Below are 144,179 nucleotides of genomic sequence, written 5' to 3'. Positions count from 1 at the left end.
AAGTATGGGGAGATAAAAATCAGATACGTATAACCCCCCGCACTACTCATTTTAAAAGCATTAAGAATCTCATTCAAGTGTCACTCAAAATAAAAAATATATTTCCGGAATATTTTGGCGTCAAAAATTCGTAATACTTTTTTCAACCCCTACGCGGCGCTCTAAACGTGGGAAAGTAGAATGCAAATCTTTCATTTCCTTTCTACTTTTTTAAAAAGAGTCTTTTTAAACATTAGCGCTGTTTAAACTGAACAAAACCTTTTTTCTAAGAAAAAAGGTCTTACTTCAATATTTGCCAAGAGTGGGAGGGTGGGAAATTTGAAAAATCCCTAATGCGCAGTCGCGGACGCAAAAATTTGTTCTCGAAAAAGTAACAGGCAAAAGTTTTGTTAAAAGACAAACTATCGTCGAGAGGAGGAACTAGAATTAAGGACGAAGAGGAATTTTTAACATGTTCAAATAAATTCTTCTTAGTTCGTAAATAAATCGTGGGTGGGGTGGTTTCGGAGATATTTGTCGAGTCTGCTTATTGTACGGTTAATGAGACGGCCAGACGGGTAGGCCTAATTAAACCACGCCTGTCAAGTCGCGACCAGAGAGACTATATATCCACCCCTTATTTAACTAACGCCGTCTAGCGGTTCTTTTTGGAAACCTTTCTATTTGTATAAATCAATGGGGATGAAAAAAATACATCGTCAAATTCGCAATTTTTAAAACAAGCCCCTATTTAGTAGAGCCATCTATCGGCGCTTTTTGGCTTTGACGAAACAAAAATACACGAGCCTAACGTACCTCCATTCAGACCTACCAAACGTCGATTCCAGCAATCGCTTTTCAAGATGTTAGAATCCAGAAATTGATGGTTATTCTGCCTGCACTGCCTTCCGCAAGATGGCGATAAAAAAAGTAGAGCGGGCGATACGGAATGGGCAAAATCATCAGATGTTTATTTTGTCGGTCGTCGTAGGGCGGCCCATATTAGGCCAACGAGGGAAAAGCAGTCGGAGCCGTCAAAATACTGCTTGATGCTCTTAGGTTACCGAACATCGTGTTCGGACGTCGCTCGGCAGTTCGAACTAAGGCTGGGAGACGGGTGTAGGCTGCTTCGTCACGGGGCGCTCCCGAGAACACGTACATTTTGACGACGATTCTGATCAAGATGGAGAAGCCTTAGGAGATGGGAATTTCCCGACTATCGGCCTATCCTACGAGCGTCGGCATTCTCCAAGGAGGACGGAGGAGACTCTCGCTGACTGCACCCAAAAACTCACAGCCAACTTCTATTTTTAAACCAGCCTGGGACGGTCTTTTGTTTGAAAGGGAAATACGTCTATATTTTCACACAGTTCGCGTATAATTGGACGATACCCAGCGTATAAACTCGGTTAAGCTAAACTTGACGTAGTACGAGTATAATGAGGGTATCTGGGGACATATCCTACACCTTATTGTATTTTCAATCATAGCTTCTCTAGGGTGATGGGGTGTCCACCGAAATAGTCCAAATACCACATCAGGGCCCCCACTCAAATCATCAATATTTTTATAGGAAAAATAGGATCATACTTCTAAAAAATGCAGGACTTTATAGGACTATTTTTCAAAATTATAGTTTTTGACGGGACTATTTTTCCAAATTATAGGATTTTATAGGACTATTTTTCAAAATTATAGGATTTTACGGGACTATTTTTCAAAATTATAGGATTTTACGGGACTATTTTTCAAAATTATAGGATTTTATAGGACTATTTTTCAAAATTATAGGTCTATTTTCAAAATTATAGGATTTTATAGGACTATTTTTCAAAATTATAGGTCTATATTCAAAATTATAGGATTTTATAGGACTATTTTTCAAAATTATAGGATTTTATAGGACTATTTTTCAAAATTATAGGATTTTATAGGACTATTTTTCAAAATTATAGGATTTTATAGGACTATTTTTCAAAATTATAGGATTTTATATGACTATTTTTCAAAATTATAGGATTTTATATGACTATTTTTCAAAATTATAGGATTTTATAGGACTATTTTTCAAAATTATAGGATTTTATAGGACTATTTTTCAAAATTATAGGATTTTATAGGACTATTTTTCAAAATTATAGGTCTATATTCAAAATTATAGGATTTTATAGGTCTATTTTCCAAACTATAGGATTTTATAAGACTATTTTTTCAAAATTATAGGTCTATATTCAAAATTATAGGATTTTATAGGTCTATATTCAAAATTATAGGATTTTATAGGACTATTTTTCAAAATTATAGGATTTTATAGGACTATTTTTCAAAATTATAGGATTTTATAGGACTATTTTTCAAAATTATAGGATTTTATAGGACTATTTTTCAAAATTATAGGATTTTATAGGACTATTATTCAAAATTATAGGATTTTATAGGACTATTTTTCAAATTTATAGGATTTTATAGGACTATTTTTCAAAATTATAGGATTTTATAGGACTATTTTTCAAAATTATAGGATTTTATGACTATTTTTCAAAATTATAGGATTTTATAGGACTATTTTTCTAAATTATAGGTCTATATTCAAAATTATAGGATTTTATAGGACTATTTTTCAAAATTATAGGATTTTATAGGACTATTTTTCAAAATTATAGGATTTTATAGGACTATTTTTCAAAATTATAGGATTTTATAGGACTATTTTTCAAAATTATAGGATTTTATAGGACTATTTTTCAAAATTATAGGATTTTATAGGACTATCTTTCAAAATTATAGGATTTTATAGGACTATATATGCTATTTCATTAATTAACTTTATGCATTTAAAATCTATATTTAGTGAAATAAATCTTTTGATTTTCACTTAAAAAATAGAAACTATTTAACCATTTCATCACAAAAATGTACTATACTTAGCTAACCATGTTAACAATAACAAAAGTATAGACTAGAATGACTTTGTATAGGAATTTATTCTATAGATAAATCTAGTAATATATCTGAGTGTGGCGGGATTTGAAATGGGAAAAATATCAAAATTATTGGATTTTATAGAACCTTTTGGGGATTTTGCTTAAAATATAGGATGTTATAGGACATTTTTGAAAATATAGGATTTTATAGGAATTATAGGACCTCTGGGGCCCTGCCACATAAATAATCAATTTATCAGCATAATTTTCAAAAAAATAAAAATAATTAAAATTGTGAATTCGAGGTATGCCTGAGTAGCCTGACCCGAAAAATTAAATACATTGTGATTTTCCCAACAGGTGAACCCCAATAGTTTGGCCTCGCAAGGTGGACTTTTGCCAGAGGACGTTTTAGTTAGCATAAACGGACAGGGCGCTGAAATCTTTAAGCACAAGGAAGCCCAAGACGCCATTATCAGAGCTGGTAACAACTTGGATATTACGGTACAAAGGTAACTTGACATTGATAACGAGTTGTACGTGACACGCTTGTATACTGACACCGTTATTTGACGCAGGGGAGGACAGTCGATATGGAAGCCGAAGGTAACACCCGTCAACAAGCCCCAATACACCCCGCAATTGTCCAGGACCGCCGAACCCACTCCTTTGACCAAAACATCCTTAGCCGCCAACAAACAAGTGATGTCTTTTTACCCAAAACACCAATCGGTATTGTTTCCCGTATGTACTTAACCTTTACCGCTGATTGTCCGTCAGGAATCCATGAAGATCGGCAGCGGACACAACACGGCGGCCAGGCCCTTTGGCGGCGCTGAAGGTCAATTACCGGCCATCGTCAACAAGCAGTACAACAGTCCGGTTAATCTATACTCCATGGATAATATTGCCGAGGCTCTGTCGTCGCAAACCCAAGTGTTGGCTACGGGTGCCGTTGGGTAAAACATTTTGACGGTTCTTTTAAGAAAAGGTTCAGGCTGAAAACCCGTTTCACCATTAGAAAGACCTTGAAAAATTCAAAATGCAATTGTGTTTATATTTTTAACCGTTAAAGAGTCGCATTTACCCTCACGCGTGATACTCGCTAGCAAAGCAAACTACAAACTCTCATCTCTTCAAGTTGGCGACTGAGCCTTGAGGTACTTGAAGGCTGGCTTTCACTGGAGCAAGAACGCCATGAAGGCGAGCGTCGACGCTAAAATATTATATTAGGAAAAGAGGGGATTTTCTGCGTCGACGCAAAAATATTATATTAGGCCAAGGGGGGATTTTTTTGCGTCAACTTAAAATTATTATATTAGGCCAAGAGGGGATTTTCTGCGTCGACGCAAAAATATTATATTAGGCCAAGGGGGGATTTTCTGCGCCGACGCAAAAATATTATATTAGGCCAAGGGGGGATTTTTTTGCGTCAACTTAAAATTATTATGTTAGGCCGAGAGGGGATTTTCTGCGTCGACGCAAAAATATTATATTAGGCCAAGGGGGGATTTTTTTGCGTCAACTTAAAATTATTATGTTAGGCCGAGAGGGGATTTTCTGCGTCGACGCAAAAATATTATATTAGGCCAAGGGGGGATTTTTTTTTGCGTCAACTTTAAATTATTATGTTAGGCCAAGAGGGGATTTTCTGCGTCGACGCAAAAATATTATATTAGGCCAAGGGGGGGTTTTTTTGCGTCAACTTAAAATTATTATATTAGGCCAAGAGGGGATTTTCTGCGTCGACGAAAAAATATTATATTAGGCCAAGGGGGGATTTTCCGAGGGGCTAACCACTCTTAGAAAGTCTGTACACCGGATTTCGCTTAGATTAGCACTGATAAAGGCAGGGACTTCAAAGATTACGCGTAATCCCATTAGTACAGTCAAAGGTACGGCTCTGTACACCGATTACGCGGAGTGATCAGCCCCTCGGGATTTTCTGCGTCAACTTAAAATTATTATATTAGGCCAAGAGGGGATTTTTTTTGCGTCAACTTAAAATAATTATGTTAGGCCAAGGGGGGATTTTCTGCGTCAACTTAAAATTATTATATTAGGCCAAGAGGGGATTTTTTTGCGTCAACTTAAAATAATTATGTTAGGCCAAGGGGGGATTTTCTGCGTCAACTTAAAATTATTATATTAGGCCAAGAGGGGATTTTTTTGCGTCAACTTAAAATAATTATGTTAGGCCAAGGGGGGATTTTCTGCGTCGACGCAAAAATAATTATGTTAGGCCAAGGGGGATTTTTTTGCGTCAACTTAAAATAATTATGTTAGGCCAAGGGGGGATTTTCTGCGTCGACGCAAAATTATTATGTTAGGCCAAGGGGGGATTTTGTTTTGCGTTGACTCAAAAATATTATATTAGGAATAATGGGGATTTTTTACGTCTTTGTGTTTTTATGCTGGTTGTCGACGCAAAAAAGTCCTTTAACTGTGACACCTACAAATGCTTTTGCGCGGGTAATGTTAATTATTACGTGTATACATTGTAGTGGATACTAAGCTTAAAGCTTGTTTTCCACTAGCGCGCGTCATAATGTTATTTTCTTTACGCCCGTAAAAACGTTTGAACTTTTCAAAGCTGAGAAACACGTCGTTGCGCGCGCCAGTGGAAAACAAGCTTAAGACCTAATATATTTTTTTGCGTCAACGCTCTATTGAAAACCAGCCCTTAAGTTGCTCGACGGACGAATCAAATATAAATGATCATAACTTTTTCGCTTTATAGATAGAAACAAAATTAAAATTCAAGATCTTTCTAATGGCTAATAGCATATGTAACATAATCACTCATAAGTATGCCATAAAAGCATTTTCGATAATGAAACCTTGTTCACGGGATATGACGTCAATTACGTCACTTAAAACTCCGTGACGAAATATGCGTCATCAACTTTACTAATGGGAAACGGAAGTTAGTGAGAATTCCTCGCGCGTTTCTCGCTTTGCCCATGTCAAGTTTAGCTCGTGCCTCGCGATCACATGATTTCATTTCCATGGTAACCTTTGCAATAGCGCAAGGATTATAAACATTTTTGCATCCGCTCAATGTATGTTCTGCGTGAAACAAGGTCTCATTGAATTTTTTCTATGGAAATATTATACAGAGGCATACTTATGAGTAATTATGTTACATATGCTAATAGCGATTCTCAGCCTGAGCATTTATTTTAACTTTAAGTCAATTTCTTTCCAAGCTAAAATTGGGTTTGTTTTCCAGAATTAACTTCATGAAGGACGAGAAGCCGGTGAACACTGGTTCGGCCGTGTACCAGTTGGTTCATCAGGACGAGAGCGACCATTCACCGAGCCCGCAGAACCACGTCGTTCCGGTCGGCATGGGCGCAGGAGGGGTCAAAGGTGAACCGTCGTCCCTTTCCGCTTGTCAGCCCGCGCCTTCCTTCATCACCCCGCATGAAGTCAACACTCAGTCCAACGCTTTCCGCCGCCTTCAAAGCTCGCTAGAATCAGAACCGGGTACGCCCTCCGCCGTGACCATACGTCTAACAATCCATTCAAATCGTATAACGTAGCTGGTAACCCGTAAGCTTTCTAACGCCATTCGCGTGATGAATCACTAAAATACTTCGCTAATATTTCGCATAATTTCGGCCGAGTAAGCCCGCAATAGTCGGCTCCGAAGCTGGTCATTTCCAACTTCGACCCGATTACTCAAACCATGCTTTTTTAAGGCTTATTAACTCTACTAAAAACCGAATCTTCTTATTGAGAGGTCAGCGTACCTGCCAACTAGGAGCAACAAACACAGCACCCCACACAAGGGGACCGCAACCCTTCAAAAGTCGTCTATTTTCTTGCGTACATTTTTCGTTGTTTAGACGCTTTAGCTCTCGCTTTAGCGCCTGCTGCCGTCGGAAGGGGAAAATTTGGAAATTGCCTTCCCCCTTTCCGTAAAACGTTCAGCGTAAAAGCTCGTCCAATGAAATTTGTACACAACACTGCGTTAGCGTGTTTAAAGGCTAGCTGCGTTCTCCTTGTGTTTGTTGCTCCTAGCTGCCAATCTCTGCCGTATAACGAATTGTGAAAGAGTAGACAGCTCCTGATGGAAAATTAAAAAATTGTCTCGCCACGCCATCTAACGAACGCTTGTAGAACTAATCTGATTTTTAGCACGTAAATTATAGTAGACTGAATAATGGCTGATACACTACGAGACGCCATCTATTGAATACATTACAGTATATTATACAATTTCTGTTTAAATATTAGTATATTACTATAAATAATTAATAAGATAAAATTACTTTAAAATCATTTTATTCATATAATTTCATATATTAAATGTAGGATATCAATATATATAACACGTGACGGGGAATACTTTTCTAATTGGAACCAACTTTCTAACACTTATGGTTCTCGAGATACTTTTTGAATGACCTTGAAGAAATGGTTCAAGGTCATCCACATTTTCAAAGTAGGTTTTCCCCCTCCACACTCTATGCGACCTGAAAATTTAAAACTCGTACCTAAAACCGATTTTGAGATATTCGCCCTGGTTCATTTTTTAGTGGACGCCAAACAGCGCAATGATAATTTTTATTGACGAACGAGTTCGAGTTGCCAAAAAAGCAGAGATTTCGCCGACCCGTCAATAAAAAGATCCAACTAAAAGCTTAATCTTGGTGTTAACGAGAGTGCATGAACTGTATCCAAAAGCATAAATTAAGCGAAATAATAATATAAATAATGTAGACAACGCTTAAACGTATCAAACCTGTCCTCGCAGAAGCACCCATGAATGCCCCTTCTTCGTTGGGATTGAGACACGTCGAGGCTCCAGTGGCCAAGCCCAAGCCCCAACAACCGGAAGCTCCGGCTGCTAACAACCCCAACCTGTGCGTCGAATGCGGAAGGCTCATAGTGTAAGAACAACCCTGAAATGAAAAAACGCGTAAAAATCCGAAACCATTTTCAAAATTTAAATTTTCTCTAAAGCGGGGTTTTCGTTCGAGTCAAAGACCGTTCTATGCATGCTGAATGCTTCAGGTGCGCCACTTGCGGCTCCTCCCTCAAGAACGTCGGTAAGTGATCCGTACAACCTCCGAAATTCTTTCCTTACCATTGCGATGGAAATCGCACTACTAGAGAGCTACAATTTAAATCTGCCCTAAGCAAAACGCTCTCAGAGCTATGATACCGTTACCGACCATGGTGAACTCGTGCTGGGTGGAGTTGTACTACTCCTTTTAATTCGCATCACCACCTACGAATAAAAGATGGCGGCCCGTATATAATTATAGATCTTTTATCACGGAATGTACCTTAACGCCCAATAAAATATTAGTTTTGTGTTCCGAATGGTACATAGCCAAACAATCAGCCTGGTTTCAAAGTTTGAAATACAATAGGCGAAACTATAAAGTCCAGGGTGGGCTGAAAAGATGGTAGTCACGTGAATTTGTAGAGAACTGCAGCGCCATCTATCCTACGAAATACGAATTATTATTCATTTTCTTTTGCTAATGTCGGTTTAAATTTTGATCGACTCATCTAAATAATCTAATTATTATTATATAAAACATCTTGTGGAAGTTAATTAGCTGCCCGCAGTATCTGGAAAGAATATTTTTTTTCTTTACCGTCGCACGGCCAACGAGTTACCGAATCGAAGTTGGCTGTGATATGGTAGTCACGTGATTTTGTTTTCCCATTTTAACAAGTTCGTTAAGACCAAATTTACTTTATAGTTTCGCCTATTCTGCCAAGTCTAGAGTTACCATGGTAATGGAAGTGTTAAATATGGAATAAATAACAACGCGAACTCAATGTAGAAATCTGAAAAGCTAGCTAAGTAGTTCGCGCTCTAGCGGTACAATTTCCAACTCAATGTCCCAAAACTTTAAAACCATGACCTCTCCACGAGTACGCGGTAAAGACCAAAGGTATTTTCAGGATATTACAACGTCAACGACAAATTGTACTGCGATATTCACGCCAAGCAAGCCGCGAGCATGGTTGCAACCAACCCCAATTTGGAGCCTCTGACCATCGCTCCGTAAGTGATCAACTTGGTAAATTTACCATAACCAGTTTCTAATTGTTATTTCCGACGCAGAGGGGGTCATCTGCCGTTGGACACACCAATCCTGGCGATCGGTTCAAACCCACCTTTGGCCAGTCCCAGGTCTTTGGGTCAAATCCCAGGCATGCCAAGCCCAAGATCACTGGGTCAAAACCCAGGCATGCCGAGCCCAAGATCCCTGGGTCAAAACCCACCGATGGCAAGCCCGAGGTCTCCCGGAAACCCCAGCTTTACCAACATCTCACCGGTCCCCTTTCACGTAAGTCGCGTGATGTTCGAAATAAAACCTTTTTAAAGTAACGGTCACTCACTGCATGATTTTTTTCAATAAACGGAATAACTATTCTATATAAAACAGAAACTTTAAGGTGCGAATCACCGCGTTTCCATTTCAAACTATCTTTTGCCATTCTTATTTCCACTCAGTTCACGAGCATTATTTCGCTTAAAGGGCCACAACGCCGTTTGAATTTTGCCAGGGCCCACTGGTCCAAAGGGCGTCACTGTGCCGTAGCCTCAATAAGCTATATTTGCGATCTAATTCGGAACAAAAGTGCCCTAAGCCCCTTAGCCCAATTCGCTTTAAGGCATCCAGTCTGACCCTGAATTTTGCTAGTTATCACGAGATTTTCAATTTTCGCCCCAGATTTCCCAAACGCCGGTGTGGTCCTTTAATTTCTTAGCCATTTTAACCGCGTAAAGATTCTGTTTATAACGAATACCAGAGTCAATCCAAGAAAGCTGACAAAGCGCTTCGGTTAGAGGTCTTGTAGGCCTTTGTCCGAAGTCTTTGGTGGCTTTTAAACTTGACGACGTGACGGACACCTTATCGTTCATTATATTAATGTAGCGTTCGACTAGCCTAATACATCATGTGGAAGCCCCGGTTAGCCCTTCGATCTCTCCTCGAATCGACGCCTTTCGACCCCGATTTCCGACCGTGGTTCCGGCGAGCTCTTTGGCTAAGCCCAAGTACCCGACTTCAGTTTTCAATAGACCCAAAAGTCAAAACCCGTCTTTGTATCTTAAAACTAGCCAGGTAGTTGTCCGTTTCAACAGAGCGCTATCTCTCAAGCTATCGCTTCTTTGTCGCTTTCGACCACGTTCTGCGCTTATTCTATATCTGTCTTTCTCTTCGCTCCACTGTCCCTTCTTTCAGCTAATTCTCTCGCGAATACGTAGCTTCTATCGCGAGTACAATCCATCTCAGCGCACCATTGTGATCTCAGTTTTGATCGTTATTACCCGACAACTTTGAAATAATTGTCCTATAACACCGTTTGAATCTCGTGGCTAATCAGTGACAACGCATGCTTTTTTCCGGTTTGATTTGGTGTGTGGATTTTGACGCTAACCTAAGACAGCATGCCAAGGATGGACGGTACAGCCCACCGACCAGCAACCTAAATTCGGGTAACACGACTGATATTCTTCCAACCCCTGTGAATGGATTTTCAACCGACGAGGTAATCATTTCTAATGAACGCCATTTACAAAACGAAGCAACTCTAGTACGCTCACCTTTTGGTTTTTTAAATAATCCTAATTATACTTAGACTAGAAATATTAATGCTTATGACCAGAAGCTGATCATATATCTCTTACGACAAAAGTATTCATCTGGGATATTAAAATTAAATTGGCAGCATACCGGGTGCATCAAAATTTACCACGAGTTTACCTTCGTCAAATTTAAAACGTCAAAATTACACTGCTTAGAGATATTTACCATGAAGGCATTCATTTCAACCATGAATATCGAACTATAGCATTACCCTTTCTACCATCTGGGGCTGCGATGGGCGGTGCCTTTCTACGTTTTATATAATCACTTCAGCCAATCAGGAGACAGGCGTTTGTCGTTTACTCGATCCACAAAACGATTCCCTGATTGCGCGATTTAACCGGCGAAGAAAATGACTCGTGATTCTTAGAAAAATACCTGTACTCTAACCATATTACTTGATAATCATAAATAAATTTATTATTAATATTCTTACCTTTCGTTCAATCAAAAAGATGTGTATTAAAATTTTAGAAACTTAAATTTCGCGCTAAGCCTTGACACTGAAAGCTACGAGCAACAAACACAACACCCCACACAAGGAGAACGCAACCCGTCAAAAGTCGTGGATTTTCTTGTGTACATTTTTCATTGGTTAGACGCTTTAGCGCCTGCTGCCGTCGGAAGGGGAAAATTCGGAAATTGTCTTCCCCTCCCACCCGTAAAACGTTCATCGTAAAGGCTCGTGACGCTCGTCCAATGAAATCCGTACACAACCCTTCGTTAGCGTGTTTGAAAGCTATAGCTGCGTTCTCCTTGTGTTTGTTGCTCCTAGCTGAAAGCTAGTCAAGTTTCCAACCGACGTCATGATAGCTAAGCCCCTCCCATCCTAGCGACTGAGGCCAGGCTACCTAATGCAGTTCGATATTCGTGGTTGAAATTAATACATTCATGTATTTACTTATTTATCAGCGAAGGTACATATTTCAATTTAATAGCATCAGCAGTATACATTTTATACTTCTGCTTAGACTAACCGAACTCGATGAATGTGGTCACAAAAGTCCTAACGCATTCTCTATTTCCACAGTCAGTGAAAGCCCCTATGGCTCCCGTGGCACCACCGGCACCAGTGGCGGCGCCATCTATGGGTTCTCACATCTACACTCACCCCCAAACTGCGCCATCTGGTGACGCACACCGTCCATCTCATGGTAAGAGACAACTCCTAAAACGGTTTTTACTTTAACACGTTTAACGCATGGTGTGGGTAATCGAAGTAAACAGCGCGGCATGAAGGTAATCCGATTAATTTTGTAATCTGATTAATTTTGGTTTTACTTTATAACAATGCCTACCGAAGTAAGGCGCTGGTAAGTGACACTCAAAAACACGTGCATGGTTTTTTTTAATTTTGGGAGTTGAAAGTGAATTTGGCTTCGGGTACCTAGAGGCATGGACTCCGGTAGGAACTCGTCGCTGCTAATGTCCCGGCGAGTTACTATCTTTGAGGAACCAATCCACGCTTATAAGCTTGCTAAACAATCCTGGCAACAGAATGATAGTATACTACAATACTGCAGCTTAAACGCGAGTTTTGTAACGATAATGGCTTACTTCATAGGCTTAGGCTTGGATTTGAACCGTTTGGTACAAGAAGACGCGATTTGATTGGATTTACTTAAAAAAAAGCTTGCCTATTATCAAAACTAATGGACTAAACATCGATTCTTGTTTTTGAAATTGCTGACACAAACACGTCATTTCAATTTCTCAAATTTCAAATCTTTCTCTTTCTTTCCGTGTACTATCATTCTGTCTTTCAATCTCCACCTTTTATCTCTTTTCATTAACTGGCTCTAACTTCACTCTTCTACGTTAACTACCCTACTATAATATTAAACCACCCGGCTAACTGGCTCTCACTTCACTCTTCTACGATAACCACCCAATTACTATACTAAACCACCCGGTAGGAGGATCCAAGTTCATCTGGCCACCGCCCAAGGGCTCTAGCCAGCAGATACAGGTCACGATCCCCGAGGGTGGTTTCCCATCTAACGTCTCCCCGGGCCTCCCTACCTACCGCCCTCCTCCCGGCACCCAGCATGTCAACTTCGCAGCGTCGCCTTTGTCACCCGGCTCCGTCTTCGCCCCTCCTCCACCAGCTTCGCAACCCGGCCCCATCAGTCCCAAGATCCCACCAGCAGTAGCGCCCAAACCTCGCCTTCCCGCTCAGCTACCCAGCCTTTCCCCGGGCACCTCTCCCTGGAGCGCCCCACCGGCGCCCATTCAGCCTCTAGCACCCCAGAGTTCTTCAACTCCCGTCGCTCTCAATTCGACAGGGCCCTCTGGACTTCAAAGTCAACAGGGACAAAGACCGGCTCCACGACGTGGACGAGGACAACTCAAACAACAATCAGGACCCGGTACCAGAATCCCAATCTGCTCCGTTTGTGGAACACCCATCAGGTACGTACCCGTTTCCAAAAACCAACACTCTAAAGTTGGATAAATAAACTGACAACGGTCACAGTTCAAGGGGCTCCCATGCTGCTGGAGCCCAACCCTAAAAGAGTGGTTCTAACGCCCACCGTGCCATCTCTTATTCTTTTGATACAACTAAAGCAAAATAAAAATGTATCTTTCGCATAGAAATGGTGGCAACGTAAATTTGAACCCCTGTTTGGGGGCCGACTGTCGATCACTGATGATACCCTTTCACTATTCCTGGTGATAATATTCCTCTAAATGTTTTCAAATAATGTTAACCCTAAACAGAGGTCCATTCATCGTGGCTTTGGGTAAGACTTGGTGCCCCGAGCACTTCCTGTGCAAGAACAACCAATGCGGACGTCCGTTGGCCGACGTTGGATTCGTTGAAGAACAGGGACAGCTCTACTGCGAAAACTGTTGGGAATCGTACTTGGCGCCCGTCTGTTGCAAATGTCAACACAGAATTAAAGGGGTAACTAACATAAATTAGCTAGTCATTTAAATTACTAATATTACTGATTATTTTAATTAGGATTGCCTGAACGCTTTGGATAAACAATGGCATCCCGAATGCTTCGTCTGTAGCTTCTGCCACAAACCTTTCGGCAATAGCTCTTTCTATTTGGAAGATGGAAAACCGTACTGCGAAAAAGGTACAAAACTAAAAGGAGCCAATTGCTCGAAACGAATAATAACCTAATGAACGCAATGGCACGTTTTTCTTAATAGATTGGAACGAACTGTTCACGACAAAATGCGTCGGATGTGGCTTCCCCATCGAAGCTGGCGACCGCTGGGTAGAAGCTCTCAACAACAATTACCATTCACAATGCTTTAAGTGCACGGTATGTGTTTTAACTCTCACAACCGAAGCCCAATGGGCGTTATTCCTATTTCCCTCTAGCGGCGGTTTTCGGAAGCCTGCGTGTGGAACATGGTGAAGCAGACTCTATTTTGTAATTTTTCGTTGTAAATTATTTATTTCACATCGAAATGTATGGCAATCCTGTCAATCGGTCGCTGGAAAACGGGGTTCTCCTTAAACAAAATCAACCCGGCAGGGCCGTTTTAACCTTTCCGTAGGCCTTAGGCAAAATCTCTCAATTACCGACTTTTCGGACCTTCGTCCTATCAAAAGTAAATATGGGGAGAAAGTCTATCAATGCCTTCAGATTTTACCTTCCACCATGCTTGACACCCTTTTTGAAGAGCTAGTGATCACGTGATATTTCTAACCAATAAGGATAGCACATTACGCGCGAAGTAGTGCATTTGTGGTATTCCGGTCCGCGCTCAAGATGAAAATTTTGAATTTTATTCCCTGGCAACCATGTCACCGCCTCGCGATTTCAAATAGTCTCTCTGACAAATGCTGACCATTATTTCCTTCGAAAACGGTTGATTTTAATTAATAATTACTATATCAATTGTAAAATAAACAAAAAAGCTCGTAGCTATAGCTATTATTTCAGTTAAACTTGCCAATTGTTAGGCCTTAACATCGTAGATTTACCAATTAGTCCCGATCTCTGCTCTTAGATGGCGCCACGCTCTCCACGATTTAAGCGAGTGTTATTCTAGTTACGGTTTATTTCTTTTCAAAAATCCTGTTATTATTTTTAAAATGTCGCATTTTAGTTTCTATGATATATTTACTTTATTTAGGAACTAAATTAACCAAATTATCGAAAGCAAAAGTTTAATATTCACGTATTTTATAGAGTACTATTTTTCATCGTGGCGCAGTAGAACCGATACCTTTGTGTCCCTGTAAAGAGGCGAGGGGGAAGTCATTTCCGAAGCCCAAAAATTTTACCCCTCAAATAAGACGTCGTGCGGTTGGACCCAAGTGCCAGACTTTCTCCCCCTATTTATTTTTGGCCCTATTATATGGAATCGTAGGCCCTAATGTCTCCTAAAATTTTCGTAGGCCCGGTACCTCTTTGGGTAAAATACAATCATGATCATTCTCCCTAATTATAATTAAACACATTCTCAATGCCTCCAAATATCATTCATAACTGCGTCTAAACGCCATCTGGTAGTACTGACGAAACATTCAAGCTCATCCCATTTCCTCAACCCTCTACTAATAAATATCTTTAAAAACCGGCAGATTTGTCAGAAGAATTTGGAGGGACAGAGTTTCTATGCCAAGGGCGGCCGCCCATTCTGCAAGGCACACGCCCGATAATCAAGCCACAACGAAAACAAAATAAATCCAAGATTTTTTGTTTGTGCCATATTAGAGCTTTGTGTGCGTTAATGAAACCCCTTCTGCCTCCCTGGCTTTTCAAAATATCGCTATGATTGAAAAATAATGTAAACGTATATTTTCCCCCCATTCTGGAACAATTAAGTTACCTCCGAAATAACTTCTTTGTTAGAATTAACCGTAGTCAATTTACGCCACTAACTTCAAAAAGTCAAAACGAAACGATATTGTTAAATTTAATGTTGTTCCCCCCCTCGAGAGAGTTTTATTTAAAAACTGCCATCATTTACTAAAGAAAAAGGGTGATAAGGTTTACCACAAATCGTATAGAGGAGAAATATTTAAAACCAATGCTGTCATTATATAATATAATTTATAAATTTATTCGAACTCTATCCGCGAAAAAACGTATGCCAAAGATTTCGAGAAAATACGAATAAAATCATTTTCTGTTTACTTTTGGTGTTGTTTTCTATATTAGGGTTTAAGAATGGAGGAATTTTTCCAAGTATTAATATTTCCAGGACCTGCAAGTCACTGTTAAAATAATGGAAATTTTTCACCTTTAAGGCAACAACAATCGTTCCCCATGGCGTTCCCTTTAGACCAGGTAGCTTATTTGACATATTAATTAAGGCTTGGGCAAAACAGGATGTTCTGTTTACAGGCGAAAAGTTTTCATTAATTCCACAACCACTATATAAACAATACCTTGCGGGTCCTGGCTCTCGGAAATATTACTTCTTGGCGATTTCCTGGTAGTATGATTTATTTAAGCGCCTATTGGTGCCTATTACAAACAGGATCTTCACACCATACACTCCGTGGTACAATGTTAAACATTGAAAGTACAAGAACAAATACCGAGTAAAATCCAAAATCTAAGCATAGGGTATCAGATGGTCGCAATGGTCGCAACCAAGTTCCCCTGAAGGGCAATAATCGATGGTCCATGAGTTTCTATGAGATTTGTAAGTTCCCCGATCCTTCTTTTCACAATTTTAATATTCCACTGAAGAATGCTGCAATTATGAGAGCTTCCATTTGGTAGATTAGCAGTGGAGTTCGTGGCTCTGAGACCAAGAGAATTTGTGGGAAGGCCACATGGAGAATGAACTGTAACACCATCGTATGTGGTATATATAGATACTGCGGAATCGAGTAAGTGTGTGAGGGTGACTCACAACTTTTGCGGAATTGGTGCACCTCCAGAGAAGAATTGGGTCACTCCTTGGATAAGCTCTCTGGGGAGGACCTTAAAGTCAGCAAAGGCAGTGGTGTAGTCGGGCCAGGGCGTCGCCCCGGTGCTCTTTTCAAAGGCAGGGCGCCGCCCCGTCTTGGTTTTTCCATTTTGCCAGGGCGCGCCCTGCCTCTTTTTTTCAACTTTCCAGGGCGCGCCTTGCTACTATTTCGTAAATCATTTTTCTCGAATAAAGGGTGTGTTAATTTATTATAAATACCATAACAATTTCAAATAGTTACCTAGGTACGGCCAGCTTCGATCACGCTAAAAATCGAAGTTGAATGTACATTTATAGGTTTTATTTTTTATTGTTGCCGTATAATTCAATATACCCTTTTGAAACAGGGCGGCTCCAGTGGGAGCGCAGCATTAAAATTACAAAATAAAATAATATTTACAAGGTAAAATAGCTCTTTTTATAACTTTTTTTACAAACTTTGAGCTTTAAAATTTATGTTATTTACAATATTTACATTGGTGATTAGGAGAGGGACCGAAGTTTGTTCTTTTTACATTGCCAGATTTCCAGGATTTTCTGCACCACAGCTAAATCCCACTTTGCACCCTTAAGTCCAAGAATTACGCTAAGCGGGTTCCCAAAATTATCTGCCCGCCAATCCCAAATAGACTGGTCCACTTCTGTCTCAGGACCTTCCAACAGTACATGGTACAGGTCTTCGTCGACTAATCCACATAGCTGTGTAAAAATTCGGACCTAACAGCTCTACCTGACGTTTGCTGGTAAGGAGAGCCCCAGTACGGGCTTGGAAAACGAGGCCACTTCCCCATGAACCATTGTAGCTGCTTTTTGACTTTATAATGGCACAAGCTTTCCTTTCCACCAACTTGTGATTTCCAGAGTACTAGCGCCCGTTTCTTTACCTCCTTTTCCACCCATTCCTTATAGGAACTCGCCCGGTCTCTCTTTTATCCCCCACAAAATTGACGGTCAATACGTTCAATGGCACGCGTCCACTCCGTACTCAGTCCACCTGCACGGATATACGTATACATTTTACAAGCTAAACGACTAAGATGCATAAATTTGAGCCTTCCCAGGTACTTAATCTCGCTACGAGCCTCTCTTGTAGCCATTGTATTCCATCCCATTTCTCCGTCCACAGCAGTATTAGCTGCAAATGGTCCTGCATTCAGTGCTATTTTGCCTACCAATCTTTGAGATCGCTCTAGTATGTTTCTAGTCTTTGCCTAGTAGCATATACTACTTCATTGCCATATGCTATGGTTGGAACCGCTACACTCTTCCAGAGTGTGCGGCCTACGGAGTATTTCTTGTAGGAATGTTCTGAGAGATTACGGACCACCCAACGCCTCTTATTGCTTTTACTAGCCACTGTCTCCTCCATGGTTGTTAGGTAATGGTCATTGCTACTAATAGTTATCCCAAGGTATGTATAACGAGTCACCTGTGGCATACATTTTCCGTTGAGGACATAGGGCTGGGGGTCATTTTTATCCGCGTAAAGGCTCATTGTATTTGATTTCTCCATGATGAAGACCAAATTTCTATTCCTGGCAAAATCAGAGCATACGTCAAGCAGTGCCCGTAGATCGGAGTGCTTGTTTGAGAGCAGAACAATATCATCTGCATAAAACAGGCATGACACAACCAAATCAGACCGGTGGTCCATGGACCCCCAAAGCGTAGCACTGCAGCCAGCGTCCATAAGCACGTGATCCAAATCATCGAAATACACTGAACAGCGTGGCGGACAGCGGACACCCTTGCCGTAGGCCAACGCGGCTCTCAATTTCTTCAGTTTCCGTTCCATTTAGGTGGTAAGTATACCTGCACTCCGTGTACAGCGCCTCAATTTCCGATTTCAGTGTATCCGGAACTGCCTTGGAATTCTGACATTCCCACAATATGTGACGGTCAACGCTGTCATAAGCTTTCCTTAGATCCAGAAATGCAATTTCCAGCTGGGTAGACATTTTTTTAGTTAGATCAATTCGCTGTGTGATGACGAATAAATGGTCTCCAGTCTGTGTGTCCTGACGAAAGCCGCCCTGAGCGTCGCAGAGCACACGATTGTTCTCCAAAAAAGCAGTGAGGCAACCCTTTAACAGCATAGCATACACTTTGTAGATTACCGAGGGCACAGCAATGGGGCGATATGAATTTTTACCTTTACCTTTATAGATAAGCGATACCCGTGCAGTGAGCCAAGACTGGGGTATGGTTTTACCTCTCTTAATGGTATTTAAGAGGAAGCATAGTGTCGATCTTGCACCGGGTCCCAGTGCCTTTAGACACTCCGCATATACGCCATCCATTCCCGCCACCTTCCCTGTCTTCAAAGTGAACAGAACCATATTTAATTCCTGGATGGAGAAATCATCCTCGGGGGTTGATACGTAGTTGGTGTTACTTGGGGATTCTGTAGTCAGATTACAACTCTTTATGGCATTATCAGGCATTGGTACTGATCCTGACAGTAACTCAACCTCTAGCTCTGCAATGTACTCCATGATTCGTATAGAGATAGTTTTTTTGTCCCACAATAGTGATCCTTTCTTGGCCCTAATCCCCTTGAAAGTCTTTTCCACTGCCCGCCCCTGTTTTTTCAAAGATTTCATGTATATCCAGAAGTTCTCAGAACTTTCGCCCTTTGTCTTTGGCAGCTCTCTCAATTTCATTTTCCATTTTGAAGTTGACTATTTTCATTTCCCTTGCTATCACAGCTTTTGCATTTTCCTTAGCGGCTTTATAGGATGTTCAGTGACCTAGAATAACCTCACTTCTATCCTCTTTGGCTAGGGACTGTCGATGTGAAAATCTGCCTCTAGTAGTATGCTGTTATGATCACTTGTCACGCTTTTAGAGCCAGCTTCATCAATCTCTATTTTGGTAACAAAATCCTCCAAGGCCTCATTATATAAAATATAAACCACTGTAGTTTGAACTCTCGAATTTTGCCAAGTATATCTTTCCTTACAGGTAGGAGATAGATTACCAATTGTCAACCCAAACTCTTCAGCAAACTGCTTCAGTTGACGACCAATTAAATTATCTGTCCCATACTCTGATATGTGACCATTGAAGTCACCCATTATGCATACATTGTGTACATTCATTACTGCTTCAACAACATCACTACTAAGGCAATCAAAAATATGCGTATTCAACGTCTTAGCTGCTACCGAAAGGTTCAAAGGTTCAAAGGTTTTTTATTCGCTCGTACAAAGTACACCCTTTTGTAACAGGGCGGCTCCAATGGGAGCTCAGCATTAATTATACAATAATACACTAGTAATAAAAATAAAAGGTAATGGTAATGGAAAATTAACCAGGAAAACGTAAACAGGAAAAAGTAATTACGTGCGAAATCGAAGTTGGCCGTACCCAGGTAGCGCCCCGGTTCTTTTTTTCTTAGGACTACACCACTGAGCAAAGGTCGAAGTGGAGGGAGACACCGCCGGAGTTTGGTTATTCTATGCGGGAGCGGTAGGCATCTCCCTAGCTAGTGGAGCATGAGACGAGGGATCTTTAGACCTGACAGAACACGGGTCTGGACGTGTTCTGATCTCTGGATGGTAAGAGCAAACTGCTCCAATAGACGATTCAATCAAACATCTTCAAGGAAATCGCCAAGAAATAATAAATCTGTGTTTCAGTTTAATAATTATTACCGATAAGTAGCTGTGCAGGAGGTTTTACTTACTAGTCAGCAAATTTCGCTATTTTTTTAGTTTGTTTTTTAATGCGAAACATTATATTTCGGGAATTAATACTTAAGGAGATATATTTAATGGGGTTTATGATTATAAAGAACGGAGCTGACGAGGCGCCGGTACAGCCCCCCAGCTCTCGAGCGAAGTGAGTGCGCGACGCCAATGTATAGTCTTTGAGCAATTTTTAATTAACTTTTTAAATAACGCTTTGCGGGGAATAATTTTTGAACCATTGGAATCTCCTTCAAAAGTACTTTAAGGGGGGTCGAGAAATTGGAACAAAGGGAGAGGCGGGGCTATTGTTCCAATTTACCAAACACTTTTTTAAATAGTTTGCTAAGTGCTAATTTTCAGCTTTTTAAAAATAAAAATATGGTTATAATATAAAATGTTTCAGTCCAAGCTGGTGGTTGACGTTCGAATTCAATTTCTGCTGCCAGTGTTCGCGCGAATGTCACACCGGACAATTTGTTTGCCCGTAATGTTTCAGGGGCGGCATCTGAAGGTGAAAATCACTACTAAAAAAAATATAACAATAAGCGCGAAAAATTTAAAAATGTTGAAGTGAAGAATTTTTAGATAAACATTTTATTTTGACATCTATTTTCCATCTACTTTTGACACAGAGAAGAGTAAAGAAAGTGTTTCGTAAAAATACAGTTCAGAATCGTTTGAAAACAAATACAAATAAAATTAAAGTTATCGTATTTATATAAAAAGATATACTTGAAATAAAAAATTTATACAAAATGACACAAAACATACTTTATTCAAGCATATATAGAAAAGTCTAGTATGAATAAGTTGAAACGTGACTAGGATTAAAAATTTTAAGGGATGGATAGCACAATATTTATCAAACTGTGTTATTTCCATATTACGAAATATGTGTAAATAGACTAGCACACTACAGCATTTTTACGTTGATGCATAAAATTTTTTATAAGGTGAAAAATCGTAATTTGCAGTTATTATAAATGGATGGCTAGCTAATTAAGAAGTAGAAATTTGTTCCAGTTTCTTTTTAACCCCTTTAAAGGTTTCAATCGCAATAAAATAGTCTAAAGCTAGTTCCTCGAAATACGGCTAAAATATTTTTGACTACTTTCATCTCCTCACTTCAACGTAGAAAATTAATCTTTTGGCTATGCTTATACACATTATTTTTACACAAAAACTTTACAATATATATAGAGACGCGTAATTCATTGCACGAAAAAGAAAACAATTGAGATTTCTGATGGAGTCTCGTATAGAAAGAGACCAATTGTTAGAGCCAAATTCAAAAAGTAAGCCAATGGCAGTGTCTCAAACATCACTTTTGTATAAAGCGAGTGCCATGCATGACAGAGAAAATGCAAGATAATTAAAAGCTTTTTTTGAATGTGGCTCCTTAAAATGTATAGTTAATACAAATAGAGTTGCAATGCGCTATGTTTGATGATGTCAGTAATCATAGCTGCGACGCATAAGATCTAGAATCTGTTAAAGAGAAGCTCATTGAACAAGGTCAAAGAGGTAAAAAAGACCAACAACGTTTGGGGAAACTAAAATATACTTATTTATTAAAATAAATCGATACGCTGTACTTTGGTCTAATTACTGCTTATCGCTTTAATTTAATAAATAAATATATTTTAGTTTCACCAAACATTGTTGGTCTTTTTTACCTTTTCGACCATGTTCAGGGTTATCTTTAGACCAACGGTGGTTCTCATTTTCAAAGAGAAGCACACCCTTTCGTATCATTAACTGAAATACAGAGAACAATGAAAGCATTTCTCCAGGCACAACAGGCTATGATATCACCAAATTTAGCACATCGCAGCTTCCATCTATATTGACGGTATTTTGGTAACTGGCTGACTGCAACAAGGGCAATTTGCTCAAAGATTCTCAAAAGGCACAAACACATTATCTACCATGTGAGGAGTAAAGAATGCCAATTACTATGAGTAAATGGCATAAAATCAGTACAAGCCATGAGGGCTAGAACCACTAAATTGTAAATTTCTTGGTTTTTTTAAAGATCAGAAGGAAAAATAGAGACTAAATATATCAACAAGATTCATTGTGAAGCAATAACATCAACTGCTTAGGGAAAATATTTTCATTATTTTGCTTTTTGTGGATATTCGGGTATATGTCAATGATTTTGTAAACCCTCTTTTTTTCTCTCAGCAAAAATAAACAAAAGAAACAAAAGGAATTTTGGTCTAGATGGATGCCTGGGCCACTCTCAGAGACTGAAATTTGATAAATTGCATTAAAGTACATTTATCTGCTTTTCCTTGAAGTCGCATTTTATTTTTATCCGAAAACGACGTTGCCAGTAAAAATGGTTTAAAAGTAACGTGCTTCGGCTTTAGTGGACAAAATTGGCGGATCTTACATTTGCAATGCTCACTCCTGTCAACTGGGTGACAACGTGGGGCACTTTACTAATGATGTCCAGAACCTCCCCTGTCAGTTTGCTGGCTCCCATATCTCCTTTTCCTGTTGATACCATTGTGATTTTTGTACACTGAGATAAGGGTGCAGAAACTTCCGCGGCAATCTGTAAAATAACGTTACCATGTTATACGGGAGTGCTCATTTCATTCTGGATTATAGCATAGGCCATAAAATATCTTACTTTGGGCAGTGTTTCTAAAACCATATCAACCATAGCTGCATCTTTGTACTCCCTGAATGCATCAGCCTTTTTGGCCATTTGCTCCGCTTCTGCCCTAGCCTTGGCTTCAATCGCAAATGCCTCCGCTTCACCTTTCATCTATATTGATGAAAAAATTTTAATTAAATATTTGTAACTGGTCTTTCGCATATCTGTGACAAAGTCATTGGTTCTATGGCTTCGATTCTAAATTACACCAAAATCAAACTACAAACTCAACCATACTCGGAATGATTCGGCCTCAGCTTCCGCTTCCATGATTACACGATTCCTAACAATTGAAATACATTTATAAAACAATGTGATTGGGGGAGAATGAACGCAATGGGTTACTACATACCTATTAGCTTCCGCTAATTTTTCAAGTCTATATTTCTCCGCTTCGGCGGGTCGTCGAACAGTCGCTTCCAATTCATTTTCTCGTCTCTGTATTTCTTGTTCTTGGACCATAATTTCCTGAGCTCTCTCAATGACTTTGACCTGCATTTGCTCTTCTTTAATACGCTGGCGTGTTTTAGCTGCTTGGAGATTGAAAGCCAAGTCTGATTCCGCTTTCTAAGTGTTTAAAAAAACATTATCTCCAATTTCAAAAGAACAATAACTATATACCTTTGTATTGACTTCCATATCATAAGCAGCTTTTTTCAGTTCAAAGTCTCGTTGGGATTTAGCAATTTCAGTGTCATTGATGTATCTGGCTGCCATACGCTCCTCATCTGCAAGGGCTTCTTTTATTTGGGTTTCTCGTTTGGCTTCTGCCTCTCCAATACGAGCGTCTCGTTTGACTTCCGCTGTACGAGCCATGCCAAGAGCTTTCAAGTATCCCTTTAAGTTGAAAGAATGGCTTAGCCGCAGAGGTTAAAATACTTTTGTGACATTTTAATTTAATTACTTCATCATCACTAATATCCTTGATGGTATAAGAAACTACAGTAATGCCCATGTTAACCAAATCAGAGGATGCCACTTCAAACACATGCTTTGAGAACTTCTTCCTATCTTTGTATATATCTTCAACACTCATAGTGCCCATTATCGCTCTTTGGTGTCCTTCCAATGTTTCGCGGGCAATATGCATAATTTCACCATCTCTTTTGCCCAAGAATTGTTCACAAGCAGCTCGTAGCATTTCATTGTTTTGGCCTTGAATTTTCACCTATTAACAAATATGAAACGTTTTGAGTGAGTTTTACAAAAATAAAATATGTTTTACATATTTCATTTACTTGTGCAATTCCTGTTACAGAGATAGGTACACCTTGCAGAGTGTATACTTTGGGGCTTTCAATCGTCAGTGTCATTGTGTTTAGAGTTATTCTAAAATTTGTTAAATGTATAGCATAAAACAAAAGTTCTGAGTACGTCACGTAAATAACTATATGAAAATTACCTTTGAACCCTTTGAATGAAGGGCCAAACAAACACACGCCCTCCTGGAACCATAGCGGGATGAGTATGGCAACATCCTATGAGATTAAGCCTTAGTCATTAGGATTTATCTTAAAATAAAACTTCTTACGAATAAATAAATCGTACCAGACACCACTAAGGCTTCGTTGGGACCACAGGTAACAAAACCAGCCATACTTATAAAATTTATTAATGCTAAAACTAAATTCTATGCATAAAACCAGTATTTAGCACCCGGAACCTGAGACTAAACACAAACCAGCTTCCAGAGTTATGCCACCGCCAACTGTGTTTAAACTAAAGCTGGTCGTTTGCTCTTCACTACCATACTGCCAAGCATTTCCAAAAATACATTTCAGAAAAATATTTCAATATTAAAAATACTAAGCAATGGGCTACCGAAACGAGTCTAGGTGGCGTAAGAACGTTTTTTCTTAAATAATATTATCAAAATATAAGCCAACGATGTAAAAATTATATTAAAATGAATGTATCATTATTTTTAAAATAAAATTTACGAATAAAGATGAGGAAAAACTAATAGAGTGTTGTCGTCTGAAACCCTGCGACGTCACCATTGTAATTTGCCCGAATTTGCCTATTGATAAAAAACGGTAACTGTCATGGCGGCCACTATTAACACTACAGCTGTGACGTTACAAGTTTTCAAAATCGTATCAGACGACAACACTCTATAGCGTCAACTTAGCTGCTACCTATGTAACCTTTCCCACTGTCCCTATCTAGTGGTGTGATGGGGTCACTGGAGCCTGTGGGGGGCTCCATACCCGGCTCTCAAGGTCATGTGATCGGGGCGCTGGGTCACTGGAACCTCATGGGTGTTCCACACTCGTCATTCTGTGACCTACTAAGGAGGGTAGTTTGCAGTGGAAGAGGAAGCCACTCTAGTCCTCAGCTGTGCGAGGGTGGGTCTCGGGCAGCCCATGGTGTCGCCTTTTGTTGGGCCGTGATGAGGGCGTTTGTTTGCTATATGTGAGGCGGTAAAAATGGCTGTCTCACTGGCCGAACGTTGTTTCGCAAAGCGCACTTTTGTCCAGGGCTGGTTGTTTAAGGTGGCCGCTGTAGTGCTTAAGGCGGAGCAGCGGGGTACAAATACATATACTTATGTACCTATGTAACCTATCTAGCTTTCATTGGTGAACCAAAGGGGGTGCGCTAGCGATAGTTTTAAACTGATTAGAAAGTTGTAATTTTAATATTTAATGACCCACCAAGTCATGGTGACTAGACTAGAAAGCCGCAAATGTGGCGTTGGTTTACTATTAATTAGTAAGACTCGAGGATAGTTTAACAACAAATCTAAAGATGGCGGTAGTGTAATTATAAAACATTTTATGGTTTGAGAAGGTTGCAGGAGGTTAAATCTCTAATATATTTTTACTTACATAAAATGGGATCACCTTATTGTGTTCAACCAAAAGTTACAAAACACGTTTCAGACTTTCAGCCTAGAAAAATTTAAATATAAAGGTCATTTGCTAATTCATGATAAATTTAGTTGTATTAAAGTAGATGCCGCTATTTTAACTAAGCTCGTATCTTATGGGTACGATGTAAGAATCGACTGTAGTGACACAATAGACAGGTACAGTCACCTCCTGAAAATGCGTAGAGGGAACTTTTAGGATTGCAGACGTAGGTTTGTGTGTACAGCCTGCACCCATTGCGTTGATAATAATATAGAGCCCCAGACCGGATTTTCTCTATAGGCTTTAAGCTTACCATTAGTGGCAACGGGACTGAAAATCAAGGAACTTTATCATTTACCTTCTACAGTGCATTCTCGTCTCGCGCCAGACTGCGCGCGGATGCAAGTCCACGAGACATTAATGCTCTGTCAAAGGCTGTTTAATATTATCAACAGAAGGCGCCAGGCGTACTTTGATAAAGTTCCTTGATTTTCAGTCCCGTTGCCACTAATGGTAAGCTTAAATCCTATGGAGAAAACTCAATGCCTTAACCTTCTACAAGTTATCTCTACACGTTTTCGGGACATTTTCTTGTGCTGGCTTACCTGAATCTCTAATGATAAAATCCTCTAGAATGTTACTCCACGATTTGTGTCAATTAAGAATATGAAATAAATTTATTATTTAGATCGATTTTAGATGTCGATAGTAGTACCGATTTACTTTTGGTATTGATTATTACAGATTAAACCAATTATCAGTATGACACTTAAATTAAAATCGATTACAAATTACTGTTCTCAAATAATCTGTAAATCGAGATCATTGAAAAAACCAATACCAATCAATAGGTGTGCGTCGAATTATCAAATGAAATAGGCCAACAAGTGTTTCTTAGTTTGAAATGTCGAAAACGCAAGTTCGTCCCTGATCCTGATTCGACAGTTATATACTATTCCCGAGGTTGCAGGATGTCACTTTCGTTTCAGTGTTGCAAGAACAATAACAAGAAAAATGAACGAAAATAAGTCCGCTTTATAAAAATTCCCCGGGGAAACTGGCCCAAGGATCGTCATTATAAATGCGTTCTTTCAGCCATTTCCACCTCGATTTAGGGCAACGACTTGTAAACATACACGCGTATATGGAAACGGCAGTTCAAAGGCACGGGCTGGCAGGCAGGTTACTTCTCCCGGTAGTTTTCCCTCTCGATTCTCCTTGATGGAACTTCGCTTTCCATCGATAACGTTCCATTTCGAAGGAAATTACAATCATTATCGAATCTCGTTTCTCTGGTTTGAAAAACGTACTACGGGATTTAGTTTAGTGGCCGATTGTGCGTAGTTTCTTCTTTAAGCAAAATCTACTACAACCAAGGACGATAGCACGTAGCTATTCAGTGCAAGTCCAAGTTGGAGCTTAAAAAACGCGAATAAGTAGAATAGTCCGTAATGAAAAAGGATAAAAAAGCTAAGCCCAAAACCAATTTGAAGAAATTTAAAAATTTACAAATAGCTCGTACCAATGGGTCTTCGATCAAACAAAAAGACGCGAATCTCGGACCAAATAGATCTTCGAGTCCAAACCTAAATTAAATAAAATGCCGAGAATGTCAGTGTCGAAAAAAGGTTCAATCAAGAAAGTGTCATTCTTATTGCTCTTATGTTCCTTATGAAGATATGTTTAACAGCTGAAGCAAAAAGATACTACACTTTGATCTTAGTCAAACGCTGAAGAAGTTAATTATTAATTTTTATACATATTATTGTGTGAAGAAAAATATTAATTATTGAGGGCCTATTTACAAAATAAATATTTTAGTTATGATTTTTGAGAAATATTTTAGAGAATTGCACCAAAAACTAATCGAAACTTATTGATTAATTTCTAAAATTTCAATTAAATAATAAACTTTACTCAACTTTTACAACTAAATACTAAGTTTCTGAATTTTTTTTAATTTGTGCTTTAAAAATAATTGTCTGCTTATCAGCTCCACCAGCTAAAGAGCTTCTGACGTTTTCGTCTGAAAATCTAAATCCAGTGTTGCCACATATAGTTTCAGATTCAATTCCTCGACTTTTCTCTGTTCGTTCCGACCATTTTTAATGATTTTCTCCTGACCCTTATCAAATTTTCTCAATTTTATTACTTTGTATTTTACTTTTATCAGTATAAATGTAACAATTTGGTAATTACAACACGCAATTAACACAGAACTGTAAAAAATTATCTTAATTAAATTTTCCAGATAAATTTAAATTCTTAAAATTCAATGACGTTTCCCTGAGTATGAATAAATTCCCTGATTTCCCTGGCCCGTGACAAACCTGAATTCGCCATTTATTTATTAGTTTACTAAAAATATTGGTATTATAAAGCTCAGCTGATTTTTACAGAACAAACTCTTGTAATTTCAACTAAACCGAAATTGTAATTTTAGCCCTAAAAATGGTATATTTAACAAAACTTAAAGCTGAAATTTCTAGAGGACGGTGATAGTACATTTTACTGGAAACATCAGCTGATTTTTACAGAACAACGTCTTGTAATTTCTAATAAAATTCTGGTATTTCTCCAAGACGTAACCCAGTAACAGGGCGTAATAAATTAAATAGATATTTTAACTATCGTTTTATGTTAAAGTGAAAGTCTCGAACGAAAACGACTTTCGGCAAAAGTTCAACGTCCAGAATATAGGACACCGATTAAACGGCGTAGTATTATTGAGAGAGAGAAAAAATGAAAATGCCTCAATCATTTTCGGAAACCCGGCGTCGGAAAGCAATGGAATGGAAATATGGGTCAGAACTAATCCAAACCCGCATTTTGTCAGACCTCTTTTTAATGTGACTGGTTTTTTGGGGGGATCCGGTTACTGGCGGTCAAGAACACGCCGAGTTATTCACCCCGTCCAATTGAGGTGCTGGATAAAAAATGGACAGTAATTTAATCAAGCATTTGAAATATAATAACACGTGTCAAGATTTTTATTCCGAAACCACTGCTGTTGTCGAGACTGACCAAATGCTATTCGACAGCCAAAACCCACATTTTTAATTACAGTTTAGTATATCAGAGATCAAATTTATCGTTCTATTTGGATTAAATTTATCATTCTATTTGTTGCGTTATCATATTAGTGTAATTAAGATTGAATGAATAATAATTACCGATTTTGACTAACTAAATTAAGGGCACCGTTATTACAGTTATTAGTATGACCATAAGTAAAATAATTAACATAAGTATGACGGTTAATGATAGTCTGTCGCAATGCTTAATCGGAAATTTTGGAAGCTAGTGTGTTTGCAATAAATACGAAATAATTAGGTTAGGTCAGATTTCTTGAAAATCTTTACCCGACACTACCAAAAATTATAAATTTAAAAATGGTTTTAGTTTACGGTAAAATTATAATTAGTTTAAATTTAATAAATATGAGAAGTACACATGGATGATTAAATTTAAATTCTAAAACCTTATTCAAAAATTGTTATTTGAAAAAGATCCTCGAATTTAAAAGCTAAACGATTAACTAAAAATCTTCTTACTAAAAAATTGTCGTCGGGAGAATAGGAATTGTCAAACTTACGGTATTATATTACTTATGGTATAACAAATATGGTCCTAATATTTAAATCTTTTAAAAACCCATCTGCAAAGATGGAGATTTTTAAATTAAAAAATATTAACATTTGAATGTATACTTATTGAGGTCTTTGTAATAACCTAAACAACTAGAAAAGACAGGCATTACAAAATTTATATTTTTTAACAAAGTAAAATTATAACTAATGAGTGTTTCAAAATTTAGCGACCTTGTATTCGTTGCGATAAATCGGTACAAAACCAGTTCAATAAAATATTATTATTCTTTCGCTGTGGTTTTGTTTCGATGATCAGATGAATCATTTATGCGAGAAGAAAATTACCTTGACCACGTAATGCTTATTGCCAAATATTTTAAAGGTGCTTTTAGCGAAAACGAGTTTTCACTTTGGTGAAAGCGCACCAGTTTCTTAAGAGAGGAGGAATAATTTTAATATATTAACTGCTTTTTTTTCTCTCCTTTTTAAAAAAAAACCAAATCCGGTTTGAACCCGTACCCAGCACAGTTTTAAAAAATATATTTCAAAAGATAATATTAGATATCACATCCTCCTTATTTTAACATTTTTACGATCAAATTTCATCATGCTAGAGATATACTTTTTTAATTTTTTTGTTGTAATTTCTTATAATTATACTGAAACCCCGATCTAATGACTATAGGGATTTAAATTTCAAGATTACATTTTCTAATCTATTTGCGGAGATAGACAGTATTTTTTGCGTTACAAAAGTAAGCCAGTACTCCTGTACCTTGGGTAAATAAACTACTGGACCAGAGATACACAATTTTTAAAATTGCATGCCTACCGAGAAAAACGCGCAACATTTCCATCCAATCTTATTTACAAACTTGAGATGTCGAGCTAAGATGTTAGTCCTAACTTAATTCGCTTATTTTGCACCCAAACTCAAAGCACGTGCTTACAAACTTGAGATGTCGAGCTAAGATGTTAGTCCTAACTTCATTCGCTTATTTTGCACCCAAACTCAAAGCACGTGCTTACAAACTTGAGATGTCGAGCTAAGATGTTAGTCCTAACTTCATTCGCTTATTTTGCACCCAAACTCAAAGCACGTGCTTACAAACTTGAGATGTCGAGCTAAGATGTTAGTCCTAACTTAATTCGCTTATTTTGCACCCAAACTCAAAGCACGTGCTTACAAACTTGAGATGTCGAGCTAAGATGTTAGTCCTAACTTAATTCGCTTATTTTGCACCCAAACTCAAAGCACGTGCTTACAAACTTGAGATGTCGAGCTAAGATGTTAGTCCTAACTTCATTCGCTTATTTTGCACCCAAACTCAAAGCACGTGCTTACAAACTTGAGATGTCGAGCTAAGATGTTAGTCCTAACTTAATTCGCTTATTTTGCACCCAAACTCAAAGCACGTGCTTACAAACTTGAGATGTCGAGCTAAGATGTTAGTCCTAACTTCATTCGCTTATTTTGCAACCAAACTCAAAGCACGTGCTTACAAACTTGAGATGTCGAGCTAAGATGTTAGTCCTAACTTAATTCGCTTATTTTGCACCCAAACTCAAAGCACGTGCTTACAAACTTGAGATGTCGAGCTAAGATGTTAGTCCTAACTTCATTCGCTTATTTTGCACCCAAACTCAAAGCACGTGCTTACAAACTTGAGATGTCGAGCTAAGATGTTAGTCCTAACTTAATTCGCTTATTTTGCACCCAAACTCAAAGCACGTGCTTAAAAACTTGAGATGTCGAGCTAAGATGTTAGTCCTAACTTCATTCGCTTATTTTGCACCCAAACTCAAAGCACGTGCTTACAAACTTGAGATGTCGAGCTAAGATGTTAGTCCTAACTTCATTCGCTTATTTTGCACCCAAACTCAAAGCACGTGCTTACAAACTTGAGATGTCGAACTAAAGATGTTAGCTTATTTTGTTCCATATTTGGGTGGAAATCTTTTAATATCGGTCACCGTGGTGCTACAAGCGGCGCTACTGTAAAATAACTGAGCATGCAATCTAGATTCGGGTCCAGTTATTTATGGTCCAAACCTGATGAAAATCTTTGATAGGATTGTAAACATAAATTTTGGTATTGCAACTTGAACACTTTTTAATCGAATTAAATTGCCCAGACCTTGGCATTCGTTTTGGGAAAAGATTACCAACAAGTCAGTTTATAATATTATTAGATTTATATAATATTCAGATTAGAAAAAGCGATAATTACATGTTATAGATTATACCACTATATGAATGGGGCTTTAGACCGATTTACAAATTGCTTCCAGGGAAACAAGAATTTAGGTATGTTTTTATTTAAACTAGATGGCGCCAATTTTAACTTTTTGTCGGGAAGGCAAAAAATACTGAGTGAATTATTACCAAAAAACGACTTTTAACACTATTTTAAGCAATATTTTACGTAAAAAACTATAAACAAAAATTGCAACTCAGGAAAAATTTGGCATAAACGAAATACGAAAAAAGTTATATTTTTCACGGTTTTTTAAATAACTTTAAACTTCTCCGGTATTTAAAAACTCATTTGTCAAGATTTTTAAATCCCCCTTAGAAATTTCAATTTATTAAAAAAAAATTTCCTGAGTTTCAAGTTAGGTTTTTAGTTTAGTTTAAAACTGTGATACAAGTTTTTTTGTAATAGATTACTAAGTATTTATTTCCTTCCTGTGAAAAACTTAAAATTGATCCAATCATATTTGGAAAAAAAACATTTAAATCATACCTCTAATGTCAATTTCAATTTTAATATATTTATCATAATATCGATGTTTACATAGATGCGTAACCAAGTCTTAAAAGACTATTAGGCCTCGGCAATTACGTAGCTCACATTATGAAAATATAATATATTTATTTATATTACTTAATTTTTAGTGTTTTAACAATTTAAGCTATTTGGAACAACATCACAGGATAAACGGTTAGTAGTTTTCAATCTGTTGATGTTTTAACAATATTTTTTTAATCTTTTTAAAGGCGCTCTAAATGTTTGTTTCCCTGTAAGCAATTTGTGAATATCTGTATGGCATTACCCCTTTGAAAGCATCTTCTCCCCTGACTAATATGAATCCGTCTGTAACAAGAAGAAAAACCAGGTGGATATAATTATAAACGGGTTAAGCCACCCCTCAAAAACGTGTAGGGTAAACTTGTAGTGAGTGTATCCGCGTAGCTTAATTTAATACAATCGAATATCCTACAAGTTCACCCGTTCGCGTTTTCAAGGGATAGCTTAACCTGTTTAATGATTACGTTAGTGTTGTTAATTTTTCGTAAAAATAAAATGTGGAAAATTTTCCGCAAATCAGAAAAATAAAAAATTGAAACATAAATTACTTTTTAAGGGTTTTTAATTTTTTTACTTTTTATCGATATAATAATAATCAGCTAGGCTAATACCCTTGGCACCACCATAAGCCTAAGTCATCAAGTGACTTTTAAAGTCATTAATTCAGGTGGCCATGTTACAATGCGTAGGAGGGTGATGGAAAGCCCTTCATGCCACGCGAGCCAACACTAACTATTAACGTTAACCTCTACAAGTTTTTATAAAATTTCTAATAACAGTAAACATACTACAAAACATTAATAGTGTTACATTGTTAATCAGTTTAAAGCTAGTCTAGAGCTTTAGTTCTACTTTTTGAATCGAAAAAATGAGGCGAAAATGCCGCTTTATTTAAATTTGCAAACAATATATTAGACTAATCATCGAATGAAAACTTTTTTAATTTTTTTTCGGAAAAAATAAGGAAAATATTCCGACTTCCAACACTAGATTACGTTAAACACGTTCCGACATCGTGGCTGATCCACTGGACTAGTTGAACAGTTCAAGGATTCTATATTTTTAGATTGAGTCCCCTCTATCACGTGTTCTCTTCGCCAACTTGGGTACTTGTACCACGTGATACGCCAAAGAAGTAATTTAAAGAGTAGATCTAAGCCCACACAAAATTTGGAAGGATTTAGGCCCGGGCACGTTACCCCTTTCTCGTCATCTCAAAGACTGGAATGCCAAGATTGGATGAGGGGGGAGGGCTTCGTTTTAGGGTCGTTAAGGCGAACATCGTCGCGAGCAATTTGGTTGCCAAGTTTGAGGTTCTCCGAGAGCGCATTCCACCCGGCCACAGCGTTGCCCGAACCAACACGACCGTTTTGAGCCCTTGCCAACATATTTCATTTAGAATACACTCCAGAAATAGATTTTTATTTTCATTGAAATCAAATTTACAGCCATCAAAATTCGTTTAAAAAAATTTAAAACTTCTCTAGCCATTGACATATTTTGTTTTTATAATCTGTCCTATATAGAATTTCTTTTGAAAGCAAAATGGAAAAGTTCGAGGTATGTTCTCAAATAAAGCGTTTTAAATGACAATTCAAAATGACAGAATAATTTATCTCAAGACCATTGTTAACGCCGTTTTCCTATAATCGATATTACCAGAAGCGTAAAATATAGCAATGATAATTTATTTTGGTTATTACGCGGGAATTTTTAATTCGAAGTTTCATTTAAACCAAGGAATACCTCTGCGTGTGGTGCCATACCCAGTACCGTCCCTTGAGTAGGGCGAGCGGGGCAGTGGCCCAGGGCGCCAAAGTTTTAGGGGCGCAAAATCAAAGATTTTAATTTCAATTGGATATTGAAAAATAAAAATTTCTACCTAAGGTTCTGGGGGCGCCATTTTGTTTTGTTTTTTGCCCAGGGCACCATTTGGGCTAGGTACGGCTCTGGCCATACCAGAGTGATTGAGAAAAATCATTTCACCTCGGGCAGGAATCGAACCTACGACCTTTGAATTACCGTCCCAACGCCACTACCATTGGCCTACCGCGACCACGATTAATCAGACCAATTTATGAATGACTCGATCTGGTTCACATTATTGACGGGATACATTTAACCCGTTGTTGTTCTATGTATAATCATGGACAGATATACTAATGTCCATGGTATAATATAGTTATTACTGAGGCCAACTCCAAAAAAAAACTTACTTTTGGTTAATAAATTTTGACAATACGGATGTAATGATCAAAATGTGCGGTTTGTAGAAAGCGAATTGGCAACACAATTGACCTTGGACCCGTAAAAATCCAAACGGAAATAAAGCTCATTTTTATTCTACCTCTGAGCTATTTAAAGATGGCGGCTGTTTGAATGCTTCGTGGCAAGTGAAAGTTGTTTTTCTTCTGTAGGCCGAACGCTAGCGGGATTTAACCTTGAAATGACCGCGTACTATAAGACCGCACCCATCAAAGGTTGACACTACTGTTAAAGGCTAGGACAGCGCGAAACTGCAGCTCGTCAAGGGCCTACAAATTTTACCCAACCCATACATTAAGTAGAGCTATCAACCGAAAATGGAAACCGCGAAACAGCATCCGTTTGTTTCTCACGATTTCCAGCTAAAACCGGGTCCACTTTGAATATCAGGTTTTTCAACATCCTCGAAATGAATTTTTTACGTAACCCGTTTCAAAATGTTCTTTTTATAGAATATAAACAGGCGACGCTATAGAGCAAATATCAAGTAGGATGAGATAATTGTAAAATACATTAATACCCCGAATAATGGTTAGCTAACCCCGGAGTGGTTAGCAGTTAGCACTTTCACCTCGCAGCAAGAAGAGCCTGGTACCATCCCAGCTTGTGGCACGGGGTGAAAAATAGCATTAAAGTCGCTATATGACAAATAATAATAATAATAATAATCAGCTAGGCTAATACCCAAGGTACCACCTTAGGCCCAAGTCATCTTGAGACTTTTAATGCCTTTAAACAGGTGGCCGGGTTACAATGCGTAGGAGGGTGGTGGCAAGCCCTTCATGCCACGCAAGCCTAAGGTGTTGCCTTGGGTATTGGTCTAGCTAATTATTATTATTCTTATTAATTTAAATTCTTTATAATAAAACTCAAATTATTTTAATATTAAAGCATTTTTTAATTATCAAGATGAATTTAGAAATAACACGGATCTCTAATTTTAAAATATTCAACCGGCGAAATAGTGTAAAATAGAGCGACGGTAGTTACGTGGTTTTCGCGGCAAAACATAATTTTTTATGGTTTATCGCATTCCATTCTATTTAACGACATTATGCCATTTTCAAGGCCAAGGTTACGAGTTGGAAATTTTTTATTCCATAATAAAAGTTTTACTTTTTAATGTTTAACGATTTTGAGACGACTAGACCATCTTTGAATAAATTTATATAAAAATTCGTATTTTTTTAAATATAAAATTTTACGAGAAACAAGTCTTATGTTGAATAATTCATTTTAGAATTTATTTAAAAAATATGTTCTAATTGTTATTCTAAAATCTTGAAAAAGCTGAGATAAAATTTATTTCGTATTAATAAATTATATAATAATATAATAATTGTATAATTATAATTATATTTAATTTTAGAAGAAAGGAACGTGAACATTATTAAATGCAGATTTTAAATTAAGAACTGAAATCTCAAAATCGGAACGACTAAAGGCATTTTGATGTAGGTTTAGTGGTTACCCTTTCTAACTGTTAAGGAATATCCGTACCTGCTTCTGATAACAAAGAAAACATGTTTATCTTATCTGATCAGATAAAATATATTAGTTTTATTTGAATATGTTAACTGATCTGCTTTTTAATTTGAAAATCAAACAGAATACCTGTAACACGTTTTATAAAAACATTATGTTGGCTTAGTAATTAATAATAAAAACATTTAGAGAAAATATTTTTGATTTTATTCTAAAACATTTAAAAAAATAAGCGTTACTAGTACTTCACGTAAAGTAAACAATATATTAATTTTTATTTAATTTTATTTTCTTCAGATTACTGTAAAGCAGCTTTTAGATGCTTAAAAATGTCAGTTAATCTGATTTTGATAAAGTTGAAACAATCAAACAAAATAAGAACTAACTTGGATGCAATATACCAGTTACATTAACTACAAAACGGTGAATCCTCAAAATAATATTTTAATATTATTTCTAATAATTTTAAATAGATTTTATTAAGAAATCAACGCAATATCTATAGTAGAGAGCTGCATGGAAACGGTTTTGTTTTACCATTTACCACGGTAATCTTGGAAATACCGCAGAATAAGATTTTATTTTCGGTTAGGAAATGTTTGGAAAACGTAGTTTTTAAGTTCGGTAATGAGAATTTTGGGAATGGTTGGGAATGTAATTTCAATTTATTCACAATACTTTGAATCGGGAAAGGGAGTTTCGGGAATTGGGTTGAGTGGAGTTTCAATCTGCTCGCAATATTTTGAATCGGGAATGGGAATATTACGAAATGGAATGAATGCTCAATCCAGTCACAAAATGGGAAGGGGAATTTCAGGAATGATCGGGAATGGAGTACTTCAATCTGCTCACAATACTTTGAATGGGACTTTTGAGAAATGGAATTAATTAATTTTCAATCCGGTCGCAATACTTCGAAATGGGAAGTAGAATTTCAGGAAAGGTCAGGAATGGAATTTCAATCTGTTCACAATACTTTGAATCGGGAAATTAATGGGAATTTCAGGAATGGTTGGGAATGTAATTTCAATCTGTTCACGATACTTTGAATCGGGAAGGGAAAAATTTTTGGGATGGTATTTCAATCTGCTCACAATACTTTGAATCGGGAATGGGAATTTTGGGAAAGGGAATTAATTAATTTTCAATCCGGTCGCAATACTTTGAAATGGGAATGAGAATTTCGAGAATGGTCGGGAACTTAATTTCAATTTGCCACAATATGTTGAATCGGGAATGGGCGGGAATGAGAAAACTACATGAAAAGGAATGGGAATTGCTGGGAGACGAATTTTTGAACTAGAATGGGATGGCAATGCAATTTTTTTTTACGATAATGTGAAGGAATAATAACCTTTCTGCTCACTAATTGCAGCTCTCTAATCTACGCCAGTAATAAATTCGGCGGTTGAAAGTAGAACATAGTCTGAGAAACAGCCCCCGTGGTCTATTAATATAGTTAAATATTAACTATTAAGTGTAGCGACCGAAAAATATTCCGTTGGAAGATGATGTCAGGAATTTGGTATCCACGTAATTTCTTTCCTTAAGATTTTTCAAAAAAAAATCTGGTTATAAATTTTCGTTTGACGTCACCGTAAAAAAAGGTTGTGGAAAATTTTCCCGAGAACCTCAAATATTCCTTATATTCTTTCTTCTCGGCGGATGATCGAAAAAAATCTTTGTTTATTATTCGGCGGGGTGCGCAAACACCATTTGCCGGGTCAATGACCTGGGATCTGCCTAATAGTACCGGTAGGGGGAGGGCCAACAGTTCCTGTCCCCAGGCCAATATTTGATTATCAGGGAACGGTATAGGAATTTACTCCCGTGTTGCTTCTGGATGTAATCAATTACCTTACACAATTTATTTAATTCTAATTCATCCAAACGTTTTACTCACTGTTGTTGATTTAAAAAATCCGATTTATTTGATTTATATAGGATTTTAATTGATTTTTTTATTGTTATATATTTAATACCATAGCGGGTAGGTATACTAAAATATAAATTTAATTTAATATAATTATATTACTAATTTTTAGTGGGCTCTGAATTGACATTGCTTGAGAACTTAAGTTAATACATTTTCTTAAATATATTGAAGTATAAAAACCAAATTAATCGATTTTTTATTTAAATCGGATTTTTTTAATTTATTGATTTTTAAACAATTAATTGTTTTTTTCAGTCTAAATAATGGATACAATACTTCTATTCGCGACCGAAAAGAGTCTAGGTGGCGTAACGGTGCTTGCTTCTCGGAGGTAGCGCCTATGATCTAGGGCGTCTGCTACAGACCAATTAAAAAGTCATAAAAACGTTTTCTCTTTAAAAAAAACTTATCAAAATATAAGCAAACGATGCCAAAATTATATTAAAATCCAAGTATCAATATTTATAAAGTTAAATTTACGAATAACGATGAGTAAAAGCTAATAGCGTCTGCTTTAGCCGCTACCTATCTAGCTTTCAATGGCGAACCATAGGGGGCGTGGTAATAGTTTTCGGTCGCAAATAGGTTATAAAACGTAAAATAAAATTAAATGTTAATGAAATTTAATTTATCATAAAATATTTTAGTTTTCTCTGATTTGTTTTGCATTGGAATTGTTTTAGAACCTATTTTGCCAATTTTCTATTCCATCATTGAAATAAATGATTTAAAAACACTTGATTTAAATGTTGATCTAAGTCCAATTTATTTAAATTTTAATTGATTTTTATTCCTCAGTATGTGATTTGAAGCATTGATTGAAATGTTGATTTAAGTCAAACGGATTAAAATTTTAATTGATTTTATTCCTCATTATGTGATTTAAAAACACTTGATTTAAATCTTAATCGATTTTTTATTCCCCATTACCGGATTTTTATCAATGATTTAAGTAAAATTGAACCAAATCTGATAAAACTAGGTTATTTAATCCACATTTGGAATAAAATTGGTTTAAATCCACAATTAAGTGTTTTAAGTCGGAAAATTGTCCAGAAAATGACCGAGGCCTTTTTTACGGAAAATTTTCCGTATTTTTCCGAAAAAATAATAAAGATTTTCATTCCATTAGTCTAATATTGTTTGCAAATTTAAATAAAGCGGCATTTTCACCTCATTTTTTCGAATCTAAAAGTAAAACTAAACCTCTAGTCTAGTTTAAACTGATTAAAAATGTAACACTATTAATTTTTTGTAATATTTTTACTGTTATTAGACATTTTATATCGATAAAAAGATGAAAACATTAAAACCTTTAAAAAGTAATTTATGTTTCAATTTTTTTTTTCGAATTTCGGAAAATTTTCCGCATTTCATTTTTCCGGAAAATTAACAACTCTAAAACCAATTTAAAATTTTGCACAACAAAGGCGTATTTACGTTACCGTCTATTTTACGGCAACAGGTAGCACATTGTTTATTGGGACGATATATCAACCCCAAAAATGTAAACCTTGAACGTATACACTGATCGCGTCCTTCGTGGAATTCAACGAACAGCCTTGCGGTTTTTTTGCCTTATACACCGCGTATCTCGAGCCAAAAACGAGACGGAGAAAAATGGTAAAATTTTACTCCCGAAATATACAAAGGCCGATTACATTTCGCGAATTCATTAAAATTGTATTTACGTTTTCCCCTACTCACTACATTATTATTATTATTATTTGAACAATCGGGCTGCTTATTCAAATTTCAAAAGGTGTATGTTTGTTGTTTTCGTTTCATTTCGTAGTACAGGGTTGCCACACTATTTTCAGATTGAATTTCCTGGTTTTTCCGGACCATTTTCAGAGATTTTCCCTGATCTCTTCAAGGAAAAAATTGAAAAAAATTTACTTTATATTTTATTTTTATAATAAGTAAATGAATTATGTTATCTTATATTTTATTAGTAGGGTGATAATAGCATTTTAATTGCAACATTTAATAAATTACCAACAAGTTTATAATAATCACAGGACTATAGTAAAATTGCTTCAACTTTATAAAAATTTCCAGATAAATTTAAATTACCTGAAATTTTACAAATTCTTAAAATTCATTTACTTTGTATTACATTTTAATACTAAAAATATACATATTAATAAAATTTTACTATTCCTTTAAAAATATTTTAAATAAAAAATTAATATCGCATAAATTAATTAAATTAGGTCGTATTTTTTATATTTTGCTTTTAATTTCACAGTACGTTATAAAAAATATTAATTCAATTTAACTGTCTAATTAAAAATAATTTAAAATTAACTCTTGCATTAAATAAATTACATTGTATTTTTAGTCGTTTTCTTATGTAGAATCAGTGTCATCAGTGAAGGAACAACCAAAATAATTGATAACATTTTAAAAAATAGACCAAAACGCCTGTAGAAGTGTTCCACCCGTTTCGCAGCGGTGTTCTGGGAGAAGCTACCTACGAGGGGCTAACAATAATTTTAACAACCTCATGGCTGAAATAACTGGATACATCAGTATTGCCACAATATTTTCGGATTTAAATTCCCCGACTATATTTTATTTTTATCAGATGTTAACGAACTTACTTATTCTTCGGGTTATGGTTTAACTTAAAAAATTACAACAACGCTAAACCTTAGTTTTTGAGATCCAAATCATATAATTTTCACCATAAATTTAAATTTCCTGACCATTCTCCGACTATTTTCAAATTCTTAAAATTTTTTACCAGTTTTAAAATTTCCCGACCTTTCCGGACTATTTACAAATTCTTAAACATCTCTGATATTATTGGTCATTTTTTAAATATTCTGACTTTTTCTCGACTATTTAGAAATTTTCAAAATTCCCTGACTTTTTACCCCAATTTTTATATTCGCTAATTTTTCCCCAACTATTTACAAATTCATAAAATTATCTGACTTTATAGGCCAATTTTTAAATTCCCTGACTTTTTAGATCAATTTTTAAATTCCCTGACTTTTCCGGACTATTTACAAATTCTTAAAATTCCCGGACTTTTTAGATCAATTTTTAAATTCCCTAATCTTTCCGGACTATTTACAAATTCTTAAAATTCCCGGACTTTTTAGATCAATTTTTAAATTTTCTAACTTTTCCGGACTATTTAGACTGAAATTCTTAAAATTACCTGACTTTTAACCCAAATTTTTACATTCGCTGACTTTTCCGGACTATTTAGAAATTCTTAAAATTACCTGACTTTTTAGATCAATTTTTAAATTTTCTGACTTTTCGGACTATTTAGAAATTCTTAAAATTCCCTGACTTTTTACCCAAATTTTTACATTCGCTGACTTTTCCGGACTATTTAGAAATTCTTAAAATTCTCTGACTTTTAACACCAATTCTTAAATACCGTAACTTTTAATCGAAATATCACAGAAAATTTAACAAATATGCGAAAAAATGACACCTAAGCCCAACCTAAACAACAAATATAACAAAAATTAGTGTGGTACGTCTTGTTTCGCCGGGAATAATATGAAAGGCTTCCATTATGAAGGGATTCCGCGCATTCAAGGCCCGAACGCTTCGTCAGAACGGTCTGAAGAAATACGAATGTCTGCCGCGCAAAGTGTGACAACAACAGACGCTAGCCATGGCGGGCCTTGAACGGGAAGACTCTTCCCGGGACCATTTCCATCAAAACATTGCGTTGTTATTGAAGCGGAGGGGGCGCTAAGGGGAACGTGCTCTTTTCGTTAGAATGCCCGCGGCCGGTTCGACATCACCGTGAAGATCTAAACGTCACTTTCAGTCCCGTCAAGTGGCCTGCTAGCCCCGCCCCTACCGGAGTGGAAATTTTCCATTCTCCCAATGCCGGCGGATCGAAAAACAGAGACATTTTCGGCATGCGGAATTAAAAATCAGACGAAAAGTTCAGTGGCGTAGCCAAGGGGGGGGGGGAGTGTCTTCCCCGATAAGTATGGTTTTATGTACAATTGTTTTTGTTTTTAATAGGCGCTACAATAAAACATCTTCAAGAAAATCGCCAAGAAGTAATATTTCCGAGAGCCAGGGGACCTGCAAGATACTGTGTGCGTGTTGGAATAATAGACCCATAACAAAAGAGGGGCCGCATATGAGGTTTAAGTGAGACCTCTGGACGGAACATCCTGTTTGTGACGTTTTGAACCACGTGACCGCCATTGAAATATAAAGGCGGAAGTAAGGAAACGGATGTTCCGTCCATATGCTGAGTTGCCAAGTAAAAATGTTAATTTTCGGCCCCCCAACTTTCATCGCGTTTTTGCTAAGCCTAATTAAAATGTAAAATAAGGGTACCTGGTTAAAAGGAAACACTGGTTGCATACCGTACACGAGCAAAGTTTCCATTATTTCAACAAGCTAAACAATACTCGATCCTTGCTTCGCTACTGGAACAAAAATTGATTTTTCGTAATTTTTTATTTTTAAATAAAATGTTATTATTTTAAGTGACGAAGTATTCACACATTGTGGATAGTTTTCGTTTATTATTCGCGATCTAATTTATTCCGTTAAACGTAAACAAACGCGTAATTCATAAATTACGAGCGGAATTTATCGTCAACGTGAATCGACAATTTTCAATTTTTTAAGGCAGTGACGCACCCAAAAACTATTGAAATTTAAGGTTAGAAACTTAGAAAAAGAAATATCCCGAAATTCAACGTAATTGCGTACGGTGTAAAGAGAGCCACATTTTTAAGTTATGACGTGTAAGGTTTCTCTACTAAAGCAACTGGTATATTCACATTTTTCGCAAGAAATACAAATTATTTCTTAAATTTCTTAATCGAAGCTGTTTTTATAAGTACGCGGTTAACAAAGATAGAAAATGTAAAATTACGATTAGCAAATTCAAGCGAAACCCAAAATATATCCGACCTTGAAGATAAATTTCCCGTCAACGGTATACTCAGTAGCGGTATTAGGCGGGGGGATAGTAACATCCTAATAAATCTCCCTCCCCCATCTGTAAAGTCAGGAGACAACCTCACCCTGAAGCCTGTGAAATTCGTCGGATCAACAAATCAGTTACGGTGAAATGTAGTCCTTTTTATGGTCAAAACAAACCACGAGGAATGTTGAAATAAATTAGGTCATAAATCGTACGGAAAAAGGAAATATTGGAGAGAAAAACAGTGTAACTAATAAAATTCTTCCATCTGGAGAATAGTCAATATATCTCGTCGAGAATAGAAACAGGGTATGTTTTTGGCACCTAATGAACCACCACCAAATAAGTTTAATTTATTATACGCAACTCCATTGGCATCGTCAGATTAATCTCTGGTTTTCATCGAGCAGTCTAGGATTATTCGACGAAAAGTTGTTTCTCAATGGCCTTCAGACTTGCAAATTTAGCGTCTTGTTTACGCCACTTAGAACGAGGAAACTATCGAATTGCAGACGCGACGAGTTTATGCAAACTAGGAAGAACGCTTTTAACGATACAACGTTCATATATTTCATCTTCGCAACATTGAGATTTCTAGAAGTAGTTTTAACTTGCAAATATCGGGATTATGAAGAGCACTAGTCAAGTTATGAATAACAAATTAGAAAGATTATTTTAAAAGCAAAATATTCGTAAATATTTGAATAATTTAGCTATATACTTATTTATTGCGAGCTAATTAAGATTGCATGTTTACCAGAGCAATTCCATAAAAATAAAGTTTTACTAAGTTTAATATTTCGGAACACGTTGAGATACTCTATGGAGTTGGTATAGAATTTTATTGGACATAGTAACAACAAACTAAAACAACCAACTAAATATTTACTTTATTTACGGAGAATGACGATGGGAGCTTTAGAATAAACTTGCTGACACAGATTTTACAAGAATTGTACATCCGTTTTATGCCATATTAAAAAATAATATTCACTAAGAAAAAAAGCAATATTTAACGATAAAAAATAGGGTAAAATTGATTTAGTTTTTAATTATCTCAAAAGGCGATTTGTGTACTAATACGGAGACTACCCGAGGTGTTACACACCGATTTTATTCAAACTCGGGGGATTACTAGACCTTCATGTAACTTGAAAAATCCTAAAGGGATTTTATTCAATGGGCAACGGGTTTGCCATGGCAACGAAAAATGTTTTTGACAACATAAAATAACATGGGATTTTGACCGATTTCCCTGTGAAAAAAATTTAAAAAATTGATTAAAATGTGACCAATTTTGGTTTTTTTCGTCAATTTTTATAAATTTTTTTATAATTTTGGTATTTTAATTTTTTTTTCAATTTTGTAAAATGTTTCACAGGGGGGGGGGGGGGAATCGGTCAAAATCCCATGTTATTTTCAATGGGAAAATTTCCATTTGTTGTTGTCAAAAACATTTTTCGTTGCCATGGCAAACCCGTTGCCCATTGAATAAAATCCCTTTAGGATTTTTCAAGTTACATGAAGGTCTACCAATGCCCTGAGTTTGAACAAAATCGGTATGAGCATTTTGTCAACTGCCCTTTTAATGCAGCTGGTGGTTTAGTACTTTCGGGACCAAATCTAGATGGTTTAGGGACCTTTAAGAAAAGCAAGGACTTTTAAGTATTCTAGGGACCTGTAAAGGAAAAAAGGGACATGGATAACTTCATCTTCAGGTTTTACGTAAATTTTTACCAAACAAATAAGTTTTACAGTTTGCAAAAAAAATTGTCCAGACTTTTACATTGATGAGACAAGCTTAGCTATTTTGGTAACAAGTCGTTTCCAATCTAGGTCAATATTTCACCGACTTTAAAAACTCTTTAAATTTACTAAAGAAAACCCAAAATTATTTTAAAAATATTAAAATAACAATATCAACAATTTGAGAAATATCGTACGGTATACTTTAGGTTCTTGAGCAGTAGAAATTAAAACGCCAGTCAGTCAGTAGGTAACGTATAGCAGACGGGGTCAAACGTAATAGTTTATAATATTTTATCCCAAAACATATATTAATATATTGGAAACCACAGACATTTTTATCCTTTACGAAAACGGGGTTAAAATCCTTTTTTTTTCCAATTCCTTCTCTCTATCCAGTCTCGTTGGCACGCCGCACGCGTTAACTTTCAGGGTAAACACAAACCATCTGTCAAAATAGAAGCCAAAAGCCGGTCACACCAACCGCGTTCCCTCCCCGCTACGAAACGCTATCTACAATTCGCCATGTAAAAATTAACCGCGCATGCGCTCCCTTAACAACATTTAAAGGTGGGTGGAAAATAGTCATTAATCCATAGTTATGGTACTATACGATGTTTAGCGAAAAAATTCTTTTCCCTATCCGGTCTTGCGCTCTACAGCGGTTGTTACGTCAGCCGTTAAACGCAGCCAGTCCGTCCGTCTGTCTGTCGCCCCCCTTTCAACCCCTACCTTCATCCCCTTCTCCGCCTCTCGTAGTTTCTCCGCTAGGTTGGAATGGCGTCCGTCATCTGATAGTTTTATCCCGGCGTGTCGCGCTGTTGCCGGCCCTTTCTCGGTACTGCCAAACGAGGCTTACGCGGTTGACGGAAGGCGCGTTTTCGAGGCCGCCATCTTGTTTAAAGGCGGTACCTCGTCGTTTATAGCAACCGGGGATGTGTTTCGAGAATCGATAGGAGCGCGTTACAATCTTACGCGGCTTTCCCGAGTTGGCGCCTTTCGTACTCTCGTGTCTCTCCGTTAAATTTCTTTCGCGCCGCGAAATTAGGGCTAAAGTTAGATCGACGGATCGAAATCGCTATAGTACGCGCTGCTAATCTATACGCGGGAAAAAAATATTACCTTCGCTGGCTATGGACTGCCTGGACAATTGAGTTATTCCGGAGCGGACAGTTGACGCGAAAAGTCATTTCTTCTTGTCAGAAGATAGTTTGTTAAAAATCAACATTTGTATTTACAAAACCGAGGTTGGCGAGACGGCATGAGGTAGTCGGAAAATCTAGGAAGCTAATTTTCGTGGAGACATGACTGCTTTTTCACCCCACGTTCATCGTAAATAGGAGGAGTTAGAAGTTGTTAACGGCAAATTTGGGCTAAAGGTTCGACCAATTTTTAAACGAGTTGGTTCAACCTTCAGCCGCCATTTTCCGGATAAAAGTCCGCAATTTTCGGGCGAAACAATCGTATTAGGTGAATAACACTAGGACAATTTGTTAGTTCATCAGACGTGGTATTGACCCAACTTCGACACTCGCATTTATCATCTTAATCCTCCAGATTCTATTCCGTCAACAATAGCAGCTGGTGAGTAATCAAATATAAATGGTTTTGATTTAAGCATATGTCCATTTCGTTTCGCGTATTGTTTTTATTATAATTTTCGTATACACCTACCTTCCAGGTAAAGGTGTAATTAATCCCGATTCCGTTTACACCATATTTTGCCTTGTCATTCGGATAATATATAGTTTACTAATACAATATTTATCGTCTTTCATATTACCCTAAACGAAACTAACATTGTTCTTTTCTAATCAATCGACAATCGATCCGGAGTGGAAAAAAGTAGGCCATCCGCGGTTGAAACACTTTTACAGGGGTTTTGGCCTACTATCTTGATAAAAGATAAAACTCCGCTTAATTAAATATTCGATATATATAAATATTGATAACGAAGTTGGGAATGAAATGATAGCGACGATAATAATATCAGAAATTTCTCGTGCTCAAAATTTTTGTTATTTAAGACGCTAAAGGATTTCTTAAAGGCGGATCCGCTCCAGGTAATTTAATAACAGAATAATCATAAAAAATTAAACGTTTTTTTTTTTCAAAGAAGTCAACTTCCTTCAGGGCGTTTTAAAGACAAAAATATTTAAGCTCAGATCGAAGTTTTTGTTTGTGTAGAAATTCGTAAACTTCATGGTTAAAACTAAGTTGTTTGATTTAAATAAAGTTATTTAAAAAAATCATTGATTGAAATCGTCTATTATACTGGAATTTATTTGTGAAAATGTTCACAATTAAGTTCTCCAGCTATGCCAATTCCTAGAAAAGTTCCGTTCAAGTAGTAATTAAATTTAATTAAGATTAATTTAATTTTAGTTTACATAACCATCGCAGGCAAATTATTATTAAAATTTTCAAGCAAAAGAGACATACAATTGGTAGTAATCAATATAATCAATTTTAATAAATACGATTTAAATCAACTGAAATAAAAAATCCAATTTAAATGAAATAAAAAATCCCATTTAAATAAAATAGAAAATACCATTTAAATAAATATAAAATCCCATTTAAATAAAATATAAAATCCCATTTAAATAAAAATATAAAATAACATTTAAATAAATATAAAATCCCATTTAAATTAAATAGAAAATCCCATTTAAATAAAATATAAAATCACATTTAAATAAAATATAAAATCCCATTTAAATTAAATAGAAAATCCCATTTAAATAAAATATAAAATCTCATTTAAATCAAATAGAAAATCTCATTTAAATCAAATAGAAAATCTCATTTAAATTAAATAGAAAATCCCATTTAATTAAAATATAAAATCCCATTTAAATTAAATAGAAAATCCCATTTAAATAATTAGAAAATCCCATTTAATTAAAATATAAAATCACATTTAAATAAAATAGAAAATCCCATTTAAATTAAATAGAAAATCCCATTTAATTAAAATATAAAATCACATTTAAATAAAATAGAAAATCCCATTTAAATTAAATAGAAAATCCCATTTAAATAAAATATAAAATCACATTTAAATTAAATAGAAAATCCCATTTAATTAAAATATAAAATCACATTTAAATAAAATAGAAAATCACATTTAAATAAAATAGAAAATCACATTTAAATTGAATATAAAATCACATTTAAATAAAAAATATAAAATCCCATTTAAATAAATAGAAAATCCCATTTAAATAAAACATTAAATCCCATTTAAATCATTTAAAATAAAAAAATCCGATTTAAAACAATTACAAAAAATTATTAAAATCAAATAATTAATATTTTTCAATTTAAAAATAAATAAATCCATAAACCATGGTTTGCGTCAATAAAATTGTATAAAATCGTTGTAAAAAAATTAAATATATACATTGAATGAAATTTCGCGTTTCCTGCCAAGTGAAGAAACGGGAGGTTAGCTATGGTTCGACATTGTAGGTGTCACTTCCTTTTTGGAAAAAAATGACAGTCATTGTCAAAGGATGTAGCGGGCTATTTTTAGTGTAGAGGGGCCAATGGGCCATTCAAGCAACCCTCCTTCCATTGAGGGAGTGGAAGGATTTGAGATAACTGAGGCACGCGGCCAATGGATTGCCACAAGTGGAATGATGCAATTAGAGTGTAAAAACGAATTTGACTCAGACGACGCATTAATTGTCTTAAGGGAGGTTTCCAAAGGCCCTTGAAAATTTAATAAAGCTGGGATTGTTCCTTTCATTTGGGATTTCCAACAAAACACTGAAACGGTCAGCTTTTTTGCTATATCAAGCCCATTTGTAAAACTTAATTTAATTTAATACCCATTACGGGAATCATTTAACTTTACCAAACATGTAACATCATGGGTTTAATAAACCTGTAAAATAGTGAGTTTATCAAAACTTTAAAATGGTGAGTTTAACAAACCTATAATATGGTGGATTTAACAAATTTTTAAAATGGTGGATTTAAAAAACCTGTAAAAAGATAAGTTCAACAAACCTGTAAAATGCTAAGTTCAACTAAGCTCTAAAAGGGTAGGTTTACTAAACCTGTAAAATGGTAATTTCAACTAAGCTATCAAATGGTGGGTTTACTAAACCTGTAAAATGGTGAGTTCAACTAAGCTCTAAAAGGGTGGGTTTACTAAACCTGTTAAATGCTAAGTTCAACTAAGCTCTAAAAGGGTAGGTTTACTAAACCTGTAAAATGGTAAGTTCAACTAAGCTATAAAATGGTGGGTTTACTAAACCTGTAAAATGATAAGTTCAACTATGCTCTAAAAGGGCGGGTGTACTAAACCTGTAAAATGCTAAGTTCAACTAAGCTCTAAAAGGGTGGGTTTACTAAACCTGTTAAATGCTAAGTTCAACTAAGCTCTAAAAGGGTAGGTTTACTAAACCTGTAAAATGGTAAGTTCAACTAAGCTATAAAATGGTGGGTTTACTAAACCTGTAAAATGGTAAGTTCAACTATGCTCTAAAAGGGCGGGTTTACTAAACCTGTAAAATGGTGAGTTCAACTAAGCTCTAAAAGGGTGGGTTTACTAAACCTGTAAAATGCTTAGTTCAACTAAGCTCTAAAATGGTGGGTTTACTAAACCTGTTAAATGCTAAGTTCAACTAAGCTCTAAAAGGGTGGGTTTACTAAACCTGTAAAATGGTAAGTTCAACTAAGCTCTAAAATGGATGGTTTAACAAACCTATAAAATGGTAAATTTTATCAAAGTTAAATGTTAGGCTTACCAAACCTGTAAAATGTGGGCTTTACAAAAGCTATAAAATGGTATTCTTAACAAACATGTAAAATGAAATTAAAACCAAACCTCTAAAATGGTGGGTTTAAATGATAAAGAATTGTTAACACAGAAATCCACACAAAAAAGTTAATAACTATACTTGTTATTTTAATTTTCATCACATATGGGTCTAATTTCTGGCTTAAAAAAAAACCAAGTTTTCCTTGCAATTGAAATCATGCGGACTTTCAACATTTTATTTTATTTACCTTGTAAAGACAATTATTCGAAATTGAATCTCTACATTGGCGGTCGTTCACCGTTCTATTTTATTGCCAATATTAAAATAGAGCGCGCAGGAATATTACATTTTGGCGGCCAATATATATTGGCCTCGCGATATCAAGCTTTGTGTCGGTCGCCATGGATAAGCGTAGGCGTACCCGAGAAAAGGAAACAGAGCCAACGGAGAAAATCAATAAACAACTCTGGTAAGAGGGGGAAGGGTTGCAATTTCCTTCTGACGTTTTCCCCGTTCATTTGTTCCCTTCTATATAAGTTATTAGGCGTCTAAGGTATTCGCGAACACGCCCATACTTGGCAGAGCAGAGAAAAACAAATTAACATCTCTCTAAATTGAAAATACGCAAATTGCTTTTTGCCAACTTGGCGCTGGACAAGGAGACGAGAGTAGACGAGCTGATATTAAAAGGGTTTTACCCAGTGTTAGAGTCATTCGGATTTGATCCCTGAAAGATTATTTTTAGGTCATATACTTGCCGTTAGAGTGAGGTATAGTTTCACACAGGGCCGTGCAGAAACATTTCGGGCCCCGGGCCAAATTATTTCAATGCGGGTCCAACTAACTGAAATTTTCTAGGGGGTGCTGGTTTAGTGCAATGCGATGGGTTTTTATGAAAAAAAACTGATTTATATTACTTTTAAACTATTTTTTCGCTTCTGTTCATTATTTTAAGTGTACATATGTTATCTATTAACTATTAGCAGTATCGCTTTAAAATATATAGTTTTAGTTTCAGTTTATGTACAAATGTTTTGGCTAAGAAGACGTTTTGGTTTTAGTTTCGCCGTGTTAGATAAATTGGGAATAAATTTTAGTAAATCGTAAGAAAGTTAAAAATTGGGAATAATTTTGAGTAAATCGTCAGAAAGTTAAAAATTGTTAATAATTTTGAGTAAATCGTCAGAAAGTTAAAAATTGGGAATAATTTTGAGTAAATCGTAAGAAAGTTAAAAATTGGGAATAATTTTGAGTAAATCGTCAGAAAGTTAAAAAAAAAAAACCAAATAAAAACACCAAACCTGAATAAATTCTTGGTATTATCTACGTATGCATATATTGTCGAGCGTTGAGGGTAAGGAATAATTCACCAACTATTGTTCTATGACAATCAATGCCACTTCCATTGGTTGTCGAACGAAACAGTAATTAAGCAATGGTAATTTTTACATTACACGTAACAGTAAAGAAAACGGTAAATTCATTATCATTAATTCGCTATAATGACGTAAATACACAAATACTTACAATCGTTAGTGTATTTGAATAAAGTTTAATAACGATTTACTTCATTGAATTGGGAATAATACTGCTAGAATTACAATTACCATTTCGGTTGCCATGGTTACGCGGGACCTGTTCTGAGAAGACTGTACGATATTCATCTTTATAATTGGGCGGTAGCGCCATCTATATTTTGTAAAGTTATATGATACGCGCAAAAATTCAATTGCAATATAGTTGCCACCACTAGAGACAGATGCCGCCACGGTTGAACGATATAGTTTAAAAAGTCTCCATATTGAACGAAATTGGTCCCGCGCTAGCCAGATTTATTTGTACCTCTATTTATTCCCAACTCAATGAGCTACTTAATGACAATCCCAGTGAAAATGTGGTATAGGGAGCCATTTACGACCGAAAAACAAATTATTGCATGGTAATGTCCTCGTAAATTTCATAAAAATTTGAACCGTGGTAACTTTGTGTTTAAAGAAGATTTCGTACCATTGGCGGGTACAACAATAACCGATAGATTGCGAGAGTAATGTAAGTGCAATTATTCCCAGATATTTTAACAAGAATGTTGACCTTTTAAACCATCCACAGTGGTATACATGTATAATACAAATTATAACTTAAAAATCTGATTTATTGTTTAAATAAGAGAGTGCCCCCCGGGTGGGGGAAATTCGACCACGTTGCCCACATCTCACAGAGTTCGTACAGAACCTGGATATCCTGGATAAGTCAGGGATCTGTAAAATGGAGGAGAAATGTCAGGGATTTAAATAATTTCGTAAAAAGTCAGGGATTTTAGTTAGTCAACCAAACCACACATTAAAGGGAATATAACCTCAGGTATTTGGTGTGGAACACCAACGTTTGCAGCTCTGGCCGCTCTTGCCTTTGGCTTTAGAAATATTTGGCGCCACTGTACAGGGAAATTTGAAAAATTGAAGGGGTCTTCCATAAAGATTGATTTGCAGGTTATATTCCCTTTAACAAAGAATTTTTGACCTTAAATAATTAAAAAAAAGTCCAAAATATAACTAAAATGGTCAGGAACATTGGCAAAAATCGGTCAGGGATAACCTGGAAAAGTCAGGGATTTTAGATCAGAAATTTTCGTACGAACCCTGTCTCACCTAAACTTACAAGGAGACTACCCGAGGTGTAACTCACCGATTTTCTTAAATTCATGGATTAAGTAGACCTTCACGTAACTTAAAAAACCCCAAAGGGAAAAAATGCGATTAGCTTTAGTTTTACCATGGCAACCGAAAACGTTTTTGACAACTAAAATATTCTATGTAAATTAACATTGGAAAATTGAAGATTCCTATATTATTTAATTTTTTTTAAACAAAGGTGGTTAATTGTGGGTAAATATCTTATTTAATATTTACCCAAAATTAACCAAATTGGTTTAAAAAAAATTTGAATAATTTCATAACGGGGGACCCTTAGAATCTTCGATTTTCCTATGTTAATTTACATAGATAAATATAATATTTTAGTTGTCAAAAACGTTTTCGGTTGCCATGGTAAAACTAAAGCCCATCGCATTTTTTCCCTTTGGGGTTTTTTAAGTTACGTGAAGGTCTACTTAATCCCTGAATTTAAACAAAATCGGTGAGTTACACCTCGGGTAGTCTCCTTGTTAGTCTTTCCACAAACCACCTACCCCAAGAGGGTCATGTATCGCTAGAAATAATTTAAAAAAATTATGTCTCGAGTATGATGCGGCTTTTTTAAGAGCGCTCCATCTCACGGCAAGTAGAGGCAGATTTGAAGGTACAAAGACGTGCCCGCGCGACAAAAAAAATTGTTTTGTAGAAGCTGGCTCGCGCAAGACTTTTTTAAATTTTATTTCGTAAAATAAAGAATTTTCTGTTTGCTGTAAAAAAAGCCGCTTCACTTTTAAGCCCACATTTTTTCGAGGTTGATGCGAGTCCTTCTTGGGGTAGGTGGTCCGCGGTCATTCTCTCCAACTATAAATAAATACATTTTTAGTATAAGCAAGGGGGAAACATTTACACTTTTACTTAACATAGACCCCTTTCATTACCAATAATCCTTTGCACCCACAATGACGTATAGCTTATCATTTCTATTAAAACATTTAATAGGAAATATTTGGACACCAGCGATATAGAATCAAACATAAACAAATATGAAATCTTAGAGAGTCTAGATAGAGCGAAACTATTAATCTTGTTCCCTCTGTTGTTGCTACTCGCTTCCCGTCGCTGATTAGAGAGGGCAATTACAAGCGTGGAAGGCGGCTGGCGTGCCCCCGACCACGACTATTTCAATTCCCAGAGAATCCGGCATCACGCCACCCGAAGAAAATCTTGAACCGCGTTCAACCTCGATATTTGTCAGCCGTACTTGGGAGTAGATGCGTATTTATAGTCGCAACAATGGGCTTCCAACGATAATTCCATTATTATTGAATTATTATTAGTGACTCCTTGAACCGCTATCTTATCGACTGGCGGGAAAATAAACTTTTGCGTCTTATCGGGGAAACACTCCTTTATACCAGTAAATATCTCACAAAAACGCCTGACTTTAACGATATCGCTATAAATGCACCATGTTATATATAGGAGTTGATGCACTTATTAAGGGATATTTAGATCAGATCAATTTGCCTGTTTAATTCAATGATAAATTTAAGACTCGTTACTTACTTGGTAAATAAGATTGCCATAAATAAGGCCAGACATTATAGGCGCCGGATAGCGCATATGTAAGGGTAAAATATCGCTTACCAACTGGTACGCGTGGCTTATGAGTGTTCAAATGTTTTCATTTTGTTAATACTGTTCTTATACTTACCCTATTTGAGGCTATTTCCCATTTGTAAAACTTACCCTATTGAAACTTGGTAATCTCATCCTATTCTTCGTAAACGCACCATGGTAAATCCTCCATTTTACAGCTTGATATACTATATATTCTGGAGCTAAAATATTGGTCAAAAATTACACTTAATTTTTACTGTTGTAACTTGGTAAGCCCATCTTATCCTACCTAAACCCATTATTTTACACCTTGGTAAATCCACCATTTTACACCTCGGTAAATCCACAATAATACACCTTTGTAAATCTACCATTTTACACCTTGGTAAATCCACAATAATACACCTTTGTAAATCTACCATTTTACACCTTGGTAAATCCACCATAATACACCTTTGTAAATCTACCATTTTACACCTTGATAAATCCACCATTTTACACCTTGGTAAATCCACCATAATACACCTTTGTAAATTACCATTTTACACCTTGGTAAATCCACCATAATACACCTTTGTAAATTACCATTTTACACCTTGGTAAATCCACCATAATACACCTTAGTAAATCCACCATAATACACCTTTGTAAATTACCATTTTACACCTTGGTAAATCCACCATAATCCACCTTCGTAAATCTACCATTTTACACCTTGGTAAATCCACCATAATACACCTTTGTAAATTACCATTTTACACCTTGGTAAATCCACCATAATGTTTTCGTTTGAACTTGACACTTGCATATCCGTGTAAGTTATTTCCTTTAAGACACCCAATATTTACGAATAATAATATTGACATTATAGCGGCGCTGATTTAAATTAGAATTGCCAAAAACACGTTATAATGACGCTATATATATGCCAAGCAAAGTTCAATTCGTTTTGCGTATTCTTTACCTGTCATTAAATATTAGTCAAAACTAAAAATGTAATAACTAATTTCTTTATCAAGGTCAAACTCTCCCAAAAAAGGCTTAGACAATGTTAATGGCACCTTCAAAATGAATCATAAATTTGTAGAATTATACCACAATGAAAAGCGCACATTTTTTACGGATATCCATTTTCCTTAATAAATAAACCCATTAAAGTTTTGTTTCTAATTACTTCGACGTACCAAAAATATCGGTTGAGGAATATAAATAAGAAAACTGCTGGAGAGACGGGTTGGCCAAGGGAGTGTACGCCGGAGTTACTCAGAGTGACCTTGGGTTTTCAATTCTCTTTATATGAATTTTGTCACGCCAAATATATGGTCGGGTGGTTTTAGGCTCCAAAATGTGCTTTTGACAACACTCGGCTTTATGATTTTCGCGAATAGCCGCGAAGATTACAGCTTGACAAGATTACAGCTCGCCGTGAAGTCCTACAAGGTGGTGCGCTTTGACTGCATGGCTTCTATTGAAAAAGGTCTATTTATTTGGGTGTATTTGTAGGGCTTGAAAATAGAAATCGTTACCTCTTCGATTATTTGTTACAACTAGTACTTACGTCGTTAGTCTTAAGTACCATTTTCGTCTGCTTTAAAATCTCCTTTGTGAAAAGTTAGTCACGAAAAAGCTGTAGAAAGCTAACTTTCGCTACGAAATGTAGGATTTAGAATCTCGAAAATCCCATATTCTTAGTGTCGGAATTTATTAACCCGGCCAGCGGTAATTTTTGTCACAAGTCGACTGTAAACAAAAATCAGCTAAGCTAAGCTAATATGCTTAGCTTAGCTGATTCTTGTTTAAAGGAAATCTAAATTCTAAATCGAAAAATAGTCTTCAAGCCCGCGCTACGGATAACTTTTTACGTGAATAGTGTCAACCCTATAGGAGCAACAAACACAGCACCCCACACAAGGAGAACGCAACCCGTCAAAAGTCATCTATTTTCTTGCGTACATTTTTCATTGGTTAGACGTTTTAGCGCCTGCTGGCGTCGGAAGGGGAAAATTCGGAAATTGTCTTCCCCAACGCCCGTAAAACGTTCAGCGTAAAGATTCTTCCAATGAAATTTGTACACAACACTGCCTTAGCGTGTTTAAAGGCTAGCCTGGTTCTCCTTGTGTTTGTTGCTCCTAGGTGTCAGCTAGGAGCAACAAACACAAGGAGAACGCAGCTAGCCTTTAAACACGCTAAGGCAGTGTTGTGTACAAATTTCATTGGACGAGCGTCACGAGCCTTTACGCTGAACGTTTTACGGGCGTGGGGGAAGACAATTTCCGAATTTTCCCCTTCCGACGGCAGCCGGCGCTAAAGCGTCTAACCAATGAAAATTGTACGCAAGAAAACCCACGACTTTTGACGGGTTGCGTTCTCCTTGTGTGGGGTGTTGTGTTTGTTCTCCTAGGAGTCAGTTACCTCAAGCTTCCGTTAAACCCGATGACACGAATGTAAAATTAGAATGTCAAATGATTCTCTTGAAACTCAAAGCACTTCCATAAGCGTACAAACGAAACGTGTGGTGCAAATGATGGTAACCAAGATATTTTTTCTTTTCTCTACGTAGGACATAGAGGAGCGTCGGAAGCGAGCCAGAGGAAGGAGAGAGTGAGAAGGGGAGAGGCAAGCTGGTGGTAAAGAATCCAAGCTGGGCTTCGTCTCGTAAGCGTCCAAAGGCTGGCTATTAAGCTAGGCTAAAAGCGCACAGCCAAGCTTCTTCGACACTGCGAATGCTATCATTACGTCTCGTCTCTTGCCGATTTCTGAAGCAACCGTAGACACGGACCCGACGAGGCACGCGAATAGACACGCGCGACGCTCCAAACCTTTCAATTGGTCCGGGAACTGTGGTACCACGAGCCAGGACTGCCTCCCGAATCGAGCTCCTTCATTGTAGACAAATACCGCGAGGACTCTTTCGAGAGAGCCATCTTCTTTTCTTCTTCTCGTCACTTGGACGCGAAGATTCGTCAAGTCGAACGAAGGCCATCATGTTTGTAGAGCGAGATCTCAATCTGGAAGCCGTCGCTGACCTCAATCCTTGAGCGCCGCCGAAAAACGTTCCAAACAAACATCAAACGCATTCGGTAGACATTTTGCGGCGTCAAATTAAGAAACATACGCTAAAAGAACTCCCGAGGAGCCACGCTGGAAACGAAATAGAGAGCTTTAGGCGTCGTTTACCTTTAGAATACCTAGAGTCGTCGTTTCAATATGGTGTATTAAAACGTATATTCTCCGAAACTTCGTGCAATATTTCATCAATTTTCGTCTCATTCAAAATAAATCCATTTAAAGTCGTGAACCAAAATATCAAATCTTTTCATAAACGTTGTCGGGTCGAACGATAACTATATTATCGTATATTCACTCTAAATATTTCACTTTAAAAACTTGATAAACTGATGAAAAATCAGTGGAGCCATCTGGCTTCGGATCACGCGTTGTACTCGCGTCTTAAAACCTAAAAGTATTCGAACTGCGTTATCATCGTCATTATAAACTCTTCTTGCGTCGTTTTTCGTATAAACATGGTAAGCTATATTTTGGTACTTGCAACAGGCATAATTTTAAGAGTCGTTAGGATATATTATTCTTGTACATTAATGGCATTTACCCCTGTTTGGTGTACCTCTTACTTAACACACTGATTCAAGGGGTTTCCCATTTACATGAAAACTTGTTGAGGTTTACAGTAATAGTTAGTGTAGGGAGCTGTTTGCTCGCGTGGCATGAAGGGCTTACCACCACCCTCCTACGCACTGTAACCCGGCCACCTGAATTAAAAAAATAAAAAAGTCGTCAGATGACTTGGGCCTAGGCTGGTACCATATTATTATTACTACTTTTATAAAACTAAACTAAGCATCGTCTGGAAAGGATATAACGATGTAAAATATTCAAACTACACTGTGTAGGAATATATACTTATTTATAAACCATATTTTATCAATGTAATAGTTTTAGATTTGTTTTTTTTTTCTCCCTTCCTGGATAAGTCAGGAATTTCCAATTTGATGAAAAAGGTCGGGGATAAGTCAGGGATTTAAATAATATAGTAAAAAGTCAGGGATTTTCTTAGCAGACAATTAAACTTTGCATCGCAGAGAAAATGAAGTATCTTATCTTATAAAATATAATTCAGTGTGTGATATTTCAAAAATATTGTTTCACTTCGTACCTATGAAAACCTGAAATGATGAAAATTAGCAGGAATATTAATAAAAAGGTTAGGAATGTTGCCAAAAATTAATCAGGGATAACCTGGATAAGTCAGGGATTTGAAATCCGAAAATTTCGTACGAACCCTGTTTCAGAAAAACACGCGTTCTTTCGAGCGTATAACATTAGCAATATATGGAGAGAACTACTGATCTCGTACCTCTGGTGTTACCCAATGCCGGCTATTACGTAACAATAATGGATAGTCGAGGAGTTTGTTGACTTGGACAGCTTTTCAATAAACTTGACAAAGAATTGACTTTTATTATACAGATATAAAACTGCTCGGTTGGTTACGCTTGACGGTTTTCTCAAATTTGTATGGAAAGTGAAAACGGTCGTTTTTCGGGTTCACTTTTCCGGGTCAATCGCTATTGCGGTACACCTTTTTCAAGGTTCTCCAAGAACGGTGGCTTACGTGAGCTACTCAACGTAATCCGAAATGGCGTTCCGCGAATTGCGAAAAAAATTGTGCCGAAATCATTACAAATGGGGCCTCTTTTTTGATGTGGAACTCCTGATAATCGCGCGCTTGTTTATACACAACGCAGTTCCCCGAACTCTGTTCTGTTTATATCAAACTCGTGATTTCATTTTTCCTTTTCCGGATTAGTTTCTATATTACGATGATGCCGTGGTAATTTTGCGGTATGTTCTTTGCTAATTTCTTATACATTAAGATTTTTTGGAATTCCAGTTAATAGTTCCCAACATATTTACCTTAAAATTTATAAGATAATTATAATATATATATTATACAGGGCTGGCAAGAGCCAGCCAGACTGGATTAAACCACCCTGGGTTAATCCGGATTTAACCACCAAATAAAATCCATGGTTAAAACCACTTTTTTTTATAAAAAAATTGAGATATTAATTAGAAACATTGACAAAACTTAACCTTCACTTTTTGTCGCAAGTAATGAGAGCTAACTTATAAGCAATTAGGGTATCTTAAAATAATTTTGCGCGTGAAAATACGCTGCCATGTTAGGGTATAAAAGCGGGTAAATAAGTCTGCTATATCTCACAATGTAAAGGTACTGTCACGCGCAAAAACGTAATTTTTAAATCGGGAAATTTGAACAATGAGGGCTTGATATAAGCAATTTGATCATTTTTTTATTAATGGTTTTAACCGGTTTAAACCACCAGTTACAGCCCGATTTAACCATACTGGATTTTTCAATTTTAAAAAAGCCGGTTTTTTGCCAACCCTGCATTTATAGGAATTATAGGATATAACCCATAAAATGTATATACGATAATTATATGACTTAAATTACTGATTTATAGGACCAATAGCCCCGCAAATATTGATAAGAATTGTAGGATACGAAATTTTAAATTATAGTTTAATTACAGGACTTAAATTAACGATTTATAGGAGTTTGAACCATCTCAAAATTATAGGAATTATAGGATCGCTGGGATTCGTGGAAAATCATAAAATCCACAAATTATTATTATTGTTTACGAGAGTAATATCCATCTACCTGCTAATATTATTAGCTTGGATGTTATAGATAATTTTCAAAGTGCATTTCGGAAGAAATACAAGTGCGGGGTAAATACATATATCAATTATCTAACAGGGTTAGTACACGACCTGGAATACCTGGAAAAGTCAGGGAATTTGAAAATGTTTCCAAAAGGTCAGGGAAAATTCAGGGAATTTGCAAATGATTCCCAATGGTCAGGGAATAGTCAGGAAAATTTCAAATGGTCCGAAATAGTAAGGGGAATTTAAAATGACCCCAAAAATAAATCCGGAAAATAAATTTTTGAAAAATGTCTTAAAAATACATAATTTTACCTCAAAACATGTTATTCTACAAAAATGGTCAGGGAAATTTGGCAATTTAGTCAGGGAAAACCTGGAAATGTCAGGGAATTTTATTCTGGAAATTTTGTACGAACCCTGTCTAAGCCTATTATATTAAAAAAATATGAGTTATAACTAACAAGGAGACTACCCGAGGTGTAACTCATCGATTTTGTTTAAATTCGGGGATTAAGTAGACCTTCGTGTAACTTAAAAAACCCCAAGGGGAAAAATTTTCATGCGATGGGCTTTAGTTTTACCATGGCAACCGAAAACGTTTTTGACAACTAAAATATTATATGTAAATTAACATGGCAAAATCGAATTTTTTATTTAAACAACGATGGTTAAATTTGGGTAAATATCTAATTTTGGGTAAATATCTAATTTTAATTTTAAATATTTTAAAATTAACAGTGTTGCGAAGTAGTGCGCTGTGTATACATCCGCATTTGTGAGGGAAATTTACGCCCATTGAAATCTGTCCTAGATGCATGGGTACTTTTCTCTTAAGGAATAATAGTATTTGTTATTATTAACATAGGGTAAATTATTTTTTGAAAGCTTGTAGTGGCAATGACGTCAATAACGATGCCTTAGGGCCCCCGAATAATAATAGTGCTCAAACGATTCCACGGGAAAACGTTCTCGTTACACGATGAGGCCCTGGAAAACCTGGAATTCCTCGAGGGGCTAACCACTCTTAGAAAATCTGTACACTGGATTACGCTTAGATTACCAATGCCAAAGGCAGGGACTTCAAAGATTACGCGTAATCCCATTAGTACAGTCAAAGGTACGGCTCTGTACACCGATTACGCGGAGTGATCAGCCCCTCGGAATTCCTGGAAAAGTCAGGGAATTTGAATATGGGTATACAAATCAGGGAAAAGGCAGGGAATTTTAAAAATTAATCAAAAAGTCAGGGAAATGTCAAGGAATTTAAATTTGGTTGCAAATAGTAAACTTTTACTAAAATATAGGCTAAAACTACAAAATAAAAACTAGTGGAGATGGTCAGGGAAAACCTGGAAAAGTCAGGGAATTTGATGGTGAAAAAACTGTGGCTTGATCCATGGCTGCCATCTGGAACCAATTGCTTGAGAAACCTAGACACACCAATCCCGGCTAGCTCCTTAAAAACGTATTTAATCCAGAACTTATCAACCCACGGATAGTGAATAACTTCGTAATAAATTCTGTGGCTCAAAAATATTTCTTCGAACTTTAAAAATTGACAAAATAGATTGGAGCGTGCCATAAATATTATTATTGGAACTGAACCAAATGTCTTTAAAGTTTACGTCCTTACTTCGGGAAAAAAAATGTTTACAGGGTTTTAACCGTAACCCGGACAACTGGCGAGTACATCGGTTCCAGTAAATATTTTCATCCCAGTACGGTTGTTCTTAAGCCTTTAGGAGTTATCCCCGTTAAGACTTTATAACGCGTTTCCTTGAATAGTATGGCGCGAGGGATCTATCAACCCTGGATGAAGTTCAAACGCTATCAGGGGCGTTTACAGCGGGCCCTCCAATAACGGCACTATCATCTTTTGCCAAAAGATTCTAAAGAGAAGAAAACTGCCGATAGTTGCTAGCGCTCGGTTATTCGCGTCACAGATCTCGACGCGATTCCATCTCGCGCGCCACGAGAGCCCAGCCCGGAATCTCGATTGGATTTATGAATTAGGGAGATCGGATAGCGTGGTGCCGGAGGCTCGCTTCTTTTACTTCCCGGAATTTCGCGTCTGGATCCGCGTCCCTATCGGAACTGCCGTTCTGGAAACTTCCTTCATTTGATAGTTTAGTCGTGGGTAAGCTACGGCTATACAACTGGCTGATTTCAATATGGTGTTTCCGGACGATATAGTGAAATTTTGGCCTCGCGATATCGTGTGGTCGGATGTTGACTACTTGGACCTTGGCCGGTCACGAGAGACCCCTCATTCGTAAGTATTATTTCATTCAGTCAGAGGCAGTTGGAAATGTGTCTAATCCCGCCCTTGTCTTACCACGGTTCGAGGTGGTAGCAGCCCCGACAAGAGAGCGGGAAGCCGGTACAAATTACCTGGGTGCCCGCGGAGTGGTTAGCACTTTCGCCTCGCAGTGAGAGGAGCCGGGTTCGGTCTCAGCTTGTGGCACTGGGTGAAAACAGCTCCTTCCGCGTTGAGTTTGCAAGTTCTCTCCCCACTTGTTGAGGGTTGCCACGGTACTTGGAAAACCGGGAATTCCTGGAAAAGTCAGGGAATTTTAATATGGGTATAAAAATCAGGGGAAAGTCAGGGAATTTTAAAAATTAGTCGAAAAATCAGGGACAAGTCAGGGAATTTTAAAAGTTAGTATAAAAAATTAGGGAATTTTAAAAATTAGTATAAAAAATTAGGGAATTTTAAAAATTAGTATAAAAAATTAGGGAATTTTAAAAATTAGTCTAAAAATCAGGGAAATTTAAAAATTAGTCTAAAAATCAGGGAAAGTCAGGCAATTTTAAAAATTAGTAGGGAAAGTCAGGGAATTTTAAAAATTAGTCTAAAAATCAGAGGAAAGTCAGGGAATTTGATTTTGGTGACAAATAGGAAACTTTTACTAAAATATTGGTAAAAAAATACAAAATCGTGACACAAAATGCGTCAGTGAAAAGCTCCGGAGATGGTCAGGGAAAACCGGGAAGAGTCAGGGAATTTAATTGTGAAAAAACTGTGGCAACCCTGTAGTTAGTGTATGGAGCTGTTGGCTCCCGTGGCGTGAAGGGCTTGCCACCACCCTCCTACGCATTGTAACCCGGCCACCTGAATTAAAGGCTTTAAAAAAGTCGCTTGATGACTTAGGCCTTGCAGATTATTATTTTTTTTAGGTATACTTTTCGCGGGTTTCTACTCGAAAAGGTATCGCTAAATCCAGTTGTAACGACTCTCTTAGGGCCCGGAATTATTATTTTACCGGGGCCCGGGTGGTTGTCACTTAAGTATTCAAGTTTATTTGTTTATAGATCGAGCACCAAAGTTGCAGTTTTCAATTGTAAATACCACCTTTGTTTAACCCCAAATGACAGTACTAACATTTATCAATTCATGGTACCACGTGTGTTCACTGTGTTGACAACTTTACCCTTGAAACCGACTTTTGATATTTAGAAATACCCATTGACCTAACGTCGTTTGCACTTGGAGATAGTATTAGGTTAAAATAGCCGGACAGTTGAGGCATGACACAGGGGGTCTTTCAGTCTTTCGTCAAACTAACTCCCCAGTAAGCCGTCGGCTGATCCGTAGCCGACTCGGTGATATTTTTAACACATCCTCCTGGAGAAGAGTGAGATAGATCTATTCCAAGCACACTCTTGGCTTTTAAATTTAATTTTTTTTACGCAGACAACACCCCGAGGGAACCATTCCCTCTAAGAGCTCGCTAAAAGTTATAAAATTGTCGAGGCCGTGATTCAACGTTACCCCAGCGTAGAAATAGCAATGTTCTAACCAATACAATAAAAACGTTCCACGCACGTGTCTCGATATTTTTCAATATCATGTCCCTACAAATATACGTTACGCAACAAACGAGATAATTCAAGGTTATCTCATCCCAATACGCGAGTGCAGGCGTTTCTTATCCCGCATTCCGTACTTGTCATTTGAACCTTGTCAAACGCCATCGCACTTTTTAAATTATAGCTGTTTATTCGCATTTGGCACCGTGAAATTTGCTCGTAATCTTCTTTCAAAGAATATTTTTTTCTCGAATTTATTTTAAGACCTACTTCGTGTAGATCTAGATTTTAGGCGAGTTAGGAATTCGGCTTTCGAGAGGAAACTTTCTGAAATACTTTTAAGGCTTTAGTCGAAAGCGAAAAAAAGAACGTAGATTATTTTAGTGTTTAGAGAGTCAGACGCGGCATCGCGCCAATGATTTTCTTAGAACGTTTAATTCGTCCAGAAGATAAACTCTGTTGTTTTCATCGCTCTTTTATTTCTTCTGAGACGGAATAAATTTAATGGGCCGTGATTGTAAACTTGGCAAAGGACAATGGATAGATCAAGCCTCGTACAATTTAAACTTATACTGTGTTTAATTTCTAGATATCTTATGTTTACGGTTAACTTTCTTTCAAATAACTTTAATTCGGTCACGATGAGTATTAATTAATTAATCTTATTAAAATCGTTCGTGCGAGTTAAATTTACAACCTTAGGCGGTCTCCGTACGCGTTTCAATCTCTCTAATATAAATTAAAACTAAAAAAGATTAGATACGAAAAAACGAAAAAAAAAAGGGAATTCTTTGAAGTCGTTAATTATTCCGACTAAGATAATATCGTAATTTCTCGCTCTTTAAATCGGAATGCGGGTAGCCGGCGTGCGGATCATTTATATTGTCACGCGTAAACCAAAAGAACCGGAAATAGATTTTTAACTATACGAATTTGAAACGTACCAAGAAACGTTAGAAGCCATAACTTTCCACACTCCTGAGAATTTTAAAAGCTTAATTATCAACTGACGTTAGAGACGTTTTATCGGCAACGTTGGAAGAAATGTATTCTGCATTTCTGAGAACATTGTTTTAAAACACAATATTGTCTTCGTGTACCTTGGTTTACCAAAACATACCCCTCTTTCTATAGGGGGTTTCAAAATGTTATGCAAAAATTTGAAGGAGTTTGAAGTTATAAAAATGGTGTTTGCAAACAGATATTTTTTAAAAGAATCTAAACCTCAAAGCGTAGGTTTAAATTATTTTTGGTTTTCAACAATCTTAGGAATGGTATTTTAAAAACCGTGTTTGGATATCTACAGGGTGTTTCAATGGATTATGCAAAAATTTGTAGGGGTTGAGTTAAGAAGTAAGTTTTTTTTTCATTTTCCTACGATGAATTAAAAGAGCGCCATTGATCATCAAAGTGAGGCCTACTAGCCCCTATAAGTAAGCTGCAATAAGCGCAAAACCAAGCAGCAGGGAAACGCGAACATTAATGTTTGGGTTCGTGTGATTGGTAAAAAAGGACTTGAGGTAACCAGCATAAACAAGTAAACTTAAACAGTATTTAAAGTTTGGCGCTTGTTGCAGCCTACTTCCAGCGGCTAGTAGGCCACACTTTGAAGCTCTCTGGCGCTCTTTTAACTCATCGTAGAAAAATGGGGAAAAAACAGGGATACTTCTCAACTCACCCCCTACAACTCCTTAAAATTTTCCATAACCTGTTGAAACCCCCTGTATAATAGTACTTATTTAGCCTTAATTAAATATACAAGGCTTAGTCGTGTTTCAATTTAAATCATTAAGTAACCTTCTAACACGCGTACTAATTAAAAAAGATTAACTGACCTTAATCTCAATATATTGACCTTGAAAATGGTAATATTTTTATTTAAACACTAAGTATTACATAAATATTCAAGCTCAAATACGTACGCGAAAAGAGAATAGTTAACAATGATCACGTGACTCTACACGTTGTCGTTCAGACGTTTAAATCGACTTGTTTAACCTCTATTATGATCAGTATCGAATTGTTTGAAAAGTGCCCGTACTTCCGCTTGATAGAGAGACAGGAAATTATAAAATGTTTATCGATTTGATCAAGATGACGGCTACGTTTCAAAGGCAAGGTGTGAGGCAGAGGGGAAATGGGGTGACACTGGAGTGGATGACGTCACGTGAAAGCGACTTATATATCATTTATACCCAAATGTGGAGTTGTTTACGCCTCGAATATTTTTTGAGTCGGCAGAGTAAATCCAGCCCTGAATGGAGCATATTTTTTACAGACCAATCCTTTGAAGTTTTAATCGACCAGCTCCAGTTCGGCTTGAACGACTAAAGGCGTTACAAAAATTTGAAACGACAAAATGTTCTTATTGAAAATGGGTGTGTTGACACGCGCGATTCCGTGACATTTCGTAGTCAGCTTTGATGTCGTTTCCCTCATTAATAAGGCGACCGTATTTTGCTTTACGTGAGTAGCCGCTATGCCGTTATTACTTTCATTTACGTATTTTAATTAACAAAATTGAAAGGCAACTTGTACCTCAGAGTCGCTATGGGCAAAAATTAAGCCCAAAGTTACTCTGTTGCGTTTTTAATCGGCCAATAGTTGATTTTATAAAATGTCTTTACGTTTGCCCAACTTGTTGAAATGTTTGCCCTGGAATAGTTCAGCCAATGCCTAAGAATGAGTTCATAAGCTCTTTAGTGGGAGATAAAACGGATCCACAGCTGAAGCGGGGAGGCAACATTTCAACAAGATGGCCAAGGTTATTTTATAAAAAGAACTATTCTTGTCATTTATGTAAGAAACAAAATATAATATATGAGAAGAAATAGTGTAAATGTTTTTTAGCATATATGAGCGATATTTAATTTTTCTCATGAGCCATACTAAATTATATAAACCAAAAGAATGTTTTTATTTTTATGACCTTAAATAGCGTACAGGTTTCTAGTGTTCAAATAAAAAAAATATTCCAATTACTCTAAATAAAGTTAATATTTCTTTTAGCCTAAATAGGTTAAATGTTTTATTAACCTAAATAATATAAATTTTCCTATTAACCTAAATAATGTAAATGTTTCTATTGGCCTAAATAGTATACATTTTCATATTAGCCTAAACAGGGTAAATTATTCTAATAACCTAAGTAGTATACGGTCTCCTATTAGCCTAAATGGGTGTAATGTGTTTCTATTAGTCAAATAGTGTATGTGTTTCTATTAGCCAAAATAGTGTATGTGTTTCTATAAGCCAAAATAGTGTATGTGTTTCTATTAGCCAAAATAGTGTATGCGTTTCTATTAGCCAAAATAGTGTATGTGTTTCTATTAGCCAAAATAGTGTATGTGTTTCTATTAGCCGAAATAGTGTATGTGTTTCTATTAGCCAAAATAGTGTAAATGTTTCTTATATTCTAAATAGTGTTCATTTTTCTATTAGCCTAAAGAGTAGCACTTTGTTTCGTAGGTTTATTTTAGTTAAATTTTAGAGTGTCAAAAGAGATATTATTACGCAACGTACTATAAATTTATAGTTAAAGACTGAAGTGTTAAGTTTATCACCCAATGTATAAAGTACTAATCTGCGTTAATTGCTTATAATATAATCAGCAGATATGTTTTAATGGTTGTAGATTATGTGCATTGCCCAACCATCAATAATTTTACTTCTAACGATGCGTGTATTTCGTCATACGATAATAATTCAATGCTTTTAAAAACACGATATTTTTGAATGAAATTGCGCGTAAAATATTAATCGTTCGAAGTCCGAATACGATATTATTTAAATGAAAAAATAGATAAAAAAAATTGCGTGAATGAGGAGAAAAATAACGAATTGTTTTGCTCAATGTCCAGGCTCAAAGTTACAGGATGTTATTAGAATTAAATTATCCATAAATACAAGCTAAAAATTATATTAATTCTTTCTATTATTTTGTTGGTTAGGTTCTATTCGAGTCATTCACCAAACATAGTTCCAATGAAAATGCGAAGAATCCCCATCTGTTCTGAAGTCGAAGTTATCGAGATGAGTTCCAACCAGGTAACCGAATAGTTCACCTTCTTTCATTCGTAACCCCGCGATTCGCGACTAATCGCAATTAGTCATCTTTGGTTCGGTACATTAAGCAGACCCTAGCTGACAATAATCGTCAAAGATATCGCAACGTCACTTCTCGCGATTTAGTAAACAACTATTTAGCAAATTTGTCGAGTCGGCAATGACGATAAAGGTCGGAAAATGAGTGGGTTAAATTTCCGAGCGTTATAGAGTGCCACTAAAGACGTCACCAACGCTCTTAATTGTAAGCACTCTTTAACTAAACAATGCCGATCGTTTGTTCACGCGGAACACTCGCTTACAATATGGCGTACTCCAGATAATGAAATTTAATTAAAAGGAGCCCTTTATTCACACAGCGAAACGCTCTGTAGCCAAGGTTACTGGATAAACAAATTGCTTTTTATGGAAGTCTCAACGGAAGAATCCATCAGAAATATCGATGCAATATTAGATTAAGCCAGGATGAAATTACAAAGATAAATGTTAGAATCAACAACCATAATCAGATATTGCAAATCTATATATAGTTAAAAGGATTTTTTCATTGCCAACTTCCGCTATTGAGTAATTTCACCGTGACGTCATCCGTGATAAATAAAATAGTGCCAAAAATGGCTACCATGGCCAATGCTACACGGAGTGCTACTACTCTGTATGGAAAGTTATAAAACGTCGCAAAAGTGTGAATTACTAAGAAATTAGTAATTTGAGACGGTTAAAAAAACCGATTTGATTGCAAAAAAATGAGTCATAGTATACGTGTTAAAACCCACTCATTACGAAAACTAAAAAAGCGAGGGTTAATTGAAAAAGACACACTCTAAAACTGCGGGTATTAAGGGCGGGCAATTTAACTTGGAAGTGTACAATTATAACACGAGCTTAGGCGATTGCGACACAAGCTCGATTTCTCTCGGAACAATAGGCCTATATAACACTGTCAAAAGGCAGCCGAATATTTGGCACGCAATTTGAGGCAAAGAAGGTACACCTATATGCTAAAGAAGGAATAGAGACTGAAGATTTTGTTGGTTTTAATTTCCGTCGGGTTGACGCAGAACTTGGAAGTTTGTCAGGAAAGTCGCATCGAGCGCATGAAGAAACTGCTCAGTTCTCCCTTGACCAAGAAAAAGTCATCGATTCAGGGCAAAATGTTCGGCTCGTCCTTGGACGCCCTGGCTCACCGGGATCCGCACCCGCAGCACGAGGTGCCTTTCATAATCACCCGCATCTGCCAGTACATTGAGAAACACGGTACGTACAGTCGCTTGTTCGCCAAATATTTTCTCTCCCGCCTGCTTCTTTCTCAGGCACGTATTTAAATTCCGGTATATAGTCATGACCCAGAAAATCACTTTTTTTTCTCGCTCACCAAATGTTTATCCGAGCGGTTTTTCTGGAACGTTGTTTTTTGAAACTTTTTTCTGCGTTTTAAATGAGTTGATCGTGAGCGCGAACAAGGCCTACGCGAAGTTTACACCGAAATCTGAAAAATAATTGTGATAAAATATGGTATAATAGGAAATAAATTTTTGGAAATAGTTCCCAAATAGTGACCAATGTAAAACAAAATGAGTTGATTGTTGGCTCTAGCTATCCAAAATAATTACGGAAAAAAGTTCTTTCCGTGTTAAAAATAGGGTAAAGTAGTTAACACATTTTTGAAAACAGTTGCCTAAACAAAATAAAAATCTTCATTTGAATTTAATTTTAACGAAAACTTACCTATATTATCGAATCCTAGAAACTAACAAGGAGACTACCCGAGGTTCAAACTTGGGGCATTGGTATACCATCACGTAACTTGAAAAATCCTAAAGGGATTTTATTCAATGGGCAACGGGTTTTCCATGGCAACGAAAAAGGTTTTTGACAACTTAAAATGGAAATTTTCCCATTGAAAATAACATGGGATTTTGACCGATTCCAAGGGTCCCCCCCCCCCCCCTGTAAAACATTTTACAAAATTGAAGAAAAAAAATTAAAATACCAAAATTATTAAAGAATTGATAAAAATTGACGAAAGAAAATCAAAATTGATCACATTTTGATAAATTTTTAATTTTTTTCATAGGGAAATCGGTCAAAATCCCATGTTATTTTCAATGGGAAATTTATATTTTATGTTGTCAAAAATATTTTTCGTTGCCATGGCAAACCCGTTGCCCATTGAATAAAATCCCTTTAGGATTTTTCAAGTTACATGAAGCCTATGAAGGTCTACCAAACCCCCGAGTTTGAACAAAATCGGTGCGTTACACCTCGGGTAGTCTCCTTGTAAGTGTACGGACCATTTTGTAAACTGCCCTTGAAATACAAAATATTTTAAGCCGATGGTGCTTTTCGTGGATTTATTAAAAACAGGGTATCTTAGGGACCAGATCCCCCTTTTCGAATGGTTTAGGGACCTTTGAGAAATTGATAGGCACTCTAGGCACCTGGTGTGACCCGTGAAAATGCCAAGAAATTGTATCGGTTTGTACGACAGACAGGCCCGGACTGGCCAGGTCGGCTGGTCGGCGATCCGGCTCAAGGGGCCCCCAAATTGCTTAGAATAAATTTTTCCTAAAAGTCCTTAAGACGCGTTTACCGTTTCAAATGACAGTGCGCGTAGAATCTAGTACACTTTAAATGTTATTTGTTGTGCTATACATAAGCATTTAGATTTTTATTCCATACCCCCCACACCACCCGGTAAGGGGGCCCCTCTTCAGTCTCTAGCCGAGGGCCCCCAAAGGAGCCAGTCCGGGCCTGTGACACAAGTAAAAATAAATGTAATGAACATTGCTTCGAACCACATCTTCGTTATTATAGCAAGGAAGGTTCTAGAGCCTATACAAAATTCGTTTCAAAGTTTTCAGATATATATATATGACGTATCCAAACTTACCCTGACCATTCGATAAGTTTTATATTTATTTTTACATATGAAAAAATATGTTATTATTAAAAATAAGAAATTACCTAACTTTAATCCAAAAATTATCCTGTTTAAAACCTCACTGACCTTCCGCCACGCTATTTACGATAACTTGGTGGTGGTATAAACGCTTGGTTGGTTGCCACACGTCAGATAAATCAGGGAATTTAAAAATGGGCCAAAAAAGGCAGGGAATTTAAAAATGGGCCTAAAAAGTCAGGGAAATCGGGGAAATTAAAAATGGGCCTAAAAAGTCAGGGAAATCGGGGAATTAAAAATGGGCCTAAAAAGTCAGGGAAATCGGGGCATTTAAAAATGGGCCTAAAAAGTCAGGGAAATCGGGGAATTAAAAATGGGCCTAAAACGTCAGGGAAATCAGGGTATTTAAAAATTGGCCTAAAAAGTCAGGGAAATCAGGGAATTTAAAAATGGGCCTAAAAAGTCAGGGAATTCTATTTTATCTTGGCACTTTTGGAAGGTAATTTCACTCTAGATCTATGACAAATTCTATTATTATAATTTCCTTGAAAGTTTGGCTAATTTTTTCAACATTGCAATAACCTTTTTTACTGAAATAAAAGTCCATTTAAATTTATTAACTTCTGATAAAAGTGAAATATAAAATTATCATTTTGGCCTTAAAAAGTCAGGGAAAATCTCTTAAAATGGTCAGGAAATAGTCAGGGAATTTGAATCTCAAAATGTTGTGGCAACCCCCGATAATTTACTTCGCCAGTAGAATTCTAAAATTAGATTCCCAGCGTAAGCTAGTTAGGACGTCATTGTCTCGTTAGGGCCATTGTATTTTCGTTCCCTAAACAAACGAACTAATTTTTTCGTCGTCGGTTCCTTATTACGAAATCTCACACGAGGCGTTTCTTTTCGTTGTTTGTTTGTCGCGGTGTGAAGCAGGTATGAGTCACGAAGGCATTTTCCGCATCAGCGGCAACGCTCGCCTCATCGAGAAGTTGAAGACGTCCTTCGACCACAGCGGAGACGCTCCTTTGGAAAGCGAGGGCGACGTCGCTTCGGCCGGGGCTCTTCTCAAACTCTTCCTCAGGGAACTTCCGGAACCAGTTATTCCGTCAGCCGCCCAAGCCGCCTTCCTAGAAGCCGCCAGAGGTAAATAAGATTCTCCTTTCCGTTCTTTCTCCGCAAAAACAAGCTCTTTAAAAAGTATCAACAACGCGCGACGCCCCGGGTTTTCAAAATCCAAATTAGTCTTTCCAACCAGCCGTAAATATTACCGCAGTGGCGTAACTAGGCACCCGCAGACCCCGCGACCGCGGGGGGGGGGCGTGACATTTTCACAAAATAGGGGGCCCTTTCGTTTTAAGTAATATTTGTTCATAGCAAATATAAAAAATTATAAAGGGCCCTTTTGATATCCTGCGGGGGGGCCCAAAATTTGTCGTTACGCCACTGTATTACCGGTGTTGTTGAAGAATGAACGGAACACTTGTTTTCTACCGCCCACCTTGCTTCGCGTGCCAAAATTGTAAATCGTAGTTGATGATGTCGATATCGAGACTTACACTTTTTCTTCGAATTGCCACTTACCGAATTGAATACTAACAAGGAGACTACCCGAGGTGGTTATCACCGATTTTGTTGAAACTTTGGGGTTAGGTAGATCTTATAGTGGTATGAAAATTACCAAAGGGAAAAGTTGCAATGGGCTTTAGTTTTCCCATGGCAACCGAAAATGTTATTCACTTCTAAAAACGAAAAAATCTCCTTTCTCGGTTTCACAGGGTACTTACTTACTTAAAAAATTAAAAAAAAATAAATTTTCAAAACTTCTCCAAAAAGATGAATTTGACCTATAGGTTAGTTTAATGATGTATAACTGGGTAGTAAGTCACAGGGGAAGGGCGATGTTAGAATTTTGTTTTTAATTTCAGAAGTTCTTGAGATGGCGCCACTAGTACGTTTTCGCTACAATTTAGGAACTATTGGCGCCATCTCTCGATTGAAGCTAAAAAAATCCGAGTTTTTGCGTACCCCTGTAAAGCAAACTCTGCGTCGAACGAACTGTACCGACCTATTTTGGGTAAAGTTGATCAATTTTGGTTAAATTTTAAAACAATTTGGCTTATTTAAATGGAGAGGTCAAAAACATTTTCGGTTGCCATAGGAAAACTAAAGCCCATTGCAACTTTTCCCTTTGGCAATTTTCATCCTACCATAAGGTCTACCTAACCCCCGAGTTTCAACAAAATCCGTGATAATCACCTCGGGTAGTCTCCTTGTAAGTAATGAGAAACTCTAACATCCGGTCACCATTATTGTTTACAGAAAATTTCCAGAACAAAGACAACTGCGTACGAGTCTTGAAGTGTCTAGTGCACCATTTGCCCGAAGAGCATTTCGCAGTTTTGAAGTACTTGATTCATTTCTTGCACCGAATCGCGGAGCTCGAGGATCAGAACAGAATGAGCGCTTCATCTCTGGGGATTGTGTTCGGACCAAACCTTTTCCGGTGAGACCAGTTCTTTCAGTCTCGTTGTCTCGCGAATGCGGTGAGCCAGTAGTATCATTACACTACGGCCACCTGTCTGCGCTTAGACGAACCAGTCGGCATAAAAGCAGCCGTTATGGGATCGTGGCAGCTAGGAGCAACAAACACAGCACCCCACACAAGGAGAACGCAACCCGTCAAAAGTCGTGAATTTTCTTGCGTACAGTTTTCATTGGCTAGACGCTTTAGCGCCTGCTGCCGTCGGAAGGGGAAAATTCGGAAATTGTCTTCCCCCCCGCCCGTAAAACGTTCAGCGTAAAGGCTCGTGACGCTCGTCCAATGAAATTCGTACACAACCCTTCGTTAGCGTGTTTAAAGGCTAGCTGCGTTCTCCTTGTGTTTGTTGCTCCTAGGTGGCAGTGTTGCCAGAAGTACGATAGTTTTCGTGCAGTGCGATAATTTCATCAAAATTTTCCGGCTGTACTATAATTTTCATGGCTTACGATATCGTACCATTATTTGGATAATTCTGCTTCAACGTAGGATAATGCGCGATAATTTTTAGATTTTTTTTGAAAAACCTACGAATGATTTAAATTTTATTATTAATTTACATAGGCCTAATTTCTACTTAAAAATAAATAATATACATTTTCTGCCGAACGTTCTGCGTAGTCCCGAGTGTAAGTTTATTACTCCTAGCTGTTATCGGATTTTTTATACAATTTTAAACATATTAAGTTCAGTTAATAATGATAATAGGCATTTTGTTTATTTCCCCGAAATAAAACTCCTGACGTGCTTTCAAAAATTAATCTATTAAAATACAAGGCATTTATGTATGAATTAAAATTTAGCACCGAAAAGAAATGTGCGATAATTTTCCAGGAAAATCGATATTGTTTTGGCCTACATACGATAATTTAAGATTGTAGATCTGGCAACGCTGGATCGTGGATTTGGAAACCCACCCGAAATAACTCGAAAACACGTTCGTGTAGATCTATTAAACGCTTGATATTTTCCGTTAAGTACTGGGGCGGTGCCAAAAAGGAGCTTAAAAATGTGGCTAATTTGACGTAGGGTTTATGACACGCTTTTGTCAAAATTAAAAATAATTAGGAGAAGGAATGCAGCCGAAACATTAGTCGTAAATGCATTTGCGGCATATCACACAGACGTTATAATTACTTTAACGGAAAGCAGTCTAATAACCAGCCAAACAACCCAACAAACGCTTTTAAATTTTATCTAAACTTTGGTAAAAATGATACATTGTTTTTTATGGATATTCATGGAGATATATATATATATATATATATATATATATATATATATATATATCTCTCTCTCTCTCTCTCTCTCTCTCTCTCTCTCTCTCTCTCTCTCTCTCTCTCTCTCTCTCTTATATGCATTACACAAACTTCAGAATCAAATACTATATCTTTTCAAAACTTACACGCGAGGGGTCGGACATTCAAAGAAAACCCGTGCACTTTCCAAGAAATCGGAAATCCCGAGACTTTTTAAATATCTTGAAATCCGGCAAGAAATTCCGAAACCTGGCGCAAAATCACGAAATCCGGTAAGAAATCCAGAAATTCCGAAATCCGACGCGAAACCTCGAAATCCGGCAAGAAGAAATTCCGAAATCCGACGCGAAATCTCAAAATCCGGCAAGAAATCCCGAAATCCGACGCGAAACCTCGAAATCCGGCAAGAAGAAATTCCGAAATCCGACGCGAAACCTCGAAATCCGGCAAGAAGAAATTCCGAAATTCGACGCGAAATCTCAAAATCCGGCAAGAAATTCCGAAATCCGACGCGAAACCTCGAAATCCGACGCGAAACCTCGAAATCCGGCAAGAAATTCCGAAATCCGACGCGAAATCTCGAAATCCGGCAAGAAATCCCGAAATCCGACGCAAACCTCGAAATCCGTGAGAAAAGTTAAGAAATCCGAAATCCTACAAGAAATCTTGATATCCAACGTGAAATCTCGTACACATTTTTGGTGAATGTCCGTCCCCTCGATTACACGCGGTACACATCCTCAATTTATCTAAAAATTCCCATTGAAAATGGCCTCAAGCCTGCTATGGTACCCGTTTCATTTTAATATCGTAAATGGAAAGATATCATTTACTTATGGTATAATTAATCCTTCCCGTACAGGGTATCCGACGATTTTAGCGGCTTGAAAGACCAGGCCGTCACCAACCATATCGCCACCACCTTCATTAAGAATTACGAGGCCATCTTCGAAGACAACAGCAACGAACTGGCCCCCGATGAAGATGTAAGAAAGATATTTTTAAAAATATTTACGGGTTAAAATGGGAAATGAATGGGGGGGGTAAAAAAATCCGAAATGACCGAATTTCGGAGCCATTTCTAGCGGCTTCTTAAGTAGTATACTCAATGGGGAGGCCTCCCTATGGCGGAACCCAACTTCTACTGACTGTTTACTGTCCGTCAGGGTAGCGTATACTTCACTCTATCCTAACCATCGACAGCGGTGTCTCTTAACCCCGTCTTAGCCGGTATACTTGGATTATTGCTCCCGTGGAAAACAAGATATATTTCTTCTCAATAAGAACGCGCTCGTGGTATTTAGGAAATCTTTTTCTCTCTCGAGAGGCCCTTTCGAGGTAAAGGAAAAACGTTGAGGCCCCATCACGTCATTAGAAATTTATCCATTTCGAGCTCTATTTTGAGGTTTAAGAGGTAATTTCGATTAATGGTGAGAGGGGTTCGACTGGAAATCCCTATACGCAGGGGCGCGGTTCAAGGTCAATAACTGGCACAACCGTTATCACTTCGCGACGGGAAGGTTTTGCAATTAAACACCGCCATTTTTTCGCTTCTTTTTTTAATTGCTCTTGATAAATTATTTATCGTTTATTAAATAATATAAAAATTATCTAAAATTAGGGTCGTAATTTAATACGTTGCCAAAAGTTTTTTTCGGGTTATCGGGGAGAAAAATGCTGTACTCAGTTTTCTAATCAATTCGGTTCGTTGTATGTCGTTCGCTAAATTTTCTCCAGTTTTGGAATATCGGGAATTGTTAAATTTATCGCGGTAAAATATTCCAAATAAGTAAATTATTCGAGTCATGTTTTAATAAATTGATGGATTCGCTTATCGATCGAGCGATCGGGAAACGATTAACAAAGTACGTACCACCGGCACCGGCCATTTTTTCGTGACCCTAATTGTAGAATTGCAAATCGAATGTTTACCGAAAACTACCTCGACGTAAACCCTTCGACTCGCCCAACGCGGAATCCTGAAAAATGCTGATGTTCTTGAAACATTTTTCCTGACCAGATCTGGTTGGTCTCTTTACAGATACGTTCCCCCAGAATCGAGCCGAAAGGGTACGAACCGCTGTCGGTGGTCATACCGCCGGTAGACGACACCGTTCTAGCCATGCAGGCCCAAGAGACGAGACAGTCCGAAAAAAGGGTCCCGGTTCTTATGGTGGACAGTTTCTGCGACACCACCAAAAGAGGATCCATCGACGGGCGCCTCAACGGAGACGGCTCCGTTTCAAGTACGTTCATTGCTTTAAAATTTCTAGATATGGTGGGATACCAAAGGAGTACTTAATTCCTCAACAGATGGTACACCTCCGAGGCGAAAGAGGAAAGAGCGCAAATTTTCCGGAGATGACATATCGGGCCCATTGCGCTCCAGTTCGGAGGAGAGGCCATCGATGGACCAAAACGAAGAGCAGAAGTTCTATTTGGGAGGCGAGAGGATTCGCAGATGCAGTAGCCACGACGAGATGAGAAATATCGACGAAAGCCAATCGGTGGAGACGGATTCCACCCACAAAGTAAGTCACTTCAATAATCGTTTACCACTTGGCCAAGACACCAAGACAATGGTCTTAAATCTTTTCAACGAGTGACAAGCGCGATAAATATTTCAAGGGCGACTAATAATTTATGGATTTACAAGAATCGCCCGTTGTTCGTTTAAAATATCGAAGAGTCATTGAAAGTGATATTATTCGGTTGCCGACTCAGCGGCGAAAAATATATTAACTTGGCAGTTCTATTGTTTTTTCTTTCTATTTTTACATAACGTAAATATTATTAGCGAGAGACTCGGTGTTACTGGCTTCGATCCAACAAGCTCTTTTGGCGTAGAGACACCCTTTAGTCGTACGTTTAACTCGGCTCGACCTCCAATGGATAATAAGAAAATGCCAATTATATAAATTGGCCTTGTCGTAGCAAATTCCTTTGTCATCTCCCGAGGTTTCGGCTCGGCAACAAGGACGCCGCGCGTTTTTAAGCCAGATTTAATAGACGGGGTTTCACTAGCCTTGACGCTCTTTTTTCTACGCTCGGCATTGACTAAGAAGCGATGTCCTTATGACTTCTTAATGAACTTGCAGCAGTCGAGACGTAAGAGCAGCGCCGAGGTTGTTGGCGTCAACTTGACCTTATCGGCTGATGGCCTGTCCATCGCCACCATCAACCAAGAATTGAGTCCTCATCCGCCGAAGCCGAAGAGAAGGGAACTGGAAAGCACCTCGCATCACAGCGGTTCGTCCAGTTGCAGCTCGGTGGTGGATCCTCAGTCCGATCAGGATCTACCCAATAACAATCAGTACGCGACTCCGCCGGTTGACCATCACGACATTCACGAGATGCAAAGATCGGCCGAAAGATTAGCGCCGGTAAGTACCGCTCGTCCCGCGTTGAAAGTTACGTTTAAAAAATACCAACATAAAAGCTACACTTCTGCCGACACGTGGCTGCTTTCAGTAACTTTAAAAAAAGTTCAGCGGTTTTTTACTAAACGGGTTTTTGACTTCCGGTTTTGACGTCACGTTGCCCGTCCGTTCAAGGACAGTAGATACAGGGACGAGAAAGTGTATTGGCGGCCTCTGTTGGAATATATCACCTAAAACGACCTAAACGCAAGGAGATTTAAGACCTTTTCACACGAGCCAACTGTTCAAATCAAAATGCTGAGTCAGCCAAAATGGATCAGTGATCCATTTTTTCTCGCGTACTTTTTTGGTGGATCAACTCATCGAACTTTTATTCACACGAACCAACTAGTTGACTCAACTCAAGTTGACTCATCTTGTTGGGTCAAAAAGTTGGCTCGTGTGAAAAGGCCTTTAGTTGTAAACAAAAAAAATGGCGGTCACCTAATTTTAGCGGTTTTTGACGAGGCTTAAGTCTTCAAAACAAATGGGCATTTTTTTATTTACGCTCGTAGTTTTATTTTTAATTTAACATCAAAATGGTAAAAAATAACTACAATAACATTGTCCATGGTGAACCACGTCTTAACAATGGCCGCGGGTTGTTTACATCTAACTCCCCGTGAATATGAAGACGTTTAAATCGAAAATGTTTTCCTGCTTTCTCGTCCCTGTATCTACTGTCCTGGTGTCGCCTTTTGTTGGGCCGTGATGAGGGCGTTTGTTTGCTATATGTGAGGCGGTCAAAATGGCTGTCTCACTGGCCGAACGTTGTTTCGCAAAGCGCACTTTTGTCCAGGGCTGGTTGTTTAAGGTGGCCGCTGTAGTGCTTAAGGCGGAGCAGCGGGGTACAAATACATATACTTATGTCCTGGGTCCGTTGAGCAACGAAGTCATCGGCTGTAAGAGCAGGTTTTTCCGTTGCTCAACGGTCACGTGACGTCGCAGCACGGAGGAAGGCTAGCTGCAGACGCCGCGACTGACGATATTTTGCAAAATTTACAACAAGCGTAAAAAGCGTTCAACAAGATCCTACGTCACGTTAGCAACGGTCTCAACGAAAATAATTTTTCAGATACTTCGTTGAGAGTTATAATAATAATAATAATAATCAGCTAGGCTAATACCCAAGGCACAACCTTAGGCCTAAGTCGTCAAGCGACTTTTAAGCCTTTAGTTTAGGTTGGCCGGGTTACACCGCGTAGGAGGGTGGTGGCAAGCCCTTCATGCCACGCGAGCCAACAGATCCCTACACTAACTATTACCGTTAGCCTCTACAAGCTTTTATGGAAAGGGGAAACCAAAGAGCTCGAGGGAAAACCCCTTAAACCAGTGGCGAGAGAACTTGCAAACTCAACGCGAAAGGAGTTGTTCACCCAGTGCCACAAGCTGGGATCGAACCTGGCTCCTCTTACTGAACGCAGCCCGTTTCAGAGTCCTGTTGAATGAGTGTTGACGAAAGTCATAAACAGTGGCGTAGTATGTTTTGGAGCCCTTTCTTATCACAGGGACTAATTTTTCCTGAATCGTTTCGAGGCCCTTAGCTATTTATGCAACTGGGTACAAGCCCTGTATTTTCAGTTTTCAAGAGCATTTGGAAACTTCACTTATCAAGAGTAGTACTAAATGACATTTTTTTCGCTCTCAGTTGCAACGAGGTCCCAATATAAGAACCCGTCGCACCAGCTCCAGGTCGTCTCGATTCCGCAAAAGTCAAAGCTTCGAGAGCGACGACGACACGCCAGTTGGAAGCGCCGACGAGAAGCAATGGAAAAGAAGCCAGAGCGGTCAATGGAAGACGCGAGACAACGGAGGCGATTTCGACTCGCCCATGGACACGAGGGCGCCGGGCGACGAGAACCAAGAAGCCAGTCGAACCTCGACCGATCGCCACAACGGCGTCCTCAAAGCGCACGCCAAGAAGCACCACCGTTCGTTGGACAGGAAGGACAGCGAGGGCAAAGCCAGTCACCCGTTGGGAGAGTTGCCTCCGGACGACCAGCTTCTGTACGGGAGCGTCAGCAGGAGAGAGAGTCTCGATGACCAGGAGGATTGGAAGGCGGAGAGTTTCGCGTCATTCGACGGAGATGACGCTTCCATCCCGCACCTGGACCTTAACACCTTGCACGAACACGGCGATGGAGAAGGTACGTTCAAAGAGCTACCTGCCAATAATCACTAAAATATATGGGAATTATAGGATTGAAATCTGGAGATTTCTAGAACTAAAATTATCAATTGATTGGGTTAAAACTAGGAGCAACAAACGCATCACCCACACAAGGAGAACGCAACCCGTCAAAAGTTTCTCGCGTACATTTTTCATTGGTTAGACGCTTTAGCGCCTGCTGCCGTCGGAAGGGGAAAATACGGAAATTGTCTTCCCCCGCCCGTGAAAAGTTCAGCGTAAAGGCTCGTCCAATGAAATTTGTACATAACACTGCGTTAGACGGTTAGAGTGTTTCAAGGCTAGCTGCGTTCTCCTTGTGTTTTTGACTCCTAGGTTAAAATATCTATAAATTCTAGATTTATAGAAGTTATTTAATGGGAGTTGTAGTACTCTTAAGACAGGTCCCAGAGACAATTTCAAAATCTACCCCGCCATAGGATTATTGAAAAATTTCCAAAATAGAGGATTATAGGGGAACATTTTAGAATTATATGATTATATGGGAACTTTTCAAAAATTGTAGGATTATATAGGAACATAAAAAAAATAGGATTATGTAGGATCAATTTCAAAATTGTAGGATTACGTAGGAACATTTCAAAAATTGTAGGATTAAGTAGGCGCATTTCAAAAATTGTAGGATTAAGTAGGCACATTTCAAAGTTGTAGGGTTAAGTAGGAACATTTCGAAATTGTAGGAATTAAGGTGACCATCAACGTCTTATGAATGATATATTTCTTCGGTACAGAACCCATACCATCCGAACATCGCTTCAGTTGGCCGTTGACGAAACCCCCGCAAGATGACACGGCACTTTTATCTCCGTCGGCTCCTTATATGAGAAAAGCAAAGTAAGTTTCATTCTTTCAAATTATTAACCAAACACGCCTTATAGCTGTTGCACGTTAGTCTCTGACTTTCACCTTGACTACTTCTCGAGGTTTCTCGTAACCACTTTTTAACAAGTAACCTTTACGGAATGTCTGGGTCTATGGTTTGAAATGTTTTAAATCGGCATGATTGCGCACTGTTTGATCTTGATGGGTTTTGCCTACTTACTCCGCCACCCGAATATCGTTTAGGCGATTCCGCTTTGGTCCGACGAGTAAAAAACGTTTTCCATTTGTTCTAGTTCTTACGAAGCGCCACAATCTCCCAGTGCTTTTAAAAACTACTTTTCTCACAGAAGGTGACAGTCTTTTCTGATTACTAAAATAAAGGCCTTCTTTAATTACGTGGTATTTTCCACAAATAGGTCGGAAAAGCCATAATTTTTACTATAACTGGCTTAATATAAAAGCTTAAAGGCTGGTTCGCGCGAGTAGTGTTTTCCTGGTTTTCTCTAGTTTACAGTTTTACCGCATTTTCCCGTGGCTCTGGCGCGCTGGAATACGACTGTACACACGGACATAATTTGTGAACGATAAAATGGCGGACCTTTTTTGAGGCTAATTGGGATCGACAAATCAGCGAACGTTATGGCGTCACGTGATAGACGCAAAAATTCGTAAGCCTACTTTTAAAGACTTTCACAATCGCTCCTTTTATCACGTGATAGCGTAACGCTCGATGATTGGTCGAGCTCAAAGTGCTTCAAAAACCGGGAAAATGAAGTAGAGATATTTCACAATTTTTTCTCCATTTTCTCGTTTACCGGCAGCGGGAAAATCAGGCAGATTTTGTCCGTGTGTACAGTTATTTTCCCGTGCGCCAGAAGAACGGAAAAAGGTGGTAAAACTAGAAAATAGAGAAAACCAGGAAAACACTGTCCGTGTGAACCAGCCTTTAGTATTCTTTCGGCTGCAATAAGCCTGGCTTTCTAACTCTGTGGAAGACCCATTTATTAATGGCTCTTTGCTGTTTCCATGTTTACGAATCAAGCTCAATACGAATACCGGAAGTTGATCAAATTTCTCTTACGAGAGAAGTAAAAATGAAACATGTTCTTTCGCAGGCGTGAGGTAGTTACGACGGCCAGATTATTAGCACACTCTCGCATCAAGGCCGTAACTAGGCACCACCAGCCCAAAACAATGCTTGTGGGCCCCTGCCAAAAAGAGCCCCGATTGAAGACGGCATGGGGCAGGGGAGGGCCTTTACTTATATTTAGCTTGGGACCCCAGGAATTTTAGTTATGGCCCTGCCTCGTTTGTTTCAATCTAATTTAAACGGAAGCTGTAGCTTTGGCTGCATAAAGATTAAAATTAAATAAAATCTTTAATCTTGATTTATAAGGCAGTTACCATGGGCGTGATTTTCCCAATGAAATAAAATATAAAAATTACACTTATTCATAGTAAATAAACTATAGACTATTTCTCTTCCTAAATGTATTTAGAAAAATCAGCCGGCTCAGGTACATGTTTCAAGCGAATAACATTTGCAGTATAGGGAGAGGATTACCTTTATCGTATCCGTATTAGCTTGATTCGCGAAACATAGACAGCGTGGAAAAAGGTGGTTTTTGATCAAACACTAAACGCATTCATTTGGCGTTTTTCAGTAGTCTACAATTTGACCCGAGTTTACCCCCGTCTCCTCCTGTTGAACAGGATGATTTGATGAAAAGGTAAATTTCCATTACTATCGATGTTCCTACTTCAGTTACGGGGTATACATTGCCTTCAGTCCTGGCCAAACTTTTAAGGTTAATAGACCTAAACACATTTGCGGCCATTAGAAGCCAATTTTTAAATACCCGAAGTCTTACCAGATGGCGCCGACAGTTTGAAACTTTGAATGTTTAATAAAATAATAATTAATAAATATTTATTTTTAAGGTAAATATTTTCCCTGATTGAACATAGTTTAAAATAGTGTTAGTTACATAAAACATCGTTTAAAATAATGATAGAAGTTAGGTTTGTTTATAATAAATTATTTATTTCCATCCCTCCGAAAGTGTAAATTGGCGCCATCTAATGTAAATAAAAGCATTAAAATCGAACCTCTCATGGCTTCGTTCTTGATGTTTGTTTCCCTGAAAGCGTTCTGTGATTCGGTCTATTACTTATCGCCGAAACGGCTATTTAAAGCGACACTACACATTGTCAAAGATACGCTAAGACATCACTTAACGGGCTCTATTTTGGGTGAAGTACTTGGCATTAAGCTTACAACGGGGCAGAACCGATAGTTTCAAGGCCAAGTTGCTTCTAATAAATCCCATTCAGCCGCTTATTTGTTAATAAACGGGAAGAGAATACCCGTACCTTTGCGAAAAGAGGCCTTGTCTATTATTCAATGGCGTGATAATGACTGTGCAGTCCCGCGATTGTGACCACTTTGCCTCAATGGAAGAATGGCCAATCATTCCCTATTTCATACCAGAACCCCGTGGCTATATCACGCAACCACAAACACGCGCGCATTCGCAACTAGATAAGTCCCGAGTTTATTGTTAAAGATGAAAGTTGATAAGAGTACAAAGTAAGCGATTTTACAAAAAATATTCAAATTTTTGAAAGAACTGTCGAAATTTCGACTAAAGCGTGTAGCCAATAAATTTTTAGGTTATTTGGGTTTGAAACTATTTTAGATTTGGGAAAATTTTAATTTCGATTACGTAGTCTTTTTTACCCCGAATTTAACGTATTCAAAATATTATGCGTGGTTAAAAAATACGAAACGTTAATATATATTTTTACTATTTTTTACTATTGGAAATGTATTAGACCGCGTAAGAAAATGTTTAATTGAGGGGTCGTTTCATTTCAGTACAATGAAGGAAGACGAGGCTGTAGCGGTGAACGTCAAACAATTAACCAAGAAAATGCACAGTAAGTTACGCCGAACAATTGGGTCGACCGTCTTCGTATTGCAGCTGGGAATTTAAATTTATAATTGACCTCTTTTCTCGCCACCCAGGCTACAAAAAGAAAATTAAACTTTTCGAAGAAGCCTTCGAACTGGAGCACGGCTACCGAGTAAGTACCAGGACAATTACTCTACCCTTCTCGGGCTCCATCTTTCTTCGCGTTATCAGAAGTGCATAATATTAGAAGGGATTAGAAATGAAACGTGTAGCTTAGCAGGCTCGAGACTGTCGAACGCTGCTTTTCCACCAAAGATTACCGCGTATATTACTCCCAACCAAATATGTAACGCTTCAAAATTACACTGCCTAGGGTTATTTACTTCAGGGTTGCCGCACGTCAGGAAAATCGAAGAAAAGTCGGGGAATTAAAAAATAGGCCTAAAACGTTAGGGAAAGGTCAGGGAATTTTAAGAATTTGTTAAAAGTCAGGGAATTCAATTTGATCTTGACACTTTTTGAAAAATGTAAAGGAGTTGTAGGGGGTGAGTTGAGAAGTATGCCTGTTGTTTTCCCATTTTCCTACGATGAGTTAAAAGAGCGCTAGAGAGCTTCAAAGTGTGGCCTATTAGCCCCTGGAAGTAGGCTGCAACAAGTGCAAAACCAAGCAGCAGCGACTTTAAATTCTGTTTAAGTTTACTTTTTTACGCTGGTTACCTCGATTTGTTTACAAAGTCCTTTTTTAACCATCGCACGAGCCCAAACCTTAATGTTCGCGTTTCCCTGCTGCTGGGTTTGCGCTTGTTGCAGCCTCCTTAAAATTATTGCATAACCTTTTGAAACACCCTGTAGAAAGATGAACACTTCTCTGTATAAGATGTTTATTTATTTCGGGCATTATTTAATCTTATTTGAACCCTCTTCTTTCTCTTCTATTACAGCCTTCGCACGCTGAAAAAATGAACTATCCAGAAGCCAAGAAAATGCTTCAGGAATTTAACAAAATCAGGAAAGAGCTAAGACGTAAGTAAAAAAACTGAATTCAATGACGGTTAAGAAGTACAGGGTTGCCACAGTACCTGGAAAACCTAGAATACCTCGGAAAAGTCAGAATTTTAAAATTTAATCTAAAAGTCATGGAATTTAATTAATACAATATCTTGGCACAAAATAATAAGTCAGGGGAAATCTCCGGAGATGGTCCGGGAAAACCTGGAAAAGTCAGCGAATTTGATTGTGAAAAAACTGTGGAAGTATTTGAGCTAGATAATTTTAGCTATAATGGTCTTTTAAAAGGGTGCTAAATTTAAATAGAAATAGGCGCTTCAATAAATGCCCATCCACTTACACGCATGCGCGAGTCACTGAATATAATAGTCCCGTGTTTACGGTCAGGGTTGGACATAAGGCACTAGTCACGGCATTTGACTACTAAAATGAATCGAAATCTGGGGGTTCACTAGTTAATTTGACTAGTGAAAAATGTACCTAAATATTCATAAATAATGGCGAATATGGCGTACCATAAATTCATCATTCATCAACCCCATTTTATTTAAAATAATGTAACTCAAATGATAATAAATTCCTATTTTAATTATGACGGGTAAAGCAAAATTTTGGCTGTCCGTCTTGTTTTTATATCCCCATTTTTACCCCCACTAGTCAGTGACGACTAAAATAAATTAAGATAAGAGGTTGACTAATCAAGCTGACTACTAAAAACATATCCTTAAGTCCAAGCCTGTTTACGGTGTGCTTTAAAATATAACGTTTTTACAAGTATGTCCGGGCTCTCCGTATTACTGAATAGGTTTTATTTAAGCGTCTATTAAGCACGTGGCAATACCTAAGTATCAATTTTATTTTGATCAGAATTGAAGGAGGAAGGACATACCGGAGAACTTATGTCCCCGCACAAGGAATTCCCGACCATGAAGACGCAAAGATTGGGTGACGATGAAATGAGCAAACGTTCTGTAGCAAACTCGCTCACAAAAGCTCAACTGTATTTGTCCGAAAACAGAAGAATCCATCAGCGACCCCATGAGTTCGAGGTAGGCTTTCGTATCACAATAGACTTATGCTGACTTTATAGGAGATAAAGTAACGCCATTAGAGGTCGAGCTTTAATTATCCTAAGTCATAACAGATGGCGTCAAAAGTGTCTAAAATGTAGACATTTTAATTTACCAAAAAAAACCGTTAAAGATGTTTTTTATGGCACGCCATCCAGGTCAAAATTAGAAAATGAAATAAAAACAATTTGTTGTGATAAAAAAATAGTGGGAGAAATATTTGCGTTCCTGTTAAAAAAAATATTTTATTATGCAAAAAAATATTTTGGTATTCAAATAAAATACTTTGGTATGCAAAAAAAATACTTTGGTATGCAAAAAAATATTTTGGTATTCAAAAAAAAAATTGTATGCAAAAAAATATTTTGGTATGCAAAAAAATATTTTGGTATGCAAAAAAATATTTTGGTATGCAAAAAAATATTTTGGTATGCAAAAAAATATTTTGGTATGCAAAAAAATATTTTGGTATGCAAAAAATATTTTGGTATGTAAAAAATATTTTGGTATGAAAAATAATTTTCGTGAAAAAAGAAAACACATTTTCCTTGTATTATTATATCTCACACAAATTTTTTTGGGAATTTTATTTTATATTTCTAATTTTGACCTGTTCGCTTTGTGAAAAAATATATTTCTACCAATATATTTTTATATTTCGAATTTTGACCTGCACGACGTAATGTAAAAAAATCAATGAAAAGTACTGAAATTACCATAGATGGCGTTTGTGGGAAAGAAAAGTAATCATGGATCACTTATTCTATAAAAGGACTTTGAAAGTAACTGATAGTTGAACACCCGACGCAATCGAATCAAACCCCGGTGACGTTTTTGTCTGGCCCCAAGCGCGAGAAGGAGAAAAGGCGTTCAACTATTCTACAAAAAGGATTGCAATTGAGATTTAGATTGAAAACAACTGAAATTTAACCATTTCAGGAAATTTTAATTGTAAATAGGCCAGCCAAAAATTGCATAGAGGGGGGCGCGATCGATAATGTATATGGTGGGATCGCGGTAAGCTGAGAACTGTCCCGGTAAATCTCGTGATTTCGGGGCTTTTATGCTTCCGTGCCAGCAAGTCTACGAATTTTGGGAATTGTCCGGACCACAAAGACACACACTTTAATTATCACCATCGTGGCCACGGATTAATTTTTAGCCTTGTGGAAGGCAGGGATTTGGTTTATAATTTACCTAGAGAGTACCCCTTAATTAATTAACTTAATTTTACATTAGATGGCAAGGGTTTACTATGTGCTATGACCTCTGTAAATTACTTTTAGTTCTTATGTCACATAAGAACTAAAAGTAACTTATTTAAAAGTTCAAAGGTTATTTAAATTGAAGTTAATGTTAATTCTATTTACATTTTTATCAAAGTGGGATACATTTTATCTATTCGGGGGTGACATTTCTAGTCGATGGAGATATTGAGAGTTTGAATTAATTAATTATTACTATCGAAAAAGGCAACATTAACATAAACAGTAAAACAAGATGGTAAGAACCAGTTACTTTTATGAGGCGAGGGTTAGAATCTGTAGCGTAGCGTAGGGGAGGGAACGAAACATTATTATTATCAAAAATAAAGAAACAAATATTGAACCACGTTGTGGTTAGCCCTGGTCTTACGATATTTAGTACTTTTATAGAATAAGTTATCCATGATTACTTTTCCTTCCCACTAACGCCATCTGTGATAATTTAAGTATTTTTCATTGAACTGTTTTACACAACGTCGTGCAGGTCAAAATTCGAAATAAAAATATATTCCTAGAAATTATTTTTTTCACACAAAACGAACAGGTCAAAATTAGAAATATAAAATAAAAATCGCAAAAATATTTTTACACGAAGCCAGCCAGGTCAAAATTAGAAATATATAAAAAATAATTATAGTATATTTTTACGTTGTCATTTAGTTTACTGCACGAATTTATTTTTTATTTTTTCAGGAATTAGCAAATTTATTTTCATGAATTACCAATTTTTTTCACGAATAGTATTTTTTACACGAAAAATATTTATTTTCACGAAAAATATTTTTTTTCACGAAAAATATTTTTTTTCACGAAAAATATTTTTTTTCACGAAAAATATTTTTTTTCACGAAAATTTTTTCCCGAAAAATATTTTTTTTCATATGAAAAATATTTTTATTTTTTAAATATGACCTGAATGGCGTCGTAATCTGTAACTTTTATGAAAAATATAGGAAAATGTGTAAATTTTTTTATTTTCGTCACATAAAAGTCAATATTTTGTTTATGTTCTAATTTTGACCTGGATGGCGTGCCATAGTTTTTCGTGTTTTTATGTAGAATTTTACCTGACTTTGAACTTTTAACTACATAAACATCGCTTAAGACTAGTGTTAGAAGTAGCTTTTGGTAATTATCAGTATTTGTTTTCCCGTATAACTAAAAGCATTAATATTATTAATAATAATAATAATAATAATAATCAGCTAGGCTAATACCCAAGGCACCACCTTAGGCCTAAGTCATCAAGCGACTTTTGAAGCCATTAATATCGAACCTCTAACAAGGAGACATCCCGAAGTGTAACCCACCGATTTTGTTCAAAATCGGGGGATTGGTAGACCTTCATGTATCATGAAAAATCCTAAAGGGAATTTATTCAATGGGCAACCGTTTTGCCATGGCAACGAAAAATGTTTTTGACAATACAAAATATTAAATTTTCCCATTGAAAATAACATGGGATTTTGAACTCAAATTGATCAAAAGTTGATCAATTTAGATGTTTTTATTGTAAATTTTTCTTTATTTTTTCTTTTTTGGCATTTTTGAAATTTGGAAATTTGTAAAAAATTTTCACAGGGGGGGTCCTAGGAATCGGTCAGAATCCCATGTTATTTTCAATGGGAAAATTTCCATTTGTTGTTGTCAAAAACATTTTTCGTTGCCATGGCAAAACGGTTGCCCATTGAATAAATTCCCTTTAGGATTTTTCATGATACATGAAGGTCTACCAATCGGGTTACACTTCGGGATGTCTCCTTGTAAGTGCATCGCTCAAAACGTTAGTCGCCAATGAACGCAATTCTTAAGACCAGTTCTAATCACAAACCTCGTGACATTACAGCAAATGTCCAAAGATCAAGTTCAAGACGAGAAAGTAGCGATTCAAAAAGCGCTGTTGCAGTTCGAGAGCGTTCATGGCCGACCAGTCACCAAAGTAGACAGAGACACCATGCGGGAGCTGTACGAACGATACCGCAGCGTTAAAAGACTCGTACGAGCGAATTCCTTGCTAAGCGGAGGCTCCTCAATTACCACGGGCGCCACCATGAAGGGCAAAGAGTTAGTGATGATGGGCACCGAATTGCAGCCCATCTTGGAACACGTCGCCATGGACTTCACGTCACCGCAACACCGACGATTACCCGACGTAAGTTGGATAATCTTTGAATTACAGAGCTTTCCCCAAATAAATAATAGAGGTGGTAGTCACTCGTAAACCGGCCCATCTCTACCATTGGACTAGGTAGGCCTAAGTCATCAAGCGACTTTTAAAGCCATTAATTTAGGTGGCCGGGTTACAACGCGTAGGAGGGTGGTGGTAAGCCCTTAATGCCACGCGGACCAACAGCTCCCTACACTAACTATTACCGTTAACCGCAACAAGAGACATGGAAGGGGAAACCTAAGCCTTAGGGCGCCACGTGGCCATATGAAAAAGACTCTTTATAATCCATAGACGGCCCTGCTCGTAAAACGTTTGTTCACATAATTACTGATTTCCGAAAAACGTTCATTGATTTCTCGCAATGTTCCTTTGTTTTCTTAAGGTAATTCTTGTGCTTACCTACGATTTTTACACATGAGTACTTAAGTGATGGGAAGCCTGGAGATTGTCGGCTTAAATATAAACCATTTATGAGAGTCAAAATGCAAAATTTAAATTTCTCTATGAGTTAATAGAAAAGGATCCGGCTCTAGGACTGTCGGATTAGCGGTTTTAGGCAATCGAGTCGGTTATAGAGTATAAAATTTTTTTCATCGAGTATTCGAGTCAAGTAATAGAGTACTTGATTAAGAGGAAACTTTCTCTTATTCTAGTCGAGTAACTAAAAAAAACCTCAATATTTTTAACGAGTCGGGTTAATTTTTAAATTAAATTTAAAAGGAGTATAAAGCAACTTTCAATGCTGAAAAACATTCCTTTAATTGAAATGAACCACAGTTTCCACAACTTTGTAGGTACCGTTTATTGCTCCCCAAAAATGTGTAAAAACCTCTTTGAACTTTGAAGCAACGAGGAAAGAAAAAACAAATACTCGAAGAGTTCAGAGAACAGATTATTTGAGTAATCGGGTACCCGACTATGCAATATTTTTGGTACTCTGTAATCGACGAGTATCCTCCAACTACTTATTCGAGGTCGAGTATTCGACCTTAAAAAAGGCTGAGTACTCGAACATAGGATAAATCCTATATTTTTAGTAAAATCCCCATTTTGAAAGGTTCTATAAAATCCTATAAGTTTGATATTTTGTCAATTTCAAATCCCGCCATTCAGTTAAATTGCTATATTTAGCTATAGTATAAATCCCTAATACCAAGTCATTCTAGTCTATACTTTTGTTATTGTTAACATTGTTAGCTAAGTATAGTATATTTTTGTGATGAAATGGTAAAATAGTTTTTTAAGTGAAAATGAAAGATTTACTTCATTTACATACTGTTTTTGAATGCATAAAGTTAGTAAATGAAATAGCATATATAGTCCTATAAAATCCTATAATTTTGAAAAATAGTACTATAAAGTCCTGTATTTTTTAGAAATATGATCCTATTTTTCCTATAAAAAAATTGACGTGGCGAGATCTGCGTAATTACCAAAGACGTTTACTTTAACATAGGAAAACTCAAAATTATCCGAAGCATCGGAGGACCAGGAAAACATAGCTGAAGAGAATTTACCGCGCGAAGAAGAGCAGGCCGAAATAACAAAGGAGGAAATTGTCAAATCGTCAATCGCGACGGGAGGCGGCGACGCGGATGAGCAAAAAGGCGGACAGAAGTCGTGCAATCTCCACGAACTGCCATTGTAAGATCACCTAAAGCCCGTATTTAGAAAATTATACAAGTGTAATATTAAATGAAATATCTTAACATCAGATCGGAGCTTTTGCGTCAATTGCAACAGGCCCGAATTGAAAAGAGAAGGTTAAAGAAATCAGTCCGGGAATTCGAGGACGACTTTCAGAGGAAAACGGGAAGGTACGAATAAATGCTCATTAACGCCATCTCTCGAACACTAATTTCTAATTGTTTTTCAACCGCAGGAGGGCTCAGAAAGAGGACAGAAGCTCTGTCGAGAGGATCTACGCCGATTACAAAGTAAGTGACCTCAACTACTCTATCGCCACGTATAAACCCGAGGGACTGATCAGATAAAAGTTTGCCTGTACACCGTTAGGGCCAGGCAAGGACATTTCGGGCTCCGCGGGCCCTTCTAACTGAAATTTTCAAAGGAAGGGGTGGTGGTCAAGGTTATGGGCCTTAATAAGGGTGTTTACTGACCTTTTCCCGTCATGCCCCGGGGATTACCCTACACCTCTGCATGGCTCTGTACACTGTGTACGTTATCTGAGAGTACGCTAACAATATGCAGGAGGTACGCGGAGGATATGGCAATTACGCCCCCCCCCCAGGGTACACGGAGGATATGGCAATTACGCCCCCCCAGGGTACACGGAGGATATGGCAATTACGCCCCCCCAGGGTACGTGGAGGATATGGCAATTACGCCCCCCCAGGGTACGTGGAGGATATGGCAATTACGCCCCCCCAGGGTACGCGGATGATATGGCAATTACGCCCCCCCCAGGGTACGCGGAGGATATGGCAATTACGCCCCCCCAGGGTACGCGGAGGATATGGCAATTACGCCCCCCCCCCAGGGTACGCGGAGGATATGGCAATTACGCCCCCCCAGGGTACGCGGAGGATATGGCAATTACGCCCCCCCCCCAGGGTACGCGGAGGATATGGCAATTACGCCCCCCCCCAGGGTACGCGGAGGATATGGCAATTACGCCCCCCCCCCAGGGTACGCGGAGGATATGGCAATTACGCCAAGAGTATTCGCAATAAGTTAGAAATTACGCCAAGAGTATTCGCAATAAGTTAGAAATTACGCCAAGAGTATTCGCAATAAGTTAGAAATTACGCCAAGAGTATTCGCAATAAGTTAGAAATTACGCCAAGAGTATTCGCAATAAGTTAGAAATTACGCCAAGAGTATTCGCAATAAGTTAGAAATTACGCCAAGAGTATTCGCAATAAGTTAGAAATTACGCCAAGAGTATCCGCAATAAGTTAGAAATTACGCCAAGAGTATCCGCAATAAATAAAGCGTGTACACCTATTAGCAGTCCATCATTTATACCGAGTCTATACAGATAGCGCCACTCGCGCCTCGTAGAATTTAAGTACTAATAGACGTATCTCTGTATCTCTCCATTAGCACATCAAAGCCCGTCTGAAACTACTGGACGCTTTGGTGACTAAACACGAGCACCACATGATGATCTGAACAGTGTTATAACTACTTCGGGATTATGCAAGACAAAAAATAAGACAAACCATTTTCTCGGTTTCTCGTTATTGTGTCCTTCCGATTATTATATTTAAAATTTTACGTTTTCATATACATTTTTATTTTTATTTTTGGTCCTGCCTAAGTACAAAGAAAAAAAAAGCGCGTGAAGGTATCACTATTCCTTTTTACCGTAAATAAATCATGGTTCTTTAGAAATTGGAACGCGTGACGATGCCAAAACGATTTTAACGAAATCAACCCCTTTACAAGATCCGCGGTATCTCTTTGAAAAAACCTTAATTATTCGAAACGAAAGAACTGCTGAAGAGATTAATTTCGCAGCTAAATTGTACATTCTAGTCTTCTTCATAATTTCATTTCAATATACAAAATGAGTTTGAACTTTTTATAAACTTATAACTTTCATCGTGACCACGCGATTAAGCTAACACTGGTGCTACCGTTATAGGTGCCGCTTTTAGAGGATAACCATTACGTGGATTAAACTGAAAGTTTCAAGTTTATAAATTCTATTTCTTTTGAAAAAATATATTGTCGCTTGGATAATTATTTTGTGATATAATCGACATACTGTAAATATTTCACCGTAATAATGTGTATTTATGTTGAACATGATTCTTCTTTTACAGGAACAAACAAAATCCATTAATTATTATAAACCAGTTATTATTTTAGTCGTTTATCGTTTTTCCGTCTTTTTCTCGATGATAATCGTATTTTTAGAAAACCATCTATAATACTTCGGATTAAATATTTAAAAAAATCTTTTGTAGATAAGTGTGATTTCTGGATAAAAACAAACCTAATTAAAAAATGTGCCGGTACGATATATTTAAGATACTATAAAATATAAAAAATGCCATACAATTTAATATACTATACTATATATATAATTATCGAGAAGTATATACATTTTTTATTATTTGCGTTGAAAAACTTTTTGGAGAGATTTTTAAATTGGTTTTTCGTTAATCCTTTTTATAGATTAAGAGATAGACAGGCTAAACAACCCCTCGAAAACGTGTAGGAGGGATTTGAAGGAGTGCAGTTTGTACACTACAAAGCTACGTCAATACTTCTACAAGTTTCCACTACACGTTGCCCTGGGGTAGCTTAAACTGCCTAATAATTGCGATTAAAAATCAATTGATGCACGCTATGTTAAATATCACGATATAAACAGAAAACCAAATCACTGGAATTAAAAAAAAATGCGCTGTTATTGGAAACAAAGACAATTCAAAACGGAGGCATTATATTATATAATACGATTAATTGTTATGATTATGTCCTGTCAAGAAGATACAAACTACTTAATATTTGGCTTATAAACGGTGACATTGTTAAAAAGTAATAATGATTAAAGAATAGCTTTCAAGATAAATTGATGTGGTCTCTTTAATTTCATATTAATATTTCAGGTTTTTAAAAATTTGGCTGCAGATGGCGTTGAAATTTGTTTGGGACGTGGTGAAAGTTTAAGAAATTTGAAAAAACTCGAAAAAAATATTCGGTAAAAAGTGGTATCGGAATTTGAAATATTGCTCGACAGATGGTGTTGAAAGTTAGAGCGTGCTTAAACCTTCAAATATTTGAACAACTAGAAAAATAAATTATGTTTAAAAAGTGGTAAAGTGAATCTCAACGTGCTATAAATATTAACATAAGGCTATCATAAGCAAAGGTCTAGGTCAAATTTTTTACGATCACATACCCGTTATTAAGAGGTAGGTATTCAAAATCTGCACCTCCTAGTGGCTACGTCCTCAACTATGCATTTCTGAAATAAATTTCGCGAAATGCATGATGAATGCGCGCAAGTCATGCGCGAACGATGTTAAACCTAGAACCATGCGGGAGAAATCTACGCCACGAGCCCTGAGCACCGTAGCCGAGGCTTATTCGCAATTTTATCGCTTTAAAACTTAATATTAACACTTATCTTAGCAAAATGATTCATCGGAACATAAAACTGGCTATTATAAATAAGAGGTGTGTTCCTGAAGGTATTTATTTTTCAAATTTAAGATTTAGACGCGTTTTGTGTGGTATTTATCAACACGAGCGTAAGAGAATATTTTAGATGTAGAAATTTTGAAAAAGAAGATGTCGCTACTGCCCTATCGTCGTACATTAATTTTCTTATCTCCAGGACAACGCCGTTACCATGGGCCTCTATGGTAGACCTTTGCTTATGGGGACTTATGATAGACTTATGATATTAACCTTACCTAAATGTTATTCACAGCGTCTTTAATTTAATATTTTGAAAAGATTTTCGATAATTTAAAAATTGCTCGACAGATGGCGTTGAAAATTGGGGCGTGGTTAATTTTTAAAATATTTGAACAACTAGAAAAATAAATGATGGTTACAAAGTGGAAAGACGAATCTCGTAAATATGAATCTTACCTAAATGTTATTCGCTGTCGTAAAAAGGGCAGGTGAATTGTACAGCTTCGCGGGCTTCCTTCAAAGCGCCGCAGTTGGATCTGAAGGAGCGTCTGAATCCGTCGTGACGCCGGATGACGCACCGTTTCGAAAAGGAACCGGTAAAAGTGGTCGAGTCGACGACGATTTTGGGAATGTTCATATTGGGAGGGAGGTTCTTCTGGCTGGCGTCCTCCTTCGCCAACACCTGGATGTAGTTCGGGATCTCCTCGTGCGAGTAAGACACCCCCGACAACTTGCGCAGTTTACCGATCGACCATTTCCGGATCCTCTCCGGAATAGGAATGACCAAGTTCGGTTGGTCTACAATGGATATATGTTAAAGGCACACGATAACCTTACTCAGGGTTGTCGCCATATTTTCAGGTTCAAATTCCCCGTTTTTACTCTGTTTCGGGGGGGGGGGGGGGGTGCTGAAAAGATGGTAGTCACGTGACTTTGTGAAGAAATGCAGCGCCATCTATCCTAAGAAATACGAATTATTATTTATTTTCTTTTGCTAATGGCGGTTTAAATTTTGATCCATTTATCTAAATTATCTAATTATTATTATTATTTAAAACATCTGGTAATAGAAAGGCGGAGATTAATTAGCTGTCTGCAGTATCTGGAAGGAATTATTTTTTCTTTATCGTCACACGGACATTTATGAACACGAGTTACCGAATCGAAGTTGGCTGTGATATGGTAGTCACGTGATTTTGTTTTCCCATTTTAAAAAGTTGTTTAAGACCAAATTTACTTTACAGTTTCGCGTCGAAAAGTAAAATGCGGAAAAATTTCCAGAAAATTTTCTGCAAATCGGACAAATAAAAAATTGAAACATCAATTACTTTTTAAGGGTTTTTAAGTTTTTAACTTTTTATCGATATTAAATGTATAATAACAGTAAACATACTACAAAACATTCATAGTGTTACATTGTTAATCAGTTTAAACTAGTCTAGAGTAGAGGTCGGCGGAACGAATAAATTAACCGGAAAAATTTCGATTAACCATAAAAAGTTGGGTTAATTGTTTTTTTATGAACATTTTATACAAATAAACAGCGATTTAACATGCAAAAATAATCGTTTTTTTCGTATATTTTTTGGATAATTTGCGGTTATGAATAAAAATAAATAATTGGATAATTTCTTATTCAAACGCCGACCTCTAGTCTAGAGTTTTAGTTTTACTTTTAGATTCGAAAAAATGAGGCGAAAATGCCGATTTATTTAAATTTGCGAACAATATTAGATTAATCATGGAATGAAAACTTTTTATTTTTTTTTGCAAAAATGGGGAAAAGTTTCTGGAAAAAAGGCCTCGGTAATTTTTTGGAACTACAACTCTAGTTTCGCCTATTCAAAGCTAATATGAAGTTCCATATTTATGGTAAATCAACAATTTAACATTACTGCCGCCAGGTTTCACAGAAGGTAGTGGTGATTGGCGCTAGTTACGTTAAAAACAAGTGATGGCAGAAGATTTTAAGATTTAGTTCATACTCACTTTAAGGCCAAAATTAAACAAACTTTAACTTAAATTTATTTCTATCAGAGGTTATTGAATTTATTTCTACTTATATTTTAGTATAAAAATAATTCTTCTGGCTATGCTGTAACTAATAACAATATATTACAATGATTACCAACCTTAGTTTTTTAGATCACCTTCATAAAGTTTTCAAGATTAATTTAAATTCCTTGACTTTGCCCAGAAATTTTACAAATTCTTAAAGGCCTAGGTTTTCTTATGCCTGTTGTCATGGCAAAACCGTTGCCCATCGAATAAATTCCCTTTAGGAATTTTCATGTTACACGAAGGTCTACCAATCCCCCGAGTTTGAAAAAAATCGGTGTGTAACACCTCGGGTCGTCTCCTTGTAGGTTAATTTAAAGGGGGACAGGCTGAAAAAAACCTAGGCCTTTAAAATTTTTAAAATTCCCAAACTTTTCCCTGATATACATGACTCGTGACAACCCTGTTGGTGCAAAACGCATGATACGGATGGCTAACACATACCGGAAACATCGTGATTAGGATTCTGTACGGATTCTTTCCGGTGATTATGTGGCGGTTCGCAGTTGTCTAGGGTCGACGGTGAAGGCGCTATGGTTTTGTCGCAGTCGCCGATGGGAGTCGTGCCTTCGACGCCTTTCCCTGATCCGCACAATCCGGAAAAAGTATCTCCCATCCCTCCATCAGGACCTCTGCCCTACTGACGCGACTCACATTAATTGGCGAAAAAGATGAGCCTGATAAAGCACGGGCGAAAGACGCGAAATCTAATAAAGGAGTTTCGCGGGTCAGCAAGAGACGCGTTAGCTTTTTGTCTCCGAGAAGATCAGAGGCCTATAGTATGTGGCTCATTTCAGACTGACAATAGTTACATGTTGATGACTATGGACAAACACCTTTCCTAAAATAGAGTCCCTACGATATTTCTAGGTTTTTTATTTGATATTATCCTGATATTTCCACGGGGAAAAGTACCTATTGTCTTAAATGGGCGATCTCCACCTTCAAAATGGTGATTTCGAAAATATACTAAAATGGTATAATAAAACTAAAATAATTAGGGTGGTTTTGATCTTGAATGGTGATGTCGGTCTTCAAAATGGCGATCTTTAGAATTGCAAACTTGGGAAGTGTAGGCAGTGGCGGCGCTAGGGGGTAGGCCAGGGCTGGTAGGCCACTGCCTACCTTAAAATTTTGAGGGGCCCCAAAATCACCCTATAAGGGGCCCCAAATTGATTTAGAAAGGGTCTCAAAATTGTCCCAAGAGATAAAATTATTTATAAATAACAATGAAACAAATGTCGATAATGTATTTAGAAATTTTTTAGGTATCTCCTACTAAATAAAACCAGTTCTGTTATATTTGGACTCGTTTTACTGTTGTTAGAACTTTTTTGTTCGTCATGTACATTACTTCTTTATTTTATTGAAGCATTTCGTTGAGAAAAGGGGGTCCCGGATCGGGGGCTCATTTATTTGGTTTGCCTACACTCGCGAAAATTCCTGGCGCCGCCACTGAGTGTAGGGCCCTATGACGCCCTATACGAATTCCTATATTACAAACATTCTTAGCCCTCACAAATCTCCCTGATTTATACTAAATATTTGGTGTGTATCTGATTTTTTGTTCAATAATCTTATTCCCCGATATTCCCCGATATTCCCTTGATTTTTCGTTCAATGGTCTAATTCCCTAATATTTCCCAGATTATTTGTTCAACGACCTAATTCCCTGATTTATCCTTGATTTATGGTTCAAAAATCTAATTTCCTGATATTTCTCACTTTGAACAATTGAATTCCCTGATATTTACCTGATGGTTTTGGTTAACAATGTAATTCGCTGATATTTTCATAGTTTTTTAAGAATAAAACTTAGTTCCTTAATATTTCATTGATTGTTTGTTCAACAATCCAAAGTCCCTGATATTTCCTTTATTTATGGTTTTATACTTCCATGCTTATTAGGACACCCTACGCGTGATTAAATTATGATTAAATCCGATTGAAATAAAATCTGTAGCTTTGACTGCACAAAAAATGATAAAATCTTGTTTACATTTTTAATCATAATTATAAGGACAACCTTCATCTAATTCCCTGATATTTCCCTTATTATTTTTTAAACAATCTAATTCCCTGATATTTCCCTGATAATTTTTTTGCCATTCGAATTCCCTGATATTTTCATATTTTGTTAAGTAAAAAACTAACGAGGAGACTACCCGAGCTGATAATCACCGATTTGGTTGAAACTAGGTGGGTATGTACACCTTATGGTGAAATTTCACCAAGGGAAAAATTGCAATGGGCATTAGTTTTGCCATGGCAAAACAGTATGTATATTTTCTCATTGAAAATAACATGGGAATCTGAGCACTTCTAAGGGTACCCCCCTGTGAAAAATTTAAAAAAAAATTCAAATTTCAAAACCAAAAAAAAATAGATCAAAATTGACAAATGAAATGAATTTTATGATATTTTGATGAATTTTGGTCAATTTGATCAAAATATGTAAAAATGTATCCATTTTTATTTTCAATGGGACAATATACCTCGCAATATACAGACCGTGTTGTCAAAAACATTTTCGGTTGCCATGGCAAAACTAATGCCCATTGCAACTTTTCCCTTAGTGAAATTTCATGTTACCATAAGGTCTACATACCCACTTAGTTTCAACAAAATCGGTGATTATCACCTCGGGTAGTCTCCTCGTAAGTTCCCTGATATTTCCTTGATTTTTTGTTCAACAATCTAAGTCTCTGATATTTCCCTAATTGCTTTGGTCAACAAAAATAATTCCCTCATATTACTCTAGTTGTTTCGGTTAACAAACTAATTCCCTGATATTTCCGTAGTTGATAGGTCAACAAACTAATTCCCTGATATTTCCGTAATTGATAGGTCAGCAAACTAATTACCTGATATTTCCGTAATTGATAGGTCAACAAACTAATTCCATGATATTTCCGTAATTGATAGGTCAACAAACTAATTCCCTGATATTTCCGTAATTGATAGGTCAACAAACTAATTCCCTGATATTTCCGTAATTGATAGGTCAACAAACTAATTCCCTGATATTTCCGTAATTGATAGGTCAACAAACTAATTCCCTGATATTTCCGTAATTGATAGGTCAACAAACTAATTCCCTGATATTTCCGTAATTGATAGGTCAACAAACTAATTCCCTGATATTTCCGTAATTGATAGGTCAACAAACTAATTTCCTGATATTTCGCTAATTGATTAGATCAACAAATTTAATTCCCTGATATTTCGCTAATTGATTAGATCAACAAACTAATTCCCTGATATTTCGCTAATTGATTAGATCAACAAATTTATTTCCCTGATAGTTCATTGATTTTTTGTTCAACAAACGTAATTCCCTGATATTTCCCTGATAGTTCATTGATTTTTTGTTCAACAAACGTAATTCCCTGATATTTCCCTGTTTTTCTTTTTTTTTTCTAGGTTTGTAGAAACACGTATACGCACACTAACAATCAAGCGAATCTAAGACAACCTTTTGCTGCTTATGACCATTCCAAAATTTCAAGTGACAAGTCTGTAAAAATTTTGCCATAAATAAATTAGAACAGCTACAAACACCTTTATTTTTGGCACGCATTTCACTATAAAAAAAGTTTGAAAATATCGATAATAGTCGGGTTTTTACATACAATGCAACTTTATTTAACAAATGCCAAAATTTATTCAGCGACTCTATATAAACAGCGAGTGTTTGTCACCATGAGCGACCTAAACATAAAAATTAAAACAAAATAGTTTCGGGCTTTCGAAGTTAAACGCACGCTGTAAAATTTTCCCATCGAAATTTGGTTTGGAAATTGGCGGCTGGCGAGCGATACAAACTCTTAAATTTCATTATGCTAAATTTCTCTATGACCCTTGACATTTACCAAAACCGGTAAAGCATAATTTCGTCTACGTATATTTACAGTATCATTTGCGCAAGGACAAACCGCCACCCGCCAAGTCTTTTCAAAGTCATATTTATGACGGCAATTATTATTTTGATATTTGAAAATTTTGAATGTCTCCGATACCTACCCAGCGCGCCCGTTTCATCGAAAAAATTCTTTATATAAAAATTCAGACGACGTTCGCGAATCCATACGTCGCTAAATAGCAGAGTTTTCAGTTTGAAAACCGGCGTTTATGGAGTAGCGAGGTTTGGCATTATATATTTCCTTTTTTATTTTTGGGTTTTCACAGCGGGATGATGCACTAAATCTTGTCCATCTATTTCGTAACTCCGGTAATTAAATGCCATGATCTTTGATATTTTTCCCCCAATCGGAACACATTCACAATCCGGAAAAATCTACGTATGTATCTTTATAATACTGGCGTTTTTTTACGATACCGGGATATCCCAAAATGTTTTACAAATAATTGTGTCAAAAAAGGGTTAAAATTTCCCCTACGGGATTTAAAAGTAACGACCAATCTGTAGGTGAAACCAAGAATGTATTTATTTACTCTCAGGGAGAATGAATAAGTCGAGACTATCGACGGACACGTTGAGCCCCTACCCCCGTCACGCTAGAGGGGGGGGGGGAGGAGAAAAAGGCGGTTTTATTTTTTGCGTCCTCGCAGCAGCGGTAATCGCGTCGAAAAACGTAATTTTTAAGAACCAATGAGATTGCAGGACGAATTGGATTTATTTTAAACGGAGGAGCATACCGGGGGGCACAACGGGTGGAATTAGAGAAACGCTTAAAATAATCTCAACATATTCATTCTCCCTGAGAATAAATAAATACATTCTTGGTGAAACTATATAGTTAAGAACTTAAGCGTTATATGTTGTAGGGAATTTTAAAACGGGGGAATTTGTTGCCGTTAACCCAGACATTTGACGTACCATTATGCCTGGTGAATAGTTTTATTACGTAGATCTGGTAGATTGAATTTTCGAATATTTCCAACAGAATGTAAAATACAAAAATATGTAACTTTCTATCGAGGGGCTAACCACTCTTAGAAAGTCTGTACACCGGATTACACTTAGATTACCACTGCCAAAGGCAGGGACTTCAAAGATTACGCGTAATCCCATTAGTACAGTCAAAGGTACGGCTCTGTACACCGATTACGCGGAGTGATCAGCCCCTCGCTTTCTATTTTGACGAATGGGGGTGCAAAAACTTCCGGGGATATCAATATCGTAGCTTATTCTATGAGGCCTTACAAATGGGCCCAACTAATTTATAAACACTTACAAATGAGGTAAACTACACCTCTTTGTATTAAGACGAATGTGAGGAACGAAACTGACCCATTATTCTATACGTGGGAGCCAAAAGTGGGCCCATTATTCTACATGGGAACCAAAAGTGGGCCCATTATTCTACATGGGAACCAAAAGTGGGTCCATTATCCTACATGGGAACCAAAAGTGGGTCCATTATTCTACGTTGGAGCCAAAAGTGGGCCCATTATTCTACATGGGAACCAAAAGTGGGTCCATTATTCTACATGGGAACCAAAAGTGGGTCCATTATTCTACATGGGAACCAAAAGTGGGTCCATTATTCTATACGTGGGAGCCAAAAGTGGGTCCATTATTCTACGTTGGAGCCAATAGTGGGTCCATTATTCTACATGGGAACCAAAAGTGGGTTCATTATTCTACATGGGAACCAAAAGTGGGTTCATTATTCTACATGGGAACCAAAAGTGGGTCCATTATTCTACGTTGGAGCCAAAAGTGGGTCCATTATTCTACATGGGAACCAAAGGTGGGTCCATTATTCTACATGGGAGTTAAAATTGGGTCGATTATTCTACATGGGAGTTAAAAGTGGGTCCATTATTCTACATGGGAACCAAAAGTGGGTCCATTATTCTATACGTGGGAGCCAAAAGTGGGTCCATTATTCTACGTTGGAGCCAATAGTGGGTCCATTATTCTACATGGGAACCAAAAGTGGGTTCATTATTCTACATGGGAACCAAAAGTGGGTCCATTATTCTACGTTGGAGCCAAAAGTGGGTCCATTATTCTACATGGGAGCCAAAGGTGGGTCCATTATTCTACATGGGAGTTAAAATTGGGTCCATTATTCTACATGGGAGTTAAAAGTGGGTCCATTATTCTACATGGGAACCAAAAGTGGGCCCATTATTCTACATGGGAACCAAAAGTGGGTCCATTATTCTACATGGGAACCAAAAGTGGGTCCATTATTCTACGTTGGAGCCAATAGTAGGTCCATTATTCTACGTTGGAGCCAAAAGTGGGTCCATTATTCTACATGGGAACCAAAAGTAGGTCCATTATTCTACGTTGGAGCCAAAAGTGGGTCCATTATTCTACATGGGAACCAAAGGTGGGTCCATTATTCTACATGGGAGTTAAAATTGGGTCCATTATTCTACATGGGAGTTAAAAGTGGGTCCATTATTCTACATGGGAACCAAAAGTGGGCCCATTATTCTACATGGGAACCAAAAGTAGGTCCATTATTCTACGTTGGAGCCAAAAGTGGGTCCATTATTCTACATGGGAACCAAAGGTGGGTCCATTATTCTACATGGGAGTTAAAATTGGGTCCATTATTCTACATGGGAGTTAAAAGTGGGTCCATTATTCTACATGGGAACCAAAAGTGGGTCCATTATTCTACGTTGGAGCCAAAAGTGGGTCCATTATTCTACATGGGAGTTAAAATTGGGTCCATTATTCTACGACAAACTTGAAATAATAATAAACATCGAACAAAGAGTTAGGATTAACTTTGTTATTGTTTACAGAGGACCTTCAGTCGTCAACTTCATTTGTTTACATTCAAGTAACGTTTCGCAAGAATTGAATAAGGAAAGAAGAGTAATTTAACCCTCACCAAAATATATTCTTTATTGCTATGATAATAACGTGCATTCGTGAGAAATGCAATTTGGCGTACTCATCCCCGGAAACGGAATTGGCGTGATTAATAAATGATAATTATTTGACACTCAATCATTCTCCGAATCGAAAAAATCCCCGGATCCAATTTGATACGCAATTCCCCTCGTGATAGGACACTCGAAAATAATAAAATAAAATGAAAGCTGGTTTCGTAATACAGTCGCCAACAGCTCATCTAAGTAGATAAACCCAACAGTCACTTCTTTTATTTTGGTGAAATTATTTCCATCGTACTTTATCAAGATTAAAATAAACCCCAACGGTAATGTCCTACAAAAAATGGGTAAAATTTCAATATCCCTTTTAAATTAAATTAAGGGAAGTAAAACTTTATTCGCCGGAATCCAGTTGATAGGACCCGAATACGAAGAAAGTTAGTCGTTGGGGAAACCCCGAAAACGTTGGGCTTTACAACGACCACGCGGACAACCCTCCTTAGGGAGATAAGTATACAATTTTATTATCTAAGCTTTTGTTTCAAATAGCGCGAGACAGGAAAAACAGTGGCTTAAAAATGAGAATAATTTACTCAGAATTCTACACGAGGTTAATCCTGAAGAAAACAGAAAAAAACTGTTCTTAAGAAATCTTCGCTGGAATAACAGTAATAAGACAATTTCGATACGACAAAAGAAGCAGTCAAGCGAGACTTTATGGCTGGTGCGGCAAGATATAGACCGCCAAAAAGTGCCGCAACAAATCTATTTCTGAATATCTGAGAAGTAGGTTCGGTTTTTACCAGGAAAAATGCTCCGTGAACCCCACCTCGCTCCCGGACGCCAGCCCGATCCAACGAATTCGCTTACAGCGATTGAAATGACTCTCTCTCTCCGGCACCGATATCACAACTTCACTACCCAAGGAAAGACGGCTATTCTTAAAACAAGACGGCCTATCTTCATAAAACTATAATACACCCCATTGAGTTGGGAATATTAATCTAGAGATCCAATAAAATCTGAAAATTACGAATGTGCCGTCTCCTCTAAAATGACGAGAAAACGTTATCATATGACCCGTGGCACCATCCATTATTAAAAAAAAAAATTGCCGGAAAACGCGTCATATTTGAACGGGTAGAATTATAAAGTTTTCTCGTCATTTTGGAGCAGACGGCAGTATTCTTATTTTTTTAAAAATTGTTTCGCGAAATACTGAAATCCGACGTTTTGATTGGACCTCTAGAATCTAGATTAATATTCCCAACTCAATGATACACCCCGTTATCTGACGTCAGCGCCACCATACGGACCATATCATATCTCCCACCAAAATCTTAAATTTATTAGGGAAAAATAAAATAAAAATAGTGTAAACAGAAAGACAAAATGGGAACAACATTTTGGACAATAGGTGGGTTTACTGATGTATAACTGGGTAGTAAGTCACAGGGGCAGGGCGATGTTAGGATTTGTTTTTAATTTCAGAAGTTCTTGAGGTGGCGCCACTAGTACGTTTTCGCTACAATTTAGGAACTATTGGCGCCATCTCTCGATTGAAAGAAGCTAAAAAAATCCGAGTTTTTGCTTACCCCTGTAAAACAAACTCGGCGTCGAACCAACTGTAAACCGACCTATAGGAACCAAATAAGAACCATTGTAAAAATATTTTTTTATTTAAACTAAATTATTTGAAAAATTTATATTTGCAATGATTTATGATTTGCAATTAAATATCAATAATAATAATAATAATAATAATAATCAGCTAGGCTATTACCCAAGTCATCTAGCGCCTTTTAATGCCTTTATATCAGGTGGCCGGGTTACAACGCGTAGGAGGATGGTGGCAACTCTTCATGCCACGCGAGCCAACACTTACTATTACCGTTAACCTCTACAAGTTTTGGAAAAGGGAAACCGAGGAACTCAGGGAAAAACGAATTTAACCAGTAGGGAGTTAATTTGCAATTAATTAAAATTAGGGCCCTAAGTGTCGACCCTATTTAATCGCTGCGATTAAAAATAATTGCAAAGTAACTCTTCTATTCCGATTACACTTAATAAATTTGTATAAATCATAATAATACCACTTATAATTTTTCTCCATACCGTAAAATTGCCGCCGCAACGTAACACAAAGTCAAAACTAATTGTTATCTCATACGCAACCGGATAAGATAAGTGTAAACCTTCATGGAACGTAAAAAGGGTCCAATTTCCGAGAATCGAAATCAACAAATTCCGAGAAACGTTTGTTACCCTTTATTGTATAATTCTTTTTATTTTTCCAGCGATTAGATTAACTACTTAACGGGTTAACTATTACGGTGGCCACGATTTACGGTTAATTATCTAACAGGTACAATGCGCGGGGATTTTCCTAAAAATTGGCAAATCTTGCCGTTTAAAATCCCAGAGAATCATCAGCATTCTTGGCACGCACGGCGGACTAACAAAAGCGATTCCATAACGTTTCCCCGCAAAGCGCCGCTACCAGCGGACCAGGATCAAGGGAAAGTAGGTAGGTAGGTTGGTGCGTAAGCGGCCAGGTAACGGGGAAGGCGGCTCTACGTATGAGTCAACGGAAACTTTAAAAATTATTGGATACGAGGGAAAGTGACGTCACGACACCGAACGGACTAGTAAACGTTTCTTAAAAAAATTTATTATCATTACTCCGTTTAATAAGGTCGTTCCGGTTGACTTTGCACGGGTAGTTTGAGCGGAAACATAATGAACATTTGAAATCAGGCAGGGTCCACGCGGTCCGGCTGTCCAAACCATCCCACGAACGTCAGACCACGTTTCTCTAGCAGCGACGCGAAAGCGCCAAAAGTCAAAGGGAGAAAAAAAATTAAAAATTTGTACGATTGGAATCATAATTTCTCGGATTTTCTCGGCGGTGGTTGAATGCTTCTGCCAGCGGGTCTACCTCGCAGCCGTGATCCGTCGTCCCGAGAGACTGAAGTGCTGGAGGTAATTTTCACTCTCATCATCACCGTCAACGGGCTGATTTGCGGCGCGCGCCTGTCGCGGTGGTCATGGAGAGCGGCGACCAGAACAATCCTTACCATTTCCAGGTCAGTATCTCTTTTATTTCTAACGCCAGTGTCAAAAAGAGCGTACATCCGGATTACCTTGAATGACGTAAAACGGGTTTATGTCTATAGAGAATCTTGTTGCCGGGTGTCAATACAGCCAAACTCAAGGGAACGGTTTAAAAGAATTTCTAAAATAGTGCCCGTTAAAATACTTTTATTTTTAAGTTACCCGTTAGCCTCCAAAGTTATAAACACGTGCTATTAAATACGCGACCGGATCATCCGTTAAAAACACTTGTTTTAAATCGGTTGGTTGGACGGGATACTTACACCAACCCAACTGGAAAATTATCTTACAGCCCGCTAAAATGACAAATTTTCTAAATATTATAGACGCAACAAGAGAGAATAAATTGAACTAATGGAAGGATATATTTCGGTTAAAATTAGTTCCCAATGAATTTAACTAAAATTAAGATAAATAAAATTAATACGGCATATTTTTTTTAACTTATTTATGATAGTACAAATCTGGGAAATAATTATGGAAAAACTGACTTTCCACGATAAAATCAAGAACGACATTTTTGAAAATTACCAAAAAATATTTGAACTTAACTATCCAAATAAATTATCAGATCTCAATAAACCTATTTATTTTTAAATTATTGCAAAAAAACTGACTTGACCATTTTGTTAAGTGTCATTAAAAATCTATATTCGTACAAATCCCATATACCGCAGATAAAATAGAATTTATAAATCTTGAAATCAACTTTAAAACCACGAAATCTGGCCGAAAATCAGTTGCAAAATCTCGAAATCAGCCAAAAAGAAAACGGAAATCAACACTATAATCATGCTCTGAGATCTCAAAATCAGATTTTGATTTGCGAAATCACTTTGAGATTCAATATCACGTACGCCAAATTTGCACATGTCGGAGCCCTCGGAAAATAGGGTAGTTAAGATTGCAAAAAAAATACTTTTACATACAAGGATCTTTTGGGGTCCTTTTACAAATAAAGTAGTCTAATAGAAATCCGTGTCTGTGTTAAATTTAAATGTCTAATGACCTTCTCGAAAGCAAATCACGGAAGCGGATGAATCGCTCCCAAACTCAATTACTTCGAAGAAAAACTAATTGTCTAAATTTAAATACTTGATTAAACGTAATTAGAATGACGTAGCTAAAAATGACGTCATATTTTTACGAGGATCGCTTTTAAGATTTACATAACTGTTCGAAATATCCGTGTCATTTGTAATTCGGATAAACACGACGCGGCAAAACGTATTGCGGAAACAATTTTTCCTATAGATTTAGAGTTTACGAGACTGCCTGATCTGGCGATTTCAAGTTCAGAATCTTCTCATACGAATAACCAAATTTCAAAGTAAAGATTTTGAAATTGAGAAAATAAATTGTATTCGCGATTTCTCATATGAAATTTCAAAAAACCTTTTATACCATTAGCTAATAATATTCTAAACGATAATATGAGTCATATGATAAAATTTTGTCATTAAAATCATCGTTATAGCATATCTTACGAGCATTTGCTATAAAAATTAAACACGCCACTTCGCAAGCTCGAGACGATTTCCAATGCACGCTATTTTCCCGCCAAATCAGATAGCACTAATATTTCTAGGCGTAATAGGTTTAAAAAATCACAATATGATGTATTTAACCTAGGACTATTTTTCCTCCAAAACGTATTTTGCGAAGGAGCATGTTTCAAAATAATACCATTATCAGTATATGGAGATGGATACTTATCTCTAAGATATATATAATAAACGTCTGATAACCGAAAGGGGTGCTTGGGTGTTAGCTTAGCTGGTCATTATTATTATTATTTAAAGTGAGCTGATTATTATTATTATTTATTATTATTAAATGTTCGATGATAATAATTATTTTTGATTAAAAGTTAGATGATTATAATTATTATTTATTATTATTAAAAGTTGGATGATTATTATTATTATTTGTTATTATTAAAAATTAGATGATTATTATTATTTATTATGATTAAAAGTTAGATTATTTATTATTATTAAAAATCAGCTTATTATTATTATTATTATTTATTATTAAAAATCAGCTGATTATTCAATTCAAAAGGTGTTTATTGCCTGTAAGATAACGTGTTTGCACACTTTTTACAATTTTACAGGAACGAAAGAAAAATATAAAACTTCTATAATTATTTATAATTATTAAAAGTCAGCTGATTATTATTATTATTTATAATTATTAAAAGTCAGCTGATTATTATTATTATTTATTATTATTAAAAGTCAGCTGATTTGTATTATTATTTATTATTATTATAAGTTATCTGATTATTATTATTAAAAGTTAGATGATTATTATTGTTATTAATTATTATTAAAAGTTATCTGATTATTAATTATTATTAAAAGTTAGATGATTATTATTAATTATTATTAAAAGTTAGATGATTATTATTATTAATTATTATTAAAAGTTAGATGATTATTATTATTAATTATTATTAAAAGTTAGATTATTATTATTATTAATTATTATTAAAAGTTAGATGATTATTATTATTAATTATTAATAAAAGTTAGATGATTATTATTATTAATTATTAATAAAAGTTATCTGATTATTATTATTATTAAGGGGGAAGATTACTGTGGCCATTGTTTACTTTCGCGCTATTTCAAGCTGAACTCTTTTAATCTTGTATTTTAACTTATAAAATTAATATTTAAGTGTAGAACAGCCTCTTGTTTAGTGCTTAAAATAATTTTGACTATTTCAAATTTAAAAATAATTAAGTTATTACGTTTTCATTCGGACCCCCGGAGCTAAACAAGTTGGGCAAGCGCCCAAACTCGCCCAAACTACCATTTAGTTAGGACCTTATATCTCGTTAACTATTAATATTATAATTATCAAAATTATTTTAAGCACTAGAGGAAGGTTCAGCCTAATAAGAAAAATATAATTCAATTATGTAATTGTTAAAACAGAAACGTTCAGCTTGAACGAAAAAGAGGCTTTTACTATATTCTCCCCCTTTATATTAAAAATTATCTGATTATTATTATTAAAAGTTAGATGATTATTATTATTATTAATTATTAAAAGTTATGTAGTCAAATTTTATGAAAACCAGACTTAGCTAACACGGTTCGTTTTTCCAAACATCTTAAAGTTCTATAGAGTGTCGTCGTCTGAAACCCTGCGACGTCACCATTGTAATTTGCCTATTGATAAAAAACGGTAACTGTCATGGCGGCCTTTATTAACACTACAGCTGTAACGTTACAAGTTTTCAAAATCGTATCAGACGACAACACTCTATACATGCTATCCAACATAAAACAATGGAATAAGACTGGCTAAAATTATTCATAGGCGGCAGTTAAAAAACCACAGTGCCAGAATATATTCGAACTAATAACAGACCAAATGATTCAGCAATCTACAAACTAAGAGAATATATAAAACAAACAGTCGATGTATAACATTATCAAATTACTGATAAGAGAAACTCATAAATATAATTCACGGAACAACATGCCCGCTGTTTCTATTTCGAGAGATAAAATTGCGATTTTTTCCGAGGAATAATATTTATTCATATTGGTAAGGAATATTGCGTTAAATTAGCAACCAAATCGAATATTATTTACCGGAGATAAATATTACTTTACGTAGATCGGAATAGACTTTGGGAACGATGAGAGACAGGTGAAGAGACGGCAGAATCCGGATGGAGATCGGGAGGTCGTGGAGCAGCTCGGGGAAGTCTAGGAGTCCGGAAATTCCAAACGGAAAGGAATGTGGTTCTCTTTCTGAGAGGTTTCATAATCGCTTCCGAATGTCCGTCCGAGTAAGAGAACACGCCTTACTTCTTACGCATATTTTATGAGACGAATAAAATTGTAGCAAGATATGGGGATCAGGAAACCGGTCAGTGATGCTGGGAAAATAGTGACTCATAGTGTTATCCAAAGATTGCGCTTCGACCATTCTCTATTCAAGCACCCCTACCCTTTATTATTAGAGCACGGGTCAATGGCTCAATTTTAGATATAGACAAATGATTTGGTACATTTGTTCGACTTTCATTCGTCCGAACGGTGGTACAAATGTCCGAATGATCATTTGTCCGAATGCCGGAAAACAGGATCGTATGTCCGAAAACGTATTTCATTTGCCCGAAAAATTTATCACAACTTTTGTTGGTGATTTAGTCGTTCAATTTATGTTAACTTTACTGGCGAATTTCATTTGTTCGAATAATCGTTTGTCCGTTTTTTCGAACATTAGGAATTGGTTGTTTTTTTTATAAATATTGTTAATATAAGAAAATAGTAACATTAACGTGAACCTAACCTATCCTAAAATATCCACAACATTCAACGCAATTCCCACTTACTATATCGGCCAAAGGAAAAATGGACATAATAGGATAAAATGATTAGACATTATAATGCTTATATCCGTTTATTATTGAAATATTTTACATTTCCGGACCAAAAAAACAGCAATAAGAAATACTAATTTAGCGACAGAATTCGGACAAGTGATGCTACCGATTCGGACGAATGAAACAAACAAGTTGTCCAATTCGAACAATTGAAACATTTTTTATTTCGGCGGTTCGGACGAATGAAATTCGAACTTTTGTTCCACCGTTCGGACGATTGAAATTCGAACAAATGTACCTACCCCAGACAAATTGGAATAACTACATAAAAAAATCTTTAAACTTTCTGAGAAATTGATATAGCTAAAAATATACGCATTGTAACCCGGCCAACTGAATTAATTGCTTTAAAAGTCGTTTGAAGACTTAGGCCTAAGGTGGTGCCTTGGGTGTTAGCCTAGCTGATATTTGGCTTAACCAGTGTGCTCTATTTAAATCAATTCGTACAACGTACCTGTGTTTTGTTTAAACAAACATTCGAAGTGTATAACTTTTTGTGTATGTTTATGCTTTGATCTTTATTATGAATGAAAATCAAACGCGAAATACTTATATAGTTGGGTGTTCCGGAATTAGCCAGCCCTGACGAAATTGCGGGATCAAATTGGATTTCAAAATTGGGCAGATCCATATTCGACTTTGATCTATATTTGATCCAATTACAATGTATAAAATTCCACTTTATTCCAGTTTGATCCTAATTATTTGATCCAACCAGAATTGGATCCCAACTGGATGTGTCTGAATTCCAATTGAATCCAAATTCGGATTGTTTTAAATTATATTTTGAAACAATTCGAGGCCTAAAGAGTGTATATTCTGCAGAAAAAGATGACCTTACCCGTATAGATAGAATCATAGAATCAAACAAGTTTCTTTACTTTTTTGAAAGCTTATTTATTATGCCACTATATGTGAACTTGCATCAAAATTAGCATTAACTTTATTCGATTAGTTAAAGGAGTTTTGCTTTTTAAGACTAACTATTTGTCATGACTAAAAAAATCAAATGATTTCTTTAATGGCGAGTTTTATTCCAATATTAAAATGTTTTAAACGTGTTCATTTTTCGATATGTTCTAACTTTGAACCAAGAAACGACTGGATCCGAATCATAAAAAACATCGCCATTCTTTAAATTGCGTGCCAGCGCTCCTACTGACAGAGACGCGAAACGTTTCCACCCAAAGACCAAAACCCGCGTTAAATCGTCAGATGGCAAGCTAAAGATATTAGAACTAACGTATTTCGCTTGGGTGGAAATAATTGAAATACCGGACACCGTGGCGCTACAAGCTGCTCTGCTCAAAAAGAACTAACGTCGTAAGTTTACCATATTAATTAGCCTTTTCAGGCTACACAGAGCCACTTATAAACTGCTGGATTATCGCCTGCTAACAGGCGCTTTCTGAAAATCCAGAAGTTTAAAAACTTTGACTGCTAAGTGGTTTTATGTCACGTGAAAACGCTAACCCGCAGTCCAGTAGTTTATTTGTCCTAGTTCTAACCATGTTTGATATCATAAGTAACATAATAACGATAAGTAAGACACTTCCTATTGTTTTAATGCTAATTTCTTGACCAAACGTTTTGCGACACTGACTAGGACTTGGACTCCAACTGAGTATCGTGTGTGGAAGCTATAGTATATTTCGCCTTAGGCTAATAAAAAAAATTCTAAAATTGCTTATATCTAGCCCTCATTACTTCGAAAACTCTCAAATTGATCAATTTAAAAATTACGTTTTTGCAGTCACTTTACATTGTGAGGTATAGCAGGATTATTTACCCGCTTTTATACCCTAACATGGCGGCGTATATTCACGTGCAAAATGAATTTAAAGATCCCCCAATTAATTTTATCTAGCCCTCATTACGTAAGACGACGTAGCAGACGACCAAAAGTGAAGGTTAAGTTTTAGTTTCGTTTTGGAATAAAAACTGCATATTATATTCTGCGTTTTTTATTTAAAATAAATAGTATTTAAAATTTTCAATATTTCAAATTAATTTCTCAATATTTTTTTAATAAAAAAAGTGGTTTTAACCAAGGATTTTTTTAGTGGTTAAAACCGGTTTAAACAAGGGTGGTTTTTGCCAACCCTGCTTTAGGCCTATTTAGACACGAGAGCTTACACTTTGTTTGCGCAATGGCTTTGAAAATAAGTTTGGTGATAATGATTTCCTAACTTATGTTGATATGTATATCAAGAGGTCCATTACGGTTTGAAAAATCCAACAATTTCCAAACTTATTATATTTCTTGAACGCTTGTAAAAACCTTACGCAGATATACTAATGGTTGATAAAGTCTTTTCCCGAAAACAAAACCTAAAATAACGATTTAAAAATTGCGAATAATACGAGATTGCAATTCTGAAAACTTTCCGCGTGCTGGCTTTAGTTACGATACAAGGTCGCCGTCTGGCCATTGCGTTTCTGTCATTATCATTTTTATTATTCATTTTATAATATTAATTTTAAAACAGGTTGGAGATAGGACATTTTGGCTTCAGTAATATAATTTCTTATCTCGAACATCGCATTATAATTTATCATTTCAAAACCCAATCGAATCACACATTCGCACACACAAAAGGCGTTTAAATCAACGTTGAATAGAAATTGGCCCCAAAGCGGGACCTCAACGGAACGAAAGCTTAATAAATACGGATTAAACTAATCAGTAGCTCGCCATCTATATAAATTTCGTCGAGAAAACCTTGAGTTTGATATTTTAAACGCGTCTAGTCCAATCATGCCAGGTTACGACTATTTCCACACAAATAGCATTGGTTGCCAGTATTGTCTCACTTACCTGAGACGGTGTTGCCAGTGTTTGATAGACGCGATTAACAGAGCTGTATAGTAAATTCCCCACGATATCCCACACCTCGATTTAGCCCCGGCTTTAACGAAAACTTCCCTGAAAACTATATTTGACACTACTATTTCCAAGATAGTATTGACAGTTTGAAAAATCCCACAAAAATTATTATTTTCACTTAAATTCCCTATGTCCCACATAGCAGAAAAATCGCGGAAAATTCCGTAATGTGGGAATTATCCTACACATTGGCAACACTGACCTGAGACTACTAATGACGCTCGACTAAATTGCCCGGAATTTACCATTAATAAACATGTGCAGAGTTTCATTAACTGGTCAGCAGATGCCGTTATTTTTATGTCAGAACCATTCTCACAGCTTAGAGACTTTGCACTCAAGCTCACATAGAAAAATCAACGTTTGATTTATTTATTGAAAAACAGGGTTATCAAGCTTTTTCTTAATCATCGAATTTATGATATTTAGAATCACGACAGACTTGAAATTTGAAATTCTGTTATGATAATTTAATGCAGATCTAAATATTTCAAATCATAGTTTAATGTTTACAGACAAAGCTATAAAATTTAATCATGTATTGAATCTTCATATTTTTAGAATATGCGTTCAGATTCGTACACGGCTCTAATGTTAGGTTTTGTTACGTTAGCTTAGGTTAAGCCATGGTTAAGCTTATACGTAGAATTTCGTTTAGTTACGTGTCGAGTTCAGTTTTCAAATTTGGTTAGGCTATAATCGGTCATTTGTAAGGTTTATGTTGAATTAAAATTAGGTTTCAAAGTTAGGTTACGTTGAGTTATGTTTAATGCAAAATTAAGTTTAAAAGCTAGGCTAAGTTGGGTTCAGTTACATTTGAGGTAAAATTAGGTTTCCAAGCTTTACAAGGTTGGGTTAGGTTACGTTTGAGGTAAAATTAGGTTTCTAAGCTAGGTTAATTTGAGTTCGGTTACGTTTGAGGTAGAAACCGTAGAATTAGGTTTCCAAGCTAGGATAGGTTGGTTTGGGTTCAGTGACATTTGAGGTAAAATTAGATTTCCAGGCTAGGCTGGTTTGGGTTATATAAGGTTTGAGGTACAATTAGGTTTCCAACCTAGGTTAATTTTGGTTCGGTTATGTTGTGGTAAAATTAGGTTAATAGACATTCAGAGCACCCTATATCTGAGCAGTTCATTGCAACTTATAGTGAAATTCTTCACCAATTATTGCTTGGCGGTCGCTATTCAGCAGACATCTTTTACACTCGGGCTTCCGTTGAATTCCAACGTTCAGATATTTATATCAAAAGTCAAAATTTAGGCCAGAGATTCCAACACTCATCACTCTGAATGTTTATTAGTTTTACTGATATCGGCAGATTTCCGAGGATAGCCAGAGTTCCTACACAATACTGATGAGCCCCAAAAGGGCGAAACCGGTCTACTGTTGGAATCTCTGGCCTAAATTTTGACTTTTGATAAAATTAGGTTAACCAATGTAAACAAGAAGTTCACCAATAACAAATGGGAATCCCAATAATCAATGTATCGACCCAGGTCAAATCTAAGCATATGCATTAAATACGAAATCGAATCAAAATGTAGATTATACGACTGAAAAGGTATTAAACACGTATTGCAAGAATAAACGTGTAGAAGAACGTATATTCCACCTACTCGTTAAACCTACAAGTTTGCTTTTATACGGATTTAATCTCCCCAATGAAAATATTTCTACTAATTTAGTATGCGTACAGGATTTCGAATCTCAAAATGATTTCAGAAATCAGAAACTGATTTTGTGATATCAGAGCACAATTTTAAGATTTTGAACTAATAGTCTTAGTCGATAGCTACGCCGCAAAATTTTCGTTTTGAAAACGAAAACATTTGAGAGAGTTGGCCATTTTTCGGTCTATCAAAATCTGGCAGCCTTGCCTGCCTTCCGGCCTGTTATCTCCATACCGAAAATGGCCGACGATTACGCCGCCGCAAATATTTTACTAAACTGGTCGGCGGCGATTTTGACCGTTATTTTGAATTATCGACTAAGACTATTTTCGCTCAGATTTCGGGATTTTGAAGCTGATTTCAAGATTTATAAAATCATTTTTCTCTGGAGTGTATGAATGTCGAACCCCTCCCATATACCTCTAAACTAAGGTGACTAAAACCAAACGTATGCCAACATTTTGGGAAAATTTCTAATTAAATTGATTAGAGTTATCGATATTATCAATAATTTATTTATTTATATTTAGGGATAAATTTCACCAAGGCCCCCCCCCCTACAGCCGCGTGTATTGCAACTCCAGCGTTAATGGTGTCGGAACCAATTAAATAGCGGCTTGATTTGATTGATATTTAATGGGAGGAGCATACGAGAAAACCATTCAGTAAAAATAAAAATATTCTTTCTATGATTAAAAGGTATTTAATTTGGACTTTTTAAAAACCTCTGCGTTAAATTTCTTTGAATAGGCGCTTCAATAAATTCCGCTCTCTTTTTCTCCCCTCCCCTTACGCGCATGCGCGAGTCACTGAATAAAATAAACACGTGTTTATCTTAGTTTTATTTGTAAGGCTAAAGTTGATACCGCGTGCGCTTTTTTTTTAATTCAGGCGGCGCGTGCGAAATTGAACGAGCCCTTCTGTTTTGAAATATTCAGCAGCGTGCGCTTTCAAATATTACGCTTCTACAAAGATATCTTGGCTCTCCGTATTACTACTTCTAGACAAATCACTGTACAGGTTTTATTTAAGCGTATACTTCGATCCAAACATCTGAAATACCTATTTTCCAGAACGCGATGCAGGTCGATTAATAAACTACCCCCAAAACAAAGAATATAAAGCCTCAGGAATGGAAGGTATAGCTCCGTCTAGTGGAACTTTTACGCCTCTCGTTCCAAAGAAAGACCGGGTTGCGTTACCCGTTTCCGGTTACTCTGATTTGCTTTGCCGGAAGTTTCTAACGTAAGCCAAAACACGCGGCCAATAATATCAATCCTTCCATTCCTGGGGCTTTATATTCTTGGCCCAAAATAAGGAGTGTCGTATTATCGTGGAAATAAATTTCGTAAAACACCCGAATTACTTGGCAATTCTGATATAACAGGCCCATATTATTTATATCGGAAATCCCAATTTATTTCAACAGTTATAAAGTAATAGAGAAACACGATTTTAGGCGAGCCAGAAAAAACTAGATTGAAAAAAAAACTTTATTCCAAGAAAGTGTTAAAATTCCGATAAACCACTTGGGGGACGGCACGTCTCCGAAGCTATCTGTATAAATATAAAATTAATAAATACAGTGGAAACCCTCCCCGTAAGACTGAGTTAATTTTGAATAATTCTAAATTAAAATAACGCGGGTCCGAGAGAGGGAGGGAGGGAGGGAGACTGGGAAATGTTTTTGGGAAAACCCGGGTACTTGATGGCATCTCTATCCTTGAACCTGCTCCACGCGAAGTTGTTCCATTCCCCTCTCATTTCAAATTCTAAAATATTTGTATCATCTCTTCGGGGAGGAATTCGAATTTGTGAAACGCGCCCGGATGGCTGCTCATTTTAAATTACGCGGTACTTGTTTGTGTCAATTAAATATTATAGCTTAAGTAAAAAAATCATCAATAATTTATATTACTATTGAAAGCAGAAGTACATAACGTAACCCTCAATATATAAGTTTCTATTTAGGACAAAGTGGTATCCAGGTTTTTAATTTCGAGTGGGGTTTATTCCGTGCACCCCCCATTTCAGGGGGTGAACCCCAAACTCACTGCCTCAGGCCCGTAGCCAAGATTTTTCAGTTGAGGGGGCCCAGCAAATTTATTTTCTAAGACCTATGAGGCTATGACTACTTTAAAATAAGCACCTGAATTAATAGCTTTAAAAGTCGCTGGATTACTTAGGTCTAAGGTGGTGCCTTGGGTATTAGCCTAGCTGATTATTATTATTATTATTATTATTAATTTCGGTCCACCCCTTTTGAAAATTAAAAAAACCAAATCCAAAATGTTTTTGAAAGAAAAAAAAGAAGTTACGTAGGAAAACTCAAAAACTTTCGGCGGCGGCAACAAAATTTATCGGTGGCGAAAAATAAATGACTCGGCGGCGGCGTTTCGGCGCCATAGAAAATATCGGCGGCGGCGGAGTTGGATCGGCGGCGTTAGGCTCTTAGGTCCAAAGACTATATATACGCTTCGCTTACTAGACAGGCGTGTTCTATGGCTCAACTTGCATACCGATTGTGGCTCCATCTCGACGCTGGTCAAAATTTTCCCCTAGCTTGAGCTGTGTTACTAGTGGCGCCTCTAGCCGCGGGTCCAAATATAACCCAGCTTTTACAGTGCTACAGAGGTGTTAACAGGTTTTTCCTAGGAACACGCCTGTCTAGTAAGCGAAGCGTATATATAGTCTTTGCTTAGGTCCACACGGGCTACACTGGCGTTTGAATTTGGAACACAATGTTTCAATAGATTTAATTAAATTGATATAAAAGATAAATCGAAGTTTAATTTCCAATTAGATTAGTTTGATCTTAATTTATTTGTGTTTTTACCACACATTTATCCATACTTGGACTTACAACGACTTTATTATTCTCACGCGAGCCGATAGCGAAACTAAAATGGTGTAAGCACTAAGTTGAGAACAAATTGGGAACGTTCTATTGTTGTGAGCCATAGAACGTCACTTTAAGGAGGGAATTCAAGAGAAACAAGCCCAGTAGCGGCGCTAAGGTTTTTTCACAGGTGGGCTAATTATTTTGTGACCCCTAAGAATTTTGTGGCCCTTAGCGGGAACCTTGGATTGACCATATTTCGCAAAAGTGGTAAAATCGAATAAACCGAAAATTTTACAGGAAGCGAGAAGAGCAAGGTCGTTTTATTGTTGTGGCTCTCGTCGCGTTTTTTGGACCCCCTACCAGGACTAAAAACGTTTGTTATTCTTTGGTTTAAGAGAATTCGACTTATGTCCTGTCTTTATATGAATATTTTAGAGACGTACCTTTTAGGTGTTGTAGGTGGGAGGTGTTGAAGTATATTTGGGGTTAAGAAGTTTTTCATGATCTAAGTTTCTTTTTAAACCCAATGAATAATTTGGGACTAGTATTTTGCTTATTTGCCATCAGACATTTATTACACAAATCATTTAAAATAAGAAAAACGGCGCGGAAAGCCGGAAATGAGTGAAGCCTAGGCTAGCAACTACGCTACTCCTAAAAATCGACTGCTCTCAATTTCTTACGGGTTTGCCAGATAAATATTTTTCTCTCACACGAAAAACCGGCCAAACCTTCACCTCCTCCAAACTCAAAAGGGGGAAAGCACACCACACCGATTTTATAGAACGCTCTATTCCATAACGTATAAATTTTCAATTATTACCTCACCATGACAAAAATTAGTTCCTCTGTACTATTGTCATATTTGAATTTCGTGGTAATTGATACAGACGCTATAACTCGATGGCGTTCCGCTACCTTATGTCCAAAGCCAGGTAACTCGAAAAATTCGGTTCGTCTAAAAAGTTATGGAAATTAAAGGCCTAGATTTTCTACTGCTAGTCACCCTTTAAATTTACTTTCCTTCCAAACAAATACCCTGGTGGTAGGCCAACAGCTGAACACTTTGGCCTACCACTAGGGTATTTGTTTGGAAGGAAAGTAAATTTAAAGGGTGACAGGCAGAAGAAAACCTAGGCCTTTAACGTGTTAGCGTTTCGCTACCTTATTTCCAAAACCCGGTAACTTGAAAAATTAATTTTCGTTAAATTCCTCTTGGGTTTATTACGTTAATGTACAAGATGACTGAATTAAATTTAATATTTAAAATATATTTAATACATCGGGGGTGTTGTGTGTACTTAAATATCCATGACATCTTGTTTATTTTGTAATAGTTTTGGAAAACCGCTATATGATGCGAATTTACATATTTCAAGCTAATAATATTAGCAGAATAGGCGAGATTAATACTTCTCTCGTAAAAGATGTGTTATATACTTTTGCTAAAACTGATAACCAGAAAACGTTTAGGAGAAACGTGAAGGAATGTAGACGTAGCTTTCATAATGTAGTTGTACCATAAATATATTTTCAGAAAATTACATGTTAAAACAGTCACAAACAAGTTGTAGCCAAAATAAAATTCCATTCATTTTAGGTGAAGAACGTACTTAGGTTACTGAGAACTTACGAGTCGACTCTTTTTAAAGCAGAAAGAAGTAGGCCAGATTGAAAATCTAAATTCAAATTGAAAGCGCCATCTGTTTTGAACTATTTTTGTTGCTAATAATTTAGAAAAAATAAATTATTTTGCTATATATGAGGAATCAAAAACTTAAATCGTTAAATTCAGTTTTAATTAAAGTTGTACCAACTAAATTAGGAGTTAAATAAAAAAATTCCGTAATTAATTATACACGATTTCTCAAAATAAAAATAAAACTTTCTTATGGCCGATACTAGATGGCATGATACAATTAGGAAAAGTTTCCGTTTGTGAGATTATATTGGAAAATCATGCTAGCGGAATTAGAATGTGACTTGTTCATTCTCATTAGCCTAAATAAGTTATCGTTATTATATTTGAGATATATTAGACTTATACACATTAGAGGTGGATTTTTAAATACCTAAAGACCTACCAGATAACTCGAGAAGATATCTCCAATACTCTGGAACGTACAAATTTAAAATTATCTAAAAACCGTGAAAAATAATACATTTCTATTGTATTTCCTAAGTTAAGCGTTTATTTGTAGTTGGTACATAAAACGTAACTTAAAATAGTGTTAACAAAAAGCTTCTAAATTAGTGTCCTCTCTTATAAATGAAATCGTTAAAATTTTACCTCTGTAGCTTCGCTCTAAATGTTTGTTTCCCTGAAAGCAATTTGTGAATTGGCCTTTCTGAAACATAAAACTCAAGGATACCCGACCCGAGGGGCAAGCCACTATCATGATTTTTAGATCAACCCCAAAGTATTAAAACCGATTAAATTTTACTAAAATATTTAGATTAAATCATGTTTAAATGGATTAAATAGTGATTAAATTATTAAATCACAATTAAGAGATAAAAAGCGAGATTTAAGTTATTAACTTGATATTTGAATTATTAAATAGTGTTTGAAATAATTAAATCGAGATATGAATGATTAAATCGAGATACGACTGATTAAATCGAGATATGAATGATTAGATCGAGATATGAATGATTAGATTGAGATATGAATGATTACATTAAGATATGAATGATTACATTAAGATTGGAAATATTATATTAAGATTTGAATGATTATATTAAGATTTGAATGATTACATTAAGATTGAAATGATTAAATCGAGATATGAATGATTAAATCATAATTGGAATATTGACATCGAGATATGAATGATTAAATCATAATTGGAATATTGACATCGAGATATGAATGATTAAATCATAATTGGAATATTGACATCGAGATTTGAATGATGACACCGATATTTGAATGATGACCTCGAGATAATAATAATAATAATAATAATAATAATAATAATAATCAGCTAGGCTAATACCCAAGGCACCACCTTAGGCCTAAGTCATCATGCGACTTTTAAAGCCATTAATGCAGGTGGCCGGGTTACAATGCATAGGAGGGTGGTGGCAAGCCCTTCATGCCACGCGAGTCAACAACTCCCTACACTAACTATTACCGTTAACCTCGACAAATTTTTATTTGAATGATTACCTCGAGATTTGAATGATTAAACCAAGATTTGAATTATGAAATCGAGATTTGAATTATGAAATCGAGATTTGAATGATTAAATCGAGATTTGAATTATTAAATCGAGATTTGAATTATGAAATCGAGATTTGAATTATGAAATCGAGATTTGAATTATGAAATCGAGATTTGAATGATTAAATCGAGATTTGAATGATTAAATCGAGATTTGAATGATTAAATCGAGATTTGAATTATTAAATCGAGATTTGAATTATTAAATCGAGATTTGAATTATTAAATCGAGATTATTTTTTATAATTTAACCATGATTATTATTACACCCTATAAACCTTACTGACCTGCCCTTCGATGATACCGATATATTCAATACAATTCTTTCGTAAAAGTACCCGTAATTGTAATCCAACTATGTACAACGGAATCTTTTTCTAACTTTCACCTATAGAAGCAAAAAACACAGCACCCCACACAAGGATAACTCAACCCGTCAAAAGTCGAGCATTTTCTTGCGTACGTTTGTCATTGGCTAGACGCTTTAGCGCCTGCTGCTGTCGGAAGGGGAAAATACAGAAATTGTCTTCTCCCCCCCCCCCGCCCGTAAAACGTTCAGCGTTAAGGCTCGTCCAATGAAATTTGTACACAACACTGCGTTAGCGTGTTTAAAGGCTAGCTGCGTTCTCCTTGTGTTTGTTGCTCCTAGCTTTCACTAACCCACGTACAAAGGCGACGTATTACGACTTGCCTCTCCTACTTCACAAACGTTGATCGAAATCTGATAACCGCGTTGTAATGATTCACATTTCAATGTTTATATAAATTTCACGCGTCATCCAATATTCCGCGTGGGAGATAGGGAAGTGTCGATATAGACACGAAAATCGGACGCTGATAAGGAGAGCATTGAGCCGCCTCAACATCCGGCCGGACAAGTTACGTCGCGTTGCGAAACGCAAGAATGCGATTCTAACGCCTTAAATTTAGCTGACTTTCGTCTTTGGCGTTTTTTAAATAGCACGGATGTCTGAACTTGCAACCATTACGGCAATACTCGGCGAATAAATTTACATTAAACTACTTTAAAATAATTAAGGTAGAAAAATATGCAACTATACGAATTTCAGGGCTCCCAGTCAATTGTTTCCAAACATTTACAGGAACTATAGGATGTAAATCTCAAAATTATAAGATAATTATAAGGACTTAAATCACCAATTTATACTTTATAGGAGCCATAGTCTCCAAATATTTCTAGAAATTACTAGATACAAGTCTCAAAACTATAAGATAATGAAAGGAATAAAATTACCTATTTATAGGATCAATAACATTTAAATATTTATGGAATTATAGGATATAAATCTCAAAATTATTGGATAATTGTAATGACTTAAATTACCGATTTATAGGACCAATAATCTCCAAATATTTCTGGAATTGTAGGATATAAATATCAAAATTATAGGATAATTGTAATGACTTAAATTACCGAATTATAGGACCAATAATTTCCAAATATTTCTGGAATTATAGAATGTAAATCTTAAAATTATTGGATAATTGTAAAGACTAAAATTACCGAATTATATAATTCGGTAATTTTAGTCTTTACAATTATCCAATAATTTTAAGATTTACATTCTATAATTCCAGAAATATTTGGAAATTATTGGTCCTATAATTCGGTAATTTAAGTCATTACAATTATCCTATAATTTTGATATTTATATCCTACAATTCCAGAAATATTTGGAGATTATTGGTCCTATAATTCGGTAATTTAAGTCATTACAATTATCCAATAATTTTGAAATTTATATCCTACAATTCCAGAAATATTTGGAGATTATTGGTCCTATAAATCGGTAATTTAAGTCATTACAATTATCCAATAATTTTGAGATTTATATCCTATAATTCCAGAAATATTTGGAAATTATTGGTCCTATATAGGACCATCTCAGAATTATAGAGAAATATAGGAATTATACTAGAAAAATATAAATATAGAAAGAAATAAATATAGGGAAAAATTTAAATATAGGGGAAAAATATATAAATATAGGGGAAAATTTAAATATAGGGGAAAAATATATAAATATAGGGAAAAATTTAAATATAGAAAAAATATATAAATATAGTATAAAAATATAAATATAGGATAAAAATATAAATATAGGATAAAAATATAAATATATGATAAAATATAAATATAGGATAAAATATAAATATAGGATAAAATATAAATATACTATAAAATATAAATATACTATAAAATATAAATATACGATAAAATTTAATTATCATATAAATTAATTATGAGACTTTATAGGACCATTTCAGAATTATAGGAATTAGGAATTAAAATTTGCGTCAGAGTACAAGGCGATTAATTTCGACAATGTAATGACAACCCTTGTGGTTAAACCCCTCACCTGTAGATAATTTTATACCTTTTACTACAACGAATCAAACAAAAGCAATACGGTATGTCTTTACCACAGATATGACTAACTCTTACCCCATCATACCATTAATTTTAATTTTTAAATAATGTTAATGAAGAAGAGGGGTTCCTACAATTTCCCGTCGTCGTTATTTCAAATGGTTGTGTAAAAAAATTACAAAAACGGAAAAGCCCTTGGATGCCCGTTGGCCATATTATTCGCTAGAATACCAAACTAGACTTCATTTCACAGTTAACCGACCCACTCTTAACCACTCGACACGTGACAGACTGTACCATAATCCTAACCGCCAATGCGTTACCAGCTTAGCTCTGTTGGAAAATTGTAAAAACCTGATATATAATAATAATAATATTAGAAAGCTCTGCGGAGTGTGGAGCGCGCGCGCGCGGGTCGGAGAAGCTTCTCTCCCCCCCTCCCCCCTCATCCTTCCCGGTTAAACCACCCCTCCCCTTTGTTTGAAAACTTCCTTTTACGTAAGGCTACGTCGATCCCCCCCTCGTAAGCGCGCTATAACCTTCGATGACGTAATCGTCTGGCTTCTGATTAAAATAAAGCGGCTTGACAGGGAAAAAACCCGATTCACAAATCTCTTCTTAACGCTCGAGCGCGGGCCTACGGAGAAATAGAGGCGCTCGGTTTTTTTAAGTATTATACTAGATTTACTAGTAGAGACGAGGAATCGAGGATTACCTTTAAATACCTCTTAAATATTTAGTCACTCCTGTCGTTTCAACCAACGGAGAAGCATCCTTCTTTATAGTGAATATGTTCCAAAGTGAAATCGTGGTTATCATTTCACGTGTACGATGCCTCCAGTGAGACAGGGAATTGACTATTCGGATTACCTCGATATCGAAGAATTTTTACAGGTAAATATCATTACCTAGTCGTGCCACTCCCGTTATGTCATTCCATTCCGATATAGTCCCAAAATTACCCAAATAACCAACCGTTACGGTATAATTCAAACGAAATGTTTGTCATGACTTAGGCTCAGGTAAAGTTAACCTATTTTAATGATATGTTTAACCATAAGTGTATAATATTGTTATATTATAGACTTAAGGTTTAACGTAACTAGCTCCATTGAGAAACTGTGCCAAAATATTAAATATTACTATAAATTTTCACAGATTTTAGGAACTGAATTTTTAATATCATTACGTAAAAAATTGGGATTTTAAATACCGCGCCTCGGTGTAATAATAGTATTTAATATTATATATAATATTAACAATATTTAACAATAAAATTGAGAAAATGGTTTTCAACTGTGCCGCGCGGAAATTGACTAAGGCACGGCCAACTTTGACACTCGCGCAATAGCGGTGAACCCATTCGTTGAAGTTTCTATGTTAACCTAGGAACAAAAATATCTCTTGGCGTTGAGCACCCCTAGCGGAAAATTATTTATAAAATAATTTTTGCATTGAAGCCAATATAAAAACGAGCGTGGCGCTGAACGCCGATAGTTTATAGCGGGAAAATCCTTGTTTATGGAATTTCGGCGAATGGGCTGGCCGCTATTGCGCGAGTGTTAAAGTTGGCCGTGACTAAGAGGCCGCGATATGATGGAAAATTAGTTGATGAAAACCGTGGCTCCATCTGTGGCAAGAATACAAATTTTTCGCATAAATTAGCAGGGATTCTAAACAATGGTAACTGGGGTGTTTAGCATCTTTGTCTTGTTTCTTTTAAGTATGAAAACACGGTTTTTGACGTTTAATAATAATATAGAAATTAAATTAATTTAATTAAAAGTAAAGTTTATTGGGAAAATGTTAAGATCAGGTAAGAGTATTTGAAAAGGTTTTAGTCTATTTCTGACCTAATGATATATTTTCCATTAGTAACACAACACACGTGATACCTTGGATTAAAAACGTTCTACGTAGAACGTTTTTAATCCAAAGTGATACTTATGGTTTTTCTAATCTTCATGAATTTTTTCAAATATGTTAAAATTTGGAAAAATATGTTACATTCTACTTCTCTGTTTAGCATCCAAGGTTTAAACGGTAGCCTAAGCACGGCCCTGGTTTACCTGCCTATATAACATATCTTATCTTATATATCTTGTGTTTATCTTTGAATTATACAATTTATTGATGTAAGTTATTTATTGAAAACCCCTTTCGGAAAAATGAAAATGTCTGGGAAATCCCCGCATCTTTTTTGTATCCCACGGCATTCCATGTGGGGGAAAGGGGAGGGGGGAGAGAGAACGTATGTAGCTGTAATTTGGAAAACCCGAACCTTGTTCTTGGCATTAAAGAGTTGGAACTTGAAAAACGCGTCGCTGCGAGGATGTGTTTCTAAATTCTCAAGTTTATAAAGTTTATTACTGCTTAATTAAGTTTATAACTGCTTAATTAAGTTTATAAAGTTTATTACTGATGAATTAAGTTTATAAAGTTTATTACTGCTGAATTAAGTTTAATTATTTTTAAAACTAACTTCTTATATAAGTAAATAATGTAAGTTTGGTTCAATTTTTACTTAATAATAAACTCCACCTGAATTATTTTCAGGTAAAATAAGGGGATAAAGTTTAGTTTATGGAAAATGAGTGTAGTGGAACACGCGACGAACGCCAAAGTTGGCTTATTTCAAGGTTAGGCTAGGCTAAGTTGGGTTAGGAGAAAGTACATATTACCCATTCCCATAAAGAAAAATTTACTGAAGTAAAGTATTTAAAAAAGGAAATGTAGTGCTTTTTAAATTGAAGTTTTAAGGTTTCAATTGTCTTTCAATAAACACAACATAATGAAGCTTTATTTAGGTATTATTATAGCATATGTAACATAATTATGTTACATATGAGTAGATTTAGTTAAATCTGGTAGCTGTTAAAGATTTGCATTTAGTAGTTTATTAATCTACAGAACAGATAAATTAGATTTTAATAAAAAAAAAATGGTATTAATAAAGTAATATTTGTATTTTAAATTATCACTAATTTATACTGACAGTAATAATATCTCCATAATAACACTAACAGTATGTTTTATTAACTCCTGATTTTTTTAGTGTCCAAGTACCTGGCAGCAACAGGAAATGGGGGAATTGGGCTCATTTGCTGGTAACATGCCAGAAATGTACAGTACGTATCCTGGTAACTGTACTGGGGTGACCCCTGGTATTGCGGATGACTCTACATGTAGAATTACTCAAGAAGAAGGCAGAAATTATACTCTTCTGACTACTCAAAGTTATACTCAAGTTACTCCAAGCTCTCAACAAGAGTATATAAGCCAAACTTTTGTTAAACAAGAGTTTGGAACAAGGCCTTATTCATTCAACTACCAGACGTCACCCAACAGTAACTCCTACCCGACAAGTAAAGTTCTAGTTTTACCCGATATCATTAAATTTTTTGGCAAGTTTTTGCGCTTTGACTAGAGAACACGCTGTTTTTGGTTAAAAGTGCTTAAATCCTTAGCTGTAACCTTTGGGAATAGATAATTGGCTATTAGTGCGGTATTTAATATTATTTTCCATTTTCAGACTTGGAAGGCCCATCTATCCAAATTATAGAGGAGCCATTCGGACGGCATAGATTCCGATACCAAAGTGAAAGAGGGTCACATGGCGGAATGAATGGAGAAAACTCCAAAGACTCGAAAAAAACTTATCCGACTGTTCAAGTAATTATATTAATTACCAAATTAAATAATAAGTGAAATTTTAATTAACTAATAGTTTATACTAATGATGTATACATTTTTGCAGTTAGTGAATTTCAAAGGAGACCCTAGTTCGGTCAGAATACGAGCTAGTCTTTGGACAGATACTGATCCAACAGAGCTACACGTTCATAAACTTCAGGGTAAAACATGCAGACCACAAGGTGACTGCGAACAGACTTTGAATAGAGACATGTGCTGCTCGTAAGAAACAATAGCCCATAAATATCTTGCGATATCCCCAGCAAATGTATTTATGATTAATTTAGCTTTCAAGGTGTCTCTATTATTTTTACTGCCAAGAAACAAGTCCCAGAAATTTTATACCAAAGAAAAATTGACCTACTCGGAGGTGTGTCATCTTTGTAATGAAATTTCAATGTTGATTAGTCTTTCTAAACTCTGCTATTCAAAATGTATTCCACTAGGACCAGAAAATGAAGAGATTGAGAAACAGCTTAAAGCCGATGCGGATAGTGAAGCGAAGAAACTGAACATGAACTCTGTGAGGGTATTTTTCGAAGCCATAGTCATTAAGAATGGCCTGGAACACCAGATTGCTTCTACATTGTCAAAACCCATACACAACCAAAGTAAATAAGAATCAACGTTACGTGTGTCAAAGCCCAATTACCATGTCTTTAATTATTATAAAGAATTATTCCAATTGTTTTGGGTGTGTAACTATTAGTGATGGGCCGAAATCAATATGATATCAGTATCGGCTACTGATATCGAGATTTTACCAATTAATCAGTTTGCGTGTAATTTACCAATATTCTCAAAAACAAGGCAGATGGCGCCACTAACCTTGACCTAATTTATTGGAAAATATAAGTATTGGTAAAAATTGGTTATATTACGATATCAGCCAACACTAGTAACTATTATCATTAATGTACTCAAAAAATATAAATTATTCGACATTTTGGGCTTTTTCACATTTTATTATGATACTGTGTTAAAAAACACTCTTTGGAAGCAGGAGAACTGAAAATAAACAGATTCAGCAAGTGTGCTGGTTCCTGTAAAGGGGGTGATGAAGTGTACTTGCTATGCGAAAAAGTTAACAAAAGTGAGTTCAAATTACTTTAAATGAAAATTTCAAAGTCAAAAATTAAATTTCTTGTTTAATAGAGGAAATTAAAATCCGATTCTTCGAGTATGATCTGGAAGGAAATAGAAAATGGCACGCATTGGCTTCGTTTTCACCAGAATCAGATGTTCATCACCAAGTAAGTTTCAAATTATTTTCACCTTTTTTATGTGGATTTTTTCCTAGTTCCTTTATGTTGCTTATAGCTATAAATGACTGGCTCAGGCTTAATTAAACATAATAATAATAATGACACCAGCTCTCTGTTTGCTTTCAACATTCATACTAAAGTTTTAATCATTCACACTTGCACATATATATTCATTATGAACTAAGGATAAGCAGACGCCCTAGCAGACGACACTTTCGTCTCCAAGGGGCTAGACATATGTGGAGCAGACTAAGGATACTACAAACTCCCCCGCTTCACATATTTCTAGAATAACAATACAGAAACATTATTTCAAATAAGTAGATAATCTAGACAGTACACATTTTGGTAAAGCTTTAGTAAAAATATCTGCTAAGTTAAATTGCGATGATATAAACTCTACCCGAAAAAGTCCTTCAGCTAATTTTTCGCGAAGGAACTTCACTTTTAAATCTAGATATCTGGTTCTGGCATTGTCTACGTGGTTTTGAATGCACTGTATGGCGGCCTTGTTATCGATGTTGAGTTGAATGTCAGGTCCGATACTGTCTGGGAACATGCTATGACACTCTAACAGGATTCTACGGATGAATAAGATCTCCTTAGTTGCTTCTACGGCTGCCATTAGTTCCGCTTCCATCGTAGATAACGCTATTAATGATTGCTTTGCGGATTTCCAAGCGATTGGGTTCTTTCCACATGTAATGATGTAACCGGATATGGACTTTCTAGATTCTCTATCTGATGCAAATGATGCATCACAATAAACTTGTACGGCCACAGAACCATTGCGTTCCATCCTCAAAACCTTGTCTTTAGTCGTGATGACATAGTTCCATAAATGAACAAGATGACACCATGTTTCTTCGTTATAGTTGTTGCAATATTGCGCTAACGTTGTCACTGCGTACAGAATGTCTGGACGAGTGTGTCTTGCTATATACAACAATGCGCCAATCAAATTGCGATAAGGTACATCTGGTATTTCTTCTCCTGGTGTTGGAGGGTTGATGATGGATTTATGTTTCAATGGTTCATAACATCTTTTAAATGGAATATAGTCCAGCTGTTCATGCAATTTCTCTATATATCTCGTTTGCGCCATCGTTAATCCTTTTTGGTCTTCAGAAATATCGATTCCGAGGAATGTTTTGATTTTTCCTAAATCCTTCAAGTTGAATTTCGAAGTTAGTAATTGCATGACTTTGGCCATAATATTGTCATTTCTTGCGAGGACGATAATGTCATCGACGTAAACAAGAAGTATACTATCCCAAGCAAATCGGTAAACACACTGGCATGATTTGAGGTTGACAAAGCCTAATTCCTTTAGTTCTTCATCCAGCTTGTAATACCAACATCTACCGGATTGGTGTAATCCGTAGAGACTTTTGTGCAACCGCCATACGTATTCATTATTCACCTGGTATCCTTGCGGAATTTCCATATATGTGGTTTCATCGAGATCGCCATACAAGTAAGCGCATTTGACGTCTACATGCTTGTAGGACCACTGTAGAATTACCACCAGAACAAATAACAAGAGTCGGACAATAACCAAGTCGACAACTGGTGAATAGCTTTCGTGATAGTCAATCCCTTTCTTTTGTTTAAATCCTTGCGCCACAATTCTTGCTCTGTGACTGACTATGTTTTTCTTTTCATCCCTTTTTCGTACGTACACCCATTTGCTTCCGATGATTTTTTGGTCAGTGGGTCTTTTGACTTGGGTGAACACTTCTCGTTCCCGAAGTGTCGCGATTTCATCGTCCATGGCTCTACCCCAATCGTCTTTATCTTCTGCAGTCGTAGCTTCTCCATAAGTAGAAGGATCATCACAGTTCGCGAAACAAAAATCCAAACCATCAAATCGTGACATTAAATTAATGTCAGGGGTTTCCTCATTTGGTGTTGCACTACTTGTTTGTTTCAGATTACAGATTCCCTCGAATGGGTCCTTGGTAGAGAAATTAATGAGATCGGGATCTATTTCAATATTATTCATTTTACAGAAGTCAGTGACTTCTCTTGTGCTTCTGAATTCTCTCTTCCTGTCGCCATATTTATAATAAATGTCGTAATTACCGGCAGTTTTTCCCGATTCCCTTTGCCGTCTTATTCTTGACCATTTGGGTTCCTCTAACTTGCCTTCCTGTACTAGTCGTACTTGTCTTCTCTCGACTTCCGAAGATCCTCGTACAGGAGTTTGAGGATGTACCTGCACTGGCGTTGCAGCTATTCCTGATGTGCCGGGTTGTGGTGAAACTGGTACTGGATGGTTGCTAGTTGATGTAGCTGGCGTGCTATTTAGTCTAGCTGCAACTGTTGCACGTGTAAAGGGTTGCTTGAGGGTGTCGTCTTCTACAGCAAATCGGACGTGAGAATTAATACCGGTATACGTATCGAAAGTCTGGTCTTCATTAAATCTGGCGTTGTCGCACTGAATAATTTTGTTTGTGTCCGGGTTCCATATTCGGTAGCCTTGGGTTGAGCGTGCGTAACCCACCAGCACTCCTTTTCCAGCTGTATCCGAAAATTTATTTTCCCTCTTCCCCTTCGGAATAAAATAATGAGTTATGCTTCCGATTCGTTTCAGATACTTCAGTGAGGGAGTTCGTCCAAATCTTTGTTCGAAAGGTGTCTTATTCTCAAGTTTCTGCTGTGACAAACGATTCTTCAAATAGTTGAATGTGTACAACATTTCCACCCAGAATCGAGGATGCAGGTGGCTGTCTTTGAGCATAGCTCTGATTGAATTTAAGGCTGTGCGGTTGTAGCGTTCCGCTATTCCATTTTGTTGTGGGGTGTAGATGTTTGTCCGTTGATGTTGAATACCAATATCATTGAGGAAGGTTTGCATTTTTCCGCTACAATACTCCATCCCATTATCGCTTCTGATACTAATTACTTTTTCCCCAGTTTGTCTTTCCATTTTTGTAATATATTGTTTCATTTTGTCAAACACTTCCCACTTATGAGTCATCGCTTCGACCTCGGCCCATCGTGTGTGGTCATCGATAAACGAGATGAAATATAGGTTGCCAGATCCGGACTTATATGCGGATGGTCCCCACACGTCTGTGTGTACCAATTGTAACACTTTCTTTGTGTTTATCCCTGACATTGGTTTTCTTGGTAATTGAGTCGTCTTCGTTGCAGTACATATATCACAGGTAAACGTTTGTTGCTTCTTGAAAGCTGGTAAGTTTCGAGCGCTTCCTTTACTTGCCATATTGATAATGGTATGTATGCTGTGATGACCTAGACGTCGGTGCCATAAATCCAATAAATCTGCGTTAGTATCATCAGCAAGGTTATATTCATGCATCGTAACATCTGGCATTTCGCCAGTGTAGACATCCCCCTTCATTCTATATAAGCCATTTGATCCTTTGAATGATAATATTTTCTCTTGGTTACTATTTTGAACTACAAGTTCCATATTTCCACCAGTCCAATGATGTCCGGCTTTATCATTCTGATAACCACTTATTAGGTTTCGTCTTCCATTTGGTGCAAACCCAACATTCTTTAGCAGTAGGACTCTTATCTTGTCCATCTACTTCGTGTTTGATAACAGCATCTCCTAAGCCTGTGATAGTGAACGTTCCATAATATGAATTCATCGTTATTGGTGACACATCACGGTAATTGGTAAGCCATTTCTTGTTATTACATAGATGCGCTCCAGCTCCCGAATCCCATATCCATTCATTTGTTTCCGACATATATTCTTCTGCGCTTGATACTGTAGCAACATCAAAAGTTTCTTTTTTTCGAAAAGGGTGATTGTATGTTTTCCTTGGTTTTCTGCAAATCTTCGCTAAATGCCCTATCATTCCACAATTGAAACAAGTCCTTGTTTCTTTTCTTTTCATCTGGGTATATCCCTTTGTAAACCCCTGAGTTGCCATTATATCCGAGTGTTTATTATTTCCATCGCCTAGTTCTCTCATCCGTAAACGATCCGCTTCGGCAATGATCGCCATCTTTACTTTGTCAGGAACAAAGTCAGCATCGTTCCATTGATTAATATTGAGAACTATTCCATTAAATTCCGCTGGTAACTCGTAGATCATCTGAAAGGCTATTTCGCTATCTGGAATTGGTGCCCCAACTTCAGCGAGAGATGCCGCAGCTTCGGTAACTCTGTTCAAATACAATTCTATTCTTTCTCCCTTCGCGGGTACACATGTTATGAATGTTCTTCTAAGCATCGCTCTCCTAGCTCTGGAAACTGGTTCATAAGTTTGCTTAAGTAAATCCCAGGCAACTGCTGGATCTGTCGCAGTTCGAAGTAGTCTCTTAATTTGGGGTTCCAGAGTCAGATATAGAAATCCCATTGTTTGTGATTTCTTCTCATTGTGTGCAGTCAGCGAAGGTATAGTGGTTGGAGCTACTACTGTGGAATCTATAAATTTGTCCAAACCCTTGGCAGCCAAGGCCATCTTAACATCAATTTTCCAGTCAGCATAATTTGTGCCGTCTAATTTCCGAAATGTGAATATATCTTCACTTCTTGATGCCATGTTCATCTACTAAGCCTTTCCTATATATCACTTCAGTCATTGATCATTAGAACAGGAGACTCTTAATCTTTGTTGCTTATAGCTATAAATGACTGGCTCAGGCTTAATTAAACATAATAATAATAATGACACAAGCTCTCTGTTTGCTTTCAACATTCATACTAAAGTTTTAATCATTCACACTTGCACATATATATTCATTATGAACTAAGGATAAGCAGACGCCCTAGCAGACGACACTTTCGTCTCCAAGGGGCTAGACATATGTGGAGCAGACTAAGGATACTACACTTTATTGACCAAATTATACTTTTACAGGTTGCGATTGTGTTTAAGACACCCAAATACCATAATGAAAATATTGAAGCCCCGGTCAAAGTTCATTTTGAACTGTATAGGGAAAAAGATGGGGAAATCAGTGATCAAAGGGATTTCACATACACACCCGTCAAATTGGGTAGGTTGGAAATCATAATTTATTTAAACCTTATCGATTTTGATTGTTAGAAATTAATGATTTCAGACCCTGAAGGAATTTCACGAAAAAGAGTGAGAAGAGAAGAGTATGATGGTGAAGAAGATAGGTATGGAAGATGGCCACCAAATAATTTCAATGATCCTGGTAATTTCCAAGATCGAAGTGGCAATCCACAAGGACAGTTCTATTATCAACAACCCCCTGGTAGTGATACAAATTATGGAGGAACGTATTATGCTAATGGAAGTCCTGGTACATCAAGTACCTTCAGCCCCAGTTCATCTTCAAGTGCATTAAGTCCAAGCACTTCAAATTTACCATGCCACAGTCCCATTAGCCCGTTAAGTACAAATGCTTCCTCTACCCTAAGTCCTAATCCTTCCAGCACATTCAGTCCTGGAGCCTCACCATTTAGTCCTCATAGCTTATCAGCATTTAGTCCTCCTAGCTTATCAGCATTTAGTGCTCCTAGCTTAACAGCATTTGGCCCCCCAATATCATCAATTTTAAGTGATATCATTAATCCAAGTACTAGCCCAACCACCTTGAGATTAGATGATCTTTGCGATCTTTTTGATGATCGTTTACTTACTCCTGAATCGAATGTTTTATACCATGGTGATGGAGGGCGTGCTGAAGCCCAAATGGCTCAACCGACTACCATCAGCTCACGTAAGTTTCAAATTATCCAAATATGTTTCAATAACCCATAATGTAATTTGAAAACTCTTATTGTTATAGAGCCAAGAGACCAATACGATATAGCTGCTGCTCTACAGAGTCTGCAATTGGACAGTGTTGTTGAAAAGAAAGAACTTCCATGTGAAACTAATTTAACGGTGCCTTCAGTTAGACAGAGGAGCTCCAGCCTGGTTGAAGACAGAGACTTGAAAGCAGTTGCAGAGTCGAATGCTCTCAAAATTTGCCTAAACCACTTATCACAATCCTTGAGGGCGTACGCTATAACCGCAGATCCCAGAGCACTCATTATGCCTTTACGAAATTTAATGGCAAAGGCAGATGAAAATGGAGACAAGTATGTATTGTAAAAGACTCTAGTTTTCAATATTACCAAAGAATGATGAATTCCTTATCTTTAGTCCTTTGCATCTTTCAATCATTCATCACTCTTCAAATGAGATGTTTCTCCAACATTTTATCAGCGTGGTTGCTACTGAATTCCTCAACCAAACTAACAATTTGTTCCAGGTAAGGAACCACTAACTTTGAACCCCATTCAAAACTAACAAAGGTGTACCATTTGCAGACACCATTGCATTTAGCAGTACTTCTAAACAAGCCATCTATAGTTCAGTTGCTTCTAATGAAAGGAGCAAAACCAAAAGTACAAGACAATGAAGGAAACACACCCGTCCAACTAGCTGTAAAGAATCAACACTCAACGTGTTTGGCTGTTCTTTTAAACAAACAGAGCTACCGTGATAGGAGAGTTTGCCTCGATTTTGCCAACATCCTGAATTACGAAGGTATAACAATCATATATCTTGAATATCAAAAGGAAAGTTCTTCAAAGCATTTGTTATGATGACTTAGGCTTTGCTGCAATTCATCTGGCTGTCAAAAACGAAGATGAAGATGCGGTATGCAAACTTGCTGATGCTGAAGCGCAGATGAATATTGGAGATGGAACTAGTGGCAGGACCGCTTTACACTTAGCTGTTGAACAGCATACAAATATGATATCTTGTCTCTTACGTCAAGTAAGTGCACCAAGTCCATCCTTTTGGACTTCAGCCTGCCATAACATTCTTAATCACTTCAGATAAAAATTGATGTGGATTCCCAAGACTTTGCTGGAGACACTCCACTCCATCTAGCTTCTATGTGTGGGGATGAAGAAATTGTTCATCAATTGATGATGGCAGATGCAAATCCGCTTATCGAAAACTTTCTCGAGCCAGAAGGAACATCTGAAAGTGAAATTCCAAGAGGAGTGACACCATTTGACATTGCCAAAAATGAAGCTGTATGTCACTTAATCAAACACTCTTATTCAATTAGCTAACTTATATTACATCACAGATAAAATCTATACTGGCTGGGATTGTGCCTGAAGAAGTAAGCAGGAGGATAAGTAATTCTAGGAAAACATCTTTACAAGACAGTTTTAGTGAACCGACATCAACCATAATCAAGGAAGAGCCGATTGACTACGATATTAATTTGCCAAAGTCGTATATATCAAACTCACAAAAATTAGATATGTTAACGCAACATGATTCCGGGTACACAAGTGGTACGTTTTAGGTCAATCATGATGACACGTGGCCAGCCTTCCTACGTACTGAGCAAAATTAATGTTTAAAATTTTTCCAGGACCACAAGTAACCGAAATTCCAGAAGACTGTTTGGAAAAACTGTGTGCATTACTAGATCCACCCAGAAGAGAGTGGAGAAATTTAGTCGAAATGTACATAGGAGAAGGAATGTCTGATGCGTTTTTGAGATTACACCCAAAAAGCCCAACAAGAGACGTTATAGATATAATAAAAGAGGTAATTCCATGTTATGGAAAATATTTTAACCTTGTACATTGTGGTAACATAAATAAAACCTACTTCTAGCGGGAAGAAAACTTTGACAAAGAAGTTTTAAAAAATGCATTGGATGTGTCTGGTCTTTTGAATGCGGAGATAAGGACTTTGTTAAAGTAAAAATTAATGTAAATTTTAAAGTAAAATTTAATGTAAATTTTAAATTACAAGTTTTGAAAAGAAATTATTTTAGAGAACTTAACTACATCATCATAATCATTTAAATGGTTCGTGATAATATCAATATTTTAATATTTTGAAACGGTACTATATATACTTGTGGCAATAATAAATTTTATTACAAGTAATATCTTTTAAGATCCTTCAATTTTGTACAGATCAGACCATTTAATCTGACGGGTAGAAGAGTGATCAGTACAAGGGTCTATTTCTGTTGTATAAGTGATTGCACATCAACCTGATCATAGCTTCTGGGTGGGGAAAATTATAACTGTCTTGGTGAGCCTTCCTAATGACTGCTAGTGGAACTAAAATGATTTAGTTTTGCTAGTATGTTATGATAAACGGAATAACTGCTATAACAGGGTTATTTATCGATTAATAGGTTAGAGTACGACACTATACCAGTAATAGAGATGAGTGTCGTACACTAAGTCAGACTTTATCCCACAACCCTTGGGAATGGTGTTTTATGTTGATTGACAACAGCGCCCTCTATTGTAGCTAGAAGCTCGTTAAAAAAATAAGCAATCAATGTTAACAAAATCAACATAAGACCCAAAAGTGTGTCAGGACGGTAGTATCAGAGTATAAACTGTAAAGTATGACAATATAGTATGTTAAATTGCTTTCATAATCGTTGTTCTCTCCCCGCTGGTTTAAGGGGTTTCCCCTTTCCATAAATACTTGTAGAGGTTAACGGTAATAGTTAGTGTAGGGAGCTGTTGGTTCGCGTGGCATAAACAGAAACTCCACCAGGATTTTTTCAGGAGTAGGCACTGCATGATTAAGAGGCCCCCCCCCCATCAAGAACTCCTTGGTAATTTTAGTTGATATTTAACTAGTCAAAGTATTATATTTTATTTAAATAAATCAATTATTTAAATAATATAATAATTGTATTGTATTATATAGCTATCTTTACTCAATATAATCCTAGATGGCAGTGATGTGCAATAGCGATCGTTCAAGCGCTGTTATCACCGAATTTCGTCGCCAACGTGCTCTGGTAAAATTGCCCTGGCCCCACGCGTGACCTTGACGCTGTTGCCGCTAACTTGAAAGACAAACGCGGTTTGATGTAGTATCCCTTAATCATGTGGTGTTCAAATACTTCGGCCCTTAACGGGTCGGAGTGTGCAATAGCTGGTGGCTAGAGAGTTTCGTTTGGCCGACCACAAAATACACGTTACGCCGACTGTCCATTATCGTTTGAGCGACTGCTCATTTGGCCGGGCCCTAAATGGGTTAGAGTGTGAAATAACCGGTGGCTTTACCGGGGAGTCGGGGTCCGGCTCTTGTAACCCATAAGGGCGGTGGCGCACTGGGAGATGTTAGCTCTGATCAAATGGTCCTATCTCCTCCTCCGACTACGGTCAGGTATGGGCTTCGGCTCAGGCTAAAGGAGAGGGTCCGTGCAAACTGGCCGCCTCGGCGGATTGGGTAGCTTGCTGTGGGGCGGCGGGCCTCCGTATGAGGGCACGGAGGTCCTGTTTCCCGGCCTTCTGACCGGGATCTCCGGTGCCGGCTGTGCCGGGTTACTTGGACTGCGGTGTGCTCGTCGTTCCCCTTTAGGAGCTCTCTCCAAAGGGTTTGACTCTTTGCCTACGTAGGTAGGGTGTCGGCTGGAGTTGCTACAGCATCCACTCTTAATCCCACTGCTGTGTGCGAAGGTACACTGGGCTATAAATTCTGACACACTGCTCATTTGGCCGACTGCTCATTTGGCGGTTGGACGATACTAGGTGCGTTTGGCTAGGTACTGTCCTCTAGGTCGCGATTTAGAAGGCCCAGCTTGGTTATTACATTCTATGGTTATAAAGAACGGGGCTGGGGGGGCGCAGGTCAGGGGCCAATACTTAGAATACATTGCCCATTCTATAAGTCAACCTATCACTAAAGACATAGTATAGGACAGGCTATAGTATAAAAGTCGGTCAAATGGGCTGCTCATTTGGCCGACCAGATTGTCGGCTAAAAGAGTAGTCGGCCATATGTTCTGCTCATTTGGCCGACTGAAAAGTCGACCAAATGAGCTGTAGGCCAAATCGGCATTCAGACAAATGAGCAGTCAGCCAAAAGAGGAGTCGGCAAAATGCACCCCACCCCTGGTGGCTTTACCGGGGAGTCGTGGTCCGGCTCTTGTAACCCATAAAGGCGGTGGTGCACAGGGAGATGTTAGCTCTGATCAAATGGTCCTATCTCCACCTCCGACTTCGGTCAGGTATGGGCTGGAAACTGAGTTTCGGCTTATTCTAACGGAGAGGGTCCAGGCAAACTGGTCGCCTCGGAGGATTGGGTAGCCTGCTGTGGATCTCCGTATGAGGCGCGGTAGTCTTGTTTCCCGGCCATTTGGATACCAGTTGTGCCGGGTTATGTGGACCGCTGCGTGCCCGTCGTTCCCCTTTAGGAGCTCTTTCTGAAGGGTATGGGTCTCCCGAGGGGCTAACCACTCTTAGAAAGTCTGTACACCGGATTATCTTAGATTAGCACTGCCAAAGGCAGGGACTTCAAATATTACGCGTAATCCCATTAGTATAGTCAAAGGTACGGCTCTGTACACCGATTACGCGGAGTGATCAGCCCCTCGGGCTCTCCAGACTTGGGTATAGCTGGAGTTCTGGGGCCAATGGCTTTTAAAAATATCAGGGGGCCCTTAAAATAAATCATTCGAAAGGGGGTTGCGGGCCACCGGGGCCCCCAAATTTAATAAAAATATCTATAAAAAAATTTCCGGAAAATATTTTTAGGCCGTCTCAGAAACGCCGTTTTTAACACCATGAAGTATCCGTCGTGTTACTTAAATATTATTATCATTTTAACCATGGGCATGAAATTCAATTCGCATCTGGGGACCAGGTTTTTCGCGACGCTCTTCAGCAATGGGAGCTTCTCTCGGAATCCACTTTCCCCCCTCAAGATCAGTGGCGGCACCAGAGCGCTTTGGAAACACCTTTTTTCGACTTAAACACCAAGCTATTGTCCGAGGGGCTGATCACTCCGCGTAATCGGTGTACAGAGCCGTACCTTTGACTATACTAATGGGATTACGCGTAATATTTGAAGTCCCTGCCTTTGGCAGTGCTAATCTAAGCGTAATCCGGTGTACAGACTTTCTAAGAGTGGTTAGCCCCTCACAATTGTCTGAAGGAGCTTCGTCAGATCGTGATAAAGCGCGTCTTCTCGCAGTCTCTTCGGCTGAGTCCGGTGCGTGGCTAAATGTTCTTCCGTCTCCTTCTCTTGGAACCCATCTCTCTGATGATTCCTTTCGCGTAGCCGTCGGCCTTCGGTTGGGAGCTACAATTTGTGTGCCGCACTCCTGCGTTTGTGGTAGCCTGTTTGACTCCTTCGGTTCTCATGGCCTCAGCTGCAAAAAGAGTTCGGGCCGTCGCTCCCGCCACAGTGCCGTCAACGATATTTTGAAACGGGCGCTCACGTCCGCCGGTGTTCCATCTATTTTGGAGCCGTCTGGCCTGTCTCGGGACGACGTAAAACGGCCAGATGGTTTGTCTTTAATCCCGTGGACCGGAGGGAAATCCTTGGTATGGGATTTCACATGTACCGATCCTCTGGCCCTAAATGGGTTAGAGTGTGCAATAACTGGTGGCTTTCCCGGGGAGTCGGGGTCCGGCTCTTGTAACCCATAAGGGCGGTGGCGCACTGGGAGATGTTAGCTCTGATCAAATGGTCCTATCTCCACCTCCGACTTCGGTCAGGTTTGGGCTGGATACTGAGCTTCGGCTCAGGCTAACGAAGAGTGTCCGTGCAAACTGACCGTCTCGGCGGATTGGGTAGTCTGCTGTGGGGCGGCAGGTTTCCGTATGAGGGCACGGCGGTCCTGTTTCCCGGCCTTTTGGGGCCCACCGGGATCTCCGGTGCCAGCAGTGCCGGGTTACTTGGGCTGCTGTGTGCTCGTCGTTCCCCTTTATGAGCTCTCTCCAAAGGGTTTGACTCCTTGCCTACGTAGGTAGGGTGTCGGCTGGAGTTGCTATAGCATCCACTGCTGTGTGCGAAGTGGCGATTGGTCCACCCATTGCTGCACCTTCTGCTGGGTTGAGTGGCTTGCGTCTAAGGTGCGACCATCAGTAGTAGGGTACTGCTACCCATGCTGGATTTGTCACCTGTCCGGGCTTGGCGTAGGGCACTATGATGATAGGCCTCCGGTGGTATGGTCTTTGTTACTAGGTACACCGGGCTATAAATTCTGACACACTGTACCGATCCTCTCGCTCCTTCGTATTTGAGTGCTTCTTCAATATCAGATTATAGTATTTATATACCCCCAGTTCCGCTAGGCACTACTGGGGGTACCACAAGTTATACAAACTAATTTGTATCATTTCACGCATGTTCATCATCACGCATCCCGCAATTTCTTTTTATTATAAAAATTAAAAAGTAAAAACCACAGCACAAGGAACATGTATAAAAACGCTGTAAAAAGGGGTAAAGAAATAAAACCTCTAAAACGGCGTGTAAAAATAAAAAAACAATAAAAAAAAACTAGTATCAACCTGGACAAATGTCCCCGAAGTTACTAGTTATGAAACGCATAACATTCTCGAAAACAACCATCTTTTCTGTGAGCTTCATATCTCCGAGGTTGCCCCTAGGGACCAGATGGAGAGTGAGTGGACAATTAACTAAGTAGTGCTCAGAATTGCCTGAGTCTGACCCACAAACACAGGCAGGACTGAGCACATGTCCTAAACCATGCAAGTAGCTAGGAAACTTGCCGTGACCACTGAGAATCTGCGTTGAGAAGTGGTTAGGGCTGATCGCATTGTCACCCACGTTAGGAATAAAATTCCTTGTAACATTGCCTTTATCACTGGCGCTCCAACTACTCTGCCAATGCCTCTTGGTAATGCCCCTCAAAATACTTTTAATACTACCCTTGTCTGGTTTAATAGAATGGATCACCTGATTTGTTAATGCGCTCTTGGCCAACGCATCCGCTCTCTCGTTACCTAGAATACCACTGTGTGCCTTAACCCAATTAAGGGTGATTCTAGCGCCGTGATTATTAATCAACTCTCTAATGCTAGCACACATTCCATTAAGGTTGGAAGGATTTCCAATGGCTCGTAGAGAAGATAAACTATAACTAAAGATAGATACCTCTTCATCGTGGGGTCACTCCCTAGCGAACCACTTAATGCTCTCCAATATGGAGTAAAGCTCAATATAATAAATACTAGGATTATAACTCATGTCTAGACGAAATGTCTCTGACACGAGTTCCAATCCATTAGAGAAGAACACAAATGCCGCAGAAGCGGCATTCTCCGATAGCGAGCCATCGGAGAAGATCTCTAAACCTGCATTAGTGGGAAGAGCGTCTCCACTTGAAATCTCTACACGAGAGGCTGGGTGCCTTGCCCAAGGGTCGCCCGGGTAAAGAAAATTTCCACCTATTACATTGTAATCACAGTGTTTAGCGCACATCTGTTGGTAAAAAGACCTAAAGATGGTTGCTTCCTCACTTACAACGCTCTCTATCGGGGTTAAGTTGGTAATTACCAATAACGCATCGGTAGATATTGTACGATATGCACAACAGACTCGAAGTGCCGCAATCCGTTGGATTGACCTGAGCTTTCGAACCATCAGAGAATTCTCAGTCTCGCGCCAAAATGCGCCAGCGCCGTAGGTGACAATACGCTCAATACATGCTTTGTATACCACTCTTAAGGCTCTATTATCCAGACCCCACTCGACCTTTGCAAAACAAGCAATGGACTGAACGAGACGAGTAACCTTATTCTTTACCTCCTCTAAGTGAGGCAAGAAGCATAAAGTTTGATCCAAGGTAACGCCCAAAACCTTGACGGTTTTGACATTAAGGATTCTCTCATTACTAAGAGAAAAAATAGGAAGCCGATTCATCACCTTTGTTTTCGCAAAGGTGATTGCAACAGTCTTCCTAGCGCAGAACTTCAATTTATAAATTGAACTCCACTGATTGAGAGTATCCAGAACTTCGTTACCAAGAACCTCAAGGCCCCGCCTCGATGAACTCCAAACCATCGCCTGCAGGTCATCTGCAAAGGCATGAATAGCACTCGCAGCCGGGTAAACCCGACTCAGAGCGCCATCCATGACTAAATTGAAGAGAAGAGGTCCGCTACAAGAACCTTGTGGACACCCCTTGGTAAGTGACTTACTAAGAACACTACCGCCTATATCAATCGAAGCAATTCTGTTACTTAAGAAAATTTTGTATAAAAAATACAAGTTCTTTGGACAAGCAACCTGCCGGAGTCTTGATAGGACCCCCGGAACCCAGACATTGTCAAAGGCCCCCTCTGTGTCTAGGGCGATTAGACTGGTGTGCAGACCACTCTCTTTGTTATGCTTGACGCATTCAACGATGTTATAAAGAGCATGCGTCGTGGAGCGGCCATGTTTGAACCCATATTGGGCTGAATTCATGAGACCTCTCTTATGAAGAGAGTAGTACAGTCTTCTTGATAAGAGTTTATCAAGAACCTTACCCACTACTGACAGTAGAGAGATCGGTCGGTACGATCGATTGTTCCGCCTATCCCTCCCTTCCTTATAGATCAATGCAATCCTTGCCACTTTCCAAATTTTTGGGAAGTGCCCAAGGGTCAAACATGCATTGTAGAGGCGCACGAAAACCAAGGGACAGACCAAGAACATAATCTTAAAAAATTCGATAGTAATGCCATCAAAACCCGGGGCTTAACCCCTTTTGTAGGAATCAATGACATTAAACACTTCCTCTTCTTTAAAGAAAGAAAGTCGTTACCGCAGTGCAAAACTCCCCAAATAATTTCAATACTTTTTTTAATCCCACCACTCAGCTTGATGCTAATGGTAACTCTTCGAATGATAGCGTATCCAATATTAAACGAGTAACCAACGGATGAAGTCGAAATTCTTAAAATTCTTAACAACTTAAAATCCGACTTAGCCCCAGCTTTCGATGAAATTCCTCCAAAAATTATTAAGTTGGCAGCTCTCCATTTGCTATTTCCCCTTACTTTATTAATTAATATGTCATTCTCACTTGGTACTTACCCTGAACGTCTCAAAAAATCGATTATCATACCAATTTATAAAAAAGGCGATCAGAATGCGCCCACCAACTATCGACCAATCTCAATCCTTTCGATATTCGCTAAAATCTTTGACAAATGCTTTTACTGCCGTTTACTTAATTTCTCAAACAAATATCAACTGTTATCAAAAAAAACAATTTGGTTTTAGAGAAGGATCAAACGTTGAATTGGCTAACATTCAGGTCTATAAAAAAATCACAGACCATCTAGAGTGCAGCAACTATGCAATAGCAGTCTTCCTAGACCTAAGGAAGGCTTTTGACTCGGTTAATCACAATAGACTTTTGGAGAAGCTAAAGATGATGGGTATAAGAGGTAGATCCTATAACTGGATAAAATCGTATCTAAATCTTCGAACTAGCCAAACAAAGTTAAACAATGAAATGTCTGAAATAAGGTATGTTTATCAAGGTGTTCCGCAATGTTCTATACTGTCGCCCCTATTATTCAACCTCTTCATAAATGACTTAGTAACAGCAGACGATAATGATACCCTCACTCTCTACGCTGATGACACTATATGCCTAAACGGTGGCCCGGATTTAGAAAAACTCATACTAAGCACGAATACTATTTTGAATAAAATTGATACTTGGTTGCAAAACAATACGTTAGAGCTTAATAAAAATAAAACTGTTTACATAACATTTGCCAACATTAATAAAAGTCGTGCGAAGAACAACGTACTAATGATCGGTCAGTCTCGTGTAGAGGAAGTAAACACCTACAAATACCTTGGAGTCTGGTATGACCAATATCTCAATTGGAACCATCATATTGACCAATTAGCAAAAAAAAATTCCTATAGTGTCTACCTATTACATCAAAACCGCAAAAAAATTTCAAAAAAACTCCGTCTACAGTTATACTACTCTTTGCTCTACTGTCACTTACATTGTTAGTTTTTTGTATAAGTATCTGGGGCAACACCTCCACACATAACTTAAACAGACTCGTCTCCAAAAACGAGCCCTTAGAATAGTCGAAAATACACCATATTTGGCACATACCGCCCCCATTTTCAAAGCTCTCGATATTTTGAATATTTTTAAAATCTACGATTATTTTTGTTTAATCTTTATATTTAAATGTCTACATGGGGCGATCTATAATCCGTTTGAATATAGTGGCCTGGCAAAGTATTTTTTGCGGAAACCTGTTATATTAAATGTCCCTTTTGCTCGAACCCAGCTAAAGTCAAACTCTATATTCTGTAGATCTGTTAAAATATTTAACGATCTAAACCCACCCTTTAATTTTAATATCAATATGTTTAAGAAGT

The 144,179-nt window shown here is 37.1% G+C and overlaps 4 protein-coding genes and 1 long non-coding RNA gene across 15 annotated transcripts in view; 4 read left to right on the top strand and 1 right to left on the bottom strand.

Annotated features, from left to right (window-relative positions):
* Positions 1 to 15,232, top strand: part of Zasp52 (Z band alternatively spliced PDZ-motif protein 52) — a 17,754-nt gene extending 2,522 nt beyond the window's left edge. Inside the window, exons 2-16 of one of the 7 annotated variants that reach the window (XM_090159380.1) lie at positions 3,264 to 3,415; positions 3,482 to 3,509; positions 3,684 to 3,862; positions 6,136 to 6,392; positions 7,666 to 7,801; positions 7,875 to 7,960; positions 8,832 to 8,934; positions 8,995 to 9,220; positions 9,812 to 10,000; positions 11,556 to 11,679; positions 12,442 to 12,937; positions 13,247 to 13,433; positions 13,494 to 13,614; positions 13,691 to 13,806; positions 15,078 to 15,232. In XM_090159380.1, the coding sequence (XP_090015506.1) occupies positions 3,264 to 3,415; positions 3,482 to 3,509; positions 3,684 to 3,862; positions 6,136 to 6,392; positions 7,666 to 7,801; positions 7,875 to 7,960; positions 8,832 to 8,934; positions 8,995 to 9,220; positions 9,812 to 10,000; positions 11,556 to 11,679; positions 12,442 to 12,937; positions 13,247 to 13,433; positions 13,494 to 13,614; positions 13,691 to 13,806; positions 15,078 to 15,155 (2,478 nt within the window). In that variant the 3' untranslated portion in view covers positions 15,156 to 15,232. Of the gene's footprint in view, positions 1 to 3,263; positions 3,416 to 3,481; positions 3,606 to 3,683; positions 3,863 to 6,135; positions 6,393 to 7,665; positions 7,802 to 7,874; positions 7,961 to 8,831; positions 8,935 to 8,994; positions 9,221 to 9,811; positions 10,001 to 10,325; positions 10,428 to 11,555; positions 11,680 to 12,441; positions 12,938 to 13,246; positions 13,434 to 13,493; positions 13,615 to 13,690; positions 13,807 to 15,077 lie in introns of all 7 variants that reach the window. The other 6 variants (XM_090159378.1, XM_090159379.1, XM_090159381.1 and 3 more) reach the window with 6 other exon arrangements.
* A 5,509-nt stretch (positions 15,233 to 20,741) lies between these two features.
* Flo1 (flotillin-1) lies at positions 20,742 to 24,484 on the bottom strand. Its single transcript, XM_090158739.1, has 10 exons — positions 24,326 to 24,484; positions 24,180 to 24,255; positions 24,016 to 24,106; positions 23,682 to 23,945; positions 23,399 to 23,614; positions 23,130 to 23,344; positions 23,015 to 23,060; positions 22,751 to 22,888; positions 22,508 to 22,672; positions 20,742 to 22,361 (listed from the first exon to the last, which is right to left on the bottom strand). Exons 1-10 carry the CDS (start codon positions 24,372 to 24,374, stop codon positions 22,332 to 22,334), a joined length of 1,290 nt encoding a protein of 429 aa, XP_090014865.1. The 5' UTR covers positions 24,375 to 24,484; the 3' UTR covers positions 20,742 to 22,331.
* A 20,877-nt stretch (positions 24,485 to 45,361) lies between these two features.
* LOC149927385 (protein FAM13A) lies at positions 45,362 to 93,112 on the top strand. Of its 4 annotated transcripts, XM_090159440.1 has the most exons (23): positions 45,362 to 45,975; positions 55,980 to 56,946; positions 66,898 to 66,994; positions 68,074 to 68,269; positions 70,848 to 71,057; positions 72,234 to 72,417; positions 74,572 to 74,695; positions 75,751 to 75,955; positions 76,023 to 76,240; positions 76,808 to 77,092; positions 78,777 to 79,275; positions 80,048 to 80,150; positions 80,432 to 80,488; positions 81,803 to 81,868; positions 83,017 to 83,078; positions 83,167 to 83,225; positions 83,995 to 84,076; positions 84,929 to 85,110; positions 88,243 to 88,548; positions 90,023 to 90,210; positions 90,282 to 90,383; positions 90,449 to 90,503; positions 91,633 to 93,112. In XM_090159440.1, the coding sequence occupies exons 3-23, from the start codon at positions 66,932 to 66,934 to the stop codon at positions 91,699 to 91,701; spliced, it is 3,315 nt and encodes a 1,104-aa protein (XP_090015566.1). In that variant the 5' UTR covers positions 45,362 to 45,975; positions 55,980 to 56,946; positions 66,898 to 66,931; the 3' UTR covers positions 91,702 to 93,112. The 4 variants fall into 4 exon arrangements, with proteins under 4 accessions (XP_090015566.1, XP_090015564.1, XP_090015563.1 ...); XM_090159437.1 differs by lacking the exons at positions 45,362 to 45,975; positions 55,980 to 56,946 and adding an exon at positions 61,061 to 61,409; XM_090159438.1 differs by lacking the exons at positions 45,362 to 45,975; positions 55,980 to 56,946; positions 80,432 to 80,488 and adding an exon at positions 61,060 to 61,409.
* An 11,460-nt stretch (positions 93,113 to 104,572) lies between these two features.
* On the top strand, positions 104,573 to 106,221 carry LOC149927384 (uncharacterized). Of its 2 annotated transcripts, none has more exons than XR_016473591.1 (3): positions 104,573 to 104,823; positions 104,933 to 105,653; positions 106,139 to 106,221. It is a non-coding gene; the product is annotated as an uncharacterized LOC149927384 (long non-coding RNA). The 2 variants fall into 2 exon arrangements; XR_016473592.1 differs by lacking the exon at positions 106,139 to 106,221 and adding an exon at positions 105,744 to 106,104.
* A 3,110-nt stretch (positions 106,222 to 109,331) lies between these two features.
* LOC149927383 (nuclear factor NF-kappa-B p100 subunit-like) lies at positions 109,332 to 135,799 on the top strand. The gene is made up of 18 exons (XM_090157634.1): positions 109,332 to 109,492; positions 126,165 to 126,474; positions 126,642 to 126,781; positions 126,867 to 127,024; positions 127,090 to 127,172; positions 127,249 to 127,413; positions 127,806 to 127,895; positions 127,958 to 128,055; positions 132,915 to 133,053; positions 133,120 to 133,746; positions 133,816 to 134,110; positions 134,175 to 134,283; positions 134,342 to 134,561; positions 134,629 to 134,795; positions 134,858 to 135,061; positions 135,118 to 135,331; positions 135,412 to 135,590; positions 135,660 to 135,799. Exons 1-18 carry the CDS (start codon positions 109,373 to 109,375, stop codon positions 135,747 to 135,749), a joined length of 3,408 nt encoding a protein of 1,135 aa, XP_090013760.1. The 5' UTR covers positions 109,332 to 109,372; the 3' UTR covers positions 135,750 to 135,799.
* Positions 135,800 to 144,179: the final 8,380 nt, after the last annotated feature.

This window comes from Leiobunum rupestre, chromosome 9 (assembly GCF_980474605.1).
Source record: "Leiobunum rupestre chromosome 9, qqLeiRupe1.1.hap1, whole genome shotgun sequence".
Taxonomy (NCBI): domain Eukaryota; kingdom Metazoa; phylum Arthropoda; class Arachnida; order Opiliones; family Sclerosomatidae; genus Leiobunum; species Leiobunum rupestre.
This window is presented reverse-complemented; position numbering and strand designations above follow the sequence as displayed.

Excerpts from the sequence above, each read along its gene's own strand:
- Flo1 (XM_090158739.1), bottom strand. The coding sequence starts at position 24,374 with ATGGCTGGTTTTGTTACCTGTGGTCCCAACGAAGCCTTAGTGGTGTCT. Across the intron at positions 24,107-24,179 it reads TTCATTCAAAGGGTTCAAAG|AATAACTCTAAACACAATGA; the intron begins GTAATTTTCATA and ends AACAAATTTTAG. Across the intron at positions 23,615-23,681 it reads AGGATATTAGTGATGATGAA|GGATACTTGAAAGCTCTTGG; the intron begins GTAATTAAATTA and ends TTCAACTTAAAG.
- LOC149927385 (XM_090159437.1), top strand. The coding sequence starts at position 61,309 with ATGGTGTTTCCGGACGATATAGTGAAATTTTGGCCTCGCGATATCGTG. Across the intron at positions 75,956-76,022 it reads CGGAGACGGCTCCGTTTCAA|ATGGTACACCTCCGAGGCGA; the intron begins GTACGTTCATTG and ends ATTCCTCAACAG. Across the intron at positions 90,211-90,281 it reads AATCTCCACGAACTGCCATT|ATCGGAGCTTTTGCGTCAAT; the intron begins GTAAGATCACCT and ends TCTTAACATCAG.
- LOC149927383 (XM_090157634.1), top strand. The coding sequence starts at position 109,373 with ATGGAGATCGGGAGGTCGTGGAGCAGCTCGGGGAAGTCTAGGAGTCCG. Across the intron at positions 126,475-126,641 it reads CAGTAACTCCTACCCGACAA|ACTTGGAAGGCCCATCTATC; the intron begins GTAAAGTTCTAG and ends TTCCATTTTCAG. Across the intron at positions 127,414-127,805 it reads AAAACCCATACACAACCAAA|GAGAACTGAAAATAAACAGA; the intron begins GTAAATAAGAAT and ends CTTTGGAAGCAG.